This window comes from Paroedura picta, chromosome 1, assembly GCF_049243985.1.
Source record: "Paroedura picta isolate Pp20150507F chromosome 1, Ppicta_v3.0, whole genome shotgun sequence".
NCBI classification, from domain to species: Eukaryota; Metazoa; Chordata; class Lepidosauria; order Squamata; family Gekkonidae; genus Paroedura; species Paroedura picta.
The window spans coordinates 83,420,752-83,530,881 of NC_135369.1; the positions used below are offsets into that span (position 1 = coordinate 83,420,752).

General features: G+C 41.8%; 1 protein-coding gene and 1 long non-coding RNA gene across 3 annotated transcripts; one reads left to right on the forward strand and one right to left on the reverse strand.

Moving 5' to 3' along the window:
• Positions 1-9,200: 9,200 nt before the first annotated feature.
• On the forward strand, positions 9,201-47,497 carry LOC143841289 (uncharacterized). The gene is made up of 3 exons (XR_013232657.1): positions 9,201-9,543; positions 41,431-41,531; positions 46,578-47,497. It is a non-coding gene; the product is annotated as an uncharacterized LOC143841289 (long non-coding RNA).
• MTR (5-methyltetrahydrofolate-homocysteine methyltransferase) lies at positions 31,496-103,554 on the reverse strand. Of its 2 annotated transcripts, XM_077345403.1 has the most exons (34): positions 103,407-103,554; positions 98,829-99,040; positions 93,627-93,716; positions 91,758-91,827; positions 90,342-90,434; positions 89,253-89,359; positions 88,123-88,182; positions 86,786-86,880; positions 80,724-80,824; positions 78,324-78,385; positions 76,135-76,202; positions 72,073-72,152; positions 70,446-70,558; positions 68,972-69,112; positions 65,999-66,184; positions 64,853-65,032; positions 62,245-62,361; positions 61,871-62,011; positions 55,822-55,911; positions 55,257-55,409; positions 54,418-54,525; positions 50,039-50,139; positions 48,168-48,235; positions 47,491-47,611; positions 46,605-46,686; positions 41,148-41,246; positions 40,906-40,981; positions 38,847-39,002; positions 38,085-38,278; positions 36,892-37,092; positions 36,347-36,539; positions 34,244-34,356; positions 33,988-34,100; positions 31,496-33,268 (listed from the first exon to the last, which is right to left on the reverse strand). In XM_077345403.1, exons 1-33 carry the CDS (start codon positions 103,453-103,455, stop codon positions 34,014-34,016), a joined length of 3,807 nt encoding a protein of 1,268 aa, XP_077201518.1. In that variant the 5' UTR covers positions 103,456-103,554; the 3' UTR covers positions 31,496-33,268; positions 33,988-34,013. The 2 variants fall into 2 exon arrangements, with proteins under 2 accessions (XP_077201518.1, XP_077201508.1); XM_077345393.1 differs by having other exon boundaries at positions 31,496-34,100.
• Between the last annotated feature and the right edge of the window lie 6,576 nt (positions 103,555-110,130).

Consider the following 110,130-nt stretch of genomic DNA (forward strand, 5'->3'; position numbering starts at 1 on the left):
ATGAATAAATATATGAATAAATAAATACATTTAATGGTATGTATAAAGGTAAAGGTATCCCCTGTGCAAGCACCAGGTCATGTCTGACCCTTGGGGTGACGCCCTCTAGCGTTTTCATGACAGACTCAATACGGGGTGGTTTGCCAGTGCCTTCCCCAGTCCTTATCATTTACCCCCCAGTAAGCTGGGTACTCATTTTACCGACCTCGGAAGGATGGAAGGCTGAGTCGATCTTGAGCCGGTTGCTGAGATTGAACTCCCAGCCTCATGGGCAGACAGCTTCAGACAGCATTTCTGCTGCCTTACCACCCTGTGCCACAAGAGGCTCTATGTATGTATACATTGTGCCTAATATAAATAAAATAATAAACAAAATAAACTGCAATGTTTTCTAAATATTATTTTTTGTTAACACAAACAAATGTTTAAACACTGCACAAGTCTACCACAAGTAAAGATTGAACAGGACCCCAAGATAAAGACTTTCAGTGGGTTTAAAGTGCTCTAGATAAATCGGCTGTCTAAGGCCCACCTGAGTCTGCAGTGAATTCAACCACTTTCTCTTCCTGAAGCACTACGGACCCATTGCTTTTCATAATCAACAGCATGAGCTAAATGGACCAACGGCCCAGCTTGGTATAAGGCAGCTGCACATGCCCTTCAGTTGAGTCGCTGCTACAAAGCGTTTGAGATTACTTCACCAATTACTACATCCTAAAACTGCTTCTCCACTGTAAGTGGACTGTGTATAACAAGTAAACAAGTAATTCAACTCTTAGTTATTTTCTAAGCATCTGTCAGTCACTTGCAAGGAAACAAAAGACCCATCAATTGCCTTCTGTACTTCTTAAACAAATTCTTCCTTATTCTAGCCAAGGACAAACACTCACACTATATTTTATCAGCAAAAATTCAGTAAGAGTTCTCCACCAGCACCTTTTTAGATGTCTCCCAGTACTTTTCAGATTGTCCAGATTCATGGTAAATAGGAGGGCTGGGTAGGAGAGGCCAGCAAGAGCAACCTTGTTGATAGCTTCCAGGAACTTCACAATCCACATTTCCACTACAACCTCTACAGAATATGCATTTGGAATTCTAAAATCCCCCAAAGCATTTTGGATTCCAGTAGGAATCATAGAGTTAGAAGGTACCTCCAGGGTCATCTCTAGGGTCCAACCCCCTGCAGAATGCAGGAAATTTACAACTACAAATTCACAAATTCATGAGTCTCTATGGCACACCATTTTTACTGGTTCAATACCCGGCATCTCAATGTAAACCAGGCAAAAGGTGATATGTGAGAGCCAGTGCTGGATCCAGAGTCTGATTCAGTATAAGAAAGATTCATATGAAATACTTTATATCCTGTTCTAAGGCCCTATCACACAGGCAAAATGATGGCTAGAATGAGAAAAGATAAAACCTTGTATTATTTTTAATCATGTAACATTCTCAAAGTTCTACCTCAAAAGATTTTAACAGACTTTTTCAACTCCTGCAGGGTTAAGACATGGCAAAGATGGACGCACAGATGAAAATGTTACACAATGTTGAGATCCACAAAGGCCTACTCCATCCATAGTTTCTTGAATTGGGGGAAACTCTTAAGAGGGCGTTCCAATGAATCTCCATGGGTGAGAAGGGAGCATTATGGGAAGAGAGGTGCTATCAGAGTAGTGAAGCTGGTAATACTTGCTGCCTTGGGTACAATATCTAACTTTGTTCTTGTTTGTTATCAACCTTATAATTTGCTATAACAATGTCTGTCTAATGCTTTTGTGTGCTTTTATTGCTCCATGTTTGTTTGTTTTACTCATTTAACTGCTTTTAATCTCAAAGATCCCTTGTCATTGGGGGTGGAGGGTGAGAGGCATTATATTCCTCATGGGAAATTAATTACAAGCAGCCATAGGAAGCTAATTCTGACTTCAGCAACAAATTGAAATATAAGTACTTATTTTATTAAATCAATGGAATTTGAGTTAATATCTCATAGGCACCACAATCCAACCTTTAGTAGTTTCAGACTTCTCCACATTTACTCTTGTCAGTAATGACATACACATACTCTGTGTTCCTACACTATTTTATTTTCAGAGACTGAAAAAATTGGGGGACTCCTAGGTGACATAGGTGACACAGATAATCAAGAATGTGTAACTGATATTTATAGGAATGGTTTCTTTTACACATTATCTGAAATATTTTTTGAGTTCTGGTTACTTTCCCCCCAAAATTACAAGATTATTATAGAGTTCAGGGCACCACAAATAAACTTCCTTGGTCCAGTCATGCTCCTGTGCTATTGAAAGCAGTGCTGATATCAGAATAATAGGTACAGCTTACTCTATCTTTTTATGACCAATGTGGGGTATGGCTTTGCTAGTCAAAGCTATATAGTTAGCTGTTTTCAATACTATGGGAGCCAGACTATAACAATAATTCTAGTTTTGAAAATGTTGGTCTTTTTGTAGGTTCAGCCCTCAGTCCACCTTGTACCTTCTAGGTTCAAGTTCCTATACCTCCCTCTTGCTGTTTTCCATATTTTGAGATTCACTTGTTGAAGGAGATACTGTAGCATAGCATTTAAGACAATACTGATCTACCCATTGAGGTGAATTGTATTGAAGCTTTGCAGCTTCTTTTGGGGGTGCTGTTCCATGGGATTTTGATCCTGTATTGCAAAAATGGCCATGAGTATTGGGCCAGCAATGTTTGTAACAGAATGGTTTGTACTCAACCAGAATAACTGCATGCAGCAACTGTACAGTAATATGCCAGCATTTTTCCAAGGATGTGGGATGGGATTTCTGTATCATTATCCCATGCTTCATGTGTGGGAGACTCATGTAGAAACTGTTGAGGGAGAATGGTTGTTGAGTATGTACATGGGGGGGGGCATTTGCAGCAGTAAAACTTTGAACTAGGGGATCTCCCTCCCTTGTTTAGCGCTGTGTGTGTGTGTGCGTTAAGTGCCATCAGATCATTTATAGTGACCCTTCCAAAACATCTGATTATTAGCAGTCATCCTCAGGTCTTGTAAACTTAGGGTTGTATTTTCCTTTGTAAAGTTGATCCATCTGATAGGTCTTCTTTTTCCTCTGCTGCCTTCAGCTTTCCCTAGCTTTCTTGTTTTTTCCTGTGAATCTCGTTATTACATAATATGACCAAAGTAGGATAGCCTCAGTTTAGTCATTTTAGCTTCTATGGAGAGGTCAGGCTTGATTTGATCTAGGACCCATATATTTGTCTTTTTGGCACTCTAAAATGTCAATAAAACTCTTCTCTAGTACGACATTTCAAATTAATCAACTTTCTTCCTTTCTGCTTTCCTTAACCTTAACACCCATACATAGCAATACTATGAATTATCTTGATTTTGGTTACCAGAAACATAGCCATACACTTAAGAATCTTTTCTAGCTCCTTCACCACTGCCCTTCCCAGTGTCAGTCTCATTTTGATTTCTTGGTTGCAGTCTCTTTTGATGGAGCCAAGGAACAGAAAATCTTGAATACAAGATGATCTTGACGGGCTAGAAAACTGGGCTAAAATGCATACAATGAATTTCAATAGTGATAAATGCAAAGTTCTTCATTTAGGTGGGAAAAATCATATGCATCACTATAGGATGGGCAATAATTACCTTGGCAGTAGTATGTGTGAAAAAGATCTGGGGGACTTAGCAAACCGTACACTAAACATGAGTCAGCAGTGTGACTTGGTAGCTAAAAAGGCAAATGGGATTTTGGGCTATATTAAAAGAAGTATCATGTCCAGATGACATTAGCTGACATTTCTGCTTTACTCTACTCTGGTTAGACATCACTTGAAGTACTGTGTTCAGTTTTGGGCACCGCAACTGAAGAAAGATGTAGAGAAACTGAAGCGTGTCCAGAGGAGGGCTACAAAGTTGGTGGAGTGTTTGGAGACCAAGTCGGATGAGAAAATGTTGAGGTCTGTTTAGCCTGGAGAGAAGATGGCTAAGAGGTGATGTGATAACCATCTTCAAATACTTGAAGGATTGTCATATATAAGATGGAGCAGAGTTGTTTTCTGATGCCCCAGGGGGGTGGACCAGAACCAATGCATTGAAATTAATTCAAAAGAATTAAAGGCTAAACATTTGGAAAACGTTCCTGACAGTCAGAGCGGTTCCTCAGTGGAACAGGCTTCCTCAGGAGGTGGTCACTTCTCCCTCTGTGGAAGGTTTTAAGCAGAGGCTAGATTGTCATCTGAAAGAAATGCTGGCTTTAGGCATATTGTGAATGGGTGGGCAGGAAGGGATGTCCCAGTGTTTGTCTCTTGTGACCCTTCCTTACATATCCATTACATTGCTGATTGCCGCTGTGGGATGGTAGGTGAATTTCCTCCATGCCAGGCTAGATTCTGGAGATTTTTGGTGGGGGTTCACTTGAGCATGAAATTGGGGTCACTATGGGTGGGTAGGTAGTTGCGAGTTTCTGCATTGTGCAAGGGTTGGACTAGATGACCCCAAAGATCCTCTCCATCTCTATAATTTTCATTTTTTCATCCTCAGACTTAAAGTTGAGCAGTGTTTTTCTTCTTAATGGTTAACTGGAATCCTGCTTTGACAATTTCTGCTTTAATCTTCATCAGTAGTCATTTCAAGTCTTCACGCAGTGTGAGAGCCAGTGCGGTGTAGTGGTTAAGAGCAGCATTATCTGGAGAACCCGGTTTGATTCCCCCTCTTCCACATGCAACCAGCTGGGTGACATTGGGCCAGTCACAGTTCTCTTAGGGCTGTTTTCACAGAATAGTTCTGTTAGAACTTTCTCATCCCCACCTTTATCACAAGGTGTCTGTTATGGGAAGAGGAAGGGAAAGGTCTTTGTAAGATGCTTTGGGAATTTTTTGGGTAGTGAAAAGTGGGGCACAAAAATCAGCTCTTCTAATATGATATCATCTGCATATCTCAAATTTTATCCCATTTGATTCTTCCCCCTGAGGTGGAGTACTTAAAGTGCATTGAATTTAGTGGGAACATTTATACTTCTCCACATTTTGGTAGATTATGGGTGGGGTGAGAGAGCTAGAATGCTGACTAAGTCCTTTTCTCCCATCATAGCTCCTGATGCTGCCAATTTCTAGCACACTTGCTGGTACAACTATGCCAGAATTAAGCACACACCAGTGCAGCATTAGCAGGGCACTGCATCATTGTATCTCCAGATCAACGCTGCTAGGTATATCAGGCTATGAACCTAAGGCTGGGTGTATCAGCCAATGAACCCTCATTGAGCCCTACTAGACTATTATGGATGGATTAAAGAAGAAAGATCAGCTGTCCACCCCCGGGGCCTATTAGTGGATACACCTTGGTTGTTTTTGCCGCAGAGTATTGGATGATATATGACTGTTTGGTTGGGTTTTAAAATTGTTTATGGGTTTTATTGGGGTTTTTACGTTTATTGTTAGCCGCCATGAGCCTCCGTGGGAGTGAAAGGATGAAAATATAATAAATAAATAAATGAATACATGAATAAATGAGAACATTTACTTGGCAGGATATTCCACTGAAAACTTCCAAATTACATATTTAAGGTAGCATGGCTTCATTTGCCCTTGCTAAATACAAGTGCTGTTTCTCAAGTGGTTCTTTTGTATTTACAGGGGCAAAAAGAAGAGCAAATTATTGTTTTGCTTTAATAACTGATTATAACTGGGCAAATGTAAAACTCACAAATTAGTAGCAATGTTTAAGCTCAGTCTCACTATTGTTTAAATGAGTGGGAGTTTCGCCAATCTTCAAGAGGGCTCTCTAAAAAAAAATATGTTGTTGACTGTGATCACACTTCTTCAGACTTGAAGCTGCCAGACTCATTAAATAACTCATATGAATAAGAAAACATTTAAAGAACACCACTTCAATCACATTATCAGGCTATCTGTACTTTTCCATTCACTGCTGTCTATGTGCAGCTACTTTCCTTTTCATGCTGTGTTACCAGGATGGTAATACCCTAATAATTCCTGGTTTGTGTCCATGATAATGCACTGGGTAAAACTTGACTTGATTGACCCTCAGTGTGTGTGGGGGGGGGTGTCCCACCAATAGGAAAAAGGCAGCCGAGGGATTTGCTCAGGAAACACTGAGCACTTGGACTGCCTTTTTGCTATTGGTGGGAAAACTCATGCCGGCCGCTCTCCCCAGGAGACCTGTCTTTGTAGAGCTGCCTATGAAAGGCTGCATCCTGGCCTCATGGGTTGGTCTTTCCCTGGAGGAGCCCCTGAAGGAGACTGGCTGGTATGGGCATGGGCATGGCTTGCCTTCAGAGCAGCTGGCTATGGCCCACCTGGGACAGTGCCACCAGCAGTATCCTTTTCAGAAAAGGAGGCAGCCAGTTGCTGCATCAAGGAGGCTGGCTGGGGTGGTGGCCCAAAGTGTCCTGCCTGGCTGCGATGTGTCTCTGGAGTGGCTGGCAGTGCTCCAGCTGGAACGGCACTGCCACCATGGCCAGCCTCCTATTGGGGGCTCAAAGGGGAAGTCAGCCACCCCCTGGAGTTACTGCTGCTGCCCAAGGAGTCCAGCCAGGGCAGCAGTGGCACCCACACAGTCAGGCCATGGCCAGCACCCCAATTAAATGTTACTTTGTTTTATTAGTAAACAATTTACATTAACATAAAAATACATTTTTAATGATGCATCAGTACCTCCTGAAATTCATACCAGCCACAGTCTGTCCTGTTGAACAGATATCCAAATGGCTGTAGTAACTCCATGCCTTCTCTTTCTAGGTTTGGCTGTCTTTGCAATTTTTTTATGAGTCACTGCTTAATACTTTTGGAGAATATTTAGTGGCTTCAAAGATGGTGTAGGATTACATTAAAGTACATAAATTCTGTGCAGTAAGTGGAGACCTACATTTTACAGAGGCTTTCACTTTCAATGATAAATAGAAGAGTGAGAAATCCCATGTAGATCTTTAAAACAAAAGCCAAAATCCCACTATCTGCCCATGCAGTACTCTCCAACCTATAAACATCCATTTCCTTTTTAATTTAGTTCTTGAGAAACTGCACTCATCACTCTGACAAAAAAATCAATATGACATCAGTTCTTAAAGGCTAACATGCCATGCACTATGTGAAGATGGGATAGTGCACCACTAGATCTGTTCTAGATCTGCACCACTACTGATCTATTCTAGGTCAATGAAATAAGAAAGAAATTTGGGCTTTTCTTAAATACTAAAAAGACAAAATTAATGATCACCTCAAAAACAGACACATCACAATAACAATTGATGGTTTAGAGAATGCATTGCAGAATTTATTTTTCTTGATATGCATGGCAATTGTAGTATAGAAATAAAATGTTGAATTGCTCAGCAATGATGAGCTTGAACCAAACATGGAAAAGGACATAAGCCTGACTACCAAATGTAGATTAGTTAGAGCTATCATAAATCAGACAAGAATTGATTCATTTGAACTCTGGTATTGGAGAAGGCTTCTGTGATTTCTATGGACAGCAATGAGAAGAAAGGACTCCCTGGAGAAGACTCTAATGCTGGGAGTGATTGAGGGCAAAAGAAGAAGGGGACGACAGACAATGAGGTGGCTGGATGGAGTCACTGTTTGCACAGTTGGTGCAAACTTAAATGGACTTTGAGGAATGGTAGAGGACAGGAAGGCCTGGAGGATCGTTGTCCATGGGGTCGCAATGGGTCAGACATGACTTCACACATAACAACAACATGGACAGCAAAGGAAATACTACAGCATATAAAGAGTATATCACTGGTAGGCAAAATCACAAAACTCTGGCTCACTTATTTTGGCTATATCATACAATGTAACTCAATGGAGAAAGCAATTGTGCTAGGATTAATCAGGGGGAAAAGGAAACCAGGCCGACAAAGGGTGTGGTGGCTGGACGAGGTCGGGATGGGCACCAGCCAGAACACTGCATGGCTGAGGGAAGCAGTGTGGGATTGAGGATCATGGCAACAGCTGTGGCATGGGATCGCCAAGAGCTGAACATTACTGAATGGCTTACAACAACAGATCTACTGCAATTATAATTCAAGAAATAACATGTGCATATGGGAGTCCCATGAAAAGGGTCTTATGCTTAGCTACTAGCAAGGAACCCCATTGCAACCAGGATGCAATGGGCACTAGGGCCCAGGGGACACTGGGAGGTGCAGATATCTGTGTGTCTCTCTCTCCCTCTCACTGCGTGTCTCTCAGTGTGCCTCGCAGCAGGAGGCATAGCAAGTAATCAGGCCTGGTTTGTAGGAGGGAAGCACGGCTGGTGTGCAATTTGGGGCAGCTCTCTGTCTCCCTCTCCCTCAGTCACAGCAGGGGCAGCTCTCTCTGTCCATCGCAGCAGAAGCCATAGCAGGTAATTAGGGCCCCTTCTTAGAAGGGAAGCAGGGCTGGTCAGCAGCTTGGGGCAGCTCTTTCTGTTTCCCTCGCAGCATGAGCGATAGGAGGGAATTAGGGCTTGTTTGATCTGGTAGGGCTCTGTGAGTCTTTCTGTGTCTCTGGCACATCCGAGAGGAACGCGGCTAGCATCCAGGAGGGAGTGTGGGAGCTGTAGGGACAGGGCCAATCAGGGTGGGGCCAGCACCCTATTCCAACTCGGACACCCAGACACATTCCACCCCCCAGGCTGTTTCACAAAATAGAGGAACCATGGCCCGTATTGTTATCTTTATACTAAGAAAGCACACATCCTACCTTTAATTTTTTTTATTCATTCAGAACACAGGAATTCTGTGTTGTCTTGAATAGTACTTTAAACATAATCCCATCTGTTCTCAGTGTACTCTTTTTAATACTGGTAGTTTAATTCTTACTGTTCTTTGTAAAACTTTAAGCCAGAAGTAACCCTGGAACCACAGTCACAAAACTTTAGGTGGAGCCCAAGGCCTGCATATGCAATTGAGCTTCATGAGATGTGTGGGATACTATTGTTTTTCAGTAGTGAACTGCAGACAAGAAAAGGAAGGCTTCCACATTTTATTGAGAACAGAAATCATTTTATGGCTTGTAGGAATTTCAGAACCTATGAAAAGTACTTCTAAGAATATGTCACAATTAAAGTCCAGAATGTGGACTCCATATTAACACAATGCAAGTTCAGCAATCACAAAGGTACAGTACAATAAACATTAATTAAAATTACCTGCTACAATGTTTTTATTTTTCTTATTTGACATTCATAACAATTCAATGTCATTATGGGGGAGGGGGGAACCCTGTAGGTTACAGTTTAATGATTATTCATTTGAAGCCCTGCTTCAGACTGTTTAATGTTTATTATTTATGGGGAATGATTAATCACCAGGTTCCATTTCTGCTCCCTGCTGGGACTGCCAAAATCAGACAGCTCTGTATTACCAGTTATTGCCTGTATTTGCAAAAGAGAATCATTGTCTGTGTGCCAAGACCATCCATGAAAAGCAGCTTCACCCCTAAGTGTCCTGAAGAACAAAAGCATATTTGATTATACTAGCTGGCAGAAAGAGCCACACGCAAGAAGAAATCTGACTCTCATGGTTGATTGAATAGGTATGTTGTAAAACTTAGCTCTTCTCTATAATTTAATGAATTGTCACTTGGATGTAAATTGCAGTTTTCTCTCACATAGGCTATTCTAGACTAGCAAATTGTCAAATACATACTAACAATAACAAAGATGGTAAATGAGGCAACTAGACGTTTTCTTTTGTATATCTGTAATCACAACAATTAAGTATTTCAAAAGTAATACTGAAATTTCTGGAATGATTCCCCTTGACACAAACACAGTTAGTCAACGAATATATTAAAAAATATATTTTTGTCATACAAAACATTCATATGATAAAATTTCTGTGAACTCTGCAACCTGCCACAACTCAATTTTATAATTTTTCCTATCAATATCAGATATTTTAGTGATCATGCCAGTTGTATGTAAAATTGCATGGCCAAGTAGTTACCTAAACTGGCCTTGAGACATGACTGCTATGACTCCAGCCCCAAGGATGCTGCCTTGAGCATTATATGTAGGAATGCAGAAATCTTCACATAAATTTTCTTGATCAAAATTGTTTGCTTACATGTGAATGGAACCCTATCATTAAGATTGCATTGCTGTTGCTGTTGGAGATTCATCTCAAACACTATGCCAGTAAATTTTACAGCTTATTAGAACCCCTTTATCCAGGGTTATGGGTCATACCTTAGTGGATAAACTTTGTTTACTTCCATATTGCATCTTGTGGCTACTTTCATACTGCAGGGATGGCAATTCAGTCATTTTTATCATTGGAGCAGTTGCCATGTGCACCCCAGGGACATAGTTGGCTCATTAAAATAACCTCATTTTAAACTACAGATTATTCATTTGCCCTTTGTTGTCCTTTGCAATAGGATACATAATCTAAATATCCTACAGTATAATGAGTCATTGTTGCATTTTGCAAGTGCAAAAGTGAGCTATGCTGCCATTTTAAGGTACAAAGACAACAAAAGAGTGCATTTCAACACAACACATAAAATATCTTTTCCATTTAACAATATGCTTTTTAAGGTGGTGGCAGCAGCAGCTGAATTAGTGGGCAATCAAGCATCCCAGATAGTCTTCCAATAATGGAAAACTTTCAGTCCCAACTGAGGGAGTCGGTCATACTTAACCCCTATCATTTCTGTGTATTTAACAAGAAAGGTTACTACTAATTTTAAGAAAGAATTTTCAAATCAGCATAGTAAAACAATAATATAAAATAAATACTGCATGATGATTGTTGTCTGTATTTTTGTAAATAAAAAAAACTCTAACATCTTGAAAAGGTTTGTATGTTCTGTAATGCAACAGGCATTAGCTCATGGTTTGGTGTGGGTTTAATGCTTCACTTGGAAGCTAGCAACCCTAAGAGGAGGTCTCTGTGCACAGCAGTCTTGAGCCTAGTCAGGTTTATGCACACATAGGTAGCGTGGAATTTGAGAAGATGAACTTATACCAATCTGGCAACCTTACCTTCTCTCTGCAATGCTTTCTTGACCTGAAATAGGCCAGGGGGTGCTATGTGACTAGTTAGGTGACTGCGGAAGCATTATACACGTTTGAAACCCCACTGCCAAACCTCAAGGAATATTTCCAGACCAGACATAGCCAACCTCCAGGTGGGTATGGAGATCTCCTGGAATTGCCACTTATCTTCAGACTATAAAGATCAGCTTCCCAGGCAAAAAAATGGCTGCTTTGGAGGGATGACTCTATAGCATTGTACCCCACTGAAGTTTAGAGATACCAGCCTCCAGGTGGGGCCTGTAAATCCCCAGGAAGTACAGCTCATCTCCAGGAAGTTAGGCTGAAGGGAAAGCTTTCTCCCCTCATATGGATCCCTTCAAAAGGAATGCACGTGGCCCCAAACTCCTCTTGGTTGCTTGGCTGGTAATGTCTGCCCTTCTGAAGCCTGAGGCTTACTGCTAGCAACTGCAGTCCTTGTTGTTGTCCCCAAGGCCAAATTGTTGCCTAATAAAAGAGGATCACCTAGTTTCCCCCAAAGTCACACTGTCTACTTCCCTGTAAAGCTAACTTCACTTGAAGTTTTGGGCCACTTATGCCTTTGATCTTGTAGGACCTTCCTGGCAAAAACTGATTTTTATTTACCAGGCCAGGCTTGAGCAAAGTCACTTCAGTTCCTATGTTTCTCCAGCCATTTACTTGTTCATTACAATTTCAGGCTGTAAATATTCTTTATTTAGATCTTCCTGCAATTTCCAGACTCACAGGACCTATGCTGGTCTGTTTGCACCCTAAAGTACAAACTATTGCTGGTAACGGCTGGCCAAAGCCCAAAGCCTAAAACCAAGGCAGGACACACCTGTACCACTCCACCCCAGGACTCCATCATCATCTCTACTATCCCTGCTCCACTCTAGATTATATAATGGTTGCCAGTTTTCTTCCAGATCAGGTTCAAGGTCTTTACCTTTAAGACTTTACATGGCTTGGGTCCCATCTACCTGCAAGACCGCTTACCTGCTTATGGCCCTTGCAGGGTGCTTCGCTCTGTGGGTATGAATCTGCTGGTCATCCAAGGCCCCAGGACGAAAGCCTGGCCTCTACCAGATCCAGGGCTTTTTCAGTCCTGGCCCCAACCTGATGGAATAAGCTCCCAGAAGAACTGTGGGCCCTGACTGAGCTCTCTGGGTTCTGCAGGGCCTATAAGACAGAGCTCTTCCGGCAGGTGTTTGGTTGAGGTGGGTGGAAGTTCCGAGGTGATAAGATCAGGCCACCCCATGCCCTGAGTTCCAGGACTAGGTGCTAGACCATGTCCAGAACCACTGGCCAATCTACTCCCCTTGGGTTACATCACAAGTAATATTGACTGTGTACCATACTGATGTCAAGGCATTGAGAGATTGGGGAGGAGTCAGATGTGTTAAGCACCATCAATTTTGTAACTCTTTGGATATTGTTAGTATGATGTTTTATGCTATGTTTTATTGAGTTTAAACCGCCACGAGCTGGCTGTGCTTGGGATGGCGGTGGAGATTCCACCAATAGGAGTCTTTGCATGTTGTCAGAAGTATGAATCACTCTGTGTGTGTAGCTGTAACCATGATAGTCTAAATAAAACCAGTAAGGCATCCTAGGAGGTGTTGGTGTTAAGGGTTATGGGCCAATCAGGTCCATCACTGGCATCTGAAAGCCTCTGATTGGCTGTCCACCCACTGGCTACCCCATCAGATTAGAACTCCTGCCCCTAATGGTCTTCCCACAATTCTGCCATGACTTCACAGTCTCTGGCCCCTCATACACTTATCCTGAAGTGAGGTACTATGCTGTAATGCAGAGAAAGCAGGGCGAAAATCAATAAGAATTATGCTCAATAATTACCATGTCAACTAAAATAGATCATGGGTTTTTCTTTTAAATGATATCATCCATTTATTATGTTTAATTTAAATGGAATTAGGATGTTTCAGATACAGTCTCAGTAGAATCTGGTACATACCTCAGTGGGGGAAAATAACCCTTATTAATAGGAGTTCCTTTCTGACTATAGTTGGTATCTCTCTGGCTTTAATTGTACTTCAGGAAATACAAGAACAAGATAAATATTCTATTGGGATTGTGTAAAGATCTATAAAGTTCATTAGAAGTGCAATCTGAAGGTCTAATATGCAAAAACAATGCACTTTAGACCAATTGATTTTCACTCTACATTTTTAAAAAAACTATGCTTCATTGCCCCAACTTGGAAAATTAATTATGTGTTGCTCCTCCAACTATTACTGGCACAGATTTCAAAGGTACTTTATTGTTGCAGTATGTTTCTTAAATATATCTGTACCACATAGTGGCTGTTTATATTTGTAAAGAGCCCCTATGAGCGGAGTGGTCAGCACCCATGGCCGGCACCCATATCTGGCTGTCCAGACTCTACTTGTGCCTGCACAGCCCCTGCAGCAACTGCCCCCAGGAGCCGGAGAGGCATTCACACAGCCTCGCAGCTAGACGCTACCTCACCCTGAAGGAGGGTGCACCCGCAGCACCCTGCCTGCCCATCACTCACCCCAACCACTGCCGTCACATGAGGTTTGTGCGAATAGTGGAGGGGGGGACGGAGGTCTGGGACATTGCAGGGTTCTGCCCTAAGGTGTGTGGCCCTCTGCAGGGTCCAGGGGAGGGAGGCTGGCATGCTCCGCGCCTCTCCCCAAAGCCCTGCACCAGCCTACAAGGCCCTCTTGCAAGGCTCTGGGAGGAGGGAGGGAGGGTGGAGTGTTCTGTACCTTGCCCTGTGGCAGACTACAAGGTTATCTGTGGGGCTCTGGGAGGGAGCAGAGAGGGAAAATGGAATGCTCCGCCCCTCACTCCAAAGCCCCACGCTGGCCTGCAAGGCTCTCTGCATGCCTCTGGAGGGAGGCGGGGAAGGGATGTAGTTCTCTGCACCTTCCCCGTGGCAGACTCCATGGTCCTCCGCAGAGCTCCACACAGAGGCAGAGAGGCCGGAGCAATCTGCCCCTTGCCACGAAACCCCGTGGCGGCATCCAAGGCCCTCCCCGCGGCTCCGGGGGCAGGTGGAAATGTTTTCCACACTGCTGGCCCTGGCCGGGGAGGGGGGCTGCTTTTATGCTAGTGTCTACATAAGTCGTAAAATGGAAGGCAATACGATAAACATTACCAACACTCTTTGTGCTGCAACTATAGTATTGTTCAGATACAATGTCTAATAATGATTTGGCACTGCAAAATGTTTTATGGATTTCAAGCTTGCTCTGTTATCACATGTAAGACACACGTGCACTAAACATGGATCAGTAGATCAATGATCTATTTTCCAAATTCAGTCTAAATTCACACTTAAGTATTCTGTGTGTATGGAAATAAATTGTTTACAGTCATGTCCAAAAGTAAATCTAAAAATACCATCCACATAATTATCAGCACTAAGCAAATGAGATATAACAGTGCTCAGACACTATTGTGTCAGTTAGATTTGCCATCCCTCTGGGCAAGCTCCTTCACCAGGCCTCCTAGCTCCAGTAGCAGCAATGAGCAACTTTTCACAATGACAATATCTTGATGTCATTTTCAGCCTGAACCTAGAAATGACATCACAATACTATAGTATAAATGAGCAAATGAGTACAGTATCTTGATATTACTTCTGGATACAAACCAAAGGTGATGTCATAACGTCACATAGCATTGCTTCTTGTCCCATAAAGGCTCCAACTGATTGCCAGCACTTAGCTTGCAATGTTGTGTCCCTGGGTTGCTCTTAATTAAAGATACTACTTCTATATATAAGGAAAGTAACCTTCTGTTACTTTTTAGTCTAGCCCAGACTACTAAACTAAAGGGTCTTTAATTAAGAGGGAGCCTGAGGAGGCTAAAATTTGGGGAGGGGAAGGTCTTCAGTAAAGTATAATGCCATAGAACCCACTTTCCAAAGCTATCATTTTCTCCAGGTGAACTGATCCCTGTCACCTGTCAATCAGTTGTAACCCAAGGAGATCTCCAGCCTGGAGATTAGCAATCCTAGTTACAAGTACAGAAGGACCATGGGAGATCCAGACAAAGTAAAAATTTGTTTTAGAGAATAATTCAAATATTTTGGCTGGGGGTATGGTACTCTCAAGCAGTCCAATATCAACACCAAATACTAGAATGTCCATTAAACACCTACTCATTACAAATATCCAGATATATCTTGCTGCACTTAAGATAGAAGGCAAGAAGCCAAAGAAATATCTTTAGCTACCAATCTATGAAGGTCCAAGGAGACCTGGGAACTCTCAAATCAGGGGTCCAAGAGCCTAGGTAAGTAAATAATCCAAAAGGGAAAGGCTGAAACACACATTTCTCATAGCAGTTCAGAACACAAGGGTATTGCTGGGCTAGCAGCAGTATACACAGGGAAGAGTACATTGGAGCTAAATACACAATAGGGGCAGATTCAGCCTCAGTTATAGAACAAATTGTAAAAACAAAAGGATTACTTCCTTATAGGGTTGGGGAAAGGTTGTAGTTTAGTGGAATATCTGGCTGGACAAGGAGGAGAGGGAGATGTCTCAGAAGCCTGAGAAGTTTCAAATAATATCTGAAGTTTACAGGTGAGGGGGCAGGTGTATGGAAGCAGTCTGTGACCACTTCAGAAAAGTATAATCTTGACAGGAAAATAATTTATGGTGAGATTATGCTGATATCTGTTGGTAGATATCTTTCATTTTGGAGATGCCAATGAGATAGGTTCTTATTCGTGGCTAATGGGACACTGATTTAAGTACTGGAGGCCAGGTGGGTAAGGCAAGACAGAAGTCATCTGTTCAACCTCAGAGTGAATAAGTTCAGTCCTACTTTTCCACTGGCTCCAAAGATCCAAGTGCAAACAGAGGCAGCAGAAAGAGACTAAGGTGGGGCTTGGAGTTCTTTGGAAATTATGACTCGAAACAAAAGAAATCAGTTCCCTGGGAGGAAGTAGCAGACTGTATGGCATCACAGGCTGCAGAGCTGAATCCCTTCTAGGTACCACGTCAAAATACCTACGAATTTCCATTGTCACAGGCAATCCTAGGAGAGAGAAGACTAAAGACAAAGAGTTGCTTTCAGAGAGAGAGAGAGAGAGAGAGAGAGAGAGAGAGAGAGATGGTCCAACTTCCAAGCTGCAGAGGTGAACTAAAATAGCACTTCCACAAAAGCTCGTGTGATTCTCTTCCCTTCTCCAGTAAGTTAATTAATTGCTTCCTTTTTTGCCACAACTAGTTTGCCATTTTATCCAAATCAGGCAATTATAATTTGTGCTGGCTCACTCTACAAACAAATATTCTGAACTAGGAACAAATCACTATTTGGCATCTTGGTTGGAAGGGCAAGCACAAGCCATAATTTGCCAGTTCAGCTACATTTTAATTATGCTGTGAAAACAGAATGAAATGGCTCACTGCCTGAGAAGGGAAGAAGAGGTGGGATCTTGTGACCATACTTTAAGCTTCTCTATAAGGCATTCACATAGCTTCCAACTGTGGTTTGGTGTCAAGCCTGAACCAGCATACAGCCAGAAGAAAGAGTAATGTCTATTTAAAAATCTATTTTAAATGGTAGGGCTGCAATCCAATGCACACTTGCTTCCACAAGGAAAGCTACATAGGAATGGTCTGGGATGTTGCAATAATAAGAATATTAGCTTGCTATCAGATTCTATTTAAATGGAAAATACTTTGAAGTATTATTCTGGCAGCATTGTACTATATGATACTATAGGCACAATTATGTTACTATTGGCTCCAGACTGCATCTAAAAAAAATTGACAATGAGGAAAAGATACACAATTGAACCATTTTTCAAAGGAAGAAAGTTAACTAAAATGAGGCCTCTGATTTATATCTCTGCCTTAAGTTACAGATATTGATCTTAAACAATTTCATATTGGTCTAAGTTTTAAAAAATGACTGGAACAACATTGTTTGACCACTGAGAAAGGCCACTTGGCCCAAACATATTTGGTCAGGGTTAATAACTGTCTGTCTTTGGGATTAATGTGTTCTGAATCGAATCTACTATTTGGGTCTGTTTGTTTTTATTGAATTTGTTAAATACATGCATATTTTCTTATATTTGATAATATTTGTCCTTCAAATTTAGAGATAGAACTATTGGGCCATTATATTCTAAACTCCTTTTTTGTACTTAAAAAGTACAGAGACATCTTTCACTAAACAGAAATCTTTTGTTATTCTGTTATGTGTCTAATATACATTACATTGAAGGTTATATGAAATGTCCAAACCATCTCCCTGCTCCTCTGACTAGCTTAAAAAGGGACCCCCACATTAATGTGCGTAAGACATCTTTCATATACAACTTTTGGAAACAAGTCCCTGTTCTTTAGGAAATGGTCTGTTGTACCTGCATTAAAATGTATTAGGAAGCTGCCAGGAACTTAGTACAGTTTGTCTTTTGGTAATGGTAGAAAATGAGAAAAAGAAAAGTTGGTTCTTGTATGCCACTTTTCTCTACCCGAAGGAGTCTCAAAGCGGCTTACAATCACCTTCCCTTTCCTCTCCCCACAACAGACACCCTGTGAGGTAGGTGAGGCTGGGAGAGCCCTGATATTACTGCTCAGTCAGAGCAGCTTCATCAGTGCTGTGGCGAGTCCAAGGTGGCCGCATGTGGCGGAGAATGGAATCAAACCCAGCTTGCCAGATTAGAAGTCTGCACTCCTAACCATTACACCAAACTGGACAGGATCCAGAGGCCTTGTGCATGACACTGATGGAAATGGTTTGGTGGGGTGGGTAGATTTATAGTACCCTCTCTTTGGGGAGATCTCGACTGCCCCTGATTATTCATATTTGCATACATGCATGTCTGTCTGCCATCTCCTCCTGAAGTGCTTTGTTAATCCTGGAAGGAGAGAAGGTATGTAGTAGACAGCTTTTGGGAGCTGGATGATACTGATGTGAAAATTCCTCATCCCAGACAACAGCATCAACACAGGGCAGTATCAAGAGGCCCTAAAGCAGGCGTGTCCAGATTGTGGCTCTCCAGATATCCATGTATAGCAATTCCCGTGACCCCCTACCAACAGCACCTCGAAAGCCACAGTTTGGCCATGCCTGCCCTAAAGGATGCTTCCTATTCAAAAATTTTAAGTCATAGCTCTGGATTATTGAAGCACATATTCTGTGTTACCTTTTCAGTTGACATGATTCCGGTGACTTGAAAACAATCTGGTTAGTGTGCACAAGAAGGTAATAACTTGCTATAGGTCCCTTCAATTGGACTAATAAAGATAAAAGCTTGTTTGTGATTAGTTACAGGAACACTATATTTGGTCCATAAATATGAAATGCAGCATAAAATAATGCTAAATAATTTGTCAAGGAAAATACATAATTTATTGTTTTGGAGCATTCACTGCACTGTAACACAGAATGTGGTTCATTGGCTTTATTTATCTGGTTTTCATTATTTCCTTATAGCAATAATTCATTCCCCTTCACACTGCTGCTTTACTAATTCATAGGTAGATAAATTTGGATGAAGACTTGCATATGAGAGGTAAAAATGCTTCACTTTCATGTATTAGAACCAGAAACACATCTTTTGGCTTCACGGATGCTAATTTTGTGCTTGATGCACTTAACAGTCTCTAGGAGTGTTAATTGGAGCTATTTATGCTCTTATTTGTGTGTGTTGACATTAACCCATAGAATTCTGATTTTTTGCTATGCTTATCTCTGAACTACAAGACTGTCTAACCAGTCAACTATTTATGTAACATATTTTATTTATTTGATTTGTTTACCGCCATTCCAGCCAGCTCATGGTGGTTTACAGTAGTAAAACAATAAAGGTAAAAGGTAAAAGGTAAAGGTATCCCCTGTGCAAGCACTGGGTCATGTCTGACCCTTGGAGTGACGCCCTCTAGCGTTTTCATGGCAGACTCAATACGGGGTGGTTTGCCAGTGCCTTCCCCAGTCATTACTGTTTACCCCCCAGCAAGCTGGGTACTCATTTTACCGACCTCGGAAGGATGGAAGGCTGTCAACCTTGAGCCAGCTGCTGGGATTGAACTCCCAGCCTCATGGGCGGAGCTTCAGACTGCATGCCTGCTGCCTTACCACTCTGCACCACAAGAGGCTCTAGTAAAGCAATAAAATACTATAAAACATTACTTATAAAACTACATAACTCAATATAGCAGGAAGAGTAAATCCCTCAAGAACTTTACCTACCCCAACAAATCCCCTCTTGCCAGACCCTATGCCTCAAGGAGAATGGTCAAGAGATATAGGTGTCTGGATATCTCCGTGAGGGAGGGGATCCCAAGAACTTCCTTGCCCTAGCTTCAGCCTTACATGTAGTGGAACAGCTCCATCTTGCAGGCCCTGTGGAACTGTGTCAGCTCCAACAGATCTCTCAGCTCTTCTGATAGCTCATTCCATCTGGTAGGAGCCAGAACCGAAAAGGCCCTAACCCTGGTCGAGGCCAGGTGCACTTCCTCTGGGCCAGGAATCACTAACATTAGCTCCCACAGAGTGATGTGCTCTGTGTGTGTGTGTGGGGGGGTGTAGCTCAGTGAAGCTATGAGCCATGCCGTGCAGGGCCACCCAAGACGGACAGGTCATAGCTGAGAGCTCTTACAAAAGGTGATCCACTGGAGAAGGAAATGGCAAACCACTCCAGTATCTTTGCCATGAAAACTCTATGGACAGTTCCAAAAGGCAAAACGATATGGGATAACAGGCAAGTTTGGCCTTGGAGTACAAAATGAAGCAGGGCACAGGCTGGTAGAATTTTGTCAAGAGAATACAATGGTCATAGCAAACACTCTTTTCCAACAACCCAAGAGACGACTCTACACATGGCCATCACCAGAAATCAGATTGACTATGTGCTCTGCAGCCAAAGATGGAAAAGTTCTATACAGGCAATAAAAACAAGACCAGGAGCTGATTGTGGTTCAGATCATGAGCTTCTTGTTGCAAAATTTAGGCTTAAATTGAAGAAAGTAGGGGAAAGCACTAGGCCACTCAGGTACGAACTAAATCATATCCCCGACGAATATACAGTAGAGGTGACAAATAGATTTAAGGAATTAGATCTGATAGACAGAGTGCCTGAAGAACTATGGACGGAGGTTTGCGACATTGTACAAGAGGTAGCAACTAAAACCATCCCAAAGAAAAAGAAATGCAAGAAATCAAAATGGCTGTCTGAGGAAGCTTTACAAATAGCTAAGGAGAGAAGGGAAGTGAAAGGCAAGGGAGAAAGAGAAAGATACACCCAATTGAATGCAGAATTCCAGAGAAAAGCTAGAAGAGATAAGAATGCCTTCTTAAATGAACAGTGCAAACAAATAGAAGAAAACAATAGAATGGGGAGGACCAGAGATCTTTTCAAGAAAATTGGAGATATGAAGAGAACGTTTCATGCAAAGATGGGTATGATAAGGGACCAAAATGGTAGGGACCTCACAGAAGCAGAAGAGATTAAGCAAAGGTGGCAAAATTATACAGAAGAACTATACAAGAGCGAGCTTAACATTCCTGATGACCACAATGGGGTAGTTACTGACCTGGAGCCACACATCCTGGAATGTGAAGTCAAATGGGCCTTAGGAAGTCTGAGCAACAATAAAGCTAATGGTGGTAACAGCATTCCAGTTGAACTATTCAAAATCTTAAAGGATTTTGCAATAAAAGTGCTACACACAATATGCCAGCAAATTTGGAAAACTCAGCAATGGCCACAGGATTGGTAAAGGTCAGTTTACATTCCAATCCCAAAGAAGGGCAATGCCAAAGAATGTTCAAACTACCGCACCATTGCACTCATTTCTCATGCTAGCAAAGTTATGCTCAAAATCCTACAAGCTAGGCTCCACAATATGTGGACCGAGAACTTCCAGAAGTACAGGCAGGATTTCGAAGAGGCAGAGGAACTAGAGATCAAATTGCCAATATATGCTGGATCATGGAAAAAGCTAGGGAGTTCCAGAAGAACATCTACTTCTGCTTCATTGACTATGCTAAAGCCTTTGATTGTGTGGAGCACAACAAATTGAGGCAAGTTCTTAAAGAGATGGGAATACCAGAGCATCTTATTTGTCTCTTGAGAAATTTATATGCAGGTCAAGAAGCAACAGTGAGAACTGAACATGGAATCACGGATTGGTTCAAAATTGAGAAAGGAGTTCGGCAAGGCTGTATACTGTCGCCTTGGCTTTTTAACTTGTATGCGGAGCACATCATGAGAAAGGCGGGATTAGAGGAGTCACAAATTGGGATCAAGATTGCAGGGAGAAATATCAACAACCTCAGATATGCAGATGATACCACTCTAATGGCAGAAAGTGAAGAGGAACTAAAGAGCCTGTTGATGCGGGTGAAGGAGGAGAGTCCAAAAGTTGGCTTGAAACTCAACATCAAGAAAACAAAGATCATGGCATCTGGTCCTCTCAATTCCTGGCAAATAGATGGGGAAGAAATGGAGATTGTGACAGATTTTATTTTCCTCGGCTCCAAGATCACTGCAGATGGGGACTGCAGCAAAGAAATTAAAAGACGCTTGCTCCTAGGGAGGAAAGCTATGGCAAATCTAGACAGCATCCTAAAAAGCAGAGACATCACCCTGCCAACAAAAGTGCGTTTAGTCAAGGCTATGGTCTTCCCAGTTGCAATGTATGGCTGCGAAAGTTGGACCATAAGGAAGGCCGAACGTCAAAGAATTGAGGCTTTTGAACTCTGGTGCTGGAGAAGACTCTTGCGAGTCCCTTGGACTGCAAGGCGAACAAACCGGTCAGTCCTAGAGGAGATCAGCCCTGACTGCTCTTTAGAAGGCCAGATCCTGAAGATGAAACTCAAATACTTTGGCCACCTCATGAGAAGGAAGGACTCCCTGGAGAAGAGTCTAATGCTGGGAGTGATCGAGGGCAAAAGAAGAAGGGGACGACAGAGAATGAGGTGGATGGATGGAGTCACTGAAGCAGTAGGTGCAAACTTAAAAGGACTCCAGGGAATGGTAGAGGACTTAAAAGGACTCCAGGGAATGGTAGAGGACAGGAAAGCCTGGAGGATCATTGTCCATGGGGTCGCGATGGGTCGGACACGACTTCGCACATAACAACAAAATGGGGATTTGTGATATTGTTACCCACCACGAGCCGCAAGGGAGTGGCGGGTTATAAATCTAATAATAATAATAACAACAACAACAACAACAACAACAACAACAAGGTAGTAACTTTCTTTAAAAAAGAGATAAGGCTAGTCTGACATGACTTGTTCTTGAGAAATCCATGCTGCCTCTTAGTGATTACACCCATCTGCTCTAGCTGCACAAGGACCGACTGTTTAGTAATTTGTTCTAAAATTTTGCCAGCTATAGACATCAAGCTGATGGGTCAGTAGTTACCTGGGTCCCCCTCTCCTCCCTTCTTGAAGATAGGGACGTTTGTCCGGTTCCAGTCTTCTGGCACTTCACCTGTTCTCCAAGAATGGTCAAAAATAATGGACTGAGGTTCAGAAATTACATCTGCAAATTCTTTCAGTACCCTTGGATGCAGTTCATCTGGCCAAGAAGTTTTGGTTTTATTTAAAGAAGCTAAACTTGTTGGTTTGAAGTTTGATAAGCATTTTGTTAGAGTGGAGAAAGTCTGCCTGGAAGTGTATCTATTCACAAACCAGCACAACCCTCCATGAACAGCTTGAAACTCCAAGGAATGTTTGTGCCAGTTAATCTGCCATAAACATAAATTCTTGAACCTGAAACTTATCAGAATTCATCATAAGGTGGTTTGTGCCCGTCCTTAAATGTAACACAGCAAGCTGATTTGTGTATTTGATGGGAAGGAAGTCAGTCATATAAGACTTAGAATTATGCATTAAAATGTTTTCTGAAAAATCAGCACAGAAGAAGGGAAACCTGCATTTAGGGTTCCTGCATACAACAGCAAAAACAAGAATGGTAGGAGTATGAATGCATACTCTGGATGGCTAAGTTCATTCTTATCTCATCAGATCTTGGAACATAAGCAAGATTGGCTCTGGTGAGTACTTGGATAGGAAACTGCCAAGGAAGTCCAAGATTACAATACAGAGGCAGACAATGGCAAGCCACCCCTGAATGTCTCTTGCCTTGAAAACCATACAGGGTCACCAAAAGTCAGTTGTGACCTGGCAACACTTTCCATCACCATGTTGAGTTTCAGAAACCTTCATTCTAACTACTCTGCCTTCCTTGATATTTTTAGGCTGCAATTTTGAAAATGCTAAGTAATGAGTAAGGCCCTTTGAACACTGCAGGACTGAACGTGTACTGGATTGCACTTTAAATATACAAAATCCCAACTAGAATTTAACTAGCCTAATTACAAAAATAAACTCTTTTCAATCTTCACAAAGAAGAGCTCTACATGGGACTGCCCTTCAGATTCAGTTGGTACAAAATGCTGCAGCCAGAAGGTTGACTGGAGGGGGCTGTAGTGACTATATCAGTCCAGTTTTGGCCCATCTGCACAGCCTGCAGCAAAGACACTTGGCTTGGAACCTCCCAACATTTTCAAATGCCCCCCATGACAGCTATTTTCGATGGCACCCACTGCCTACCTTTGAAACTGTCAAGTTGCCTGGCGGGCTCTACAAGGTTGAACCCTGGTTCTACAGCACATTGTTCAGAATGGTTTTTCTTAGGTTCCAGTAAATGGTTAACAGCGATGGGGGGTGGGAAGAGATCACAACAAAATGTGACACGTAATAGCTTTGGCTGATGGCTTTGTGCTCAGCAAGAACCGAGCTTCCACTATGTTCAAATACTAGTCATGTGTTGTATCTGGCAGCTGTCAAATCATCATCCATCAGGGTACAACCCAAATCAATGGTTGTCTTGCTGGATTTTGTGAGACGATTATTTTTAATCTTTCCTTAGATGGTTCAAAAAGTTTGCACCAACCCATTCACTGAAAAATAACATCAGTAGTAGATCTGATAGGGTTTACAGGCACTTATGTTTTCTGTTACTACACAGAACTCTCAATGAGACCTTGAGAGGCACTACCCTGGTGAATACAGTTCTGCTTTTAAATTTTTTTAAAATTTGTGCAGCAGTAAAAATTAGCATGCTTGTTGTTGAAGTGGCACCTACAAAGTGCTGGAAAATAATATTAGGCCTTTAGGCTGATGTTAAAAAATGAGCTCTGCTGGAGCAGACTAAACATCCATCTAGTCATCATTCTCCTTCCAACAATAACTAGTCACAAGCCTCTGGAAAGCCCTCACAAGATAAAGAGCTAGACAAATCTCACAATTTGTTCATGGAGACAGGTCTAAAAATGTTTAGAACAACAAAGAAGTATGTGGCACAGTGAAAAGCAACAGGAGGATCTGAAACACTGCAGCATGATATGGAGCACCACTTGCTACCTAATGAAATAAGCTATTACCTTGATTTAGTTCCCATGTTATTATTGCATATTTAGAAATAACAGCCACAACTAGCTTCTGTCCCTAAATATATACTGGCAGCACCTCTTGGTCAACAAATTCCACCTCTTTCTGATCTACTATTAAAAGTTCACAGCAAAACATGTTTTCAATCATTTTAAGGGAAGAACAGTTTCTTGTTGATTTATCCAAATCTAAGACATTTTGATATTTTTGTGAGTTTTCCTTTACATTCTTTGTAATGCACACATAAAATCACATCTCATTGATCCTACTTGTTTCAAGATTCTTGGGTGAAAAGCAGGATTTTCTGATAGCTGATTTGAAAGATGTGTGCTCCTTCTCAAGTTCCTACCCTGACCAGTTTTTATACGCACTGGCTGAATAGAGACATTAGCATGCTCCATTCAAAATCTTTGACTTTGTTGGCCAGTATAAGAGGGCCCTTTCAAGGGAATGAGCTTTCTTTAAAATTCAAAGTCCATGATTTTGTCCTGTTCTCAGTTCAGTGTATATCACATATCAGTAATGGGTGAAAACACCCCTCCCTAACACTAGCCCTCAGGAACTCAAGGTCATTTCACAGCCATCCAACAGTCCTACTAATAGACTCATTAGTCACAGCTGTAAGAGTTTGTAGGGGAGAACTTCTGTGCTCATCTTGGGACAGTATAGGAGCCCCAAGTCTCCTATAAATGCAGTCTGTCTCGATCCTACTCCTTCCTTTTAACCTTATAATTCAGTAACTATGCAGTGACTGCCTTCAGAGTGGAACAACCATCCCTGGACCCAGATAAAATGCTCTGGGACTAGAATGAAGGCCCCAGGACTGGAATATGTGCTCAGGAACTGGAATGACAGCTGCCAGATTGAAATAGCAGTCTCTGGAAACATATAAACTGCTTTGGGACCAGAACAGCCCCTGGAGCACTGATTCAAGCTCTAGGGGAGCCAAGTCATTTTTACCTTGGCATTTATCTGCTGAAAGAATATAGGATACACACCAGTTACAATAGTGTCATACTGGCATCAGTGGCACAATGGTATGACAGGGCTGAGTTGCCTATATAGTTTACAATTAAACCAAAACAGGAACTGCCTAGAACAGATGAATATTTGTAGATGCTCATGTCAGGTCTTAAAAACCTGGTATCTTAGGCTCAGTTCTATTTGGAGAGGTAAATTTGTGTCTGGTCTGTACAACCACTTGAGTCTACAGCTGGAGGCTTTGATGACTTAATATTCATCTCTACAGAACATTCTCTGTACACAGATAACTCCTATGCCAGGGGAAAGGGTTCTACCACAATATTTATTTATTCATTTATTATTGTAATTGTTGACCTCTACTCCCAGCCCAGCCAGCTCATGGCAGTTTACAATAAGAACATTAAAATCCACAGAAAACTTAATACATTTAACCAATATTGGCAGCAAAAACAATCTACAAAAAACTCCCCCATCCCATCTCCTCATACCCTACCGCAGCTGTCACTATCATCCCAGAGGGTATTTACTGGCAATGTCTGGCTGAGGGGCTTATAGAGGAAGCGACCCGATCTTTCTAGCCTGGCCTCAACTGGCGGAAAAACTCCATCTTACAGGCCCTGTAGAATGCTGATAGCTCCATCAGGGCCCTCAGCTCTTCCAGGAGCTCATTCCATTAGGTCAGGGCCAGGAACGAGAAGGCCCTAGCCGAAGTCATGCATGACTCCTGGGGGCCAGGGACAACCAGCAAATTCATACTTTTGATGCCTCCCTGTCTATGGAGGCTCAAGTCACGAAAGTAGCCCAGACAGCTTTTTTTCATCTTCGCCAGGCCCGGCTACCAGCACCCTACCTGTCCTCGGAACACCTAGCCACTGTGATCCATGCAACGGTCACTTCCAGACTACACTACTGTAACTCGCTCTACGTGGGCCTGCCCTTGACTTTGATCCGGAAGTTACAGCTGGTACAAAATGCGGCAGCTAGGGTCCCCACTAGGACACCTTGGAGGGCCCATATTCAGCCGGTACTCAGTCATCTTCATTGGTTACCAGTCTGTTTCTGGGTCAATTTTAAGGTGTTGATATTAACCTTTAAGGCCATACGCGGCTTGGGTCCTACTTATCTGCGGGACTGTTTGGTTGCTTATGCCCCCCCCGCAGGGCTCTCGGCTCTGCGGGTATGAATCTACTGACTGTCCCGGGCCCCTGGGACGTTCGCCTGGCCTCAACCAGGGCCAGGGCCTTTTTGGTCCTGGCCCCAACCTGGTGAAATGAGCTCCCGGAGGAGCTAAGGGCCCTGTCGGAACTACCATCTTTCCGCAGGGCCTGTAAGACAGAGCTCTTCTGCCAGGCATATGGTTGAGGCCAGGGCAGAGCCCAGGTTCCATCCAAGATCCCTAATCCATCGGCCAGTCTTTCTCTCCTCTCTCTCTTACAGAATTAACCTCTGACCTCTCTCTGAACAAGCGGGGAAAGTTATAGAATAGAATGCCATCTTTTATTGTAATAATGGGGTATTTTACTTTTACTGATTTTACTTTGATTTTATATTTTATTGTGAACCGCCGTGAGACCTTTTTGCGAACGGCAGTATATAAATCCAATTATAAATAAATAAATAAATACCCACAGAGCAAAGAGTTCTGCAGGGAGCATAAGAAGAAAAGTTATCCCTAAGATGTGGGACCCAGGCGGCGGATGACCATAAAGGTCAGAACCAAAACCTTGAACCTGATTCCAGAAGCCAACTAGTAACCAATGCAGCTGCCTTAGCATAGGCTAGACATGGGCCCTCCAAGATGACCCTAGCAGCCGCATTTTGCACCAATTGCAATTTCTGGGTCAGAGACAATGAAAGGCCGGCATAGAGCGAGTTACAGAAGTAGACTGGAAGTGATCATTGCATGGATCACTGTGGCCAAGTGTTTTGAGGACAGGTAGGGTGCTAGTAGCCTAGCTTGGTGCAGGTAGTTTGTGGTACCTTCATGTGAGCCATCATAGATAAGGAGGCATCAAAGATCACCCCCAAATTCCTGGCTGCAGGTACCGCCCAGAGCTGTATGGAAGAGTGGTATAAAAATCTAAATAAATATATAAATAATAAGCTACATCCCGTCCAAGCAGTGGAGGTGCGCTTCCTGATCTTGTCCCCTTTTACCTAGCCATGGGACCTCTATCTTGGAGGAGTTGAGTTTCAGATGACTCTGCCTGAGCCATCCAGACACTGCTTCCAAATGTCTGGCAAATGTTTCCGGGGGAGAGTCCGTCCGTCCGTCCATCCATCCATCGAACCGGGTGTCATCCACATACTGGTAACACCTCAGTCAAAGCCCAAGACTAGTTGTGCCAGAAGGTTTGTACAGATGTTAAAAAGCATAGGGGAGAATATCGCCCACTGCAGCACTCCACAAAGGAGTAAAAGTGGTCAGACAACTCTTCCCCCACTGCTACCCTCTGTGTTCAGTTCTTAAGGAAGGAGATCAGCCACTGTAAGACTGTCCCTCTAATCCTCATCCCAGTGAGGCAGTGGGCTAACAACTCAAAGTCGGCTACATCAAACACGGCTGACAGATCTAAAAGCATGAGGATAGCTGAACTGCCCCAATCCAGCTGGCACTGGAGATCATCTGACAAAACAACAAGCACAGTCTCCACCCCGTGGTCAGGACACAAGCTTGACTGGTATGGGTCCAGGGCCAAAATTTCCTCCAAGAATGCCAGGAATAGACTTAGTTTAGTCTCAGTTTAGCCATTGCACTGAGAATGAGTGCAAAAGACAAATGTGTTTGGAATTCCAAACAACTTAGCAGAAGCAATATTGAAACCATGCTTCTAAAAGGCAGCATGATTTATAATGATCACTAGAGTACAATTAATACCAACATATATCTAAAGAGCAGTTGTTAAACGAGTCCCTTGATCACTGCAACATTTATCTCAGTGTTTTCTGCCAAGCAGCCTTTCCCTAAATTGCAGAAGGATTTTTACACATTTGTTCTCACAAGGTCACTGTCAACACACAAGTGTATCAAGAACCTATCACTATCTCAGATCCATGTGGAACAAAATAGCATTCTATTTACATTCTCCACAAACTTCATTATGAGAAAAAGAGCATCCTACATAAACTGCATATAAGTGCCTACTAGAATGCTGCATCAAACAGACAGTTTTGTTATGGGGTGTGTATATTCCACAGTATTGGACTATGCATTTTATTTATAATTAATTAATTGGCATAGTTAGTTACTATTTAATTATTCTTAACAATATTACCTTTTTGTTTGTTTCCCTTTCTATTTTAAACAAGAACTTACAAGAATTTAAACATTTGTTATGGGAAGGCCATTTAATAATCCTGTGTTTGTTTGATTTATTATATTTATATACTGCCTTCCCTTGTGGTTCAGGGTGGTTGTTTTCACTCTGGCAGGGCCCTGATTTTGTCTGGGAGCTCACTCCACCAGGTGGGAGCAAGACAAAGAAAACCCTGGCTCTGGTTGAGGACAGATGAGCTTTCCAGGGGCCAGGGATCACCAATTTGTTTATGTTAGTGGGGTGTAGTGCTCTCTGGGGGATGTAGATAGAGAGGCAGTTTTTTCAGGTACTCAGGGCCCACACCACATATGGAATAGGAATAACCAGGATTCAGAGAGGAAGGAAGAAGGCAGGAGCAAGTGGAAAGAGCTACCAACACACAAAAAAGGTAAAACCTGAAGAATCACAGGGTGCTCATTTAGAGAAAGGTGACAAAACACGAAAACAGAATGCTTATTTATCTGGAAAAATTCTATGCCACCCCTCTAGAGACAAGCTCCAGGTGACTTACTACTAAAACAAAACCATTAAAAATGCACCCAAGGCATAAGGGCAACATAAAATGCCAGACTAATTACAATATTCATAAAGCAGCTCTCCTAGGAAGCGCACCACAGACCTATTGAAAGAAGGGGGGGGGGGGAAACCTTAATTAAAAGCCCATGCAGCAAGGAAAGTTTTATCTTGGCAACTAAAGAAAATGAAAGTAGGCCCCAGGCAAATAATCTTTTCCTATTCAGATTCACTGTAACTGCAGTGGAAAGGTATCCTAAGCGTGCTAGACATTTACAGAGGCTGACTGTGAGCCTATACACATGATTGTTTAGAAAACAGCAGCCATGAATAAGCAACCTGCAGATTCTTTCTGCAGTCTCTTCAGTCTAACAAATGGAAGACTCATGTGCCCAGACAGGCTGAGGTATCCTCAGAAAAACAGGTTGTGATGGACTGCTCTCCCAAATGCTATACCAGTTCATACTGGAAGGCTCATTACATAACACTGGATGAAAGTAGAGGGATGGACCTAGTAGCACCTTCACATGATTTGAAATACTTCTCCCTTTTAAATATTTTCCTCAATAGAGGTCGATACACTCCAGGAAGAATTGGTTGTCCGCCAGATTCACAATGCAGAGTAACTAACAACCAGCTAGGGGAGTATCTTTTAAGAAGACATCCTCAGACATTTTTTAGGATCAATCAAAATCGTACGTAAAAACCAAAAGGGAACATTAAGAATAGTAAGAGTCAATTTACTTTTGGAAGGCATGGCCACTTCATACTGAAGAATGGCTTGAATGTGAGAAGACTCAGGGGCAGAGGGTTATCAGTTCAAAGGGTTTGCATATAAAGTGGATGAGAGCTACGGACATATTGGTATTGGAGGGGTTATGGCTTGGTACAAGTTTTGAAATCCTTTAAATTATTGAGAAACCTGGATGTCCCTCAATTTGGCAGGAAGTGAAAAATTGAAATTGCAATTCTGTGACTTTGGAATTAGATATTTTCCCATAAATAAGTAATCAAATATAATCCAGAATAGAGTGACCAACACTAGGGAAAAGATCAAATTTATGAAGCTCAGCATAATGTACAAAGCAAATCCATTTAATCACAAGATTTCTTGGTAAAGGGGTTTGGATACCATGCCTCCATGACACAAATGATGTTGTATTTCTCTGATGGAGTCTTCCATAAGTCCAAAAGCCTTCTTGCTTCACAGGATGCTACTGTTTAAGAATGGACATCACAGGATCCATCCCACAGAATCCAATCAGAAGTCTGCATTAAGCACTTGGTAATAACTCCCAGCAAAATGACACCTTTACCCAGATATCTGTGTAAAGTTTACAACTTTGCTAGGTGAATGCAAAATATGCATTCAGTGAGTACTAACCTAGAACTATGATTACAGGCAGGCTAATACCACATGCCCGGTCTATTTCTCCACACAACTATTGAAAATGAACCTTCCAATCTACTGTATAAAAGAGAAATTTGGTATACTTGGAAAGAAATAATTGGGAATCAAGCCAAGAATGGGGCCACTGACAACTAGATCAGAAGAAAGGAAGCCAGCACAAAAAATGTTTTGCCAGGTAATTTTAAAAAACTGTAAATAATTTTTATGTCATCTTGCTGATGTTTATTTTGAGGGCCTTGCCAAGGGTACATAGAAGCACAAGACAGCCCTTGTCTTTAGTATGTTTGGATGTGCTTTGGAAGTCTTATTTTATTATTCTAAACCACCCCCTCCCTCTGAAGAGCTTGGGAAAGGATATATCATTCACAGCCTCTACCACTTTACCCTCATAACAAATTTGTAATCTCTTGGTGCTGGGCAATCCCTCGACACCACGCAATCCCCCAATGACAGGTGGTCTCTGGACATCAAGTGTTGAAGGACATCAGCGCGATTGTTTGACATTGGCAAGGGAGTATCCCTGCCAAACCTCTTCCATGACGCCAGCACCATCGTCGGCACCCATGACTGGGATTCTGACGTTGAAGACAGCGCCAAAGAATGACAACTGCGCCACCAGGGTTGATGGGGTATAACCTTGTCACTGGAACCAATGGTTAAGACCACTTGTGATATTAGAGTTTCATTGTTACTTACAACAGAAGGAAAAACATAGACTGGAAGTAACCCTTTCCGTATCCCAAAATCAAAATATGTATAATTTTAATTGCTTTTCATTTTGATCTACCCTATTTTGATAACTGGAGATCAACTTCTATTTTTTGAAACAAGACAAACAGTACATCTGTAGTGTTATTTTATTGAACCAAATTCTAATGGCAAATTTTGAGTCTCAATTTGAACCGCCATTTAAAATACATTAGAAGAATGTAGTGACCTTTATACAAATCCCAAACAGGTTATAAATGTATTTTGAAAAGACATCTATTTACATAACAATTTCCATATCAGAGTCTAGAACACTGTCAGGATTTGCAATATTTTGAAGAAGCAATTTTGAGTATTGGTTCAATAAACAGATGCAAGCAAATTGCATCACAGAAACAGTAGCATCCTTGGGTAGCTTTGCAGATCCAGACTGCAGACTGATTTACTTTAGGTTTCTTCAAATGGAACAATCCTTTAATTCTCATTGATGTAGTGGTTAGTCAGTCAGTAACCTTTTATTGGCATAAAATATGTATAGGACATATAAAAATAGGGTTTAAAATTTCAACAAAATAATAAAATAGGCCATGGGGTTACATAACCTAACAGATCTTAAAATGATTAAATAAACTATAAAAGATAAAATACAAGGTAGGCAGCATATTATAAAAGCATCTTAGTTAAAACTCTGGCAACTAAAATGGTTACCTCTGGGTCTTTGTCAGAGAGCAGAAATTGCAAGGTCATAGATTTACTTACAGAAGGCTTGTTTCCCAGCAAAGCAACAAACCTGTCATCCCGACACTGCTCATATAAGGGGCAATCTAACAAAACGTGTGAGACAGAGTCAGGGCAGCCAGAACCACACGGACAGAGTCTCACATGGTATGGGATACGGTGGAATCTTCCCTCTAAGACCTTTGAGGGGAAAGCATTCATTCGTGCCAGGAGAAAAGCTCTTCTCAGGGGTGGGACATCAAGAAGATGCAAATATGTAGGCATAATATTTCTCTGCATAGTGATGCCAAAGAATGCTGGTGAGCAGACTCGAGGCTGGGTAGTGGTTATGAATGGCACCTTCTAATCTGGCAACCTGGGTTCCACTCCCTATTCCTCCACATGCAGCCAGCTGGGTGACCTTGGGCTAGTCACAGGCCTGTTAAAAGCTGTTCTCACAGAGCAGTTTCTCTCAAAACTCTCTCAGACTCACCGTCCTTATAGGGTGCCTGTTGAGGGGAGAAGAAGGGAAGGCGATCGTAAGCCACTATGAGACTCCTTTGGGCAGTGAAAGGCAGAGTATAAAAACCAACTCCTCTTCTTTTACTTCCAAGTTGGTTGCTGGTTATCCTTTTGAGTTTTCCAGGATTTCCACTGCTATATTTTTCTTGCCAACCACTGCCCTATATGCCTCCTTCAGTCTTCTGATCTGAATACTGCCCTCCCACCCCCAGTCATGTTATAGATCTGACCAATTCCAGTATTACCACCTCATGACATAGTCAGACAGCATCAGAAGTCCAAAATATAGCCAATGTCACCTCTCCTAGAAACTGAGACACCACTGATCCATGGCCTCTAAAGTTATCAGCGTGACAAGAAAGAAGCCATGCTGCAGCAGCTCTTACAATAATTGTGGAGGGGCAAAAAGAGTCCTGAGATGACAGTTCAGGATGAAATACAAGGACATTTCTTGAAGAAGCTATTTACTTGCTGACTAGCAATGTAATAATAAAAATAACAGATATGTGGATTAAGCAAACATATCAAGAAATGGTTACAGGAACAGTTTTTGGCTGGATCCAGAAGAAAAGCTTGCAGATAGAACTGTTGCAGCTACTGATGTATTCCACAAGCAACAGAGCACTTTTCAGCAGGAACAAAATGCAGTCTGTGAGAAGTACATATTACCTAAGAGTAGATATTATAAAAGCTGTGATTATCCTGAGTCCATAAGAAAGCAAAGAGCTAAGCAAGGGTGAGTTATCTGGAAGCCCACTGAGGAAAGTAGTGCCTGAATATAGGCACAACAGAGAAAAACAAGAACCGAGACACTCATTGATGTTCCACATTATATTGCTTTCTTGTTCCGAAGTATTTATCATTACATACGTACAATCAAAGACCAATTCCTTGGGATGGATGTGTGTACCCATTTAATTCTTAATAGTTATGGTCACCCTCAATCAAAGTATAATATTCCCACAAGGAAATAATTATGGGCATGGGTTCATCGTAGCGCTTCAGTAGCACTGTGCTAAGGGTACATTTAAATGAAAACTATTCTATTAAAATATTTAACAAGGGAGGAACAAGTAATATTTATACATCTCAGTAATCAACATTTTAAAACCAACTAGAAGGGACTTCCAATTAGGAACCAAAGCGGCACATATGCTCTGCATGGAATAGTCAGACTGAAATCACTTTAAATGATTTCCCAGAGTAGCCAAGTTGTAAGGATTTCCTCTATTGCCAACATTTTGATTCCAGGTTTGCTGGGGCACAGAGAAGACTCCTCAACACACATGCCTGGCTGCTGCACCTAAATGGCTTCCCTTGTTGGGGATGGCCAACATGGGCAGTCATTTTAAAGTGGATTCCTTGTGATAGTTGTTCCCTGAGCTCACCTGCCTCCCACCTCTTATATAGACAGTTATTCTGGATCGTATCCAAGAATGGGTCCCAGCCATTTTTCAACCTCTGCCACCGCAATGTTTTTCCTTAAAGCATAATCTTCCACCTGCAGAATAAACAAGAGGTTAACTGATTTAGCATCTTCACTGTTGAAGCTTTCATTTTTCAATATGCTCAAATAAATCTAAGAATGTAAGTTTCACCAACCATTCCCCATGAGAACAGCCACAAGGCTGCCATTCTCTTTACCTGATCTTTTAATATTTTTCCAACAGCAAAGTATTTGGATTCAGGATTAGAAAAATAGAGACCAGATACTGCTGAAGCAGGCATCATCGCTAGAGACTCAGTCAACTGAATACCTGAGAGTGTCAAAAGAAAACATCTGTGGTTACTTAGAATCCAGTGTAGTGCAAACCATTAAGAGAATGAGCTATTATGTTCTTTGTTCAAGTTGGTTGGCTTAAAGCAAACCATTGTTTAATATGCCCTTGTCTTTGCCTTCCCAGGTGTGTAATATACTGGCCTACCTCACTGTTGATGTAAAAACTGATCCTCTCAAGAATATGAGTTAATCTGAGTGCTTGCAAAGAAGTGTGCTATAAAAACAGAGACTGAATTCTTATAGCGCTTTGGGGAACACAGGAGCTACAGCAGCCCCTGCTGCTTATCATGTCTCTTATGTAGCATAAAGAGTCCAGCCCACGCTGCAGTTCCTCCCTGCACCAGCATTAACCTAGTTGTCAAAGAATTAATACTGGTGCTGTGAGGAGTTGCAACAAGGCCTCCTTGTTGGTGAGATGTAAGGCTTCTGATGATACCTAGCAGTGTCAGAAGGTGCACCACTGATGCAGCTTCCATTCAGTGAAGGCAACAGAACGCCCCAGAACAAGCACTGGAATTCTGACTTGTATTGCAAATTATTCCTGGGGAGATCTTCATCATGGATATTGCAGCCACTTTAAGGAGCTTTTAGTTACAAGCACTAGTACCATACTTTGGAACATTCTGTTCGAATGAATGCTGCTGTATCAGCCTTTCTCAACTTTTTAGCCATGAGAAACCCCTGAAACATTCTTTAGACCTTGAAAAACCCCAGAAGTGGCACTATCATGCAGAATATGGTTGGGAAGCATAGCTCTGTACATGTACATGCCCGCTTGTGGGAATGTGGGAAGCATTAAATTAATTCATACTGATAGCCCAGTGAGTTGGGCAGAATTATGGTGGGTGCCATAGGAGGGGGCTCAGGAGGAAGTGATGGCACGGGTCAACCTCAATCGAATGCCTGGTTGAGGAGCTCCCTTTTGCAGGCCCTGCGGAACTGTTCCAAGTTCCATCAAGGCACTGATCTTCTCTGGAAGCTCTTTCCGCCAGGATGGAAAAAGCTCTGGCCCTGTTTGAGGCCAAGCGGGTTTCCCTGGTGCCAGGGATCACTAGGAAGTTGGCATACTGTGAGACGCACTGAGCGTGGCAATGGTGGCAGCAGCTTGAGAGATGAGCTGGGCTTGACATCTCAAGAGCCATGCTGCACTGCACCAGGTTTGGTATCCCCCCCCCCAAGCTCATGGTGATGGAGGGCCCAGGGGCAGCCACACCATGCCAAGCAGCATCTGAGGAGGTTGCTAGGCTCAAAAGCTATGTTAAATTTGGTGTGTGTGTGTGTGTGTGTGTGTGAGGGGGGAGGGACATGGGATTCCCCTGTGCAAGTCTCCCCACACACACACACTGGGAATCTCCATTCAAGGGGATTCAGTAGTGATTGGTGAGAGGGATCCCCCCCTACGAGTATTGTAGGTGCCCATTTGTAATTTATAATCTTATAGTATTTGCATATCATTATTTTGACTTTTGCAAACAAACAGCACTCCAAGAGTTAGTTATACACATGAAAAATGACATCATAGTGCCTTCACATTTCTCCAGCCAAGTCTTTGTCATGAATGTATTATTTATTGATTAAAACACTTTCATACTTAAGGATATTGTAGGGCTTGGCTGCACCAGTGAATTGGATGAGATGTCAGACTTTAAAAACAAATCTCACATTTAAAAACTGGTATACAAGAGGGTACATTAAAACAGCATTAGCCACACAAACACTGAAGACATTTTAAACCAAATAGCATGACAAAGTAAAGTAAAAAAAAATCAATATATGAATTCACTTGGAAAAGGACACAAGAATGATTTTCTTTTACCTCCTTAATTTCAGGACACTTTTCCCTTCCCAACTTACTTTTAATTTTTCCTTCAATTTAAAAACGTTTAACTAAACAAAGAGAAGACGGTTCATTTTTATCAGAATCGTTTTTAAAATACAATTTTTAAACCACATGTTCTATTAAATACCTGTTGCCTCTTCAATATTTGCCAGTTTCCACATAGTGAGTTTTTCTGTGTGGTCAGGTTGACAAGGATACCCAGGAGCTGGACGGATTCCTTCATATCGGATTCTACGTAATTCTGAGAATTCCAGCTGTTCATTTTCACAGTAAGCCCAGAACTCTTTACGAACCCTTTCATGGAGTTCCTCTGCAAATGCCTGAATACAAACCAGAAGCAAGCACTAGCTCTGAGTCTGCTTAAGACATAATTATGCTACTTCAGTGCATTATGGGTAAAGAGCTTTGAAGAAACCAAGGCTCTCATTCCTACTTTTTTTTTTTTTTTACTAAAAGACACACACACAGACACATATATATATTCCTGCATTTTTGAAAACCACCCCAGGCTAACAAAATGTTGACAGAGAGAAAGAGGCAGTAGAAAAGAAGCAGTAGAAAAGTAAGACCCAATCACAATAGCCTTTTGGTATTAGTAGATTTGGAATACATAATGGTTATAGTTTTTATCCCAATTTGCAGCCAAAATTTGATGAGAACAGTATTGGTTACCTCTGCCAAGCGGTCTGCCAGTGCTTTCACCATTATGATACTGTAGTCATCACACTGTTTCTCATACTCCTTGCACAACTCATCTACTCCAAAGCATGCCACGGCAAACAGACCGAGATAATCATTAACTCCTGATTCCAGAGGGGCTATAAAGTCCGACAGGCAGTAATAGGGTTCCGTATTGGCAGGGTCTTTTTCAGCCTGAAACAGCAAATGGAACATTGCATTAACTACAGTATTTGCTGGCGTATAAGACTACTTTCCCCCCCTGAAAAACATGCCTCCAAGTGGGGGGGGGGAGGGTTGTCCTATACGCCGGGTGCACTTCAGTTGGGATAGACAGAGCTGCCCATAGTGGCCCATAGTACTGTAATGTAATGTAACAAACTCTATATTTTGAGTGGAAATGTTGGGGGGTCATCTTATACGCCGGCAAATACGGTAAAAAGAACTTGCAGTCACAAGAAGCTGATCTTGGCAGGCCTAAGTACAATCATAGAGCACTTGTTTTGCCTCCATCTTATCCGATTATGCTTTCAAATTTCAAAGCAGAAGTTTACACAGGAGGCTTTCTTCAAACATTGGACAGCACTTATTCCATTCAGGACCAGTACAGTATACGTTTCCATCTTAATCAAAGTTAGTAAATAAGATTTGCATAGTTGTTCTCAAACACCTTAATAGATTTGATTTGCTTTCCTTTAAGGAGAACATAAAAACCTCAATGAGAAGTGTTCCAATGATAAACATATTTCTTTAAAGAACAGGGGTAAATGAAAACTAGCTAGTAGGGTCATTCCTTACTCACTTATGAAGATGTCCAATGTTACATATTTTAAAAGAATGCTTAATAGCTAACAGAAAAGATTAAGCACTAAAGATAATATAATGTACCATATCTAAAGAATACATTTTAATGGCTGTCAGTGATAAGGAAACTAGAAAGGCAGAAGGGAGGAACTAGGAGGTAATGTTCCAGTACATGTTGTCTTTGTGAGTGCAGGTGGCAGGTTACAGTGGATGAGCGAGAGGGTTGTGAGTGTCCTTCATAGTGCAGGGGTTGGACTAGATGACCCAGGAGGTCCCTTCCAACTCTATGATTCTATGATTCTATGATCCTTGGTCCTGAAACTATCCCAAAGTGTCTGGACATCATAAAACACATATTTAAGAAAAACTGGTTTGTTCTTTACCTGCTGCCTTAAGCAATAGAATTTAGCTATTGGTTCTAGAGATTGCATTTCCTCATCAGCATATAAATAAATGTCATCTTGAATGCTCTGAGCTGGCCAAAATCCAACCAGACCCTTGGCTTTAAGTTTCTTTTGTGCAATCAAAGTTTTCAGCAAGCTCTGTGCATCATTATAGACTTTTTTTGCCTCCTCCCCTGGTAAATGAAGAGAAATAAAAAAATTCAAAAGAACTTTCCAAAAATACTTTTAAAAAAAGGATTTACTTTTTAGCATTGTTTCCCTCCTGTATATCAATACATGACAGTGACTTGGCTGAGGCTGTGATATAGGACTCCAAGTTTCCACAGTAAGCCTGGCTTAGCACAGGCAACAGAGGACTGGAGAGCAGTGTTGTGGGAGCATCTACATTCCCCAGAACTGACTCTCATTAATGCTTCAGAAGTATAAATTTGTCATATTTAGGCCAAGATGGACAGGGTATACGTTCACATGGCCCAGAGAAGATTAACTGTGATTAACTATTTTGCTTTGATCTGTTTGTAGATCATCCATTTACCTACAATATTTCAATTGCTCCTCTGTTTTTCCTCCCAACTACACCAAAGATTTAACGGAGCTTTAATCCAGCTGATAAATATCTTTAATTAGCACTGCTCCCAAATGTATTGTTGGTATCAATCGGTGCGTATATACATAATTTGAAGGCACTTTAAGTGGCATTTAATATGCCATTTAGACTTTCTATCAGAGAATGTTACTCACCCACTGTTTTATCGTTGAAGATTTTAGGAAATCCCCTGTTTGGGTATTTCCCTCTAAGTTGCCAGACATCAAAAAATGGCTTCCAATCAATGTATTTCACTAGCTTCTTCAAGTCATAATCTTCAAAAACTTTAGTGCCAACAAACTGTGGTTTAACTGTAAGAATACAATGCATAGGTTTGGCAGTTCAGGTACACTGCGTAGGTTACCTCTGTTTTGCAACATAATATACAAAGGCATAGTGCGGGTAAAAGAAGAAATTATGGTTTGTCTAACTACAGTTCCTTAATTCCTCTCTAGACCAAAATCCTCAGATGCTATCCTGTAATGCTTAGCCTTTCCAATCCTGCTTCTACATTTTGTTGTCCTCCCATATAACTACTCTACAATAAATAATTTGAGGGATTTTAACATGACACATGGAATGTGTGTGCTACAGCAGATCACTGACTGTGTATTCAAACGGGCATGCAACTTAAGTAAAAACCAGCAATGGAGACATAGACAACACTAAGACTGGGATTTAGAAGGGAAGAGGGAGTGCTTTGGTAAGAGCTGCCAGCTTATTTTCATATTGTGTGTTCTTTCAACTCCCTTTTCTGTGGTTAGGCAGCCTTCAAGAGTGCAGGAACATCACAAATGGATATCAAGCCATTGATTGACACTCCAGTTTGGTGCTTAGTCTCATATATCTTTTGGATATCATGTAATCTAATCTAATTCTGAGCCTCTCCACCTCCGTGTACATAAATAAATGTAGAGAATGATGTAAGGCAGTCCGGGGACCAGTCCATGGATCAGTCGGTACTGGGTCGTGGCTCCTTCTTGTCCTTCTCCCCGGCTGCTGCCTTGGGAGCTGCCCAGCCATTCTGCCGCTGGCTCACCTTTGGTGCTCTCCAGCGGCCGCCATGGCTGGGGCTCCCCATTGGCATGGCACTGCACAGCTCCTGCTTGCAGTACCCCCCCAGTGGGCGGTGGGAAGTCAGAGGTGCCAGCGGAAAAGCAAGTGGAACAGGGGCTCAGGTGGCAGCGGCGACATCCCTCAGCAAAAGACTACCCTCCCCCCCCGGGTCTCAGTAAATTTTTCAAGCGTTGACCAGTCCCTGGTGATGAAAAGGTTGGGGACCACTGAAAGGTATGGATACAGGATTTTTTTTTCTGTAGAACTGCACACCTCTCCTCTCGTTTGCAGAAAAATCCCAAAATAAAACCAAATTAAAAATATGTTTGGCAAAAAATATCACAAACTTTCAACTCTACATCTCAGTATCTCAGCCACCATTCTAAAGGTGATTGGTAAGTAAGGAGGAAGAGCGGCCACCCGCTATCAGCTGCTGGAGAACAGGTGCTGCAGGTAAGCAGGTGGGGGGAGGAGGGCAAAAAGAGGAGACAGAACTTCTCCATTCCTGCTGGACAATATCCCTCGGCAGCAAGTGGGAGGATGGAGGAGCAGGAACTGCTACTGAGGAACAGGTTCTGGTGAGTGGGCAGGTGAGTGGGAGGAAGTAGAGTTGGAGCCTCTGCTGTCACCACACCACCAGACAACAGGTACTTCAGGCAAGTGGGAAGGGGAAGACCAGCAGGAGTTTGCAGGAGCTGCAAACAGTGAGCAGGGGAGTAGAGAAGAACTCACCCCATGAGTTTCATGGATCCCTCACTTGTAATGGCTAAACATTGTCTGACAGGCCATGGTTTCAAAAACTGGTTTGCTGTTACATTAAACTATACTACTTTTTTCTTATGTTTTCATTTCTCCTTGAGTCAAACTGCAAGCATATCAAGGCATTGTTTTTTACATCCTGTCACCACTGAAATTAACCTTCATACTTGTAGAACTTAGTGAGGCTTGAGCCCATGATTGATAAAAGATATTTGAGGTTCTTCCGCAGTGCGGAATGGTGATTATTTGACAACTTTGTTAGTACTTTTAAAACAGTATCTTAAAGCTAAAATTAAAATTTACATAAAAGTTTCAAATTGTTCTTTCTACTGATAAGAACCGATTTGTGATCTGATGAAACACAGAAGCTATTTAAAGGAACAGATAAGGCAAACTGACCGAGTTTAGGTTGCGCTAGCCAATCATAACAAAAGCTCTTGTTTTTTGCTTGCTGCAGGGACAAATATTTCCTTTCCTGCATGGAAATAAAGGCTGTGGTTGATATATGCACATATGATATATGCATCACTTTTCAGCAAATTATAATCAGTTGATTTATCAAGGGTTTTCAAAAAGTGTGAATAAGGAAACAGAATAATGACAAATGCTTTATACAATTAACATTAAGAAGCTCTATCTACCTTGAGAGAGTCGTAGTGATCCTGTCTAATATCTTCATATTCCTCTAATATTTCTTCAAAGAAGTCATCCTTTAGATTCTCATCTAAAATCTGGGAGCACTGAAATGAACACAGCATGCTTATTAAGCTTCAGGCTGATGCATGCAAACCAATTTCTCACCAAGTACTTCAACCCCTTCTATAAAAACATGAGGAACAAGCCCCTCAATTTAAAAAAATGAAGCCATACTAACAGGAAGAAAGTAATTGTTTTCTGAAAGATTATTTTTCATCTTTTTGTAAGGGAACTATTTCACACGGAAAGCTCCCACATGAAGGTGCCGAAGACATCAAACACAGACTTACTTGTCACTTTAAAAATAAACGTGTGCGTGAGTCCTGAAGGTAAGAATGAAGTAAAAATTTAATGGAGTGGTAACCTGGGAGATTTTTGTTTAAGCTTTTCACTATAAACTAAGTCCAGGTTATTTCAAATTACAGATTTTGAAAGATCGAATGTCAACTCAGTAAAAATAAAAATATGGCCAAATGGACTTTTACTGCCATGGACTTTTAAAGCTTCACATTTATCAACTGCTGAAATTCTACTTCTATGTCATGAAGAAGGGTTCACATTTACCATCTCATAATTGGTTTAAGCAAAGAGGAGCCACTTTAAACCCCAACCACACTGTTTAAGATTTAAGCCTCTCATGTGGAACCCAAAATATTCCCCCAGAATGCAGCCAAAGAGCAGGAACAATCTGAAAATGAAAGACTCAAAGCATACTGAATATATTTCCAATCACAGGCAAGCCACTTCTGAGATTTCTATTATTCATTAAGCAAGCTGTTCTAGTCAGATTTAATTAAGCCCATGACTGCCTTAGGCATTCAAAAGAATCACCCCTAACCAGAAATGCATAATGGTGATATACAAGAAACCTTTGCAAAAATCACATAATTTCCATAATATTTTACATTTTCTTAGATAAAACATTTTGCTGTACATTTAGACATTGTCAAAATCACCTGACTGGTGTTTTATACTTAGTGGTGAAGGGGATAAGCAGTTTAATATCGCCCAAGGGGACTTGAGGAAAAAACACTATTTGTTGCGCTTCACCTAAGGAGTTGTGGGGAAACCAGTTATCAGGGTGATCACAACTCCATGAAATAGGTATAAAAGTAGGTAAGAATAGTCAGCTCCATTCACGTGCCTTTTAGACCTAAATGTTTCAGTAAGAATTAGAGTTCTGGATTAGTTTATAAATGGCTATTGCACAAAAACACTGCCACTTAATGTATTTAATTAATTTATATGGCACTTCAACGTCTGCCTCCAAACAAATAGCAGAACAACGTTATAAAATATAGGTAGCAAACCAAAATCGTAACATAACAGATCAGAAGGGGGAGGGGAGGCAGAAACAGCTGTGATGTCCATGAGCACATTTAAAGGCATCTCTGAATATGTGAGGCCTACCAGCCATACTGCCTCCTGCAGGAGAAGGACCCACAATTTGTGAGTGGCAACTGAAAACTCTCAGAAGGTTTCATCCAACCTTAATTTTTGAATAAATTCATTTTTTAAAAATTTCATTCATTCTCAGAAGCATCATAAGGGAAACTGTTTCTTTATAGAAAGGTGTACCTAGGGATTTTATTGTCTGAAATACTTTGCCATTATTATTATTCCACCCTGCCATCTAGCAAATGCAGGTATCTGCTGAAGGACTAGCAACTCTGAGGCTAGTCTATAGCTGACTGCACCACACTTGCCCTTAAGCCTCAGATGCGAATATTATGGGCTCCATATGAAGACTGTCTTAGTTTGTTGTAGCAAAATAAAAGATGAGTCCACAGACACCATAGGGACAAGATTTATTTCAATAGGAGCTTTTGAGTCACCGCTCAACAACAACAACCACCACCACCACCAACAACAACAATAATAATATGTCTATATTTATAGCCCACCATTCCTGGTTGGCTCAGAACAGGTAACAATTGGAAGTCATACAATTAACATTATATTGCTAAACAGTTGATAATGTTAAATTATGTTAATTAATTTATATTGCATTATATTATATTAATATACTGCCTTATAGAGGGAGTCCAATTTTGTTGGGCAGTTGGTAGCTTTTTGTTTTCCTGTTTTGTAGGTAGGAAGACCAGTGTTTCCTTGGTGTTAATTTTTCTGGCCTCAGCCACAGGCCTGCTAGAGCAACTCTGTTTTGCAGGTCCTCCGGACTTGTTTATGGTCTTCGAGGGCCCTGATCTCCTCAGGGAGAGCATTCCACTAGGATGCCGCTAGAACTGAGAAGGCCCTGGTTCAGGTCAAGGCCAGTTTTATTTCTTTTGGGCTTTTGGGATCCTGAGCATCTGTGATATGCTAGATCTCTTGGGGAGATACAGGGATCCTAGACCATTTAGGCCTTTAAAGGTTAGTAGCAGAACCCTGTATGAGCCTCTTGTGGCGCAGAGTGGTAAGGCAGCAGACATGCAGTCTGAAAGCTCTGCCCATGAGGCTGGGAGTTCAATCCCAGCAGCCGGCTCAACTCAGCCTTCCATCTTTCCGAGGTCAGTAAAATGAGTACCCAGCTTGCTGGGGGGTAAACGGTAATGACTGGGGAAGACACTGGAAAACCACCCCGTATTGAGTCTGCCATGAAAACGCTAGAGGGAGTCACCCCAAGGGTCAGACATGACTCTGTGCTTGCACAGGGGATACCTTTACCTTTACCTTTTACCAGAACCCTGAACCTGATCTGGTCTCTGATCTGGAGCCAGTGCAGTTGGGGGAGCATTGGTGTGATATGAGCCCTCCATTTAGTCCCAGTGAGGACTCATGCTGCTGCATTCGGAACCAGCTGGAGCTTCTGGATCCCTGCATAGAGCGAGTTACAAAAGTCCAGTCTGGAGATGACCGTTGCATGGATCATGGTGGCTAAACTGGTTTCTGACAGGTATGGTGCAAGTTGGTGAAGATGGTAGAAAGGCTTGGTGAAGATGGTAGAAAGGCTGGTGGGTGACTTTTGTGATCTGGACCTCCACAGATAGGTAGAGAAATCAAACTGAAAATCCTTCTTTATGGGGCGAGTTATGGAGCAGGGAGGAGTTAAGGCAAAGGGCTAATTATTCATGAGATTTTCCAAGAGTAGATTCAAAGAAGAAGTAATGAGAGAACCAGTGAATGCTAATCTGAAATAAGAAACCAGTATGACCTCTCTGTATGTCTGAACTAGCAATCAAAACAATGGGTTATGAAAAAGACCATAAAATGAAACAGATATGCAAGGCGAAAAAGTAAAAATAGTTATGTTCTGGTAAAACATGTTAATCAACATTTCTTTAATTGATTAAGGAAACCTAAGTCTCAGACTGACATGTAGTGTTTAAATTTAACAGTTTCACACTGCATATTCCTTTTTTAAGGTTTACTGTTTGTTGTAGAACACTGATCATCAGGTCTAAAACAGTATGTCTATCAGGTCTATAACAGGGAGATCAACATGCCTGCCCACTGGTTTCTGAATGCTGTGGTTTCTTATTTGTATTGTATTCATCTATTGTATTCATCGATTCTGTCATGCAGAGACTGACACGTTTGTCCAATGCAGACAGTACAAGGGCAGTATATGGTACATGGCAGTATATATTAAACTGAATGACGTGCACACTGAAAGAATGGCATATCTGGTATTGTTAGGTCATGTAACAGCATTAACTCAGTGTATAAGAGGACAACACTGGAATCCAGGTTTGTTGAAGGATTTGGTCCTTCAGTATCAACCACTGTAGGCTGGTTGATGGTTTTTAATGAGAAGCCATTTTAAGTTGGGGGGCTTCCTGTAAACAAGAAAAAGCTCCTAAGCTGTCCCATAAAGGAAGATTTTCAGTGTGGCCTATTATGCACGGCCGCTGAAACGGTGGCATGGAGAACGAGGAGGAGGAAGAAGCGAAGCAAACCAATTACGCACGGGACGGAACGCAACGGCAGCAAAACCCAGAGTATCCAATTATGCACGCGGATACTCCAGAGCCGCTTCTGGTTATGCCCTGGTCCCGGGAAGCTCCACTTTCTTCCGCATCTCGCTGACAAGGCTTTTTCGGCGGCATATGTTGACTCTGTGCCCGGTTGCCACCTGTGGCATGCATAATTGGTGATTTTAGCCGCCACCATTCCACCCCGAATGCAGACTTTCCACTCCGTGCATAATGGGCCTGTGACATACATATCTGATGTAGCACAACAAAATTTGAGTCCAGTTGCACTTTTAAGACCAACAAAGATTTTTTTCAAGGCATGAGTATTTGTGTGCATGCACACTTCTTCAGACTTCCTCCTTGGGTATGCCTTGAATAAATCTTTGTTGGTCTAAAGGTACCATTGGACTAACATTTTGATGTGCTTCTTCAGATCAACACAGCTATCCACTTGAATATATCCAAAGTAGTAAGCAGTGCCTCACAAAAGCTCATACTGAAATAAATGTTAGTATTTCAGGTGCCATATGGAGGTTTCCAGAAATCACTTCCAATTGGCAACATTTCACAAGCTAATCATGTGAAGTGTTTCCAAGCCCAGTACTCAGTGGGGGAGAAGTTCCGCCTGACTATGGAAATTTGCTGCACGAGGCACTGGTGTTTAATTGTCTTTTAGGGCAGATTTAAAAATAACATGTTGCCGTATAGGGGGAAAGGAGTACAGTCTCAGATCAGGCCATAAGCCACACACAAGCTTCAATGGCAGCATGCAACCGTTACTGTTTATCAAACACTTTTTACCAAAAGTGCTGCTTTGTATTCAAAGGAAACATGGCTACTGGTTAATTAACTGAATGAAGCAAATCAATGATACTTCTCAATCCCTTGACAAAGCAAAGTTTAGCATAATTGCATCTGTGCATATTCTGTACATCGCCTCTGCCTGTGCCTTTCCTCCCCTTCCCACACTGTTGGTGCCATGTCATTGGGCTGACATTTAGTTTTAAGCTCCTTCAGGCAGGAACCAAATTTTTATTTTTGCTACTGATCCTCTGTAAGCACTACACACCCTCATAGCATCATCATCAGGAATAGTAAAAACCACCACCATCTCTTCTTCACTATTTCTGACAGTGAAACAGGCACTCAAGCATTCATGGCAGACATAGCCACAAAAACAACTATCACCCAGTAGACGCCTGCTGCCTCTGAGACATGCATGACCAATGGCCAGTAAGAGGGTTCAGTTTTCTAAGGAACCAATTGCCAAATAAGGTAGTTCAGGATTTTCAAATATTTATGTCGCCAATAATCTAACAAGGATGCAAAGGCTAAATGTGAGCTAAAATTCTCTATACTGCATTGCTAAACTTCACAAAGCATGGAAACCTGGTCTCTTGTGAAGCAAGTAAATGAGCCTTCAGTCTCACTGACTTGAATTCTTTTCTTTGTCCGAAGCACCAAGAAATATATTCCTCTACTTACAACCACCACACTCTTCGAAGCATCCAGGACGTGAATGACGGGAGCACTGTATCGTGGAGCAATTTTTACTGCTGTGTGTGTTCTGAAATGATTAAAAAAAAATAGAACAAACTGCCTCAGTGTCCAGCTGATGTACAAACATTTCTATGACCCAGTGGGAAAAGCTATAAAATGAACTGCAAAGAAGCCATCTTCCTCTCCATGGAAATTACAGTCTATCTGCATGTTTTCTGAATGCATGAAGGGCAGAAGAGTACATTCAGCTTGACTGATGTCACTGCACCTGCCTTGCGATTTACTGGAAGATGTATTACTTCACCAATTCCTAACATAGCATAACAGCTATTATTATGTGTCAGCATTCAGAAAAAGAGCTCTTCTCACAACTTCCTGCCACGTTTGATGACAGCTCTATCAGGCCTGAGCCAGATCACAAGTTTCTCCTGTGAATATGAAAACTAAATGTGTCAAATCTCTTGGAACAATTCTCTGGAGGGGAAAATGTTGTTTGTAGAAAAAAGCAATTTTATACCATGGGGATGGGTAGGTAGTGTATGGGTAGGTTAGGGTAGGGTGGGGGGAAAGTACGTCATTTGCCATGTTCATAGGTAACTCCCCTGTTCAGATGTTGCATAATGGATGGAAACTGCTATGCCCTACCATTGCTCTGACACACCATGCTGAATTATGTGTGATGAGTTATACCCACTTTAGTGAGAGAAAAAATTCATGCATACTTATTTAAAGCTAGACTAAATGGGTAGCCATGGTAGTCTGTTTTTAGCAGTAGAAAAAAGCAGGGGTCCAGTAACACTTTAAAGATTAACAGAATTTGTCCAGGTGTGCAGTAAATATGAATCTTTTGTTTTCCAAATGCTTCACTCACTTAGAAGTAGTGGCTCCTCCAATCAGCAATGGAATCTTTATTTCTAGTCTCTCCATTTCCTTCGCAACAAATATCATTTCATCCAAAGAGGGTGTGATGAGGCCAGACAGGCCAATAAAATCTATTAAAGAAAATAGGTTAAAAACCTGTTTAACATACCATTTCTATAGCTGTTTCAGATATTAGCTAAAATTAGTCAGCTGAAAAATGAGCAAAAGGCTTTTCCCCCTACTGTTTCCACTGATACTAGTAGATTTGTACATTCTTCTGTGCCTCACTCCTTAACATCTATGAAATGGGTGCCAGTGGAAAGTTACCTCTCTCAGTATAGAGGTAACCTCTCTATACAAAGTTACCTCTCTCAGTATCTCTGCATCATGTTGGAATATAAATAAGAAAATACACATACTCAAACTGAGATCCCATTATGCAGACAGTTTATGAAATGTCTGTTATTCACATTACTTTGCATGTCTTTTCCCCAACAAGTCCTTGGCATTGTAATCAGTGTAAACAAACCTCAGTTGGAAATCAGAGGAAAAACAGACATTTATCTGTTTAAAATTTTGCATTTTTTTTTATTTGAGTGAGAATGGGTTTATTTTTTTAACAAGAGAATTCAGGATCATAATTTTATTATGTTTAAGTAAAGAAAGTGAAGACTGAACATCTCCTACCTGCTTTATTTTCCAAAGCTGCTCTGAGTATCTTGTCACATGGAGTCATGACTCCTAAATCAATAACTCTGGGGAGGGGGGGAGATACGATAGTAATATGTTACATTTAATAAAAGGCTTCATACCTGCCTTTGCCAATTCAAAGGCACATACAGGGAGGATCTTTAAATAATAAAATGAAAAATCATTCTTATTCTTTCTTTTATCAAAATGGGGATCCAGTGGTACAAGTTTTGTCTTTTTTATTTAAGCAACCATGTTCCCTTTGATTTAGGACAGATTCCCCATAGCTTGCTTACATTCAGGACTGCAAGGTACTCATATATAATGGAAATAGAATCTGTTGCAGTTATTCAGAAACATCCTAACTCAAGCATGTAGTTTCCAATTTCAAAATGGCCAAATTGATCCAAATGCAATTTTACAAAAATGTATAAGAAGAAGAATTGGTTCTTATATGCCACTTTTCTCTACCCGAAGGAGGCTCAAAGTGGCTTACAGTCGCCTTCTCTTTCCTCTCCCCACAACAGACACCCTGTGAGGTGGGTGAGGGTGAGAGAGCCCTGAAATCACTGCTCAGTCAGAACAGCTTTAACAGTGCCGTGGCGAGCCCAAGGTCACCCAGCTGGCTGCATGTGGGGGAGTGCAGAATCGAGCCAGATTACAAGTCCGCACTCCTAACCACTACACCAAACTGGCTCTCAATACATGTATCTCTCAATACATATTTACCTGCAATTTTCTGAAAGCAGAAACCAAAATCTAGTAAAGGTTTGTCCGAGATTTTTCACAGCTTGATTTTTAAGACTCTCTGACTGGACAAGTTTTAGTTTTCAGTGATGACAGACAACAAAGGTGTGTCCTGAACTTTGCTATAGCTGAAAGCAACATCACTGGCTACATGGTCATGGAAAATTTATTGTCTTATAACAAATGTTGGAAATCCATGGACTCATGTCCTTCCTCCCTCACATCACCTTGTGCATGGCTTAGTAATTATTTCTGTATTTCCAGGAAACAAAGTTCGGTGGTTCTCTGGATTACAAGTCATTTTTTTTCCTGCTTCCAAAGTATAATTTAATTATATTTTAAGGGTAAAGGGGGCAAACCACAGCAGTTGAATCCATAAATGCAAAAATGACTGGTTTCCAAGATATATGTAGCAGAATGAGGGATAAGGCTAGTATGCAAGAGTTCACGGATGTCAAGTGTTAACTTATGCAACAAGCCAACCACAGCTATTACAAATGAAGTAACGACTGTGTTTGAAATTCCATTTTCAATCAAAAATAAATTTCTGTATATGTACTACATACAATAATCCCATTCCAAAAGTTCCAGTGTAAATACTAAAGCTTAGGAGTTGGATCCAGTGTTATCACGTGCATGGCTCACATAGGGATTTCTGATTTTCCTCTCCCACCATCTACCAGGGTTGGAGAGCTGAATAGGGGAGGGGAAAGGAGTGGGGATATCACTCCCTTCTTCCTCTTCCATCAGCGGAGTTTGCACAGGAAGGAGCATTTCACTACAGCCACCTGACCCACAGGGCTATTACTGGACACTGGCCCTGTGGCCTTAAGAAGAACATTTTCCCAGGGTCAGAAATGGCTGCTAGAGAGAGGGGGAAAGTGAGAAGACTGTTGACCACCTGCACTTTCCAATGACAGATTAGATGAGATCCAACCCACTGTTTCCAACTATTAAAAGTCTGTGTTAAGTCTAATGTATAAAGGTTTGGCTCACAAACATACTTTTCTGCTTGATTCAAACTCATTCAACTGTATTTTAATATTAAATTATATTATGCAATATTAATACTTCTAATATGCAATAATAAAAAAACAAGAGTTCTAGTTCTTGATCATTACCTGAAATTATTGCAGCCCAAAACAACTCCCACAATATTCTTGCCAATGTCATGTACATCACCTTTCACTGTTGCCAACACAATTGTGCCATTATACGGATTCTGTGAGAGTTGAACAACACTTTCAGGACTCAAAATTTCACATCTGAGCAATTTATATTGTATTAACTGTTACTTTCAGCAGAAATAAATCTTGAATTATTCAGCAGACCTCTTTGAATAAGCACAGGGGTAGTCAAACTGCGGTCCTCCAGATGTCCATGGACTACAATTGCATTCGCTGGCAGGGGCTCGTGGGAATTGTAGTCCATGGACATCTGGAGGGACGCAGTTTGACTACCCCTGAATAAGCATATCTAGCACCACCCAATTCCATCATAAAGAAGCCCCAATGTAGTGTAGTGTATGGTAATACCAAATTACGTGTGCCACAAGAAAGCAGAATATACAAGGCACAGAAACTGTTTTAAATACAACTAGACACCAGTAAGTAAAACACATTCCATTCTATATATTATGCCAAAGGAATGTCAGCTAATTCAATGAGGGGATTAGTTCTGATGTCTTCCTTCTACGAAGTTGGATTTAGGGGTATGCATTCAAATTCAAAAAGAGCCTCTTGTGGTGCAGAGTGGTAAGGCAGCAGACATGCAGTCTGAAAGCTCTGCCCATGAGGCTGGGAGTTCAATCCCAGCAGCCGGCTCAAGGTTGACTCAGCCTTCCATCCTTCCAAGGTCGGTAAAATGAGTACCCAGCTTGCTGGGGGGTAAAATGGTAATGACTGGGGAAGGCACTGGAAAACCACCCCGTATTGAGTCTGCCATGAAAACGCTGGAGGGCGTCACCCCAAGGGTCAGACATGACCCAGTGCTTGCACAGAGGGGATACCTTTACCTTTATTCAAATCTACTGGATCTGAAAATATACCCCAAAATCATATCAGTATTTTTCAGGTAGAGAAAAGTAGGGTATAAAAACAACCCCTTTCCTCCTTTTTCAGAGTTATATCATCCAGCAGCATCTGATTCCTTCTCTGTACGTGGGGGCTCCTCCAAGGATTCAGCCTCCAGATGAAGAGCAGGTACTAACATGTTGGGGTCACTAAAGGATTCCAGCTTGCTCCACTGTCTGTCGAGTTCAACTTGTATGGTAGTCTGCTGGGAGAAACTGACCTCTGTGGCTTTTAAAAATACGTCAGGCAAAAGCGCAAATAAAAGGTTCAAACTGCTTGCAAAAGCAGCAAACTTACTTAAACTCAGGTTTGTTCTAATTACATGTTAAGTGGTAGGCTGGGCCTCATTTTAAAAGAAAAGTGGGCATACAGATGGGGAAAGCTGAACTTCTTTCTTCAGCTTCTTCCTCCTCACATTTTTGTCCCTGCGTTGGGTCATGTCTGGTACTGAAGTGTCACCAGGAGGCATCAGACTGTGGGAAATTAAGTTATGAGAAAGGCAGAGCAACTACACTGCCTGTGCACCCACACTGTCTCTTAAAATCAGTACTATACATCCAGTGTTCTATATGCCAGATGCAAACCCAGAATGAAGCAAATGGACATACTATTGTGATGTAAAGTTAGAGCCTAAGAAACCTCTTATGTCTGATAAGCTTTACTTTTTCAAAATAATTCCCAATGCCTCTGTACTATAATGATTAAACTCAGATGAGTTGAATCATTATAGTCTTCCTAAAATGTTGATGTTTAGGAAAAATGAGCATTTGGAACCATGTCAAGTGACTGTATTATCCAGCATCATGCTGTATCATAAACACATAAAAGCTTATACAAATGGAGCAGAAAGGCAAATTCACTTAATCAAGCTGAAGGGAATAAATAAATCGTCCAACAAGGATTCTCATACCTTATGTGGAATACATTCACAAGGGGGGGGGGGGGGCTGGCGCTCCACACATGCAAACACATGGAGAAAGATTCCTTCTCCCCCACAGCCTCTTTGCCTCTCCCCCTTACCACTCACTTCCCTGATATCCTTCCTGGTCCTTCCCTCCCCCCTTCCTCTCTCTCACACAAATACACGTGTGCATTTCACCACTTCCCAGGCCTGGCCTGCCCTGCGGGGGGTAGGCCTGGGCTGGGCAGCTTGCTACCACCACCACCACCACCACCACCACCACCAGCGCTCTGAGGCCCAGCCTTGGGCCTCAAGAGCTCTGCTGGCAGCAGCCACATTGTCTCGTGGCTTCCCAGCCTGCCCCACTCCACAGAGGGTGGGACTGGCCAGGGAAGATGCATTCTGCATCAATAAGTATGACAAAATAGTATAGTCAGAGCTCTAGATACAATTGCCGATGGAAGTCCTAAAATTAGCAAACAGAAAAGGCTAAAGCAAAAGAAAAAACACCTGACTCCAGACAGAGTTGCACAGTAGACCAGATTTTAAGATGACTTCTACATCAAAACAAGAGGATTTCAGGCCTTCAATGATTGGAGTACTCTTAATACTGGGAACAGAACCAAATAGGTTTTTGTTTTGATTCTGGCACAAGACTGCAGGCACAGCCCTTCATTTTAAAACATAATAACCAGTCGTCTGTATTCACTGTTGTCCTGGCACTGTGGTTACTGCTCAGGAGGTAACCGCACTCCAGAGAGAATACATGCCAGGCAGATATGCATCTCATTTTAGGACTGGACAAACAACAGAATGTTCCCTCATTGTTAATATTTAGGGACTAACAGAACCGTTATCTTTTTGTGCATGTGTTAGCTAGCAACAGCAGCATCCAGAATTTTCGTTAAGAGTCTACAGCCCGCATCAAGTAACAGCAAGCAGTAATACAGGATTGGCCTAATTCCACATTCACTGTCACTCCCTCCCCCTTCTTTGGATAAACATATTCCTGAGGTAGCTGTAGATTATTTAAAATGTTTTCAACAGCCCCCCCCCCACTATACTTCCTTAGCAGACACCAAAAACAACATAAAACTCTCAGTCTGTTACTTAATCCAATCCAGCCTTCAAATCCATTTCAACTATAAGAACAACTGCTGTTATTTCATTTTCATACTTGTTAGGGATGAAAGCTGCTGCTACAGCACAGATTCTCAAGTTCCTTCAAAGACAGTGCAGCTGAAAGTCAAGTTGGCATATGTTTCCCAAGGGGAACACAGAGATAATACCAAGAGCCCTGCTGCTCTGCAAACAGTACTCAATATATTGTTGCCACATATACAATCTTCCCCTTGTGGAACAACTTGAGAGGGAACAAGTCCTGCCAGTAGGAAGCAGAAAAGAGCTGCACAAAGTACAGAAGACAGCCAGTGTGGTGGAGTGGTTAAGAGTGGCGACATCTAATCTGGCGAGCCAGTTTTGATTCCCCATTCCTCCCCTACATGCAGCCACCTGGGTGACCTTGGGCTTGCCACAGCACTGATAAAGCTGTTCCGGCTGAGCAGTGATATCAGGGCTCTCTCAGCCTCACCCACCTCACAGGGTGTCTGTTGTGGGGAGAGGAAAGGGAAGGTGAACGTAAGCCGCTTTGAGACTCCTTCGGGCAGTGAAAAGTGAGGTATAAGAATCCAGCTCTTTTTCTGAGAGTCTGCATTATCATCAAATACCCTCCCTTCCTCCACAGGCTAGTTTTTCTGCTTAAAGGAGCAGCTTGGTTTTTAATTAAAAAAACATTCAAATCATAGAATAATAGAGTTGGAAGGGACCTCATGGGTCATCTAGTCCAATCCCCTGCACTATGCAGGAAACTCACATCCCAATGGCTCATCTACTGTAACCTGCCACCTCCTTAAGCTTTCACTGAATCAGCCTCTCCGTCAGATGGCTATCCAGCCTCTGTTTAAAAATTTCCCCAGATAAAATGACAAGTAATTCCTGGAAGTGTACCAGCAGTTCATTATAAACAAAAAAGTTAACTGTCCACTTTAAAGGCACCGAAGGGGCAGAACGGATGAGGAAATCAACATTTGCTGCAGAGGCAGCTATAAGCATCATTTGAAGAATTAAATTGGAAGTAGATATCAAAGGCAGTTCCCATTTCCTCTTTGCTGGTATATTTTTACCCACCCATCCAAACATACCTCTAGTTGTTTGGTGATACTCTGTGGACTATTCAGTATACAACCATTTCTTCACCAAATTTACCATGAAGCCCTATCTATACAGTTAGCCATAACTTTGTGTTAAACACTTCTGGCAAAAACATCACAGCACCTATATTTTTGCATATTGCAACCAGCTGCTTATTGGAACATTTTAAAAAGCTTATATGAGCAGGTCTATTTGTACAAACATTATATGAATTCCTGTTTGCCAGGATTTAAAGTATGAAATAATTTTCAGGTTTCTTGACACCACTCTGGTGAAAATTCATTTAAGAGAACTAGCACTGCAGTACACAACTTACATCTTCTTCTGTGTTTCCTGACAATGCACGCATTTCCTCTCTTTCCTGCTCCATGAAGGGAATGAGATGACCAACTGCTTTCTTCATAACTCGAGCAGACTTAATCACCTGAATAGACAGATCAAAATAACAACTTGAGTTTTCAAAATTCTTAATTAAATGCATAAATGCAACCCAGCAACATGCCGCATTGCTCAGACGACCAACAAGCTCCAAACTAAAATGATTTTCTCAACTTTCCCTATTAACATGACTCCACGCTGTTCAGGTCCATCCCCAGTTTCATCTCTCTGGTTCTCTCAATCATTATGGAGGACTATTTCCTAAAGAACAGGACCAATTTTTTGATGAAGTTGTCCCCAAGACAGCTGCCTGCTTACATAAGCTGAGCTGTGCAGAGTTCACATTTGCTAAGTTATTGTAGAGCATACAAAATACTAGTGGTTTGGGGGAAAAAACAGCCTTGCTCTAGAACTGAACGTACAAACGAAGTCAAACTATGAACACATAAAAGTGTATCATAAAATGACACATGAATGCAGCAGGTTACTAGCCCAGTCAGAATTTGTTTTTCATGCTGGAAAGATGAATTTCTACACGCAAGGTTAAATCAATAATTATTGGGCACAATTAAAGCAGCATCATTTGCATAGTATTTAGTGATACCCTAAACGTTAACTTCTGGGGCGTTGAAGATTCCTATCGAATTCAGATCTTGCCACTGAGCTGAAGGTAACATATATTCAGACTAGGCAAAATCAATGGTATCTCTTTCTTTGTCTCTTTCAAGAGATAAATTTGAGACAGACCAACAGAAGTGTTTCACATCTCTCCTTTACCTGAGGCAGAAACATCTTGCCAGCCCCAAAAAGATCACCAACTATTTTCATGCCATTCATCAAAGGCCCTTCAATTATGTTCAGAGGTCTGGGATACTTGTCTTTGTTTAATCTGGCTTCTTCTGTGTCCCCAATTACATATTTATCAATGCCCTGGAAAATAAAACTATAATGTTAATGTACCATAGTGTCTGTACTGCAGATACATTTTATAAAAGTTATGCCCTGCCTTATGTCTGCAAACTCTAGCTGGATAGCATAACAGGAAAAGCTGTAGGTCACAAACATCGTAATTAGAAGAAGAGTTGGTTCTTATATGCTGCTTTTCTCTACCAGAAAAACCCCAGCCTGTGAAAATGTGCTGGTGTCCAACAGCATTTATTCAAATAATTCTTCATCCAAGGAATATGGGTGGTTTTTAAAACAGGTTATTTTCAAAGTTTGCTGAATATTTAATGATTTCAAGTGTTTGCCAATAATTTGGGTAAGATACAGAATTAAAGTTATTATGTATTACATTTTGATCCCAACTAGCTTTGATATGGAAATATGCATAGAAATTCACCTTGACAAGTGCATACTCCAATCTTTCCTCTACGGAGCAATTTCGCCATTCATCAGTTTGTACCACTTTCTTTCCACCTTGAGCATGGGTCTGAAATTGAGATAAAGATTCCTTTGGTGTTATTGCTCAAACAAACAAACAAAAAACCCACCACTATGCACATCCCTCATTTTCTTGTATTTTTAATTTTCTCATGTTGGCCAGCCATATTCAAGCTTTTATTATGGTGAACCATTTAAGGGCTGTTTAAAGCCAATTCAAATATTCAAGAATATCAAGAGAGTTTTGTAGCCTAGGAAGGACAAGGTACAAACTTGAAATCTGTTTGCGACACATTTGTGTAAAAGGAGATTTATGTAAAAGGATGAGGGGTAAAGAACAAGGCTTGGTATTCTAGCATGTATGGCTACAGGGTTTAAAAAAAATATCCTACTTTACTCTCCATTCCATAACAGCTTATAGTCTTCACACCATCTCTGTGATGTGGCAGGTTCAGCGACTGACTGGCCCAGAGAGCAGAGGGAAAATCCAGACTTCTATCTTCCAAATCCTAGTCTTTCTTTTTTCATAGTGGGTGCAAGCAAGGCAAAAGGCAGGGGGAGGGGGAAGCTCATTGAACATTCGGTAGGAGAAAACTATCTGAGCACTCCTGGTCCTTGTTGCTGAGGCGGGTGGAGGCAGGTACCGTGGCATGAGGGGGGAAGAAAGGGCCATCAGCGGAGTCCCCCTGTGCAGGTTGTGCATTAGTCTGACATTCTAACCACTATATCATATAGCATGATAATATCTTTCTCAATCAAGTGAAAATTTAACACAACAACCCTCTTGTTTTGGCTAGCTATCACTCAGGTTGGATGCAGTTGAGTATAAATAACTTCTTGGCTTCTCCCCCACAGCAATAGGCTATCTTGGGTTACCTTGTCTCTGTATCATTCCAGTCTTAATATATGTTCTGCCAGGAACAAATAAATGCTTAAAAAACGAATATGGGACACAGCTCTTTAAGCTGACAGGGCTCAGGAACACCTCGATCTGGCAGTAGGGAATCATACCCAAAACTTTGTGCCAGAAAATTATCTTTACGCTCTAGAATTTTGCAAATACCACAGAACTTTCACCACGGGTCACTTTAAAAGCCTGCTCTAAGCCCCATTATATGGGAGATATTTATACATTCCCTCTTCCCAACAGTTCCTGCCCACTGAATGCAGTCAAAACAGTGGGACACATATTACACTGTCTACTTTACCAGGATACTCATTCCATATATCTCACCCCTATTCTATCCAAACTCCAAGAAAGACCTGATAAATTCTATATTTACTTCTTTCTAGCAGCCTAATCTAAGAAGACCACCTTTAAAGTGGCCAAATCCTGCACTGAGGCTCTAGCCATAAGGAGATATTCTAAACTTTTTAATAAGTTTAAATTTGTAATCAGTTCTATTTATAAGGCTATACATTTTAATCCTTGTGTATTATTTTTATATTTGTATATGTAAAATGCACTAGAAAAGCGTCTATCTGATCCCTGATAATAATAAATATTGAAATGAAATATACCACATGGGAATTGTAGGTCACATTAGGGTAGCTGTGTTTTGTTTCCTTGATATTTCTAACAAATGGACTAAAATCTCCTAGGTTGACCTTTCAAATTATTTGAAGCCGAGGCCTGCAATTTACTTCCTATTGTGGCAAGTAGCCAATTATGTGAGTTCCTTGCCACTAAGGCATGTACAACCCCATCAAGCCTATGTTTTGACTTAGGAATGTGCCAGTATGGCATGTTCCTATGGGTTTTCTGCATTTCATATGTTGTCAGTTATGAGTTAGTTGCTAATATCATTGATGATTGTGTTTCTCATGTCATGCCAAAATAATATTGAAAATACATCAATTTTAATGGGAAAATTGGAGTAAGGTGGAAAATGATGTAAAAATAAAGACTTGTGAGGGTTTTGAACAAGAAGAAAGCAAAATCAAAACATGAACATTAAGGACAGAAACAGCAAACAATCTGGTCTCATCTCTAATTCTGCCACAGAGGAACTCATTTTCAAGCCAGTGATGCTAAATTACCATAAATTACCCATACTACAACAAATGAAAGGACCCACTACTGGATATAGTGAAGTCTGACACTACTCAGTTTCCTGAGTCAATGGAGAAATAATTTTTAAAAACTTGCTAGATATCACATCCGCGGGAAGACCTCTAGAGTTCTAAGTTATTTTGAAGTGATCTTGATCAAAATCAATCACTCCATTACTGTGTTGATTAGTGACTTCTAATTCAGATGCAGCTTCCACTGATCCATTCCCAAATCATCTTCATGACATATGGAGGCTGATCAGAAAAGGCTGCTTACTGTTCTGCAAAAAGAAGATTTTTCTGCTTCCAAATGAGAGAAGGCATTAAAGGGCAAATGCTCCAACAATGGAAAAAGAAATGCTGAAAGAACTAAAGTGTTGAAGGGTTCTCCCCCCCCCCCAAGAATTTAATTTAAATTTATCCCTGGCCAGCCTAGTGGCAATTCATTTTAAGAATCTAACAAATTAATTTGGCTTTGTTACAGTTCCTGATGGCTATAGTTTATGTTATGTCACGTAATGAATCACAAATTAATCAAAAGCCTTACAGAACTAGAACATTTAATCTGCTTAACTGAGCAGCTCATCCTATTTTGCTCTGTTTGAGAAAGAGCTTCAACTGTTGTCCCACCTGCCTTCATTTACATTTATCTGAGGTCATAAAACTATGTGAAAGTTAATCCGGTCAATGAGGCAAACATGCACCTAGGATTCCTGGACCTAGGATCCATGCTTGCTTCAACTAGACTATGGCGTCAAGCAAGTCCAGCTCTGCTTCAGCTACTGATTTGCAAATGGCAAGTAGCAACCTGCCTCTGAAAACCTTTCACATAATGATGTATCAGTGCAGATAGATAAATTCCACAGTCCCACGCCAGCAAATATGTAGGGCCAAAAATGCATTCCTTTGTTCTACTTTCCTTTCTACTGTTCCTATTTTCCTTCATCCCTTTTATACATCAACCATATGTTGTGCCTTTTCTCTTTAACTTCCTCCTGAAGACACATTTTTGAAGCCCTTAATAAAGACCTTAACTATTCACTATGCTAATATGCTATGTTACAGTCAACCCCTACCCTCATGTCCTGTTTACTGGCACACAGCAGACAAATGGAGATAGTTTCTAGATGTCAAGACTTTGCAAAGCAGTTTCATGGTCAAGTACCAAAATACAGTTCCAAGGTAGACAACAGACAAGGGTAGGCAATGCTCACAGCTTCAAGTCTGAACAAGGATAGGAAGATGCAGGCCAGGATCAGAGACAAAAAGTCAATGCAGAGCACAGACAGCAAGGTCAGCAGTTAACAGACATGTTGCTTCTACACTGCCACTCCTTTCTCTGTGGCTTTTAAACATTCTGTATTGTTTCATGTAGAGCCTCTTGTGGCGCAGAGTGGTAAGGCAGCAGACATGAAGTCTGAAGCTCTGCCCATGAGGCTGGGAGTTCAATCCCAGCAGCTGGCTCAAGGCTGACTCAGCCTTCCATCCTTCCGAGGTCGGTAAAATGAGTACCCAGCTTGCTGGGGGGTAAACGGTAATGACTGGGGAAGGCACTGACAAACCACCCCATATTGAATCAGCCATGAAAACGCTAGAGGGCTTCACCCCAAGGGTCAGACATGACCCAGTGCTTGCACAGGGGATACCTTTACCTGATTGTTTCAAGTGCTTACTGGCTGCCTCAGTCCTGCTCCTGCAAGCACTCATCTTGACTGTAGGTACTGGGCTGGCATTGTGCTGTGTTGCCAGACAGGCACTGGGTCTTCTGACTTGAAGGCCTCTTCTCCAAAGATGTCCTTGAGGATCTGGTGATGGGATGAACCGGCCAGCTCTCTGTTGCCAACCCAGGACTAGAAGGCTGAGGGGCCACTGTTAGTTCTTGACTTAGGATTGATGTCTGTCCCCTCAGAAACTGCCTCCTCCTGCAGTGCCTACACAGCCGGCAGTAGGTTGGTGTCTGGTCTGATGACTGACTCTTCCTCAGAAAAGTCTTCTGTGTTGCTTTGCTAGGCTTGGCTGGTCCACAACATCTCAATATAAACTACGTATTATCCTTTCCCCATGATCTGAATGTTTTCTTACCCATATATAAAGATGCACATGTTTATTCATAGCCCTTGCAATGCTGCAGTTACACTTAAATAAACAGAACTTAAATATATACAAGGAGCAGGCAGCCATTGCCCAATAAAAAGGAGGACAATGTGAGAGCCTGGGTATGTGCACAGCTCCTGGATAGTGGGGGGGGGGGGGGGAGAAGGATTTGTTTACTTAAATATATATCCAACCTTTCCGTAAACAGATCCTTTTTGGTCCTGGCCCCAACCTGGTGGAATGAACTCCCAGAAGAGCTGAGGGCCCTGCAGGAACTTACATGGTTCTGCAGGACCTGTAAGATGAAACTGTTCTGCCAGGTCTAGGGGGAAAATCTAGGGGGCCCTCCATATTTTAAAGCATTTGGTTTTAAATCTCTCTATATCTGGATTGGTAGGCACCCCTAGGAGTTGCCCCCTGAGGCACTGGAGGGGGGTCGGGGGAGAGGAGGGGTTTGGGTTTTCATTCGTCTACTGCTGCAGTCTGGATGTTCATTTAATGTTTTAATGGTTTAATGTATGTGTTTGTTTTTTATTGTAACCCGCCGCAAGACACAATGCTATAGTTGTGGCTAAGAAATCAAACAAATAAAATAAATAAACTATGCACACAGACTTCCAGCAACCTCTAGCTGGGCCTGGGAACTCTGACCCTACTCTCCCTTCAACAGATTTTGGGCAGAGGTTTTCATGCTGACAGCTTGCTCCTTCAGTTGTCAGAGTTTCAGGAACAATCCTGACAAGCACAGAATCACAATGCCTCACAACGCCAACCCACTTCAGGGACTAAATGCTACCTCCCTTCCTATATAGCAATGGTTTTCAATCTTGAGGTCCCGACCCCAAGTGGAGTTGCCTGGTTGATGGCTGCTTCCGGCACGAATGGCCGCTTCAGACACCAAGGCGCCCTAGCCCTACCCACATGCTTTTTGAGCACCATGGCATGAGGACAAGGTGTGTGAGGGTCCCTAGAGAGTAGGCCCAGTGAGCAAGCTGGGATACTGATAGAAGAGCAAACACCAGAGGAGGGAGGGCAAAGGCAGGAGGGCTCCTACAGACCTGGGCAGCCCAGGCAGCTGCCCACAGGAAAGCAAAGGTGGTAGAGCAGAAGATGAAAGGTGAGAGGGCTCCTGCAAAGCAGGGCGGCCCAGCCATCACCTTTTTATACATAAAATTTCATTGCCTGGGAGATTTCTTGAAATTGTTACTGTTTGAAAATTTCCCGTGTTCTGATGTAAACTTTGTGGTTGGGATGTCTTTCAGATATTCACTTATTTTTTTTCTCCCCCTTGAGACATAGTTCTTTTTGAATAATCCTGAACAAGCACTGATAAACTGTTCTTGTATTTCTTTTTCTGCATATGTAATTTGATCTTCTTTCTTTAAAGGTTATTACTTCTTCCCCCCTTCTTCCTAAAACAGTATTCCAAATATCTACCAAGTTTGTTTGCATGTTCAAAAATACTTCTGTTTTAGAATTTTTTTTTCTGTATCTCTTCCATTTCTAACATATCTGATTTTTTTTAATTGTCTGATCTCTGCTAGCATGTCTTTAGTGTATCTTTAGTGGTTAGGAGTGTGGACTTCTAATCTGGCATACTGGGTTCAATTCTGCGCTCCCCCACATGCAGCCAGCTGGATGACCCTGGGCTCCCCACGGCACTGATAAAACTGTTCTGACCAAGCAGTGATATCAGGCTTTGCGGGACAAAGGGAGACGCAGCCAGCCTCTCAGGCTTTGATACTAATTCTTTCAATGAGGTTTTCATTCAATGAAGCCTGCTTATTGGGAGTATTTGACAGAACCTCACAGAATGTTATGGCTCATGTCTGATTTGAAAATGAAGACAAAATATGAGTTACCTGAGCAAAATGTAAAAGCTTCTCTGTTGCATCTGGATCTTTATTCCAAATCAAATCTTCACATAACTTCAAAAGTTCCTTATGAATATCATCATATACTGGCAAATTCCCTGCATTCACGATTCCCATGTCCATTCCAGCCTGAGAAAACCGGGGGGTGGGGGGAGAAAATACAGGACTATATCTTACAACTCTGCTCACTGGAGGATGATGCATTTCAGTGGGGTAAGGCAGGTCCCACGAGCAGAAGAGCCTCTTGCACTGACAAAATGCAATAACCCTAGCTGAGCAGAGTGGTAGATGCAGTTCAATTAATACAACAATATAACACACTGCTAATCACATGATACTTTGATCATAATGCATACTTTTACCTTAATAGCATGGTAAAGAAAAACCCCATGCATTGCTTCTCGAATAGCATCCATTCCTCGGAAGGCAAAAGACAGATTGGAAAGACCACCACTGACTTTGACACCAGGTAATGTTTCCTAAAAACACCATGTGAAGTATTAGTATGCTCATAAATGGTCAAAAATCTTGTTCACTATAAAAGACATAAGGGCCACTTAATGAACACATGAAGAATATCCTTAATAACAAACAGAATCAAAGTCACATAGTCCTGACAGAAATAGCTGCAATTCCACTATATAAGAGGGTACCAATCGGAGAGGGATAATCAAGCTGGTACAGAGGTTCAGGCTGGTATGCTGCCAGTATGCAGATGACACTCAGCTCTTCCTCCTGATGGATGGCCACCCTGATTTGTCCCCAGAATCTTTAGCCAGCTATCTGGAAGTAGTGATGGGATGGCTCAAGCAGAGTCATCTGAAACTTCAAATATGGAGGTCCTGTGGCTGGGTAGAACCGGTCCAATCACGACTGCCCATCCTGGACGGGGTACAACTGTCAGTAGTTCACTCCACCAGGAACCTGGGCACGATCCTGGATGCCTCCCTTCCCATGAAGGCACAGATTGCAAGTGTAGCACAGCTAACGTTCTACTATCTGCGCCCTACTTGGCCCCGGAACACCTAGCTACAGTGATCCATGAGACAGTCACCTCTAGACTGGATTTCTGCAACTCACTCTATGCAGGCCTGCCCTTAACCTTGATCTGGAAATTACAACTGATCCAGAATGCAGCAGCCAGGGTCCTCACAGCAACATTGTGTAAGTCCCACATCCAGCCTGCCCTCCAACAACTGCACTGGCTACAGGTTAAACCCGGATCAGGTTTAAAGCCTTTAAATGACATACGCCATCTGGGACCGCCTCACTGTCTATTCCTCCCAAAGAGGTCTATGCTCTGCCACTTTCACCTGGCTGGTGATTCCTGGCCCCAAAGAAGCACACCTGACCTCAACCAGGGCCAGTTTTCTCTGTCCTGGCCTCCACCTAATGGAATTAGCTCCCAGAAGAGATCAGGGCCTTGTCAGAGCTAGCTCAATTCCACAGGGCCTGCAAAATGGAGCTCTTCCACCAGGCATTTAGTTGAGGTCAACTGAACCAACAACCATCACCTGGCCTGACCAGAACCACCCACCCCCTTCCTGAATCCTGAACTGACCAACTTTTTGGGTATAGTTAATATGTTAGCTATGTTATATAAATTATGATTTATTATGCAACCACTCTTACTACTGTTGTTCATTTGATGTTATTCTGAATAATAATGTACTTATCGTCTTGTTTCCTATGTTCTATGGAAACTGCCCTGAGCCTCAAAGGGCAGGCGGTATATAAATATAAAATTAAATAAATAAATAAATAATAACATTGCCAATTTTAAGAAAATACTGACAGAAGGATGAACCATGTCATGTCATGTCTCAGAACATGGACCATGATTTGGGTCTTTTGCATTCTGGCACACAGAAAATTTAGTATTGTTGGATTTTTTTTTCCTCTCAGCTTATATATCGCCTCAAAAATCCTTCAAAATAAGAGCTGGTTTATCAACTGGAACACTTACTCCATTTTGGAATATTTACTCAATTTCTTTCTTGCATAACCACAGTACATTCAGTCACTAAGGAAAGAACATGTAACTCATATCTCATTACCACCAGATGTATCAGTACGAGCATAAAGCCAAGTAGTTCAGGAAAAATATCCTGGAACAATAAAAATCCAACTTAAATGTTCAAGGCTGTTTCATACATTACAAAATTCTTCTAAGGAAGACAAATTAAAATGTTGTGTGGGCATGCACATGCTCAAGTAAATACATATTACTCACATTTAAATTGCAACAAGAATGTTTATAATCTGTCCGATCCTAATACTACTTTACCTAACAGGGAAGGCATGACATTAAATGAAACAAGTAAATACTAGTAAACCCTCTTTTCCCTCTCCTTGACTTTAGAAAGAAACAGGGTTATACACTCAAACAACATAGACAGTAAGAACCAAATTTTCCTCTAAAATTATAGATATCTCAACACATTCAACAAAGACTCAAGAAAAAACTGTTTATGGTATTCAGTCTGGAGACAGAATACAGAGACAATAATGGAACTTATGCTAATTAAATTAGGCAGTTTACACATGGTTTGCCAAAGGCCTTTGGCTAAACTACCAATATCTTGCAAATATTGCTCCATTTAGTTATTGTAAGTATTTTTACAATATACAATTAATGGTCTGAGCTATTTCAGACTACTATCTACATTCCTCATACTTTTCTTATGGGAAGGAATAATAAGGTCCTACTAGAATACAGAAAGCTCTGTTGTTCTAATAGGTCACTGTTTATATTATGCTGTAAAATCAGAATCCAGTAGCATCTTTAATACCAACAAAGATTTATATATCTTTGTTGGTCTTAAAGGTGCTACTGGATTCTATATTGTGCTACTTCAGACCAACACAGCTACCCATTTGAATCTATATTATGCTGTGTTACATTTTGCTTCTTTCTCTCCCAAACACAAAAGAGACAAAATGCTCCATACTAAAATCCCCCAAACTTACTTTTATGGTTTTAGTTGCACTGATAAAGTTAATGGCATACATATTATGTTCTTCCATTCCAGTACCAATGGTCAGAATGTTGGGATCAAAAATGATATCATTTGGATTAAAACCCACTTTGTTCACTAGAAGGTGGTAAGCTCTGCGGCAGATCAAAATCTTTTCTTCTGTTTCTGTGGCCTAAAAAATAAAATGAGTGAAGAAAGGAAATATACAAATTACAGTCCAGGCCTTATTTTATTTAATCTAGATTTCAAGTACTAGAGGATGACTTGTGCTAGGAGATGGACAGAGGGGGCATGATGCTGTTGATTCTCCTGGACCTCAGAGAGGCTACTGATATGACTGATCATGGTATCCTTCAGAACTCCTTTTTGGAGATAGTACTGGGAGGATATCTAACCGGAACGGCCCAGACTAGCCTGATCATATCAGATCTTGGAAGTGAAACAGGGTCAACTGTGGTCAGTATTTGAATGGGAGACCAACAAGGAATATACTATATAGATGCAGGCAATGCAAACTGAACCCACCAGTATTTTGCCATGAAAATCCTATGAGGTCGCTGTAAGTCAGCTGCCACTTGATGGCAAAAACAAAACAAAACTGGAAGCACTGATTTCTGGTGGTTTCAGTCCCCCTGGCAGGCAGGTTTCAGGAAGTGGTGCTAGGGGACTAGTACTTGGCCTCTTGGCCTTTAGGAGGACAGCCTCAGTTTCACATGTGATGGTCCTAGAGCTTTGGAATGCCCTTCTTGTCTGGTTCCACCTTTTCAAGAGTTTCAAAAAGGGTTAAAAACTTCTCCTTTGGCTTTGAGTGCCTTTACTTCTAAACTGAGATCAGGACTCTAGTGATACCGACTCCCACAGTGAGGTTCAAATATAATAAATTTGTTTATGACTGCCTTTTTTTCTTTATTCTGGCTTCATTAACTGATGCCTCGGTTGTCTTGTACCCACCTTCAAGAATACCAATGACCTCAGTAAAATACATGTCCCTAAAACTGCCCCAAGTCTGATATGCATAGTTGAATGCTCCCATTCTATTTTGATCTGCTCTGCTCATTTATTTAGCAAATCCAGATTATGGATTGGATCCCCCCCCCCCCAAAGCTAATCAGTGGCACAAAAAGACATCTGTACTGACCTGGCCCACTTCATCAAAGGCCATAACTACCACAGCTGCTCCATACTTTTTAATCTGTCTTGCTTTTATCAGGAAGTCCTCTTCACCTTCTTTCATACTGATGCTATTCACTACGCATTTGCCTTGACAACACTTCAGCCCAGCCTCTATCACTGAGAAATTTGATGAGTCGATACAGAGTGGCACCTGGTATCAGTGGAACAAAAGTCTAGATATTATTAAAGCAAATGATCAATTTTTTCTTCAGCATTCACTGAAACAGAAATAGAGGGATATCAAAGCAGCCCTGTTATTTGCAAAGCTATCTGAGAAAACTTACTTCATGCAAGGTTGAATCTGGAGCAGCTATCTCATTTACCCCTAATTAAGCCACTGGCTACATGAATCTCTGAGACCACGTATCACACCGCTTGAGAACACCATCAGACAAGCATGCAGTCCAGCACACTTTAAAGTGACAGTGCACCATCCAATAAGCAGCAGGCATGGATTCCATGTACCCAGACAATATAAGGTTTATTTCTTTTTCAATAGCATATTTTAGAATATTCTTTACAGACTATGACATCACCCACAAGACACTTCCTATACTGCCTAATAGCTATATTTGTCATGAACAGACAGTTTTGAAGGACACTAAAAGTACACCCGTGGAAACAACATTGAGCAGAGCAGATTCCTGCCAATTTATAGCAGCTTCTGCCAGCTCAACAGAGGAGAGAAAAGAGGCTTCAGGCTGAGTGTAATGAGATAACATTTCTCTCCCTGGAAGACAATTCCATTTCTCACTTCTCACACATTCTGCATGGACTGCCAGTGGACAGACACTCCATGAGGACTCAAAGCTGCTAGAAAGCTATCACCCACTGGTCTGAAGAACCTACTGCCAATCTCAGTATAGTTAAGTGAATGCAGATTACGCAGTGTTTCTGTGTGTTAAGAGAGAAGAAGAAGAAGAGTTGGTTCTTATATGCCGCTTTTCTCTACCCAAAGGAGGCTCAAAGCAGCTTACAATCACCTTCCCTTTCCTCTCCCCACAACAGACACCCTGTGAGGTGGATGAAGCTGAGAGAGCGCTGATATCACTGCCCAGTCAGAACAGTTTTATCAGTGCTGTGGCAAGCCCAAGGTCACCCAGCTGGCTGCATGTGGGGGAGTGCAGAATCAAACCCAGCTCGCCTGTAGCTTTTAGGTTACAGAAGATACAGATATCTCCTACCACAAATCCTTGTACCTCTGGTGCTTTTTACAAAGTACTGAAACAGTAGTTTACTATTCTTGCCTGAACTGAATCCTCCCTTCAAGAAGTATTTCCACAGACTTAAAACTGCAGTCGATAAGGAGGCTGTATGACTGTCTTAAGGTTTCTGACTGGATCTCATCATTTAACCAATGGGCACCCACAGAAGTCACAACAGAACCCACACATGTCTACTGAGACACAGCTGGTCACACTTCTGAGGCTGCAGGGTACAGAATAAAGCACTACAGTTGGGCACAAAATGAACAAGTGCAGCATGAGAGGATAACAGTACCACTTTAACCATTTGAAAATTTATCCATGGTCCTTGGCCATAGCATCACAGGTAGTTTTCTTGCTTACTTTTAGTCTTTTTAGTAGGACCTTTCAGAGTAATTTGCAGTTTGACTGTGAAACTGCTTGTATAGCCTTTTGTATCTTTAAAAATACTTCCAAACTTCTGTTATGGTAATACCTGAACAATTCAAAATGTCATCTTCTTTGTAGACTCTAATGCCTTTTTAGATATTATAGCATGGGAGTTCTTTTTGCAGGTTCATCTGACCTAAAGTGTAAAGACTGACTACAGCAATGGTAGGGCCAATGTAACATGTTCTCATGACTTTCAGCTTCTGGTGCTAGTCTGGCTGACACTTTTAGGTTGTGCTCTGCTTCAAGAAGCTTTATTTAATTTTCAGTTTCTATTTGCTTCTCTTATCTGTTCTTTGTTAGCCTATTTTAGTTGCTCCTTTCATTCCCCCCCCCCTCATTTTATTTGGACTGCTTTTTGGGTAATTATTTTCAGTGCTCAGCCAATTCCTTCGTCTCTCTCCCTATTAAATCTAATCATGTAAGGAGTAGTAGGGCATTTCTAGCAGTTCTTTAGCTTTATTTAATTTTTTTGTAGCCCTCTAACTTGAACTTTCAGAAAAGTTAGAAGATTTATTAGTTTAAACCCTGACTACCTTTCTTGTCTTCACCCTGCAACTGCATGTAGGTTTTATTTTAACTCTTTAAAACTAATCTAGGAAAAATTGGAGTTTATAACTGATTATTTATTCAATTCTTCCATAAAGAAGCAGGATAATCCAGTTCAAAATTAGGGGAAGTGTCCCTACTCCGAGGCAGTTAATGGAATGTATTCCAAGATTTTTTTTTATACAGGGGGATGTTCAATTAAAAGTGAAATCATGGACAAACTGGAAAAGGAGGTGAGGGTTACCATGTTTTCAGATCTATGTATAAATATGGCTAAACAAATAAGGGATGGAACTTTGGTGGTGCAAAATTTCATATCACTAAAGCATCTTTTTGACCAAGATCTCATTAAGCAACAGTCAGATTCCTAGAACTGCTGGCAACAGTATTAACAGTCTACACAAGCAACCTCAGATGCCCGCACACACATTCATGTGCTGTGGAATGAACCCACAGAAAAGTGATTCCCAAGCTGTAACTTAGCACAAAGAATATTCTTGTGTCATTGTAAAGTTGGAAAACGGCTCTTTATAGGCACTTTATTTCCTATAAAGACCTATACTATGCTCTGCTTTTGAAAGATGAAGGAACTATGATATAAAACAGGCACTTTTCATTTTAGTGAAATCTGTGGGTAAGTGTGCCCAAAATATCATGTGCAGGTTTAAAATATTCTCCTTAATGTATTGTAAAAGCGAACTACAAAAACAAGAAAATCCATGTCTGTTGCGAGTTCAATAGCTGGGGCATACAACCTTGGCAATGTCAGGCTCTGAAGCAATGAAGTTGCAGAATCTACTCATAGCGCTTGGTCCATCCAGCATTCCATCATCCACATTTATATCCAGAATCTGAGCCCCCATCTCAACCTGGGCCTTAGCGACACTCAGAGCTTCCTAAAAAACAACAACATCATCATCAAATAATATTTAGAGAGTAAGCCCCTCTTGAGACTCCTTCCCTATACTATTATTTATCTGGATGTAACACAGAATACAAAAAAAACAGTTTCATTTTCTCTTTTCCTCTAGGAAGGGGGGAATGCCAATATTTAAGTGTCTAGTTCTTCCTGTTACTTGAACCTAGGGCACGTCCCTCTTCTTTTCTGACATTAAGATTTGTACACATCCTAAGTGCTTTATTTGTCTATTCAATGTGCTGAAAGAGTCCCTTTCTCTCCAAGCAGCAAGCAACTTTCTTTGCCTCCTCTGGGATCCAATTAATGCATTACCTCAGCAGTATCTAAGCCAGTTGTCCCCAACCTTTTTATCACCAGGGACCGGTCAATGCTTGACAATTTTACTGAGGCCCGGGGGGAGTAGTCCTTTGCTGAGGGATGCTGCTGCCACCGCCTGAGCCGCTGCTCCACTTGCTTTCCCGCTGGCACCCCTGACTTCCCGCTGCCCACTGGGGGCGCTGCCAGCAGCAGCTGCGCAGTGCCACGCTGAGGGAGAGCCCCAGCCACGGCGGCCGCTGGAGAACACCAAAGGTGAGCCGGCGGCAGAGTGGAAGGGCAGTCCCCGAGGCAGCAGCCAGGGAGGAGGATGAGGAGGAGCCATGGCACGGTACCGGTCCCTGGACCGGGGGTTGGGGACCACTGATCTAAGCGACTCTCTCACTTCTTCCTAGCCGATTCAGTGACATATACATGCAGGTACCATACTGATGAGAGCACTGATATGCATCTTTCCAACACTCTTCCCACTCCACTCACACATGCTGGATGTCATTTATATAGGAAGTATAACATTGCCCTCATCTGCAAGGCTCCTTTACCCATGTTAGTAGCCAAGCTATGCCTGTGTCACACATTCCCCTTGACTTCCACATATTTCTCTTACATCCTCTCAAACTCCAGACAGCCAAACCCACACAAGGCTCCGTTCCTCTCTTCTAGCAATCTTGGCATAGTGAACTCAACACTAAGAAAAACTCTGAGCCATGATCACTGTTAGGTCTGTTACCAATATAATATGCAAAATCTGTTTATATACCAAGGCTGTCACCTCTGCAAGAGAAGCATATTCAACATTTTGTTTCATTTGCTGTATGAAAAAGCTACACTTAAAACTCTGGAAGACTGCAGGCGAAGCTTCCTGTCTGCACTTTGTTTCCTAGGAACGACACATGCAAACGTCATGGTTTTTAAATAGAAGAATTATGAAATGTAAAATATAATAAATTAAAAAACAGCTAGAAATTTCTGTAAGTTGTAAATTGAAGGCTTACTTCATAATTGCCTGCCATGATGAGCTTGGCAAACCTTCTTGATCCTGCAACATTGCACCGTTCGCCAATATTAACAAAGTTGGTATATTGTCCAATTCTGAATGGTTCCAGACCTTGAAAGGACAGTTGGATGATCATCACCAGACGAGGAAAAATAATGAACACTGCTTTTAAAACTTTAAACACAAATATGTAGCCTGCCCCAGTGTCAGACAATGAACTTGAGGGGAAGTCTCTCATCTACAAGCATAAATGTTCAGATTTATGGACATCCATATTTAACATTAACTATACTCGAGCCATTCATTCCACATGATAAAACAGGGCTACTCCGAGAGGACTAGGGACAGAAGCTCTTCAGTAGTGGGGTCACATCTCAAAAACTCACTCCCACCAGTTGCCTTAACTGCCTTTTAAAAAATCTTTTGAAATGCTGCTCATTTTTAATTTGCTTGGATTCTTAGGCTCTGCTTGTATTTGATTTCTTCTTTAATTGTATAATTTGGCTGCTTTTGAAGAGGACCTGTTTTTATACCCCTCTTTTCACTACTGGAAAGAGCCCCAAAGCTGCTTATGAAGACTTTTCCCTTTCTCTCCCCACAACAGATACCCTGTGAGGTAGATGGGGCTGAATTATGTGTGCCCTTCAAACTGCAATTTTTCAAAAAGCAGAACATAAATATTCAATATTTACATAAGCTTAAAGAGGGGAGGCTTCAATTACACCAGTGTAGTGTACCAGAAAACATTTTGTGAAAACACCGTAAGTGGTCAACAATTTATGTATTCAGGATATTGTGGCATTATTTCACAACTGTCATACATGAGTAAGAATGCCTGGAAAACCCATGATAGTTGTGCACTGAGCAGTCACATGGGCACACACTGCCAACCACCAGGTGGTGGCTGGAGATCTCCTGCAATTACAAGTAATATCAGGTGAAAGGGATCAATCCACCTTGAGAAAATGGCCACTTTGGAAGGTGGACTCTATGGTATTATACCTGACTGAAATCCCTCCCCTCTCTAAACCCTACTCCTTGACATTTCCAGGTATTTCCCAACTCCAGAACTGGCAACCCGACACAGCCCAAACTAATCATTTGCCCATCATGCCCTACGGAAGGGAATTATTGCGTATATATGGGACTAGAACTGCACTGGGACTAGCAGGTGAGCAAGACATCCAGATGGAGGTTGTAATGCACTGACTTCCTCACCCACCTCAACATACACCCAGTGGAAGTGCCATAAGAAGATGTTCCCTCTCCACAGTAAGTCAGGCAACGTTCACGCAAAGGCAAAGATACTTCCTCACCCAATGCAGCTTCTACAATGGTAGTGATGCCAAGGTGAGGAGCAGGTACTCTTCTGCTATATTACCCAAACTGCCCCAATGGTCTCTCTCTATTAAGAACCTCTGATAGAACCATCATAATAAGATACCTTTAAGAACATTTAGCTAAGGATCCTATAAGCCTTCGTCACAGATGGGCTTTAGCTTTGAAAATAATGTGTACAGACTCCCAACAGACTGTAGGTATCTCAAAGGGGAGCTGAAAAGGATTCCAAAATTTAAATTTAAAAGAACGCAGATTATATAGTTGGAAACACCAGTCTCACTCACCTGACAGCAACATACAGCCTTCAGACACAGAGGAGACAGGAATGCGAGGCTTGCACGCTTTAACTGCTTCTGCTATCTTCCTACAGGACACAAAATCAAAACAGTGGCAAAGCTTTACAATTCAGTTCAACAGCAACGTGCTGTAGACTAATTCATTTCCACTTGTTTCTCACCCTCTTCTGCCAGCTTTCCTTCAAGGAGCTCAAAAAGCTGTTCTAGCCACAGGCACTGCTCCGACCTTCACGAAAGCAGTCCTTAACAGGTTCACTTTTGAGTATAATTCTTTAAAAAAAAATTTTTTTCCTGTTTGCTTAGTAACCTTTGCATTCACTGAAGTGTAACCAATTCACATGTCAAGAATACAATTCCTGCTATAGCTGATCTGTTGTGGTCATGTTAGCCAGACAATTCCATTTATATGTTAAAGTGGCTTTATGAATTGGCATTTAAACAGGCTGAGAGAAAACTGGACAAAAATGCTATCTTTCCAAATACAGCCACTCATTCCATTTAACCATAAAGGTAAAGGGTAAAGGTATCCCCTGTGCAAGCACTGAGTCATGTCTGACCCTTGGGGTGACGCCCTCCAGCGTTTTCATGGCAAATACAATACAGGGTGGACTTGCCAGTGCCTTCCCCAGTCATTACCGTTTTACCTCCCAGCAAGCCATTTAAACATACTTCTACCTTATTTTTAATTTTTTATTAATATTACATGAGCATACAGGTACACACGTCAAAACAAATGTGTACAGTTACTTCATATTCGATTACAACATTAAGCACATATCAGAGAGTGTAACCTGAAAATATCTATATTCCTTCACCAATAACAAAAAATTCAAGCTGCCTATGCTATATTTGTTGCGCTCTGGAATTAACGTGAGAATTCCTTTAGGTTCCCTTAAGGAGGGGTAACAGGATAAAACATTTTATTAAATAAATTAAAATCAATACATGTATATAATAAACCACCATGAAAGAACAGCTATTACTTTCTTAACTGCATCATTCCCAGGACATTTCCTCATTTCTTCTTCCACTCAGAGGGCTGCAGTACTCATGCACACTGTCCCATTCCCCAAGGAAGCCCTAAAAAGAGCTCTTTTTTCTTGCAAGAGGAAGATGGTGATGCTCTTGCCAACAATAAAATGCAGTTTCCAATTAACTTTACATGGGGAATGTGGAAAAACATTTCACCCCAAGAAGATGAGTTAATTAACAATTAGTAGTTCTTTTCACATTCATTAACATCTTCTGCATCAACATCTCCTACAGCTGGAACACAAATCCTCTGAATACTAGAAACAAAAGTTAATTTTTAGTGCATTCAACTGAATGTTTTTAAAGAAGCGTTTCAGCTTGAAGTACCCTCCTCATCTTCAAAGAGAAGAATGCTAACCATAGAATATTCTTGGTGACCCCCCCCCCCCCAATCCTAGATTTATCCCTACAAGAAGAAGAGCTGGCTTTTATACCCTGCTTTTCATTACCCAAAGAAGTTTCAATGTGGGTTACAATCGCCTTCTTTTCCTATCCCCACACCCAGTGAGGTAGGTGAGCTGAGGGAGCACTAACAAAACTGCTCTGGGAACAACTCTAAGAGAACTGTGACTAACCCAACTACCTGCATGTGGAGGAGTGAGGAATCAAACCCAATTCTCCAAATTAAGAGTCCACTGCTATTAACCACTAACCCTTGATGTTGGCCCACTCCATCCCAGACCCTCCATCTTAACTGTTTCATACATGGAAGGCCTAATACGATGACAGCCTCATTGGCAGAACTGATAGCAGGCTGTTGGCTCAAGACAAGTGCATAAGTCCTTCCTTGCTTTTTACCCACTCTTGGCCCCACCCCTTTCCATCACAGCAGCAAATTACTCTGTAAGCTACTTAATGAAGAAAACTCAGTAGCAGCTACTGGTTGCCACGGATTAGGTATGATGGCCAGGTTCATTTTTAACACCCTTTTCCCATCACCCCCTTCAATGACTGTGGCCAGTTTTTCTTTCCCATGGATTTAAGGAGAGCTCAGAGATTGTATATACGGAGTCTAGAGAAATTAAAGGACAGATCACGTGTAAACCAGCAATAGATCCTACCAAGCTTCTTCTAAATTTTACCCTCACAAGTGCCCACTAATTGGCTAGCAAGGGGTAGTATTTAATAAAAGCTTGGTTGCAGATGGTCAGTAAGTCTAAATTTAATTATTGAGACAGATGGGTGACTTGCTGAAGGTACCTAGGGCATATGAGGAGGACAGCCCCTGTTTCTAAAGTGATTTCTACTTCCCCCTTCACCCTTCACACAGCTACTTCATTTTAACTAATAAACAAAGTAGCTTTTTCCATAGAAAAACTAAAAGGCTTATTTTGGTTGACAAGAAAGATGGCGTAAAACTGTACCTCTTTTCAGATCTGAGCTGGGTCGCAGTCACTTTAACAAGAGTCCCAGTGCCACACCCACCCACAGGTTTACAGAACTGACATGCTGTTTCTCCTGGTGAGAGAGTTAGATTGATGTCATTTGGGAGCAACTCAATAAACCCTAGGGTATCTGGTCCCTTCACTACTGCCTTTACCACACTGACAGACATACTGGAAGTATGAACACCCATTCAGCCCCCATGCTTCCGCAGCTGTTCTCACAATTCAGAAGATAAGGCGAGCTGATCTCCAGATTCTGCCCTGATCCTCTCACAAATTCCCACCCTACAGTCTCCTTCTTAAGCTCAGGATACCACTCTAGCCTGGAAAACCTGTGTCTGAAGAGTTATCCACCTTTCTCTCCTTTTAACTCCTTCCTTCTCTCTCTCACAAAGGATCCACTTATTAGAATATCTAGGAATTAGCATATGTTGGAAGTTTTGCCCTGTACAATGCCTTCTGCCTCAGCCTTACCACAGAGTCAATGATAGGCACACTAACCACTCACCTTTGTTCTCTCTGATGCTGTCCCTTTAAGGCTAGACTGAGTCTCTTACAAACAACTTACTGTTTCCTGCTTCTTCTCTCCATTGCTGCCTGCCTGCAGAATGGTGGTCACAGCCTATCTCTCTAGCCAACTAGCTAGATTGGGGGCTATCTTCTTACCTTTTCTGTCTAGGATGGAGTTTTCTAATAAAGATTTGTTGTATTCATTTAATGGCACAACCAGTGTTCTTTCTTTCCTGGCCTACATGCATTCAGTAGTCAGCAATGCTGTGCTGAGCACATTAGTTTTATTAAGCACTCTGCTAACTTATCTGGATATTGCAGTCCCATACCTTCGGTCCCACCACTCAGTATCCATCAGTATACACACCCTGTGGTCAGGAACATCCAGAGATGCCTGGAGGACAGAACTGGATATGCTCCTCCAAAATACATCTGCAGTGACAATTTACAGAAGGGCACAGCGGGAACTGCTGCTAAAATGTTTAACCAGGGAAACCCCCCAAACTGAATTTCACAAAGCTATGACAATAATAATGTGCTAATTACATGACAGGATACAACATTGAGCTTTCTTCCACCTATCTATTCATCAAGTAAGTTCTTAATTCCACCATTCCCTCAGTGAGCTAAAAGGAGTGTTCAGGAGACCAAGATCTCTTCTCGATTTTATTGCCTGCTTGATTATATAGGGGGGAAATCTGCATTAAGAATATCAATCCTGCATGCTGGACATGTATGGTCACTTCTATTTTTTTCCTTGTTTAACGTTCTGCATGTCTTTGATCATCGACCATAGCTCCCCCCCTCCTGTTGTTACTGTGTTTTGTTTTTCATTGAGTAGGATTGTCAGGAGTTTATCACTTTCTACAAAAGCCCTCTTTCTACTGCTTAAAAAAAGGGGGGAAAGGAGTGTTCATAGTCCTCTGATCCTCACTTCCTCATCACAATTACCCTGTGGGATAGGTTAGGCTGAGCCTAAGACCACACAGTGAACAGAGCAGGAATCTGAATCTAGGCCTCCCAGTTTGGCGCTATAACTACCATATAGCACTGTTGCTTTTTTCCCAACAAGCCTCAAATGTCAACAGTCATGGAAGGGACTTTAATGTAGAGATGAGATTACCGGATGTGTGCTGGAGTGGTCCCACAGCAGCCACCAACTATGTTCACCAAACCATCTAAGGCAAATTCCTGTAGAAGAGGAGGGGAAAACACTTAATCAGATATAATCAAAGGGGGGGGGAATTGAATTGGTCTGTCAGCAGTAAGACATGAAAGAAAAAGTAGTACAAAATAGATCACAAGTTCTGCACTAGATGGCTTCATGTGGAATACTCTGTCCAGTTCTGAATATTGCATTTTAAGGACTCTGACAAACTAGAATATACGCAGACCACAATGATAAGGGGGTGCTGAAACTAAGCCCGATGATGAAAACCTGAAGGAACTAGGCATGCATACTCAGACAAGAGAATACTGAGGGGAGATATTATTGCTAGCTGATATATCTGATTATTTCCTCTCAGTTTTAGATAGCATGACTAGAACTAACAGGTAGAAATTAGAAGAAAGTAAATTCTGAATAAACAGTAAAAGAAATTTTCAAATAGTAAGGCCTATTCAACTATGGGACAAACTTTCCTGTATTCAGCAGGGGATAGAAGTACATAACCTCCAATGTTCCTTTATTACTGTAGTATATCACAGTGTCTTATATTACTATGGAATACCTGGGTGTTAAAAGGCAAAGAAACAAAATCAGCTGCACTTTAGTAAATCTGCATAAATTTGCATATAAGCAACACAACTGTTCTAATCAGCAGCATACTTTGTTGGTAGTTGACAGTTAACAAATTACCTAATACATAATTTATTTGCTTTCAGAATTAAGAGAACTGGGATTTCGTGACAACTAGATTATGTACCGTATATACTTGCATATAAGCCGAGGTTTTCAGCACAGTTTTTAGCACTAAAAAGCCCTCCTCGGCTTATACGCGGGTAACTGAAATAACAGCCTGCTCCCAGCCAAACATAGCATTGTCTTTGCAAGCTGAGGTTGTTGCTCCCAACCAGCCAATCATTTTTTGCAAGATGCACTTTTGGAAATGAGCTAGTTGCTCCCAGCCAACCATTGCCTTCTGCAAAGATCTTGAAAGCTGAGCTTCCTCTGGCAGCTTGTAGGACATCAGTGGTTTGACTGAGGGATTTTGATATTTTCCCCCTTCTTTTCCTATTAGAATCATAGAATCATAGAGTTGGAATGGGCCATACAGGCCATCTAGTCCAACCCCCTGCTCAACGCAGGATCAGCCCAAAGCATCCTAAAGCATCCAAGAAAAGTGTGTATCTAACCTTTGCTTGAAGACTGCCAGTGAGGGGGAGCTCACCACCTCCTTAGGCAGCCTATTCCACTGCTGAACTACTCTGACTGTGAAAAACCTTTTCCTGATATCTAGCCTATATCGTTGTACTTGAAGTTTAAACCCATTATTCTTTTGGTTTCTGTGGGTGGGGTAGGTTTTGGGGTGCTTTGGGATTTACTGTTTCGTTCTCCTAGTGTTTTTTTCTTCTTTTATCTCAGGGGCAGCATTGTTTGCCTTTTCTTCTTGGGGTTGTAGTTCTTTTAAAAGTTGATTTTTACAGTTCTTTCTTTCAGTTTTCAGTTTTACAGTTCTTTCTTTCAGTGTTTTGTTCTGGGGGGCACTGTAGCCCCCAGTTTGGTAGCTGTTGTACTTGTTGTAGTAGGTTGCCAACTTTGGGTACTATTGTTCTGCTCTGGTTTGTTGGCCTGGAGGGCACTGTTTGTTTCTCCTGCCTGAGCTGTTCTCACAGAGCAGTTCTGTCAGTGCTCTCTCAGGGTGTCTGGCATCAAGAGAGGAGGGGAAGGCAATTGTAAGCCGCTTTGAGACTCCTTTGGTTAGTGAAAAGTGGGGTACAAAACCCAGCAGCTATTCATCCTCTTTACCTTTCTGTATTTGTTGGCGGGGGAGGCTGGATGGAAGAGCCTGTGATGATGGAGCATGGATTAAGCACTTAGGCCACCCTGTAAATTTACCAGTAGCTGTTGCATTTCCCACCCTCGGCTTATATGCGAGTCAATAAGTTTCCCCAGATTTTGTGGTAAAATTAGGTGCCTCAACTTATATGCAGGTCGGCTTATATGCGAGTATATACGGTATTATGGAAGCTCAATTCCTAAACAGTATGATAAAATATTCCCTCATTAGTTTACATACTAAAATTGTTTGTTGATTTGAGTTTATTTTTACAGTAGGAAAAGTAATTAATATTGAGCAAATTCTATCATACCTTTAGGTGCTTAGCAGTCACTTCAGGAATTTCATCATAACCACCGAAGGTATTAGGCAGACCTAATGAAATATTATAGTTATATCATAAATATTATATTAGTGTTTAAACAACTACAGCGGCCACCTTAACAAAGAAACCTTTGTCAACCATCACACAACATTTACTGTTAAATCTGCATAAATTTGCAAACATTTTTCTACTGTTCCATGTTGCTTGTTGTTTCACTTATTTCATTATTCAAATGAGTAGCTGTGTTGGTCTGAAGTAGCACAATAAAATCAGAGTCCAGTAGCACCTTTAAGACCAAGAAAGATTTATTCAAGGTGTGAGCTTTCGAGGGCAAGTACTCTTCGTCAGACTAAGAACTGACCATCATAACAGTAGGAATATATAAGCAAAAGTTAATCTTGTTACATTAGTAAACTGTGTCACAGCATCCAAACACAGCCACATGATAACTCCCTGCCATGGTAAGGAGTTCTTAGTCTGACGAAGAGTGCTTGCACTCGAACGCCCATGCTCTGAATAAATCTTTGTTGGTCTTAAAGGTGCTACTGGACTCTGATTGTATTGGGCTACTTCAGACCAACACGGCTACCCATTTGAATCTACTGTTATGATGGTCAGTTCTTAGTCTGAGGAAGAGTGCTTGCACTCGAAAGTTCACGCCTTGAATAAATCTTTGTTGGTCTTAAAGGTGCTACTGGACTCTGATTTCATTCATTATTGTTAATCTAAATTATCTTTATGGTTTTTGTTCTGTTTTATGTGAACCACCCTGAGCCTTCGGGGAGGGCAGTATATATAGTATAGGTTTCAAAGCATATTTTATTGAGTAAATCATAAATTGTGCTGATTGAAATTACAAACAGGAACATATATATATATATGTTCCTGTTTGTGATTTCAATCAGCACAATTTATGATTAACTCAATAAAATATGCTTTGAAACCTATATACTAAGCGTCCTTACATATAAATTAAGGGATATTATTCCTATTAGAGCCAAGAAGGACACAAAAGTCTGTAGTCAGTTTCTCAAGCAATGATTTGCTAGAAAACTAAGCAGCACTGGAGGTTATTTCATCAGAATTAATGCGTATGCGCTACATTGCTAATCAATATAAAAACCCATTAGTCTTTCTTTATTAGATTTTCTCAAGCAATAGCCTCATTTACACTGTAATCCTCTGCAGAGTGGCTCCTGTCTAAGCCTACTAAAATCAATTAGCTCAGATCAGAGTAACTTCATGTAAGTCTGGACTGTAAGTCTTAAAATATTTGCTTTCCACTATTACTAATGATTTCAGAAGAGTTTTCCATACACTATGAAAACAAATGTTCTTTCTCTCTACAATATGAGCAAAAGCATTTGCAAGAGGAGACTGCAAGTGCAATATATAAATGGCAGACACCAATGTAAGGGCTGTCAATGATTCACTCTCATCCTCAACATCTTCTTCACAGGAAATATTTCCTTAGCACAGATTTGGAACAATTAATATTAAACCAATTACACATCTGAATTACTCACTCAACTCCCATCTGACCACACTAATTTTACAGTAAACCTATACCAGGCAACACTAGGCCAAAAATATTCTATCCTGTCAGAAGAAGCAAGGACAGCCAGCTGTTGCCTCATTTTGTAGGACAGAAAAAGGGGGACAGTCAGGAGCTCCTGCTCCTCCCAGGGGCAGCCACAAAAGGAGATTAGGTTCACCCGCCTGACCATCCCCTTCTCCAATGCTCTGGCCATTCAAGCTGTGGCAATAGCAGCAACTGCCTTGGCAATAGTTCGACAGCAGGAAAAAGTTGGGGAGGGCATGGCAGAGGCCTCTGGTCCTTCTCGCCCACTCTTCCAAGGCAGCAGTGGAGGCAGCTGGATCACCAGGTTTGGGATGTTGGGGAGGGTTGGCAGCAGAGGCTCCCAGCTATCCAGTGTGGTTCTCTCCCAACTATCCAGTTCTCTCCCAACTATCCAGTGTGGTTGCTGGGGGGGAGGGAGATCTGTCTGCCTGGTTGTTACCCTCTCTGCTGTTTTGGCTACTTAGCTGCATGCTAACCCACTGCTAGTCTACTTTCTCACCCACCTATTTGCCTCAAGTTGTGGCAGTGGAGCTGATGCCATAGCAACGGTTGAGAGAGAATGTTGAGTGGTGCAGTTGAGGCTCCCACTGCTCATTCACCTCCCCCCAGGCATTGGTGAAGGGTCTTACAGGTTAGGAGAAAAAAAATCTCAACATACCTCTGATCCATGGATTTAAGTATCTGCAGATGGACCATGATGTCTGTTACATATACTGATGTTCTTTAAAAAAATGTTCCATAATATGTGGTTTGCAACATGCATTATTTCTAGCAATAATCAAATGCTTGTGTATATCTGCACCTACCGGCATTGGGATAGCAGATGACGTAGGCAGTTGTACACTTCCCAATAGTTTCAATGAATGGCCTCATTTCCGCTGCTCCCAAAGCACAATTTAATCCAATGCTAGAAAGACAAGGAAACATAATCCTTGCTGCAATTACACGCGCCAAAAAAGAAATGAAACAACAACCAGAACATACACATCACACACAATTTGTTTTATTGTAGAAATACTAAAGAAGAAGAGGTGGTTCTTACATGCTGCTTTTTTCCACCCGAAGGAGTCGCAAAGGGGCTTACATTCGCCTTCCCTTTCCCCACAACAAACACCCTGTGAGGTAGGTGAGGCTGAGAGAGCCCTGATATTACTGCTTAGTCAGAACAGCCTTAGCAGTGCTGTGGCGAGCTCAAGGTCACCCAGCTGGCTGCATGTGGGGGAAAGCGGAATCAAACCCAGCTCGCCAGATTAGAAGTCTGCACTCCTATCCATTACACCAAGCTGGCTCTCTGGAATTAAAATTATTATTATTAAAATCAATTAACTCCCAGCCATCCAGGAAACCCTTCCAGGGCCGTTATGAAACCCCAGGTTTTCATGAAACCCTTGTTCAGGAAGTTTGTGCTAAAGAAAAATTACACATTCTTGCCCCTGCAATAGGGACTTGGTAATCTGAGTGGAGATGGTAGGGTGCTTTACAAATACCAGCTGCAAAGAATAAATGGCAAAGATTAACGTAGGATAAGAGAAATTTTTCTTGGGGGTGGTTTAAGTGAGAAGTAACATATGCAGCTCCACCCACAGCCACCAGGAACCAGTGTGTGGCTGCTATGACCATCCAAGAAAGTACAACCATGACCCCCCCCCCCCACACACACACACACTGGGCCCCTTAGTTTAGGAGGCCAATGAAAATAATTAAATAAGGGATAACAATGTTGTAAGCTTTGTCTCCAATGGGTGAAAAGCAGGATATAAATATATTGAATAAATACAAGCAAGTTAAAAATGTTAACAAACCCCCAACTACTCCTTGCCCTCATTCCAGTCCCCTACCTACTTGTGAGATACATAAACAATTATAAATTTCTGAGAAGTGTTTCCTGTGAACTTTTTACAGAAAGTTTTTACTATGAGGAAATTGAAAATCCCTGCTAATATGGCCCAGCTAGTTGCAAGGTAAAATTTTCTCCCAGTCCTATACATTGACAATTTCTCAGAATTCCAGAGCAAACAAAGAGTTAACCAAAGAAATTAAATGCAGCCATAAGAACAGAAAGTGAAACAGGCTCTTTCTACAGGAAGCACCATCCTTCCACTGCAACCCAGCAGGCTACCAGCTCCACTCACCTCTGGCAGCCAGCAGAGGTCAAGCAAGGTAAACCCATGAAACCTCAATCAAGGCCTCTGGCAGTATGAGTCAGAAAAGGGGGTCAAGTTTTGAGGCAGAATGGATCCGTTTGCAATATTCCTGCTCTTAAAAGGGGCAAGTTTGTGTACAATATAATTATACGTATAACCAAGAGGCAGCATCCAAAACATTCAAATAATAGGTTAAATTGACGCTAGTTTGTGATGTTGAGGAAAACACAAAGATTTGGGATAGAGAAAAAAACAATTTCGCTCTTTTGTTGTTACCAATCCAATCTTCACATTGTTGCTCCCCTCCTGAATGCAGTACTTTTTAAGGCTTCAATATTCACACTCATTGCCCTCCATACAACGCGAGATGAAGCAAGCAGTGTTAGGAACTGATAAGCTGTTTAGTCAATTTTCAAGAGATTCATTATGCACCAATCACCACACTAAATATGTAAGTCTGTTTGACAAGTCAGGTTAGCAACTTACACAGCACCTAAAAGCACCATAAGGAGTACAAACGTAAAAGAACAGTAATTCACAATTAAAACTACAAAAACAGGACACCATAGGGAATATTCTACTAGTAGCAAACACCATCTGCTCTAATCAAATCCAGTCATGTTTTACCTGTCCTACAGAAAAGGATGCTATATTTGAAGTAAGAGACTTGTTTTTGTCACACCATTTAATCCTATGCTGCACTGAAAGAGGAGAATGTCATATGATATGATTAAAACATTAGCTAACACTAGGAAAGATAAGAAAAACTGAGTACATCTACTGAGCCTCTATTCACACTGGCAACATCTGTAGTGTGACAATAAAAGGTGGATCAGAGATTGAAGTATGAACTGTTCAATTCCTATGTCTCCTCAGTCTTCTCTTGCAAGGGGAATCGTGCTCAAGGTAGCAAAATCATTTCATGTGACGAGGGATGGGAGTTGTAGCCTGGGATTACTGTGACCATTAAAATCTAGCTTCGTTAAATGAAACCAAATCCTCTGGGCCAGACGAATTGCATCCAAGGGTACTTTCTAATGTAATTTCCAAGCCTCTATCTATTATTTTTGACAATTCTTGGAAAATAGGTGGCCAGAAGATTGGAGGGGGAAAAGGAGGGTCCAGGTAACTACCATCCCATCAGCTTGATGGCAAAATTTTAGAATAAATCATCCGGCAGTCCTTGAGCAGCTAGTGCAGATGGCTGTAATTACAAAGAGTCATCATAGTTTTCTCAGGAACGTCATGTCAAACTAACCTTTATTTTTTTGGGGGGGGGGGGGAAGGTTACTAGCTTGCTAGATCAGGGGAATGCTGTGGACATAGTTTACCTTGATTTCAGCAAGGCTTTTGATAAGGTTCCATGTGATATTCTTATTGGTGAGGGGTTTGGAGATCAAGCTGTAAGGGGAAAGGTTGAGGGAGCTTGGTCAGTTTAGCCTGGAGAAAAGACGATGAAGATATGATAACCATCTTCAATTACTTGAAAGGGTGTCATATAGAAGACGGAGCAAAGTTGTGTTCTGTTGCCCCAGAGAGACAGACCAAAACCAATGGGTTGAAATTAATTCAAAAGAATTTTCGGCTAAGCATCCGGAAGAAGTCCCTGACAGAAATTCCTTAGTGGAATAGGCTTCCTCAGGAGGTGGTGGGTTCTCCTTTGGAAGTTTTTAAGCAGAGGCTAGATAGTCATCTGACAGAAATGCTGAGTTTATGAACTTACAAATGAAGAGATGTTAAGCTGACGATGGTGAAACAACTGTTTATTCAAAGTATATAGCTACTAAATAGTAAAAAGTTCCTAGGAACAGTCTCATTTTCATATTTCTTCCTCAATGACACTAGAATATTAAAGAAAATTGAAGGTATAGTCTCTCCATGTAAGCCTCTAATTATACAAAATGTAACATGTATTTCTATCTTTTAATACCTCTTCCCAATTTAATTTCTTTATGAGTTCCTCTAAAAGGATTTTCCTACATTTGTGACAACACAAAGTAAACTTAATACAAAATGAAATAAAATATCAGTTAGTAACAAAAACAATCTCCAGTCATACAGATAAATATTTTATATATTTTTGTGTAAACAACTATCTTAAGATAGGCATATACTTTGAATAAACATTTGGTTGCTTTGCCATCACCAGCTTGACATCTCTTCATTTGTGATTTCTCAGCTGAAGGGTCTTCTCTTGCTTGATTTTATGAACTAGGTAGATTGTGAGTGGGTGGGCAGGAAGGGATGTGCCAGTGTTTGTCTCTTGTGGCCCTTCCTTGCATACTCAGGGAATTGCTGATTGCCACTGTGGGTGGGTAGGTGAATTTCCTCCACACCAGGCTGGATTCCGGAGGTGGGTTTTATTATTTTTTTGAGAGGGGGGATTACTTGTGCATGAAATTGGGGCCACTGTGGGTGGGTAGGTAGTTGTGAGTTCCTGCATTGTGCAGGGAATTGGACTACATGACTCTGGAGACCCCTTCCAACTCTATGATTCTATGATTCTAATAAAAACCTTTTTCTGTCTAAAAAATAATTAATGGAAATGACAAACAAATCCCAAATTACTTATCAATATTTATTTTTTACCTTTTAAAATAATGGTAAAGAAGAAAAGATCTTGGGAGTTCTTCTGCCTAATATACCCAAGTCTAGCATTAAAATTATGCAATTGAATTATCTACCTCACTGCTTATAAGGCAAACATTTTACACATGGAAGAGCTTCTTGAACACTCTCTTACCAAGGTAAGAGTGCAAATATCAGCACCAGACCTGCAAACACACATCTGGCATCAAGTTGAAGTAACCATGAGAAGTTTTGAAATCTCAAAGGAATTAGAATACACTAAAGCAAGAATTTCCTGCTATTTCCTGGCTTCTTCCTATCAGGCAAACCAGTTCAAATGTGAACAGATCAGACTTGATGGTATCCTATATAATCTATATAGTGCCTGCAAAACAGCAGTATTCCACAAATAAAATCACATGGGTCTCAATCCTTCCCTCTAAAAAACAAAATCCCACCACTGAAATACCGGGAGAAGCAGCAGGACAACAGAACACTTGGGATATTTATTGTCTTATGGTATTTTAAATCAAATTCTTAACATGCTATAAACTGCCCTAGTCTGGTCACAGAGAGGGGAAATGTCCCCATTTTCTTGTAACAGCCATTCCACCAAGTGCTCCTGATTCTACTTCAAAAAGACTGACAGGAAAGAAAGGCCCTGATTCTTTAATAAGTACCACAGCCACTATCAGCATGTGGAAGGTCAGTCAGTATCTATAAAGTCCAAAGGCAACAGGGACAGAAAAATAACAGTGCCATGCAACTAAATAGTTTTTAGTTATTTTATTTGTTTACAAAACTTATACCCCATCCATCTGCTCTAGTAGTCAAGGCGTAACTCTGCTTATGATGGTCCCATAAGTATCAAAAACTATGGCAGTCTAGTCCTGATCTGCACCTGGATAAAACTGTTGAGGAACCTCAGGTAACCTCCCAAGGTCCTTGGAAGAAGGGCAAGTAACAAATTATTTGGCTTGATAATAAACTACTGAAATGATTTTAAATTAATCATTGAAGTATAATAAGTTCACACACAGGTAACTTGTGAAATAAGACCAATAATGCACACATGTATATCCTGTAGGAAATGGGAAGTGCATAATTTCAGCAAGAACAACAATAATCTGAATGCAGTTCAGAGGCCTATCATAAGATGCCAGACCAAGGTAAAGATTGTTAATGCTGCTGTCCTTACTGAAGTACCGACTAACTGCAACCTCAATCCATACTGCTAAGCAAACACAATCAACTTCCACCTGTATTGGGTGCAGGTTCCCTTTTTCACCTTCAGAGGTTGTTTTTCTCTTTGCTTCATTTCAGCCCCATCTGCCTCTCTCCACAAGCCTCATCTGTTGATCTCCCTTGGAAGTCCCGGGTGGCAAGAGTGTTAAGCAGACAGGCAGTCCGAAAAATGACTAAGAAAGCTTATAGTCTCTCTGTGCATCATGGGCCTTTTCATGTAACTCCCAGTGGGGAGTCTCTCTCTGATGAAAAGCAAGAGGTGACATAGCACCATTTACTTTCTGGTTTCTACATGACAGCCAATACAGACGTGCTGTTTTTAGAGCCAGTTTGGTGTAGTGGTTAGGAGTGCGGACTTCTAATCTGGCATGCCGGGTTCGATTCTGCGCTCCCCCACATGCAGCCAGCTGGGTGACCTTGGGCTCACCACAGCACTGATAAAGCTGTTCTGACCGAGCAGTGATATCAGGGCTCTCTCAGCCTCACCCACCCCACAGGGTGTCTGTTGTGGGGAGAGGAATGGGAAGGCCTCCTTCGGGTAGGGAAAAGCGGCACATAAGAACCAACTCCTCCTCCTCCTCAACCCCCTCCCCCTCCCCCTCCTCCTCCTTAGGAGGAGTTGTAAATGGATGGGTACACTAAGTTATGTCAATCAAAAGGAAGTACAAGGAAGAATCAAAGAGGACTTTGTTGGAAACTGCCTGCACCACCCTAAGAAGGCTTATCTTGGTCCTATCAGGCTGTGCATGTTTCTTCCCAAGCAACTCATTATATTAGAATGGAGTTCAATCTGCAAACAATTGTGCATATTTAAACACTCGCATGAGCTTCATTCTCCTGGGTCTACGTGGATAGGAAAAAAAACTATCACCACTAGACAGCTTGATCTTAAGTGGGTTATGTTTTCTCACCAGAGCGGCTCACTGTGAGATATACTGATGACAAATGCTTCTCCAGTCTGGCCAGAGAGGGTACGGCCACTTTTGTCGACAATGGTTCCTGATACCTAAAGACCACGGCAATGAGGAAAAAATGAGAAAAATGCGTGAAATAACAAAACAGCAATATCAAAAACAAAAGTAAACTGACAAAAAATCAACATCATACCATATATATAAAAAGCTTTCTATCCATCTGATGACATGTTCAACATTCCAAACCCTCTGACTGGCCCAGAGTGGGAGACATGCCCCCAATAGGGAGAGGGCAGTCACCCACAGAGGACCAGTCGCAGGTTTTCACTGCCCCCATCCTCCTCCTCTGTGCTGTGTCCCAGGACTTGGAAGGAGGAGGAAGAGCTGGCAGAAGGCGAGTTGGAGGTGGAAGGAAGGACACACTTCACCACAGCACCAGCCATGGTGTCCCAGCTCACCTGGCTGGCCTACCATACTCTGACCTACAAACGAACCGTCAATTCTTTTTGGTAACTCCAGTCCAAACAAAATGTATAGGAATTGTCCAGGCTATTTCAAATCATTAATGGATCTTTTTATTTCTTCATCATTTTATAATCAAAACTTTGTAAATCATCCAAAATCATAAATCACAACCTACCTGGTTGTGATTTATGATTTTGGATGATTTACAAAGTTTTGAATTATTATAAAATGATGAAGAAATAAAAAGATCCATTAATGATTTGAAATAGTCTGGACAATTCCTACCATACTCTGAGCCTTCCCCACTGCAGGGCATGGAAGTCCAGCCAGCTGCACTCTGCCAGCTCCAAAATATGTAGGATCTCCATGGAAATTATTACTTATTTTGCAACTAGCATGAACAGAATTATAACAGTGCAATTACTACTGATAAAGTTCTGGTACATCCACAATAATCCTTCATGTTACAATATGAAATGTGACCCACAGATACATTTAAGACACACTCCTTTTACTGAACCATACTAGTGCTTTTCATAACACCCTCATTCATTCAATGATACGGTACACCAGAATGGAAAGGCACAACTGCCAATTTGATAAAGTGGTCCATTTCAGACCTCACAGTACACTGGAGTTAAATTTCGGCATCTCAGAGTACAAAAACCCAGGTCTTCTCATAAGGCAGGAGGTGGCTTTGGGGCTCAAACCATTTATTGTTATTACTATTACTGTATCTGTGACTAAGGAATTAAATCATGAACTTCAAGTTAATATATTTTGATTGTAAATGGCTAACGTGTCCAGTGTAACAAAAGCATTTGAGCAGTTCCTGAGCAACTAGAAAAACAACACTTTCTTTTACTTACAAATATTGGTCTAGGATCATACTCCTCCACAAACAAATTCTGGAGAGCAAACAGAGCCGCCTGTCAAAAATAACACTACAAAGTATTAATGTTTCTGTTTTGGGAGTTTTCAAAATATGAATATAGTTTTAGAGAGGAAGCTATAATGGTACCACAACTTTCACTTGGAGAATCAAAACAAATTCATAAAAATACAAAAGAGTCCATTAAGTTATTTTCAGCGCACCATCGCTGCAGGAAAGAAACCACCCTTTTAACAAATCTCATAACCAGAAGAAATAATGCTGAGAGGACACGAACCCATCAGTAAACTGGGGAAACAGGTAATTCAGAAATGCTCCAGACCTCGTAAGATCTATATCAATTGTAGTTTGGGAATACTTTCAGAACCATCATTGCAGCAAGAATCTCTGCTTTGGAATGTTTTTTTCAGCTCCATCCACTGCTAAAACACCAGCCACTATGATTCATGCCTTGGTGACCTCCAGATTAGACTACTGAAATGCATTTTACGTAGGGCTACCTTTGAAAGCTGATTGCAGCTGACTTCATCAAGCACTATAAAAGGCATGACAGCTATGAACATCAAAACATTACACTTGTTCTATAGCATCTCTGTAGGTTACCAGTAAAGTGCTGTTTTTGATTTTTATACCCCTTTACAGTTTGGACCCTGACTGTCTCATGAAGTGCATTCTGCCATTCGAGCTTCATTTTACCAAGGAGATTCTCTTCCAGGTACTTGTTTTTCATAAACTGATTATGGCTTCTACCAGGAACTGAGCCTTTTTGGTTGTGGTTCCAGGACTGTTTTTGCACAAAGACCCCCCTTGCACATGGAAGTCTTCTAATGGATCCATGCTATTATCTTTAACAGCCTTTAAAGGAAGTTTCATCAACAGTAAATTCACTGTACTTGGAAAAGCTGCTGCCAGTTTTGGAACTTTCACTGGATGTGGCATAAGGACAAGTAGAGCCATATGTAAAAACTGTAGCCAAAAGGTGATTGATCCAACTTTCATCCTAAATTTGTTATATCAATAAAAAAAATTAAATCCACATATGAGTTTTTCAGCAGGTTTTTATCAACCTGTTCAGTGCACTTTAAAGTCTTTATTTATAATTCTTACCTTGGCATTGGCTGTATCAAATATGGTTTCAACTAACATGATATCTACTCCACCATCAAGAAGTCCTTTAGCCTGTTCAGTGTATGCTTCCACCAATTCATCAAAACCTATAAAACAACAACAGATTTCACAAGTTTTTGTTCTTTTTGCTAAATTTCAACAGAAATTCATAATACCCATTCTGATCCCAACTGGTAATACAGTCCACTGCAAATGGGCAGGTAGGACAGTAACTTCACAGCAGGTTGTCTCTATGCCAATGCTAGAAGTTTCCGAGCCAAGATAGGGGAGCTTGTTGCTCAATGAAAATTTAGATGTCATTATTTCAGAATGATGGTGAAATGGAGTAAATCAATGCAATGTGGGAACTCTTGGGGTTAAGCTCTAGAGGCAGGACAAGGAGGGATGTGTTAGTGGAGGAATTAACTTCCCAACAGAAGAGATATAGATGGAAATATTGATCCCTCAGGGTTCTTTAAATGCATAAAGACAAACAATAAACATTTCTTTAAATATATCCAGAGCATAAAAACATCCAGAGAAGCTAAAGAAAGATGGGGGTAATCCAGAAAAGCTCACTGAATTTTTTGCTTCTGTGTTCACTGTGGACAGAGTAGGGCAGATGCTTTCTAGACCTACTGGGGAAATTAAAAAACAATCAGTCTCCATGTCCTGATGGTATACAAGTTCTTAAAGAACTCATATGTGAGACAGTTGATCTATTTACTTGTATATGTAACCTATCACTAAAGTCAACCGCTGTATCAGAAGCCTGAAGAGTAGTAAGAATTACAGCAATTTTCAAAAAGGGGTCCAGAGGAGAATTAAGAAATTAGTGGCTAGTCAACCTAACCTCTGTTGCAGGCAGATTAGCAGAAACTGTAAACAAAAACACAGAGGAACAAAGTCTGCTGAGAAAAAGCAGTATGGCTCCTGTCAAGGGAAATCCTGCCTCACCAGCCTTTTGCCGTTCTTTGAGAAAGTGAACAAACAAGTAGACAATGATGACCTGGTAGACATTATATGTTAACGTTTCAAATGAAATGTAATTCAGCTTCTCACCCTTGGAATAGCAGTATGACTACTTACTAACATTCCTGTAATCTGGCTTCTCCACTGAGGGGGACACTGAAAGGGTCTTGTTTGTAGGACCCATTGCCCCAGCAACGTATCTTTTAGTTCCTTAAAGAAAAAAGAAGAAATATACAGATATAACATTTCTGTGACAGGCTTCAAATTGTATGGGGAAAGAGAGACATCACAGAGACGCTACCAGTGAAGGGAAGGTTTGAACAAGGAAATGGAATATCCCATGCTTTGGGTGGAGACGCACTTGCCATAAAGAAGGTTTGTAGCTTTGGGGTGCTGCTGGCCCCAGGCCTCCTGTTGGATAAACAGATCGTCATGGTGCCTTTCACCAGCAAGTAAGACTGGAAAGGGGTCTTTGGAAGTTACTTTCCTCTTTTGTTCCCGATACTACATTTTACAGTGATGCTGCTGAAAATCCGTAACTCCCACATGGAAACAAGCAGTGGGGTTCAGCTGGAACTGAGGAAATTCATGTAGCCTAAAAATAGTACTCAGAACCTTGCTAACTAATGATGGGTTCTGAAAATGACCCAGCCAGTTTAACAAATTTTGTATAAATAGAAACTTAATATACAAGCTGCAGCTATCTGGATATTGCACTGAATGGCACGATCCTCCCCCCCACAAAAAAAAAATTCAAATGCAGTTTAGCTCCTAATGAAGAGCCCTATTTTATCAAGATTTTATTGAAGGACTACTCTGACAACAATACTTTTTAATCAACAGTATGACAAACAATGCTGATTCTGGAACATTTGAAATATAGCCAGCGCATTCTCCATCAACTGCAATGGTTGCCAGTTGAATTCTGGATCAGACTAAAGGTTCTGGTAATTACCTTCAAGGCCATACGCGGTCAGGGCCCAGTGTACCTGAGGGATCACCTCCCTGCCTACGCCCCCAAAAGAGCCCTGCGCTCCACAGCTACCAACCAGCTAAGGGTCCCTGGCCCTAAAGAAGTTCGCCTGGTCTCAACCAGGGCCAAAGCATTCTCTGTTCTGCCCCCCACCTGGTGGAACGAGCTCCTGGAGGAGATCAGGGCCCTGACGGAGCTTAAACAGTTCCACAGGGCCTGCAAGGAAAAGCTCTTCCGCCAGGCATTTGGTTGAGACCAGACATAACCAACAGCAACCAAACGGCCCCTGCCCCCGCCCCCGCTCAGAACACCACCTGTATACTCTGGACCTGTTTGTATTGTTGCATTGTTTATTGGTTATACTATTATACTGTTATATGCTTACAATTATCAGTTATTATTATTGTACGGTTATTCAAATGTTTTATAGACTGTTCCATGTATTGTTATGTTATTATGTAAACCGCCCTGAGCCCCCGGAGAGGGCGGTATATAAATATAATAAATAAATAATAAATAAATAAATAAATAGAAACCATGATTTAAAAAGGATTACTCACCTGTTTGAGCAGTAATATCATCGGCCGCCTTTCGAGCTACCTGTGCTGATACTTGATTTAATCGATAAGCCTGTGGGAAGGGAGGGGTCAAACAGTAAAACCAAGTGAACACCCAGGGATTTCTAAATCTTATATAGTGAATTGTATTGTAAAGATTAATCTTTAACATTCAGGGGGATTCTACAGGTTAAAATAGAAGACATAAGAAACCCCTTCAAATATTACATAGAAACAGTTTGTTTAAAACTCAGGGTTAAAATGCAGATGCCCTTGTAAATGGGCAGTCAAGAGTGGATTTGTTCGAAGATTCTTGATTTTACTTCTGTGGGTTACTATAAGTAAAGGAGGACTGTGAGAATGTATCCTGCTGTAGTGCAGTGCAGAATACTTCTGCCCCTGTGCCCCACTATATTGGCCATGCAATCCTTTACTGCCTTTTCCAAAAAAATAATTGCAACAGAATAATAATCAGGGCAGAATAGACTACGCCAACTGAAACACTAACGCTCTCAAGCAATTGTAGATTTTAATCACATCAAAGTTCTTTTCTACGTGAGCCATCCTCTTGGAATACATTTTAGCGTAAATCTTGCTATAAAAGCAAAGGCCAAGACTCACTGACATACTTAACATATAGGCTCTGACAATCATATCAGAAAGGGATGGAACAGATTTCCACATTCCAAGCGAAAGTTAAAAACAAATCACAGGACACCACAAAGTCTTGCTATGAGGTAAATGTTGTCCCTTTGAATGAGGAAACAAAAACTATTTTCAATGAAAAATACATTTCATTTTGAAAATTTTATTTCCATGGCAAAAACTAAAAAGCAGATGAAAACTTAAAAAAAATGTTGTGATCTATTGTACTGCTTTGCACAGAAAACAATTAGTAAGGATAGGGGTCTAAATATTCTGTCTCATAACCACTGTTTGTAAAACTTTTCTCTCAGCAGGGCTGAAACGATTACAGCTACAACTACAATGTTCCTTATCTGCAAAACAAGGATAATTCCTGGTCATTTGCAAGGAAACTACACTATATCTGGGTACACTGACATTTTAAAAATATTTATACTGCTTTTAAAATAGATGGAAAAAACATGGAAAACATCAGACATTTAACCCAAATGTCAAGAGTAGGAGAGAAACAAAAGAGAGGGGCAAGGTTAAAGTGCCAAAAGAGAACAAATGTCAATACCACCATGAGTGGATTTCAGCACCATGCTGGACCTTAGTAGTTGGAGAAAATGAAACTCAATTCAAAGAGAGCCAGCGTGGTGTAGCGGTTAATGAGCAGTGGGCTCAATCTGGAGAACTGGGTTTGATTCCCCATTCATCTACATGCAGACAGCTGGGTGACCTGGGGCTAGTCACTGTTGTCTTAGAGCTGTTCTTGCAGAGCACTTCTCTCAAATCTCTTTCAGCTCCATCTACCTTACAGGGTATGTGTTGCGGAGAAAGGAAGGGAAAGGTATTTGAAGTCACTTCGGGACTCTTTAAAGGTAAAGGTATCCCCTGTGCAAGCACCGGGTCATGCCTGACCCTTGGGGTGACGCCCTCCAGCGTTTTCATGGCAGACTCAATACGGGGTGGTTTGCCAGTGCCTTCCCCAGTCATTACCGTTTACCCCCCAGCAAGCTGGGTACTCATTTTACTGACCTCAGGAGGATGGAAGGCTGAGTCAACCTTGAGCCGGCTGCTGGGACTGAACTCCCAGCCTCATGGGCAAAGCTTTCAGACTGCATGTCTGCTGCTTTACCACTCTGCACCACAAGAGGCTCTTGTGGGACTCCTTAGGATAGTGAAAAGCATCGTATAAAAAACCCAGCTCCTCTTCTCTTCTAAAAGAAAATTCAGAACTCTTACCAGATCTTCAAGGCCATAATCAGCTTGTGCTATTCTAGTGCTGCTAAAAGTGTTTGTCTCAATGATATCAGCACCAGACAACAAGTACTCCTACAAGAGAAAAAAAGCAGCTGAAGTCTCAGAGTTTTATTTATTTATTGACATTATTTATACTTAAACTCAAGGTAGATTACACAGAATGAGTGAAGACAATCAACAGATGGGATATCCAATAAACAATGCAATAGGATTAGGGTTGTAGTATACTCTCTCCATCCAAAACCACAATGCTAAAAAAGGGAACATGTGTTTGTCCTAGATCTTGAACTTTGCACATCAAGAACTTAGGCAGATTGTGAGTGGGTGGGCAGGAAGGGATGTGCCAGTGTTTGTCTCTTGTGGTCCTTCCTTGCATACCCTGGGAATTGCTAATTTCTGCTGTGGGATGATAGGTGAATTTCCTCCGGGCCAGGCTGGATTCTAGAGATTTTTGGAGGGGGTGGGGATCATTCGGGCATGAAACTGGGGTCACTGTGGTTGGGCAGGTAGTTGTGAGTTCCTGCATTGTGCAGGGGGGTTGGACTAGATGACCCTGGAAGTCCCTTCCAACCCTATGATTCTATTATATGATTCTATAATTCATGTTTTGAGGAACCTACTACAGACTAGGTAAGTGATGGCCAAACTGTGGCTCTCCACATGTCCTTGTTAATCTAAGTCCCATGGTATCCATAGTTATTTAACAAGAACTATCCAAATGTTTTCTTATTAAACAGGGGAAAACAGAGAAGTTAGCTACATTATCCCGGGTCATCCTTCCACACTTTCTTGAAGATCGGAACAACGTTTGCTCTCTTCCAGTCCTCCGGGACATCTCCAGTCCTTAAACAGGTCCCGAAGGGCTGATCCTGCTTAGGGCTGATCCTGCGTTGAGCAGGGGGTTGGACTAGATGGCCTGTATGGCCCCTTCCAACTCTATGATTCTATGAGTGGCTTTATTGGAATGATCTCAGAATGAATAAAAATTTGTCAGATTTTCCTGGAAAATGTAATAAATTAGATGATGTATGAATAAATAAAGAACATGAATGTCCTTATAAAATAAATAGTACAATAGGACATGTTTATTCATTTTTATTGATTTCAACTGCCTATGAGATAGGTATTTTCCTACCAGAAGAGCTGAAAAAAGAACAGAAGTGGACCAATGTGATATTTAGTGAGTTCTATGGCATAAAAATATTCTGCTGGAACAAAAATTTTGCCACGGCTCCCTGCTGCCGGATAGGTTTGAGCCTGTTTTCTACTGACTTGTAGAGCCCTAGGAGAGTACAACCAAGGTTTAGATCCGCTCAGACCGAGATCCCGGAAGTGGAGTCAAATGCATCGATTCCAACAACACAGAATTAGGAGCTCTCTCTGGGGCCAATTTGGATGAAGGCTTCAATGCTTTAAGAGCTTCCTCCCATAATGCTGCCTTAACTTTCAATGTCCTATCTCCTCTAGTTTTTGGGGTGAAACACTGGCAGGTCATATATATGGAATCACTATGCCCTTCACCCAGATACAACAGAAAATGTTTGTGTTCCGCAGTCTGGGTCAGGAGCATCAGGAGCATTTCTTGAAAAGGACTTTCTGAGCCATGAAAGATACTCAAAAGTCAGTGTATCTTCAACAATTCATACAAAGTTTCTCTCATCAATATCTGGAAGCTGTAAAACCATAACCTTCTCCTTCGATGACAAAAGAGGAACTGAGAGTAAATGGGGTACTGCTGCACAAGAGTATGTGGTCCCTGGGTGGGAACAAGCTTCCATATCCAGTGTACAGCATCTCCTAGAGGCTCTTCGCTGTAAAGACCTATCTGATGGCAGGCCTGCTCATGATCAGACCCCAGGTGGGACCATGAGAAGGTCAATTACTAAATTCAGTTAGTATTGCTTCCAAGAAAAACTCTTTGCAGAAATTTATCTGTGAATCATACATGAGTTGATGCATCACTTTACCATGGAAGATTTTAATCATATATGGTGTGTGCAAGCCCCCTTCCCCCACCCAAAAATTGATACCACGCTTTGGGCATTCTTGGTAACATGGGCCATATGAGCTCTCCGTACTAGCTGAGTGGAAAACTAAAGAATTTTAGTTTGGGGCAAGTTAACTGTTATTTGTTTCACACTTCTTTGTAAATAAATGTAGTATGGCAGTTCATGGATGGCCATTCCAATACAGTACTGACAACTGAATTCCCGAAAGTTCACCTGTACTCCCATCAGGACCCATGTGCAAATTGCAGTTTCAGATAAAGAAGCTAGTTCCTAAAGGCCCATGTGCTATCGGCTTCCTAATATTCATTTGTGGGAATGGTGACTCAGACAACAAAACAAAAAAATTCCAGTTAAATTAAGTATACAGTATACTTAAGAGGATTTGCATACAAGAGCATACAAGAGGATTTGCTTGCGGTGAAACACAGCTATTCAATGTCTTAAGAGTGTTACTTAAGAAAAGGATACATAGAATTATCCCCTGTATTATTCCCTGGTAACTCATGTACTGGTCTACTCTTGACTAGAACTGCCAACTACCTGAGAAGAAACTGTCTGTCCCTTTAACAGAGGTTTAATGGCATATTATTTTCCTCCACATCATGAAAAGCGTAAGTCTCTTTATATAGGACCTGTTGGCATCCCTACTCCTGAGACAAACTGTTAAATATATAACAGCTGATAAGTATCCAGATATTGAACAGGACTCTTTCACTCTCCAACAACTTTTAATTCTACTATTCATCACAAGAGATTAGAGGAAAGCTTTAAAAGTCATATCATTTGTAAATTCAGTTCACAACTTTTGCATTATTTGAACAGCATGAATGAGCAATTTACATATAAAAATAATTAAATTATAATTTAAAATTGCAATAGTAATCCTTCCTCCTTGGTACTGCACACTTCAACTCCTCAGAGAATTGAGAACCGATGGTTCCCCCCCCCCCCCAATAACTAAGGCTGAGCTTGCATTACCTTTTTTAACAAGAAATGTTACCAACAGTTGATTTCTTAAACGCTTATTCCCCTTCAGTAAACAACAGAACTTGTAAGTTCTATACAGCTACATATATATTTGAAAATTTAAACAGGTACTCTCCCCAGTGACAGACATTTATTGCAAACCACAGCATAACGATAATGGGACTTTTGATGTACCTTGTATGTTTCTAACTTTGGGGATTATAGAATGCTTTGAGCCATAAGGGAAAAGCAGGATACAAATATTTTAATCAATCAACAGATATACACATGAGCCTCAAATAGCTTATGTAAGCTCTAGTCTCACAGGAACGTACATATACAGAGACTGGTTTAAATGTAGTGCTCTACATGCACTGAGAAAGGGTGTGCACTGTATTTTGTGTTCATTTGTGCTCTGCAATGCACCTATGTCTGACCTAGGACTTTTAGCCTCTCTTTGTACTACTAACCCCCCCATACATACCCTTCCTGATGATTGTAGATTTGGATATATATCTGTCAATCTGTTAGACTTTAGGCACCACAGGACACTTTTTTTTTTTGCCCACAAGCAATTACCACAGCCACCCCTCTGGAACCAAGCAGAGGCTCATTCTAGCCCCCTCCCACACAGCCCTACAGTAAGGCAATCCGAGCAGTTACACAGGGCACTATTATAAGTACCAAATGATAAGGCCTGGAACTCTCAGTCCAAGCCCCACAGCTATCTCTAGCATTCTCTCTACATTCCTTCAGGCTCCTTCACTATTGGGACTGGATCTTTGGCAGAGATTTTTATTTTACAGAACTGGGAGCTGAATATGCTGAAAGGGGAGAGCATTTTTATTTATTTTTTTAGCCTCAGTATACTCTGGTATTGGGAGGCCCAGAGTGGAAGAAAAAAAATCTGTACATTGGCAGGCACTCTATTCTCATACTACAAAGTACAATATGATAGAGGTGTTGTCCTTCTCCCTTTGTTGTCCTTCTCTCCAAAGTACCAATTAACACTGCTTTTCTTTAATGTTATATGTAAAACAATCCCTCAACGTGCGCGCGCACACACATACACTGCAAGTGAATAGAATATAGACTGTTAAAAAGGGCACAATTATCATCATCATCTTTATTTTTATAACCTGCCCATCCTATGTGCCAAGCAGATAAAAATAGTAACACAATCATCAGTAAAGTTATAAAATCAAATATAAATACAATTAAACCATTCTACTTCTATAACCCCCAACTAATTCAGGTTTTAATGGGAGGTTCTGACCTTTAGAAGAAGTCCACTCTCAATTTATGGACAGAGGCCAGTGTTTTTTGCAGGCCTGTCAAGGCCCTGCCTAAAGGCCTGATAGTACACCTCTGTTTTGTAAGCCCTGTGGTACTGGTTAAGGACCCGCAGTGTTCTGACCTCCCTTAGCAGAGTGTTTAAGGCTGAAAAGGCTCTGACCCTGGTCTAGGCAAATTTCACCTCTTTCAGGCCAGGGTTCCTCAGCAGGTTTTGGTTTGATTATCTTAGTGACCCGGGGGGGGGGGGTTGCAGTTGAAAAGGCAGTCCCATAGATATGCTGGTCCCAGACCATTTAGCTCTTTGAAGGTTAATACCATAACTTTACACTTGATCCGGTCTCCAATTTGGAGCAAATGCAGCTGGGCAAGCAATTGTGTCATGTGCACCCTCCGCTCCAATGACCTTCCTCACTTTCCCAAAACTCCCACACAGATTAGTTCTTCCTTCTCAACCATTCTTCTATGATACTTTTAAAACTATCAATATATTTGTTCCCTCAAAAGCCTTAGAACAGTGGTCCCCAACCTTTTTATCACTGGGGACCGGTCAACGCTTGAACAATTTTACTGAGGCACGGGGGGGTTAGTCTTTTGCCAAGGGACATCGCCAACACCGCCTGAGTCCCTGCTCCACTTGCTTTCCCGCCAACGCCCCTGACTTCATGCCGCCTGTGGGTGGGAGCTTCCAGCAGCAGCTGCGCAGTGCCATGCCGAGGTGGAGCCCCAGCCATGGCGGCTGCTGGAGAGCACAAAGGTAAGCCAGCAGCAGAGTGGCAGGGCAGCCCCCGAGGCAGCAGCCAGGGAAAAGGACGAGGAGGAGCTGCGTCCCGGTATCGACTGATCCATGGATCGGTACCGGTCCCTGGACCAGGGGTTGAGGATCACTGTCTTAGAATATAGATCATTACTGTACCTTGTGAATTTTGCAGATGATATCAGATTGAGTTATACTCAACAGGTCATTGTTTCCTTTCAAGGGTTTGGGATGATCCTGAAATTCTTGACCTCGAAATGCCTCTTCTGTCAAGCTGTATTGCTGGATCATGGTCCCCATGCCTCCATCCAAAACCATAATGCGCTCTCGCAAAATTGATTCAATTTCATCCTTCAAACTTTTCTTGATATCTGTATTAAGGAAAAGTACATATTCAAAACAGTCAATCTCTCTTACATATAATCTACTCTCCTTCACAATCGTGTCCACTGGAGATCAGAAAACGAAGATGAAGGAACACATTCAGACCTTGCTGTAAAATGAAGTTCTCCACAGTATCATGAACTTGTTTGAACAGGAATATTAACATCAATCTGTTGAACATACTTCTGAACTGTGTCATCTTCTTCAGGTATAAAACTACTGAAGGTATAAAACTACAGAACAGCTACTCAGCTGCTCAAGTGGGAATATAAATATCACTAAATCAGGAGTCCACAAACTTTTGAAGCCTGAAGGTTTCTTTGGAATCCTGACAGAGGGAGACAGGCACAATCACAAAATGGTTGCCACTATAAGTGAAGCTAAACACAAAAATGTCAGTGAATGAGGTTATGCATACTGCTAATAGTAACTGGACAAAGTTCCAGTTTAGAAATTTGGATAGGTTCAATATGCCAATAAGGTCTGTTACAGTGTGTAGTGGTTAGGAGCAGTGGACTCTAACCTGGAAAACCAGGTTTGATTCCCCATTCCTCCATATGCAGCCAGTCACAATTACCTTAGGACTGTTGTCAGAGAGCAGTTCTGTTAGAGCTCTCCACCCACCTCCTCACAGGGTGCCTGTTGTGGCGAGAGGAAGGGGAAGATTTTGTAGGCCACTCTGGGACTCCTTCAAGTAGTGAAAAGTGGGGTATAGAAACAAAAATCTTTCTCTCAGTGGGACCCTTAAGACCAATAAGCAGAAGCTCTGCTTAACAGGAGATCCTGCTTTAAAAATATTTGCTTGCTCATCGCCTTATCATCCGTCATGCAGTGAAGACCCTTTATTTATTTATTTAATTTATTTAGATTTATATACCACCCTCCCCGAAGGCTCAGTTATGATGTTATGTTGTGTTATGATGGGAGCTGCTGCCATCTTCAGTGGCTAATCAGCAGCCCTGTTAGGCAAAGTCCCCACCTTCCACTTTCTAAAAGCACTTGGTAGGCACCAGGAAGGGTGTTGGCAGGTGCCATGGTGCCCATGAGCAACACATTACAGACCCCTGCACCAAATGGTTAAGGGCAAATAGAAATAAATCCCAATTCCAGCTGCAAGGCACTCCCTACCCTCCAGTCACTTTTCTTGTGTTTTCCCAGAAAACCAGTGCATTCCTAAAGCATTAGGTTAACACAGCGCTACAAAAACCAGATGATCAAAATTTGAATCCAAGCCCTCTCCTCCCTGGCCACACCTTTTTGATTCTATACCATATTACCTAATGCTGGGAGCGATTGAGGGCAAAAGAAGAAGGGGATGACAGAGAACGAGGTGGCTGGATGGAGTCACTGAAGCAGTTGGCGTGAGCTTAAATGGACTCCGGGAATGGTACAGGACAGGAAGGCCTGGAGGATCATTGTCCATGGGATCGTGATAGGCCGGACACGACTTCGCACCTAACAACAACCATATTATCCCTATTAGCTTCACCAACACATAATTTGTGCCTTGTCTTCCATTCTTTTAAACATCAATCTAATTTTATCTATCCCTACTGAATTAAATAACTACGCTAAAGGCAGTTCATGGATGGCCGTTTCAGTACAGTATAGCTTTATTGTCTACTAGCAAGAAAGCCCATTGCAACCAGGAATGCAATGGGCGCTAGGACCCAGGGGACACCAGGAGGTGCTTTTTTTTTCTGCTGCGTGGAGCTGTGAAAGGCTCCTACAGGGTTTTTTTTCTTCTGCTGCTGTGAAAGGCTCCTGCAGGGTTTTTTTTTTCTGCTAGCTCTCGTGGGCGTGCCGGCTTGGAGCTCCTACAGGGGTTTTTTTTCCTGCTGCTTGGAGCTGGGAAAGGCTCCTTCAGGGTTTTGTTTTCTGCTGCTTGGATCTGCTAAAGGCTCCTACAGGGTTTTTTTTTCTGCTGCTTGGATCTGCAAAAGGCTCCTACAGGGTTTTTTTTTCTGCTGCTTGGATCTGCAAAAGGCTCCTTCAGGGTTTTGTTTTCTGCTGCTTGGATCTGCAAAAGGCTCCTTCAGGGTTTTGTTTTCTGCTGCTTGGATCTGCTAAAGGCTCCTACAGGGTTTTTTTTTCTGCTGCTTGGATCTGCAAAAGGCTCCTACAGGGTTTTTTTTTCTGCTGCTTGGATCTGCAAAAGGCTCCTTCAGGGTTTTGTTTTCTGCTGCTTGGATCTGCAAAAGGCTCCTTCAGGGTTTTGTTTTCTGCTGCTTGGATCTGCGAAAGGCTCCTACAGGGTTTTTTCTTCTGCTGCTGTGAAAGGCTCCTGCAGGGTTTTTTTTTTCTGCTAGCTCTCGTGGGCGTGCCGGCTTGGAGCTCCTACAGGGGTTTTTTTTCCTGCTGCTTGGAGCTGGGAAAGGCTCCTTCAGGGTTTTGTTTTCTGCTGCTTGGATCTGCAAAAGGCTCCTTCAGGGTTTTGTTTTCTGCTGCTTGGATCTGCAAAAGGCTCCTACAGGGTTTTGTTTTCTGCTGCTTGGATCTGCGAAAGGCTCCTACAGGGTTTTTTTTTCTGCTGCTTGGAGCTGGGAAAGGCTCCTACAGGGTTTTTTTTTCTGCTGCTTGGAGCTGTGAAAGGCTCCTGCAGGGTTTTTTTTTTCTGCTAGCTCTCGTGGGCGTGCCGGCTTGGAGCTCCTACAGGGGTTTTTTTTCCTGCTGCTTGGAGCTGTGAAAGGCTCCTACAGGGTTAATTTTTTTCTGCTGCCTCTCGTCGGCGCGGCGGCTTGGAGCTCCTACAGGGGTTTTTTTTTCTGCTGGTTGGATCTGCGAAAGGCTCCTACAGGGTTTTTTTTTTTCTGCTGCCTCTCGTCGGCGCGGCGGCTTGGAGCTCCTACAGGGGTTTTTTTTTCTGCTGCCTCTCGTCGGCGCGGCGGCTTGGAGCTCCTACAGGGGTTTTTTTTTCTGCTGCCTCTCGTCGCGCTAGCGGCGAAAGGCTCCTCCGGGGGTGTTTTTTTTTTTCTGCAGCTTCTCGGCGGCTGGAGTCTTGTGTTGTGTTTGCGGCGGGGGCTTCCTTGGGGCCGGCCTGACGCGGTGAGAGACGCTTCGCGCCTCTCACCACGTCAGGCCGGGAGCAACTGCGAGCCGCGCTGAGCGCGGCTCGCAGTTGCTGGGGCTGGGAATCGGAGGGACCAATCGGCAGGCGCTTCGCGCCTGCCAATTGGTCCCTCCGATTGTCTGTTGTGAGGAAGGGTCCAATCCGGACCCTTCCTCATCCCGGACACATCCCGCCCCAGAACCCCTTACTGTTTTATTTAGTCCGTGGCGCCCGCGGCGCCACGGGCGGTGTACAGATGGCGCCCGCGGCGCCACGGGCGGTGTACAGATTAGCTCTTTGGGGGGGAAGGAGTTGGTCTAAAAGTGTAACTGCAAACAGCACTGCATCCACACATTATACAAAATGTAACTCAACAGATGCGAAGCAGGAGAAAAGAAATTGTGCTCCAAGAGCAGAGGGTGAGGCAGACAACAGACGGGAGATACACGCGATTCCCTACAGGCCAAAACATGATCAAGAAACACCAGATTATAGCGAGTCTTTGGCCTGATCGCAAAACGTTAGCTGCATTCTTAAATGATTATGTGCACATGTCACGTCATCTTCCCCGCCCCGCCCCTTTGTGAGCCTTGATGCGCAAAACATCCATTAATGCCAGTTTTTGTTTCCCAGATTAGATTTTTACAAATCTAGCGTGGCGCGATTGGCGTGGTCTGCAGGGTCTTCTCACTTAGCGACTGGGCAACCTAAAACAAGAGACCACGAGGAGCGGGGGGGGGAGGTAGGAAGATTCAGGCGCCGAACCAGCGGGGCGGGCTTGCCCTGCCCCTCTGCGAGTCTTTGCGGTTTCCTAATTCGGTCCCTCGAAATAGTAGTCTGTATTGCATCATCATTTAATACTCCGGAGGGGGGGGGTGGATATAGATGAGAAATGGCTAAAGGTAAAATCAGGGGAGGAAGGAGACCGAAGTCTGATGAATCGCCGACTGCTAGTTATGCTAATCTCTAGAAAGACCTGTCAAACACTAGGCGAACTATTTTCCACTTGGCCTTCAAAATAGGTGAATTAGCCTTTAAAAAAAAACCCGGGGGGGGGAGGAAACAAATCTGAAATCTTTTGTCTGCGTTGAATCTGTAAGCCGCTGTCCGCACGTTCTCCAACTCCTGCAGTGAACACCCTCCCACTACTCTCCCCGAAAAGGAACGGGAAAGCGCTTAATGTCTCCGGGCACAAATCCTGCAACTGTCCTCTCAGGGCACGGCGTGCGCGCGGCCCAGCCACACCCTGTCCGCCAGAGCCCAGCATGCCGGGACCTCGCGACCAACTCCACGTGGACACGCACCATTCGCCTGCTGGCGCTGCTCGGCCCCTTCGTGGCGCGTGGGCGACATCCCGGTCTCCTCTCTCGAGTGCCTAAAATGCACCGCCTACACAAGACCAGGACGGCGCCTGCGCGTCTCTCTCACGCGCAGACTCAGAGGAAGCGGCCTATCTCCCCCAATTCCTAAACTGCTCCAGGTATTTTACCGACCCGAGCGCGCCCCCCCCCCCCGGACCTGGGAGCGCTGATGAGTGCTGCCCCCGCCCCCGCGAGCCTCCGGGGCAAGGGCGGAGGAGAATATTAAAGAGGAGCCACGCCCTGGTAGGGATCAGGGTTTGCTGCTCAGACCCGGCGGCGGAGGCACGTGACCTTTCCCCCGCGACCCTTCCCGGCTGCAAGACAGGCTGTCCTAACCAGCCCGAAATCTCACCGGGCTTCTGTGCTGGAGCCAGTCCGCCCCTCGCCTCAGGCCCGCGGTAGCCGGGTTGGTCTGAAGCAGCAGAACAAAGTTGGAGACCTGGGGCATCTTTCAGACCAAGAGTGTTTTTGGTCAAGGTATAAGCTTTTGTGTACATGCACACTTCGTCGCACACGATGAAATAGATTTACCAATCCTTACGCCTAGGTAGAAGGTGGGCAGTAAATTAGCACACAGCATAATGAAAATGTTGAACAGAGTCAGGGACCAAACAGGAATAGCAAGCTTCGCATATAAGGTTACCGTTTGTTTGGGTTCAAGAGGAGGAGGATACAGTGAAGGAGAGAAGTCTTGCCAGAATTGGAGAGGAAGGGAAGAGCCATTCTTCATGGTGGAATGCTGAGAGTAATTAATTGAGACTCTGCCCTTATGCTCCCTCTGGCTTCTCAAGCAGGGCGGCCTCTTTATGGCATCTTTGAAGGGTGTGTGTGTGATTGGATGAGTAGATTTACATACCATCTACCATAAATTGCATTACATCTACTATTCATTATGTTACAATTCAATCTACAATCCTAGTCTTCTATTATTCCATCCATCCAAATAAGAAATAAAATATATAGGACATATGGACTTTCTGGGAGATTGTTAAGAATGCAGATGCAGGTGAATAAAGTTTCCTTATGTAGTGAGATAAGAAACCTATCAGTCCTGGGGATTCTATCATTTTGAGCGTGGTAATAACTTGCAACTCAGCAATGTCTGTTTTTGAAGTTTTGTAATAAAACAGTAACACAAGTATAATAAGTCTGTTTTACCTAGCTTTGTCTTTCTCAGGTGCATTAAAGCAGGGGTGTCCAAATTGTGGCTCTCCAGATGTCCATAGACTACATGCTGGCAGGAGCTCATGGTAATTGTAGTCAATGAACATCTGGAGAGCCACAGTTTGGTCACCCCTGCACTAAAGGCCGTGAAGCTATTCAAGGGCTGGTTTGTAGGTAGGCTAACAGGACGAATTATCCTTTTATGTTGGCTTTCCGTTGCTGGATCAACAGGTTTGAATCACAGTCAGTCAACTAATGATACAGAAAATATTTCTTTAGAAGTATGTTAAATGTTGCGTGGATAAATGTTTCAGGGACTACAAGCCAAAAGGCCTTAATTTATGCCAAGTCTTCACCAAGGAGAATTTGGTTTCATAGCTGTCTTTCCTGAAATATAAAGCAGAAACAACAGGGACTTTTCAGACATGTCCCTTTAAAATATAAGAGTCCTGAAGAGTCAGACCAGTGGTTCATCAACATGATTTTGCACACAGTGGCCAAGTTATTTTGGAGGGCTAACAACAGGATATTCAGAGGTCAACTGCCGCAGTCTGTCAAATTTCCCTTTAGTCGGCATTGCTTTTGTTGTTGATATTGTTAGGTGCGAAGTCCTGTCCGACCCATCGCGACCCCAGGGGCAATGATCTTCCAGGCGTTCCTGTCCTCTACCATTCCCCGGAGTCCATTTAAATAGACTCCGGCATTGCTAGTAGCCCAATAGACTTGTTCTCCATGAAAACTGAGTCTCTGCATTGCCTTAGTTGTGTGAAAGCCACAGTACTATGACATTACTACTAGGCGCCAAGCCTATTGCATTCAGGAATATCACAGGTGCCCCCTCCCAGGACCTGGAAAGGCTGCAGGCAGCTATGGAAATCACCTGCAGGAATTTTCAGCTTCCAAGCATCAGAGGGAAGTGGAAGGAGGAATGGGTGGTCAGGAGGGGGGGACGGAAGGTGATTGGCTGGCCACTGGACAGACAGGCAAGCCGGCTGGAGGAGGAGGCATTCAGGGGCAGGACAGCTGCCATGAGACATGCTCCTCCTCCAAGGCCTTACCAGAAATATATAGTGGAACAGAAGTGGGACCAACCCAGCATGCTGTTCCTTTTCCCTGTGCAAGTCCCAGGAGCCTTGCTGATTTAGTTTAATTCACACATGAGAAGGAGCTGCTCTTTATGTTCAACCTGGGACTTAACCTCTTATCCAGAAAGAAATAATGTGGTTTTGCTACTTGTGTTGCCATGGTAATGTGAAAGCTCACTCACCTGGAGCAGGAAGAGAGCTTCAGTTGCTCTGCACCTTTGCTGTTAGATATTCAGCACTGTGAGCAATGATGGGCAAAAATTCAACCCTGTTACTGCCTGATATTTGAGGTTAACAACAAGAGTGAATATATACTGTTTGTATTCCTACAAGTTCCTTGAAAGTTACCTGTACTGGAAGACACATTGTTGAGGAAAGTGGGCTAAGGTTATCTGGGAGGTGTCATGGAAATTTCCTAAATTATTAAATACAGATGAGACCCAGCCTGATGATTATTATCTTATGTTACCCTTCTTACAATTAACTAGAATTATGGTATGTTATTAATCTATTGTCTTGTCCTGTGTGAATACCATAAAGTGCCTGCTATATCCCAGGCTTTCCTCTACAATAAATGAAATAGCTTTTCTTGTGGGCTGTAACCAAATACATTGCAAATGGATAAATGAGTGCTTGGTTTTTAGCAACTCAATTCCCTGGTTTCTCTTTTTTTTTGTGAACTGTGATGGTGCTGGTTAGTTTGTCATGCAGGTGATTTACTTTACTGAGGTCCCTGGAAGGACCTCTCTTATTGTCATTTAGGTTTTTGGGCCAAAATTTTGGAATTTACCCAGACTTTTAATTGAAGTCATATCCCATCATTTTCTAGTTGAGTGTTACATACCTTGCTTAACATTGTCAATCTGATTTGCACTGTCTGTCCACTTTTTGATTGATGATGGGTTGCTTCTTAATGTAGTTTTATAGGGATCTCATCCAGATTGACTGGTTTTTAATGTTTTATGCTTTTGTTTGTTTTTCACACTGTTAGCTGCCTCAAACAAGTCTTTGGATAAATCTCCTAAATAAATATTTCTTGGTGTACTATTAAAAGTGGGCAAATATTCAGAAACACATTAGAAATTAATCTTAAATTATTATCTTGCATAACCAAGAATATATTTAAAAATATACATTGCTACATTTCAGAATGTGTAGCAATGTTGTTTGTGACAATTGCCTTTGCAAAAGTGATCAAAGAAACATGTAAATCAGAAACAATGGGCTTCAGATCTCAGAATAACATTTGTTCTGGGTAAATTTAAGCATCTGTTTAAAAGCTATTAGGTGAGACAATCAAGCATTTTTTCCCCTTCAGGAATTAATCTTGCTCAGAAGTTTCCAGTAGGAATGATGTAAATTAAATATGTATTAATTATTGTAATAATGCCATGTTCTCATATCAATAAGTAACTTTTTACCATGTACTTGCAAATTCTCAGCTTTGATAACACAGAAAAGAATAAATAATATTTTGAGAAGCTGACCTAAATTTGAAGAATGAAATGTGAAGAAAATTTCCCTAAACTATATTGATTACTGACAGCCAAAAATTGTGCAGGTACTAGCTATATGTGTCTAAATGGAAAGAACATACAGAATACTGGAGAAGCTATATGGAGGTTCTTGTTCAATAAATATTATTGACTCACACCATATGCATTTCAGCCCCATTGGCTTTCCTGAGTGGTCAAAAGATATTACAGAATCGCTCCTAGCATTACAATGCAAGAATAATTTCTTATCCATTGACCAAGACCTTAGAATGGAAAACCTATGCCAAATACATATATTTAAGTTACTGATTATTGTGTGTGAACAAAGTCAAATATATTAATCAGAGGCCTCATTCTTGATAGTTTGCTGCCATGGTCAGGTACATTTCCCTATTGTGTACCCAAATGTTTTAAAATATATACTTATATAAAAATTAAAGCACTGATAAGCTGTCTTACGCCAAATCAGTCCATCAAGATCAATAGTGTCTATTCAGACTGGCTGCAGCTCTCCAGGGTCACAGGCAGAGATCATTCCTGTCACCTACTTCCCAGTTCTTTCTTTAACTGGCGGCACCAGGAATTGTACCTGGAACTTCCTGCATGCAAATCAGATGCTCTTCCACCGAGCCCACAGCCCCACAGTGGCAGCATATGTAGTGAGAGAACAGCTACGGCAAATATCTTGAAAGCTCTCTTGGTGGGGCTGAGGACAGAAGCGAACTTGAGTAGAACATCAAAAATTGAGACCAGTGGCACCTTTAAGACTAACTAAGATTTATTCAAGGCGTGAGCTTTCGAGTGCAAACCCTCTTCCTCAGACAAAATGGAACAAGAATAATGAGAATGCAGATATATAGAAAAGGATAAATTAGTGGAAAATTAGTAAACTCTGTCATAGTATCCAAATTATGCCATATAATTCTTTGCTAAAACAGCTAATCAGTCCTTTTGAGTTGTTGTAATTTATATCCCTGTTCTCTTTCTTATGGCTTGGGGAGGGACCGTGTGCAGAAAACATATTAGTAAAGGTGGTCTGGAGTAATATAGTCTGGAGTAATATGAGTCTCAAGGAAGTGAGATCATATGTGTAAGGTGACTTGCTTTAGAGCACAGGAGGAAATTGCTTCAGTGTTAACACAGGCCTAGCATACAGCTTTCTGGTAGCCAGGAATGTGAAGGCAGGGAAGGAACTGTCCAACATGTAACAATTGATCTTGACTCTGCTCAGAAATTGGCTGTGTGGTTGAAATGAGGATTTATTTTTGTCTTTGAAATTGGGGGGGGGGGGGTGAGATTGATTTCTGTAGAATTAGCAGTTTCAAGGCAGATGAAAACTGGCAGGTGGACCCTTTTCCATTCATGATCTCCCCTTCCACCCTTTCATTTTTTTCTATCAACTTCAGAAACTGTAAGTATGGCCAGCTGTGAGAAAAGGGCCTGGGGAGGAGAAATTGCAAGAGCAAATTAGCAGGCAGCAGAAGGACCTAGCAGTTTCCTCCCTTTTACAGAGTTGCCCCTTCAAATTTCATCCCCATGTTCCCACATTAACCTTAATTAGCAAAGGTGTTTGAGAATATGGTTGCCAGCAGCTTGACGAGAAACAAATCCTGCCCCCTCAATAGAGGCTTAGTTAAATGTTTGTTACCAGGTGAGGTCATTTAGCTTCCTGCCATGAAAATCGTCACCTGTTTATTTCTGCACACTAAGCTTCTGTTAAATAGGCAAGCCATTTTTTTTCTTCCAGGTTGTTAGCACCTCCATTAGGATAAACAGTTCTGCCATAAGTAGGTTTGTCCCCCAAAAACCTATGGGTCACAAAGCAAGGTGATGAGAGCATCATATAGTGAGGAATAGCACAGCACTAAATCTGAAACCGTAGCACCCGAAGCAGATCTACACCCTTCATCAAAGTCAATGTGTATAGAAAGGTGTAACTCTTTAGGGCCACACTGCAAATCTTATTTGCCTTGCAGTCGTCTTCATAGATTAGAAATTGCTTGTCAAAGACCATCTTTCATTGGTGCTGACAGCCTTCCTCGGTTTTATATAGGTAACTGAGGATGCTGGATGGTAAGGAAAAAGTCAAGTTGACAGTACTTTTTTCCTGGGGGGTTTATTTTATAAGCAAACAAAGGATAACACAAAATTCAGCCTTATATAGCTCACTGTAAAAGTGCCTGTTATAAAATTGCAGAATTGTCTTGTTATTAGCGTTCTCAAGTGTTCATGTTTATGTGCAGTCATGCAGTTCAGGCCTGTAGAGCTTAGATGTAATGATTTCACACATACAAAATAGGTCACACCCGGAACAAGGCAGTCATATGTGATAAACTTTTCACACAGGACTCTGGGAGTTGTAGTAACCTACCTTGTTGCTACAGGATGCCATCGATTAAAAAGATGAGTTCAGTCCATCCGGCAGTTATTTGGATTGGCTCAGATTAAGGGTCAGTATACAGTTAATGAGTGACCCTATGTGGAGGGTATTGTTGGCTTGTCAACTCGGCTGTGCTGTCATGGAAGCACATGGCATTGCCTGTTGCTATCAGCTGAAGCCTCTCTTTCCCCCACAAAGGTTTGATTCTTCTGAAGCTGAGGTAAAGGGGGAGAATTTTCCACTGGATAGATAATGGTTAGAAACGAATTGGTTGCTGGTGGAGATAGTTGATTCAGTGTGACACACAAAGACTGGGAGCAGAGCTTGCTGCTGTTAAGTATAAATCACAACCCTAAATACTGGGTAATTATGGAATAATTCACATTGTTATTTATTGTGCATCCAATGCCCCATAGAAGATAATGTAAATATACCATGGCTTAACTAAGTCCTTCTGATGTCAACACATTTGTGTTAGGTGTGGGTGAACCAGACATGCTGTGTTTTGAGCTGAATGAAAACAGTTGATCATTTCAGGTGCC

Excerpts from the sequence above, each read along its gene's own strand:
- MTR (XM_077345403.1), bottom strand. The coding sequence starts at position 103,455 with ATGTCGCCCACGCGCCACGAAGGGGCCGAGCAGCGCCAGCAGGCGAAT. Across the intron at positions 88,183-89,252 it reads TTGATACAGCCAATGCCAAG|GCGGCTCTGTTTGCTCTCCA; the intron begins GTAAGAATTATA and ends TATTTTTGACAG. Across the intron at positions 50,140-54,417 it reads CAGGAAACACAGAAGAAGAT|AATCCGTATAATGGCACAAT; the intron begins GTAAGTTGTGTA and ends CAACTCTCACAG.